The sequence below is a fragment of the Pagrus major genome, chromosome 6 (genome assembly GCF_040436345.1).
Source record: "Pagrus major chromosome 6, Pma_NU_1.0".
Taxonomy (NCBI): Eukaryota; Metazoa; Chordata; class Actinopteri; order Spariformes; family Sparidae; genus Pagrus; species Pagrus major.
The window spans coordinates 12,876,814-12,982,817 of record NC_133220.1 but is presented as its reverse complement, the minus strand read 5'-3'; the positions used below and the strand labels follow the sequence as shown (position 1 = coordinate 12,982,817).

Here is a 106,004-nt window from a genome sequence, read left to right as displayed (position 1 = left end):
CCAAAAAGAACAGAACTGTAGTCTAATTACGATGGGAACAATTAAGACTGTGCATATTTATTGACAGGGGACTTCACACAGGAGCATATGCTCATGAATACCAAAAAATGAAGGCAGGATGGGGTGGAGGGGGGGGGGGGGGGGGGGTGTTGGTGGTGTTGGATGTGAATGTCTATATGATGGCGTTGCTATGAAAAAAAAAAGCATTTTAACCCCAGAAAAGCATGGGAGGCAATGCAAATGTGCAGCTTTGTTTGACAAATGAAACATTTCCATTGTAATTCCCTGATAAGCTATTGTATTATGCGCTCATTTTGTGTTTTGATGTAACACCTTTTCTGGAAGTAATGTAGCCAATTTCCATTCCCTCAAATAAAGAAAAAAAAACTTAAGTGTGCTTGTCATCAACCGCCACCAATATTAACCCCCATTTTCTCTCTCTCTCTCTCTCTCTGCCTTTTTCTTTTTTCTTGTCTTTTCTTTTACCTCTCCTGTTGACAGCAACACTCTCCCTTTCAATGCTCCAAGAACAAGGAATTCCAATCTGGGCTTTGCTCAGTATTCTGATCACACACCTCTCTCCTCCAGTAATACAAGTCTACTTTAAAATTCATAACTACATTTGGAAAGAATAAAAGGGTGCCCTGATGGAATATTTCCAAGGAGCTTACTTGAGCGAAAATACAATTCGCTTTGGCATATTTAATAACCCTAACCTGGTCTTTAAGACATACAGTAGTAATAACAATATTAAAAAAAAAAAAAAAGAAAAAACTGGCGACTGAAAAAAGGGGAAAAAAATCCAAGCAGCCATGCCTTAGCATGAAATGAGTACCTATAATTCCTGCCTCTAGGAGGAGGATGAGAGAACGATAGAAAGAGAGAAAGAAATGAAGGGGAAGATGGAGAGAAAGTCAAAGTTAGAAAGAGTCAGCTCAGCTCCACTCTCATTTTCTCGCCTTTTCTCTTCCCCCCCTCTTCTGCCTGCGAGGCAGTTTGAATTGAATCAAACAACCTAGATTGATTAAGCTTGGATGAATGACTTTCCAATGACACAGGATTCAGCTTTAGCCCCGCACTATCCCTCTGTACATATTTGACGTGGTTATTGAGGAGTTGATGTGAAAGTGATTGTGCAGTTGTTTCCTTTGGAGTCTGAGCAAGGTTGAAAGGTTCTGGTGCAGACTAAAATGTTGTCGCCGTCGCTCGGGTTCCTTGAAAGTCCTGTTTGATTCCTGTTGCTTTGATCCGGAGGCCTCTCAGGAAGAGAAGCACAATGAATGAGTGTGAGAAAATAGATAACATGCTCTTCCAATTGGAATATGAATTGCTCAGCTCAAGCCTTTTTAGTATTAATCTCTTGCCCTCTTTCCTCTCTCTCTCTCTCTCTCTCTCTCCAGTCCTTTTGTGTTAGGGGGGAGAGAAAAGAGATAGGGTAGAGAGAGAGAGAGAGAGAGAGGGAGAGAGAAAACAAGAAATAGAGTATTGAATATTGTGGGATGTCCTGTTCTGAATTAGGTCAGGACCAATCAAAGCTTAAATGCTCCCTCTCTCCCTCTCTCTCCCTCTCTCTCTCTGATTCTGCTGTATGGAGAGAGAGAGACCCCTACTGTCCCTGACGGCACATTAAAACTGTCAGACCTGAACGTTTCTCTCCTCCCTCAGTGCTCTACTGCCATCTGTCTGCTTCGACACACACTCCAGGATATGATGTTGCCAGGGGTCCACCGTAACCTGCTGCTGCATGTGCATGAGATAGATATACAGTCTTTCTATAGGAACTTCCTGTGTGTGCAAAGGACACAGTTGCATATACACAGCAGTGGAAGAAGCATTTTGGTCTGTACACGAGTGAGGTAATCTGCCGAGACAGCAACTCACTTGTTGTTAGATAGAAAGCCCCTCGTGGTTCACCTACTAAACACTGTGCTTCCTCTTTTTACAGTTGATTGGTTCTACGAAGCAAGAGCTGGACTTAGTTAAATCCCATGTGGAAATCGATATGGTGAAATCCTGAATGTAAAATGTGCCCTGAAAGATACTGTGACTGTGACTGTTGATGTGTAGATAACTGTCAAGTTTCTATGGACTGAAAAGCATGCTGTATGTTTTGTTTTTCTATATGTTCTTCTATCTGTCTGTCTTATATTAAAGAGGCCATATTATGCTAATTCTCAGGTTCATACTCTTATTTGGGGGTCCTAGCAGAATACGTTTACATACTTTAGTTTTCAAAACACACTTTATTTGGCTCATATGGTGCATTGCTGCAGTATCCCTTTTCACACTGTGTCTTGAATGCTCCGTTTTAGCTACAGAGTGAGACATCTCACCTCTGTTCAATCTTTGGTGAGAGTTGCCCGTGTGCATTACTTAACAGGCAGGATGTAGCCAATCAGAGGCAGAGTAGGGCGGGTCATGCCGAGCAAAGTAGTGTGATCTAAAATAACGGCGCTACAGCAGTAGCAACTGTATGTCTGCTGACTGACTGGAGTGTATATATTTTATAATAAATATATAAAGATAAATATTTATATAATGCCTGTTACATAGTGACGCACATAAGTTACGGATGTAAAGGCTCGACTCCAAGCCAGGCGTTTAAGTTGACACATGCACCGTTGTAGCGACCATATAGCCCACCTCCTCCAGAAGTACACTGACTTAACAATGTTTTTTCCCGTGGTATTGAATATCGATATTTTTCAAAGTATTGTATCGAAATTACAGTAGCACAACACTAACACTAAACAGCACTGTACAAAGACTCCGTTACAAGTTGAACTCGTGCAGTGAAATCTCTGCAGAAGTAAAAGGACCTAAGGATGACCAGCGTAGCATGCAGTACAGAACGTCCCCTGCTTGTGTTGAAGGATATCACATTTTATACTACCGGATTGTTACTAATACATTAGCATGTAAGCTGCTTTTTTCAAAGATCCAGGACTGATCTCAGGTGCCCAAACTCAAAAAGATGTTGAAACTATTTAAGTTTTGAGAAAATTTGCATCCACAGCCACACTCTTCTGATGATGCCAAGCGAAGCTGCTGATCTGTACACAGTGTGATGATTCAGTCAGACCCTGTGACAGGCGTTCATAATGACGATGATGACTGAACTGATGATAATAGTTATTATATTGATGATTGTGATGACGGCTTTACAAAGGAAGCGGTGGAGACAGTAACCACAATAAGAAAGCAGCATGTATAGTGATTTTGATCAACACTTTTAGCAGCAGGTTTTGGTCATTTTCCAAAAGTGATGAAGCTCGAATGAAGTAATAAAACGCAAAAATGATGCCAAATGAACATTCTGGGCCTGCGCCACCTCGGAGTGTTTCCTCTGCAGTTATTCAAGAGGACGTTTTAATTTTGCCATTTAAAAATGACATATCCTCTGTGATCGCTTTCCATTAAAATAAAATGATTCATCGTTGTCTAATTTATTAGCTTAACAAAGAATTTGACACAATACAAATGATTATAATGAAAAGAGAAGTAGTAAAAAGGCCATAGATTTTAATCAGTTAAACTTTAGTGACTGCTGAATCTCACATATGACTATTTTTACCGAAGCCATAAAGCACGTAGGACATAAAACCTGTCATTAGGTCGGAGTTGGGAAAGTCTACAGGATGGAGGACAGAGAGAAAGCCAGAGCAAAGCCACATGGGAACATTTTCTTAACTATGTTCAGGAGCTGGAGTGCATGTTTTTTTAAAAAGGTACTCGTCTGCTTAACTCTTTTAGCATTCGAGGATGTTTTGAATAGCCTATTTGATGGACTGTACTACAGACACCTGGATCATATGAGTGTTTTGGCATTTAAGCCCATTTACAGCCCTGTTATGCATTAGCACCAGTGCATTTTCTACATTTGGGTCTTCAGGAGAAGAATAGGTTTCCAATTTTATCACAGTGTAAAGATAAAGAAAGCTTAAAGGGGGACTGTCATCACATCCTGGTGTTTAATGCTGTCAAAGATGCCTTCTGTTGACTGATAACGTCGCCTGAAGTGGAGGTTGATTGATCTGAAATGTCTGCTCTTGATTTGACAAAACAGTGTCAGGTGAAATTTGGGCTAAAACACAAAAGAATGCCAGGATTGTCCGGAAAAAAAGGAAAGTGCATGCCTTGATTGGCCACCACTCGTCTCATCTCCGCTCTTTGTTCATGTCTAAATTCATTCAATATTTCTGGTTATTGTGGAAATTCAAATAAAGAGCGTAAAAGCCTGATTGGCAAAATGTCATCCTGCCTTTCCTTATTTAGAGTCAATATTCCTTCTCTTTGAATGTAATAATGTTTGCTCTCCAGCCTGCGACACAAAAGAAGGGATTGCAGAATGTATTCTATCAGGTGCAACATTTTCTCTCAGCCCCTTCACTCACGAACATCATATTTTCTGCCAATTCCCTCCCTCCCCCCCACCCCCCCACCCCCACTTCCTCTCCCTCCTAAGTGCCCTTCCATTTTTGTTAATCAAAATATATTCACACAATCTCCTCCTCCCTCTCCAGCGGATCTGAGAGGCTGATTGGCAATTTCAGCAGCAAAACCATAGTTCAGGGGAAGGAGAGGGGACACAGCCAATCTGAGAGCTCACCGCCGTTGCCATGGTAACACTCTCAACAAGTGGAGCGAGAGCTGAAAGAGGGATGGAGGGAGGGGAGGGGAGGGGAGGGGAGGAGAGGGAAGATATGATCAAATGTGAACACTCTATTCTGATTTGATAGGCCGATATACAACTCACAGTTTGTTATTACTCAACTCTCCAGCTTCCATCTGTTGTTCAGGCGCACACATGCAAATACACGTGTGTTTAAAAAGCGTGCACACGCACACACGCACACTCACACTTTACACAGTAACAGGCAGCATCTGCGCCTCACTGATAACACTGCCTCATGGCAGTAAAAGCATATAAGAGGGGGACTGTTTGCGTGTGTGCTCCTTTTACAATGGCTAGCAGCAGGCCTAACTGTCTCCATCACACACCCCGCTGACTTAAGCATCTCATCATCATCATCTTAGCTCGGCCCATTCTTCAGATCTGCCTGGACTTCATAAAACTGTCAGACCACCAACTGGGACTGTTAAATAAAGACAGCGTGGAGGCCTGATCTGCTGTTCGGTGGAGCGGCTCGTTAAAGAGCGTGAGATATGACATTAAAACTTGCAGCTGGATATGAGAAGTGCATTAAGACTAACTCATAAGAAGCGTTTGAATCCTGTAGTGTGGACAGACAGACAGACAGACAGACAGAATCTTCACTCACTTCTGTGAGAGCATAAAAAAATGAACCAAATCATGAGATTTTCCGGCTGGAAGACCAAAACAAAGAAATTGCAGAATTGCAGAGGTCACATTACACATCATGCTTTCATAAATATTTTTATGCAATGAGTGAAGCTTTGGCTGAATTACCAATCTGTTGAACAGATCAAAATTAAATGTGATTTTTCAGATTAATATTTAAAACATTATGTAAAAATTGGCATTTTGTGCGATCTTGCGCCCCCCACAGTTTCTGAATACAACACCATCCCAGGTCTGTAACAATCTGTCAGACGTAATGTAGGTGCTAACTACAAAAAAAACTCATTAGGTCCTAACAATGTTGTCTTGAAAAGTTGTATGTTGAAATAAACATGTATGCATATGTGTATGTACGCTGTGATCTGACCCTCTCACTGAAGTTACATAGTGCAGAAACAAGTGATGGAGGGGCGGAGTGGCTGAGACAGAGACCATTGTCCTATTAGAAAATGCTGTACCATCAAAATGATTCTGAAGCAGTTACTTTACAGTCAAACGTTGCTTTAAAATTTAAACTAAGCTGCAACATGTTTAAGTGAATATAGGTCTTCAAAGAAGCAAATTAAAGTAAAAGAATCAAGTGTGACATTCATGTGGTGTCAATAAAGCACACGCAAAGTAAACAATAAAAGTTAACAAAGTTTATTACATGTTTATATACAAACAACCCTGCAAGGCACACCTTTGTTTAAATAAGAATATACAATACATTTTATTCTTGAAAGCAAACAAGGTTTAGGTCTGAAATATATATTAATACAAGTCTGTTTAGTGTTGGACACAGAGAGAAGTCGTGGATGTTCAGTTGACAAATAATAAAGAAGAAAAAAAACAATCAAAACACTTTATGATGTAAACAACTCAACATCTTTTATATGGTAAGTTATCTTTAAATGTTGGTTAAAATGTGTAAAAAATAGACCATCTGTGCTTTCTGATGAAGCCTGTTTGTCCTCTCGTGATTCAATTATGATGTACAGACAAAAACACTGTACTATGTTTATCTAAGAGCTAAACTCTGTACCTTTATTGTAGCTTATCCACACAGGAGAAGTAGCTTAGCTAGACTGGCACTCTTTCAGCCAACTGTTTGTCATCGATTATGTGACAACCTTTGTCAGTGCTCTTAAAACACAAGAGCTCTTATTTTGTACTTATGTGGGCTGAAATTAAATTAAACTGCAGAGTCATACTGTCTGAATAAGGACATCCAGATTCAAGGGAGGATTTTCTTTTTTGTTATGAAAATTACAAGGTGTATCTACTTTATTGGTTAAGCTAAAACACAATTTAAAAAACCCTTTTACAATATACTACTGTTAGCGATTTCTCTTTTGTTAGGCCATGGATTATGAGCACACTTAAAAGAGAAGGAGAGACAGAAAATAAAATAAAAATGTATGCAGCGATAAGGAAAAATATACTGTATATGATTTGGCATTTGGAAACTGTCTTAAACAAAAGGCATGTAGCTTCTTAAAAGAAATTTCAGAGAAAAGGCAACTTGAGAATCCACACAAAAAAGCATATCGTTACACGTGTGTTCTGTGCATTGTTCAGTACAGACGATTGATCATGTAGTGATCAGTCATGTCATTCTGTCACTCCACTGAAGCTGCCTTCATAAAAAAAAGTGTTTGTCCAACATCAATCAGGACATTTGTGAAATAACTTTTGTTATGACTGCTCACAGCACATAAAGCAAAGATTGAAAGATGAAAGGATGCTCATGACAAAGGCCTGCCGTGACTCATGAAACAAAACAAAACTGAACAATGGGGGAAAAAAACATGAAAATGTTGGGACTTCAAGCTTAGAAACATTAAGATGCAGGCTGTCATATTCACACAGTTTGCCATCATAAAGTGTCATGACCTACTGCAACAGATTTGACAGATGTCAGATCCCTTAAATGGCTGCTAAGCCATCTGTAAAACCCTCTTTTTACCTTACAACTACAAGTTCAACAAAGGTCCATCAATTTTGCTGTTTTCTCTTCATTCCCTTACGAAGACCAGGAAGTACCTAACCAGAGATGACCGTTTTAAAGGCCTATAGGGAGGCTGAAAAGAAGGGGTTAGTCAGTATCTTTTCCTGGGCCACATCCACTGGTGTTTCACAGTCTTCTGGGCTGTGTGTTTTATTTAATATTCCTATTGTTGATTTTCTGGTTGGCCATTATCATGCCAGAAGGCCAAGTCGCTTGACCTTAGCAGACAGGAAAGAGTGGATGATGAAGACTATGGTCTTGGGACAACAGTGAAGGTCCAGTTGCTGAAAAAAGAGATTGATGGGAGAGAAGCAAACGTGGAATATGAGCTTTGTAATACTGTACATCACATTGATGGTTGCATCCCACTTCATTACGTGATCAACATTAATGCATGTAGCAAGATTATATCTTTAAAAATGAAACAGCAATAAAAGGGCTAAATGATCATTTCTGCGTTTGTTCTAAAATATACAAAACAAACAAGTTGTACTAAGTGAAATACTTAGTACGGTGTCAGAGTATTTATTATTTTCAATTCTGATAAATTGCAGTTAATAGTAGATTGTTCTGGAGCTTTCAGCTGCATGTCATGGCCTCCATCAGCAAATAATGTTTATCATATACTGTAGTTGGCTCATTTGTTGACTCAGATGGCTTCGACTTGGCCATCTCCATGACAACCGAGCAAACTCCATCCGCTGATGTAAACTGTTGAGGAAATGTGGCTAAAAGCTCCCACAGGGCCAGTGAATGGACCTTGTGTTGAGATAATATTCTCATAATAACTTTTATTACTAAATTACAGTGTTTCCCATTAGTCACTACGGTGGCCTGCCACAGTATAATTTGTCCTACCACAGTTTGAGAATGTGAAATCCACACGGCCACGAAGGTTGTTTAGTGACTATGTGTGAACTGCTTTACACTCTGTCTTGTTTACCATGCTTTGTGTGTGTGACTTTGTTGCCATGTATTTGTATCTGTTTATACCTAAACTGTTTACTAGAACAGAAAATTGCTTACAAGAACAAAAACTTCCTCATACATCTAGCCTCTTCAATTTGCTCTCAAAGTGCATGACATCGATTGATCTAACTTAAAAACGTACATAATATTCTTCAAGTGGCATGCACCCCCTAGATGGTCTGGGTCTAGTGGAGTTAAATGTTGACTTGATTGGATTAAAGGAGACTGTTGGACCTCTGCGGACAGTCTAGTCTAGTTTGTATAATTATTTAAAACCTACAAAGTCCTGGGCATTGTGAGGGACGTTTACTTTTAGTGTGGTTTTCAATTATATTTCCTTCAATCACAACTGTTATGTTTGATAACAACGATTTAAGCTAACCTGATGCATTTAACACAACAATCAAATTTATGGGGGTTTTAATTAAACAATGTTTAGTCCAATGGGAAACAGTAACTTACAATCTCAGCCTCCGGGCCTCCAAAGTCAAGGAACATCATGCGAACTCCGTCATCTGAGGACATTCTAAGGCGCTCGAAGGGCTGCTGAAGCAGAATACTTTTCCTCACACCCATATCTTCTGTGAATAGTGTGAACCCTTCATCAATGTGAACTCCCAGGGTACACTCCTTCCCATTCCAACTACAGGCTGCCAGGGTAGAAAACAAAACAAGGGTTACACAGAGGTGGAACAAAGGAGAATGTAACAATTTTACAGGGCTCATCTGAAGTTTCTCTCAAATAAATCTGGATTTTTTTGCAGATAAGCTGAATGTTTTGGTGTTGATACAGAGCCCAGAATTCCTGGCTGTATCTATGTGTTCATCGAGGATAAATAATGCTTATTGTTAAGAAAAGAGAATATGTATAAATCTTGTTAAATGGAACACTTGTCCTAAATACCAAAATAGACCATTTTAGGTTTTTATGCTGAAAGTCTGTTGCACTATTTCATGCTACCAGCAGAGGGCAATATAATAACATAACTACTCTCCACTGTATGTTAACTGGTGCCTTTCTCACAAAGAAGGATTAATGAGTTTCCAAAAGAAACTTTGATGACTAAAATGTAGAATCTGGATCGTGAAAGTAAAAAGAGCTGTACTGTTACTCAGTGCAGATATGAACTCATCAGACACCTTAAATACAGCTGTACTTGAAACAAAAAATGTTTTATCTCTTCTCAAGCTCTTCATAAAACTCCATTACAAAAAGCCTTCTTTCTAAATCCCAGTTCAAGTCCTTTATAAACATGCAGCCACAGGAAATCTCAAGAGATTGAGGACATTATGCTAAAGAGAGCAGTCCTCACATCATTGTGCAAGAAACAATTAACCGTAACTCCTAATCCTGCTTTGTGAGACAGGCTCCTATTATGCTATTATATTGAGATGTTTGTGTCTCTGTTGAATAGAAACCCCGTCTTGCTTTGGATTAATCAGCATTTTCGATTCCCAGCAGATCTGAATTGAAAATACAGGCATGTTTTACTGCAAACAAATCTTTAACAGCATCAGAAACATAACTCCTAATATTTAATTGCGTTAGTCAGTGTAGAAGACATGTCAATCAACTTTAGAGCGACAGCAGTGTTTTGTTTGGAGCTGTGGAAGAGGTACTCCCCATTTTAATCACTGTTGGAGGGATTTTATAGAAAAACAAAGATCTGCCCTTTACCTTATTATTAGTTAGTTAATAATGCTTACATAATAAAGTGCCTTTGTTTCTGATTCTGTTTTGGATTTTATACAAAGGGTGACCCCAGTGGGAGTCAAATCTCGAGTCTTGGTTGTGTGATTCTCCGCTTAGGCAAGGACAAGCAACACTCAAAGACAATCAAATATCAGTTCTTGCCAATTCCTTGTGCCCTCTGATAGTTTGGTTCAGTTTCAAAATTGAATTTTCTCCTTGTAGGTGGAGAAAACTGTGTAGCAGGAAATAAAAGACAGAACTGGGAGTTAAACAAATCTCTGGGTCTGTACCCGTGGTGACCTCCTTGATGAGCTCAGCAGCATTGTGGCAACCCTCCACCAGCAGATGAGTCCAAGTGGACAGCTCCTTGGCAGAATCCACTCTGAACACATGGGTCTCCACGCCTTGCTTAGTACCAGAACGCAGGCCAAATGAGAGGTCAGAGTCCAGGAGTGGAGAACTTTTACCTGGGCCAGAGTGGACCAGTCTACAAGGGAGACGAGAAGAATGTGGATGAGAAAGAGGGCAATTAAGGTGGGCCACAAGAGCAAATGAAGGGGTAAGCATGTTTGTGCATTACAGAAGAGAAAAGTGAGATGTGGAGAGCACATCAGAGAAACAAGGGAGGAAAAACACATGACTCATAGGTTCTGGTTCCACTAATGTTTTCCAAATGGATGTGACGTAATGGGCAGAATGTCCAACAGTCCAGTTATGGAAAGAGTGAGAATGTGCTCTTTGACTGAACAACGGAAAAGGTCCATTAACTCAAAACTAGGCTGCTCAGGACATTATTATATTAAGTTTATTAAATATATGTCTTAGCTTAGGTGAATGCATTTGGGTAAGAAAGAGAGTGAAGCAGAGAGAGCACAAGTTTTTTAATATGTGTAGTCAGGAGCACTGTCGTCATAGAATTAACCATTTAATGCAACGAGTGGAAATATGTTTATGCTGGCACTGATAGCTCCACTTTCCCTGGATTAGCTAAGCAGCGTGCTAAGCCAAAACAAGGAGCATAATGCAGAAAAACCCGGGGGTATACAAGAGTGAGCCCAAAGCAAGACATTGAATACCGTTTTCAGACTTTGAGTCATAGAGACGTGGGACAAAATCATGATACGGCATGATATATTGCGCCTCCACTGGTGCCATATATCAATATTTCTATTAAAACATGCAGGTGCTCTAAACAGATTCCCCTGAGAACTTGACTTGCCGAGGTCACTACTTCAAGACTCCTCTTGGTGAAAACTTCTGTAAACTTAATTTTCACAGATTGAATCAATACAGATTTTTATAAATATCTTCCTTGAAGCTTTTCAACTCAGAAATGTTCTGCTTTTTGGCAGCAGTGCGTGGCAGCATTTGTGTAGCAGGGATCTGTGAGTAGAGGGTCATATTTCAATAGACGAACTTGTTGTGCGAATGGGTTGTGATTGGTGTGTGAAAAATTTGAAACTATGAAACTATGACTACCGTGTCCTGTCTAAACTAATACAAGGCTTCATTCGTGTATATGGTGTATGTGTGTGCATATGTAGGCATGTGCGTATGAACCTGGTAGCAATGAGTGGGTGACTCTTGGTGGGGCTGCTGAGGCTCTCTTTGCTTTCAGGCAAGGACGGATACAGGAGCAGGTCTCTGTCGGTCAACGCGGCCAGTACTGGTCTCTCTGGACCCTGGGTCACCTGCACGCAAGCACGTTTGTAGCAGATATGACGAAATCATTGAAACTCACTCATATGGTACTATATTTCTGTGTTGCTGCATGCGCTTTGTCTAAAATAGCATTGAATATAAAGAAAGAAAACCACTAAAACAACATAAACAAACATACAAAATACAGAATACTGCAGATCAGGTCTTGCAGTATGGACCATGCACGTCTGTGTTCCTGCATACCTGCTCTGTAATCCAGCCCAGATGTTTGACCTCCATGCCAGGCTGCATGGTCTTCATCTCCTCCTTCACTCGGGGTAAAAGGTTGGCAGCACCGGCCTGGATGGCATTGTACCAGGACTGGGCCATGGCTGGGTCTTTTGCTCGCAGGAACACAGAGTTCTTTCTGTTGGCTGAAATCACCTCGAAATACCTGGCAGATGAGATGAGAGGAGTAGAGAGGGGGAGAGTAAGAAGCAAGCACGAGGACAAAAAAGGAGATGGGAAAGAGAGCCAGTTAGAGAAATAAGAGACAAATGGCAGAGAAGGAGAGAAAAGCTTGAGGGTGAAGAGGAAGTCTTAGATATTAACAAAGAGAATATGTAAGAAAGAGGGTCCTCTAACAATGTTCTCTCTCAGCCATGTTATTCAGGTTCAGCTGTCAACTTTTTTCTTAAAAAATGTATCAACTGAAAATCTAATATTTCTTAAAGCTGAAAACTTCTAACGTACGGTACCTGTTTTCTGTGTCTGGAGGGCACTGTTTTCTTGATACCTGGCACATCTTTAGCGGGATGCTGCGGGGCTCCTTCAGCTCAGCGGGTGAGGGCTCATTGCCCCTCTGAGGTGTGGAGGGGGGAGAGTCCCAGGGGAGTGCAGCCCCAGGGGACCCCGAGCTTTTAAAGAAGGCCGACATCTCCTTGATGTATTTCACTGAGGCGGAGCAAGAGAGAGAGAGAGAGAGAGAGAGAATTAGATAAAATGGTCAGGCAGAAGAAGTAGGAGAGGACAGAGGAGGGAGAGAGAAGGAATTTGGGAAATGGAGCCCTCGGGTTCAGAGATGAGTCGAAAACTGTAGCGGCTCTTAATAATAGCTTTAAAAAGGTGCAGAAATTCATCTGTGAAGAAGTCAGTCCCTTAAGATTTCTCAGCTACTATATATATCGTGCTCCTTTATGAAAGAACATCTATTTTGTAACATGGAAAATATAACCAAATTAATTAGGTATTCTATCCTCTTAAAAAAAGCAGTAAATTTGTAATTGTAATTTAGTAAACATAACAATATATATATTTTTCCCTTTAATGTTGTATCATATTTTATTTGGGTGATTCTGGCAAAGATAGGCACAAACTGGAGGCAGAGGTGGGATGTGTTTTCCTACAGCTGTGCACTGACACTTTGTGGCATGAGAGCTGTGTTTGGGAATTCTCCACCCAAATTCTAAAATCTTAACGTTTTAGATTCCATTTATAATCCAATGGAGCGACGCCTATGAGCTAGTTCAATGAGGCAACTCGAGCAGCACTGCTATTCACATGTGACATGCCCCACTCTCAACAATCATCTACCAAACACGGCATATTTACCACAAAAACAAAAAACTTTCCAAGTTCCAAGTACAAAAGCTTCCCAACTCTCCCTCTGATCTGTCAATGCCACTGCTGCCATGCCCCAGTATTGCTGCATGTTCTTTCAGCCCCACCACCACCCCAACATCCATCTTTACGCTCCGACCGGGGGGATTTCAAGATGTTTTGCTCATCACTTCCCAATATCTCTATATAAACATCAACAGGGAGCGATGATGTCAGAGCCTCGAAGCCAAACTCTAACCATGTTTTGCTGCTATGATAAACATTTCAAACCTGAGTTGTTTGACTGAAATGATGCAATCTTCTGATTTGTGTTGCCCTTTGGGGACAAATAATTGATTGAATTGGGTTCATGTCCACCAATAACACATTGGTCTTTAGAGGTACTCCTGCTGTCATACTAATACGAGTCAATATAGTCAATGTGATTTTCAGTATTGAATCTTCCTTAACTTCAGATAACAGAGAAGATGACTACACTGTGGGAATTGCAGAACACATGTTCTGACAGAAATCACACTATTCAGTATTCTCTGGTAGATTATTGTATTCTTTTATTTATTTGCCTCATAATTTCAGAAAAAAAAAACAAAAAAAACTAATTGTTTCTGTTCTTCTTTGTTCGTTTCTACCTAACTGCAGTGGCCTACATTGTTGTATAACTAGTGTGCAATTAAAAAGAAATTACAAGGTCCTGCAATTTACAAAATCCTTATTATCTTCATAGACTTCATATTTTGTACTTTGATGACCATATCAAGTATTCAAGAGGGCTGTAATTATAAAATGTGGACCTTTTTAATTTCTATAAAAAATTCTGCTTTTGTTTTGCTTCCAAATGAAATTATACAGAAGAGGCGAGGGGAGAGGGAGAAGACAGGAAATGAGGGAGAGGGAAGGGCAACAAAGGACCCCAGCCAGGTTTGAACTGGGGAAGCTGCAGCCCATGATCAGAGTCCCAAACCCAAAGAACATTAATTACTTTTTTAATCTATTGTTGTCAAATTAATTTGTGATACTTTGCCACATCGTCCGGCTCTACTCTGCTCATTACTCTTTTTAAATTCACAGTTTTACCACTCACACACACCTACATACACCCACACACGCGCGCGTCCACGCACTTACATAGAAACACACACGGCCTCAGCTCCAGTCCAGTAGGCTGTGGTATGGGTTTGGCAGAAGTAGCCACTGCTGGAGTAAAAATAGCCCAGAGGACATGGCAAGGCATGGGGCTGAAGCCTGAAGGCAGAGCTCTGGTTTCACTGGGCAAGTGTGAAGTGCTCTTCTTGCATAGTACAAGAGGCACATAACCAGAGGGCAAACTGAAGAGTCGCAGCACACGACAACAGGAGTGAGAGAGGGGGCTTTCACCACTCCCAAAATAGAGCTCCTGCCAGCCAGCCAGCCAGGCAGGCAGCCATACCGTCATTTTGTTAAAACATCCAGCAGAACATCATATCTAGGCCTGTGAAGTGGCTCCTTCTCTTTTATGCTTTTATTCACTATAAACAGTTTACAAGTCACTCAAGTTTGCACTCCTCTCTTCTATCAGGAGGTGGCAGAGTGACTCAGTGATTAAAGTAGAGGTCGAAACCTTCAGAAGGGTCCATAAAAAATTTCTTTGAGGAACACACCTACTCACTGACTGTAAAGCTGCTTTCAGACATTAAATCTGCAACACTGCTGGTTGCATCTGTCCCTTTTCGGAATGGCTTTTAGCTTTGACAAACAGGCCTCCTCACAAAGTGCCATGTTGACTCTGTTCACAAAGGACACGTCCGCTACAGATGTAGTGATCACACAACTGGCATCCAGCTCGTGAGAAGAGGCATCACAGGAAGTTATGTATGATGAGCAAGGCGAAAGAGTGCTCACTTGTTATCTCGTCCTTGGCACGCTGGAACGGCAGTTATCAAATTTCAGCGTCAGACCAAGCTATCTCCAGACAGTTTTATCACAGCGATGCACCTCATTTGGCTTGCAAATATCTGTTTTCAATCTAATCTGCCACTTTAAAAACTTCAATATAATCACAAATTGAATTTGGTTCCAGTGCTAGGCTATATGAAGAAATGTCAAATGGAAATTTGTGTCATAAAACCACGTGCTTTTAATGACAGAGAAACTGCATTCATTCACACATGAGCAGTGTTCAAAATGAAATGTGGCATGGGAAGAAAATCACCAGAACAATGTTTATGGAAAAAATGACTCACAACATTTAGGGCAGAGCATTTAGGGATTACACTACATGTCAGAAAGGGACTTAAGTTGCTGCTGAAAAGGGCATGACCTAAATGCTGACAACTATAAACATACCGTAGCTCCTCTGAGTCAGCTGAATGTTCACTGTATTCCCGTCTGCACCTCTTTTTCCTCTGAAAAACTCATATTCTTTCTCAATAATATTGGCCTTGATCTCCAATCTGTCTCTAATCTTTCCATCTGTCCCTCTCCTCTGAGATGAGGTCAGTTTCTTTTCAATTCATCTGAGGAAGAGGATTGTTTCAATATTTGAAAGCTAAAAATGTCTCTCCATTAAAGGTCAAATCTATAAAGAATCATTGAAAAGAATTAATCGTTTTCAGTAAGAGTACTGACATTCATATTAAATACCCGCCTCACACAGTCCCTGTCTCCCTGTGTCTCTCTCTCTCTCTCACACTTACAGTCTTTGCTGGTTTAACTGCATCCTTTTCATGTATGCATGGTCCACCACCATGGTATCCTGGGACAAACATTTACGACACACACAGTCTGGGTTTAAAGCAAACACTTGCTCACAGACTCATTTGGGTAAGCAGCCATAGAAAAACACACACAAATGAGCAGACGGAGTAATACATGTCCAAACACATATCTATAGTGTTGTGCACTGAGTTGCTTATGCTCAAATTTGTTTTGTTTTTTTAATGTGTTCTTTGACAGAGTTTGTGATTTAAATCATAGCTAGTTATATTTTATTTTGCCAAACTTTCAGGATGGATGCTTGTATTTGAGTAACATTAACACTTGAGAGTTCTGATATTCAACACGGCAAGACCAGGACTGATCATAGCCTCTGAGACTGACAGTTTGACGACAGGGAATACAGTAGCTTAGCTACACTTGCTGCTAACTAGCTAACGAGCATAAAGTAAGGATATCTGTCTATCAAGAAACACCGTAAATCACCAAAAATTGAGGCAGCCAGGGGACATCAGGGGGGGAAACAGAAAATATTTCCTCAAATATAATCCAGTTTCACCCCAAATCAGTGAATAATGTTGGAAAATGATGTTTCAAATGTTGTGTTTTTGTACAGTAATCAGTGGGACTCAAAAAACAAAATTTGATTTCATGGGAACTTAAAGGTTGTATGAACTAGTCAGCATACACACTCACATCGACCTCCCATGACCCTAATGCATTTGACGGTTCTATGAAAGTTTATTTCTCCCTTTTCTACTTGAGAATTTCACTTGTTTACTCACCTCATTTACACTATGCAGAATCAGCTGGATGAACCAACAAAAAAAAAAGTGCATTTGTAGACAAAACCAGACGTATTGGGGATGTGCAGACTGGGAACACGTATCAAGCAGCGAGCAACCAATATGTACCAGCTACGGCTTTGAAGTAGTTGTCAACTTGCATGCGTAATGTTTCATGGAAATGAGCTTCTGTCCATTTGTTCTTGTGCCAACCCATTGATGTTTGTACCATGGGGTAGCCAACTGCTTCCTTGTTGCTGGACCAAGGCCATTCAAAATTGATGTGGTCAATCTCAATATGGCAGGCTAAGCCACAAGACTGGGAATGGTAATGGGATTGCCTACATTATTGTTTCAAGTAGAAGCCATCATAGAAGATTTCCTGAGCCTTGTGACTGTACTGAACAAGAAAGATTTCTCAATGAAGTCCTCTAGTGCAGCCAGGCAGGTAGCGACTGGCATTTGAGTGATTGTTGTTTATGATAATTATGTCTCAGTTGTGCAACCAGGGCCGCCTATAAGTGGGGGCTACTTGGGTCCCGGCCGCCAGAGGGAGGCCAGCAATAATCATCCTAATATAAGCAATGAAAATACAAATTTATTTTGAAACAAAATACTCAATATTACATATGAAAACTACAATAATATTCAACGTATTTTTTGTTAATTTAGCAAAATATAGCCCACACATGACCTGAAAAACTTACAGATCTAAGCTACCTACTAGCTAAATATTGGCGTGAACTTCCTTGCTACACCAGGACCCAAACATATATCGGGATGCCAGAAAAGAAAGGAGAATAAAAAAGGGGAGGCTGACAAGAGCTTTTGACCCAAAAAATAACGCAACAACGCACTTTTTTTTTGTCAGGTTAGATAGCTGCTCCCAACCAGGCCATAGGGGGTAATGCTACTCGCTAAGAGGTAGCTAGCATCAGCGAAAGAGCCACCACCACCTGAGAGAAAGAGGATGATGTCGATAACAGAGAAGTGGTTCTGCATGTGTTGAGAGAGTGAATGCATATGTGTTGATATGAGTAAAGCAGATTTGGGGAGGCTCATCATTGGACTTTTTCAGGGGCCCAGCCCCCTCTGTGGGCGGGCTTGCGTGCAACTAGAGCTTCACTCCTGAATAATCAGAATTTCTTATAAACTTTAAGTCAGGAGAGAGAACGCAAGTACAGCTGTAGGTGCTGGCACGCAAACTGTGTTCTATTCTTGGTGGTCATTACTCTTCATTATGTAAGACTGGGTTTATGACTGTGCTTCATGCTGCACAAAACTGCACAATGGAATAGGTTGGGGGAAATCACCAATAGCAGCAGGTATAAGGACATATTTACTTTTGTAAAGAGGCTTTACTATTCTCCAATAAACCGATGTGGAAATGATCGCATTGGTGTTTCCCAGATTAGAAATGTCAGGCATTAGCTGTGGCCCCTCATAACAAATCGGACGAGATAGCTTTCAAACAAAGTGGTGAATGGAAAGGAGAGGAAAGAGGGATGGAGAATCGAATGGGAGGAGGAACAGAATGAATGGAAACGAGAGAGAGAGAGACAGGGAAAAATAAGATTGAGAGTAAGAATAGAAAATAAGACAGAGTGAGACAGGCAATACAGAGAGACCAAACATACAGCTAAGCTCAGCCAGAAATGTTGCCATGAATACCAGTGGCGGCACATTCAATACAGAGCTAAAATTAGCTGAGATGGCACTGTTATTACTTTAGCTTATCTGGCAGCCAGTGAAACTACTTTTGTACTGTGTGTGTGTGTGTGTCTGTGTGAGTGTATGAGGAGTTTCTTTGCTTCTTCTGCAGAATCTGCCACTAAGCTCCCCCTGCTAAAGTCTTTACATTGAACCTCGCAAATCCTGACCAGACATTTTCAGCCAATTCTGTTTTGACACAATTCACTTAACTGTGGTCTGTGAAGCGTTCTTCTTTCCCTGCTCTCTGGACCGTCCAAATTTGCCAAAGCAGAAGTTTAAAATTCCAAACTGTGCTCAGCCAATGTTCTCTATTGTGTTGATTACCTAATATAGATACACACACAGACATACCCACATTACATCAACCTAACCCTCCGCCTGCATCCACATTCACTCTGATAGTTGAAGGGTTCTGGGAATTCATTCAAAAGGTATACAATCCAAACACCGGCAGGTTAATGTAATTGGCAGTCAAAACGGCTGGCGGTCAAGAAGTGCCATTGGCTTGTCAGAGACGAAACAATGCTCTAAATCTAAACACCAACCCTTCCTAACCCCCCCGCCACTGGTTACCGTGGGAGCAGCTGGAATGTCATTGGCCAGTCAGCGACCTCAGAAGCATGCTGTTGGCTCTGTAAACCATGTCAGACGAAGAATGCCCCAATGTAACACCACCAACGAGGAAAGATGTCTTGGGCCAAAACAACACCATAAATAACTATACAGCACTATGGAGCACTTGCTGTTTTTATTCAGTACATTGAGGTCATTCGAGGTAAAGGGGAAAAAAGCCATAACTGAACCCAACTAATCTAAGTCTAATCCCAACTAACTGCCGATCATAAATTAGATTGTGTGGAAAATTAGGATTTTTAGATTTGGATTGTGCAAAAGAGGATGCAACTACATATATAAAAAAAGATGTTGATTACATTTTATTGATTTAGTAAACAAACTTATGCAAGCAAACAGGGACATGTGCAGAGTTAAGCCTGACCAATATGGTAATTTCAGATTCTATTAGCATATATATGTTGCCAGATAAATAATCAGAAATGCCACAGATATTGTATATTCAGACTCATTTAGAAAAACTGTCATAAAGTTAACCCAATTAAGTTTAGTTTTCAACTGTAAAATGTCCAACTCATTCATTATCTAACAACCAAATTTAAACTTCCATTAAATTGTCTTTTTTGGGCCTTGCAAGAAACACTGTGTTTCTGTGCACTTGATGAATGTCTGTCCAATATTCACTCTCCTTTTACTGTAAACTCCAGATGGAAATCTTACTTTTGTAGCTGCTAAATACTTTACTACATTCACCAGCTAGTTGTTAGGCTTCTCCGTCTGCTGAAGACTGCTTTTTGACAAAAACAGCTGCCTACTGCATCTGGAAATGACAGTGATGAGTGAGGTGAGTGTCACGTTATATTAGATGTAAAACCAAAACAATGAGCTGAATGACAGTACAACTCTCCATAGAGATAATTCTGTTTTACACTATAATTAAGTCAATAATACCCCTCTATTTAGCATTTACTAGTGCAGTGCCCATTCATAACATGCTTTTCGGCACATTTATCAGGTTATATGAGGGGTTTTCAAATCCAGTCTTAAGCCTCCTGAAATGCTCTCAGACTCATTGGGGCCGGCCTGATAATATCAAACATGTTTGAGATTTTAGATTTTAAATGGGATGATTTCATTGGTACTTTCTGACGGTGCTCCCAAGCAACGGTTAAGATTGTAGCCTTTGAGGCTAATGTACAGTAAGCTAGCATACTACTGTTGACAGTAATTTAAAATCTCCCCTCCAGTTCTCACTGAAGAATAGAAAATCCATGCCGACCTTGTCTCCCCACTCATCCAGACTCCTTTAACTTTTGCTAAGCTTTAACTGCTTTTGTTTTTTCTCGAACACGACAGCAAGTTTTTGCATCACGCTAATCTCCATTGTGTTTACATCTGCTTCCCCATGAGATCTCGTGGGAGAGATCACGTGCCATGAAGGCAGAGTGCTGAAGCCTCGCCCCCGCTGTTGCACAGAGCAGTGTTCGCCTTTTTCATCAAAATGTATTAATATTGAACGTGTTGCCTGTTCAATTATACTGTACTTCCTTGCTTCCTCAGCACCAAACCTGCAGTCTGTAGATCGAATGAACAATTCTCAAGATCTGCAAATAACATACATACATGCATGCAGACAATCACTATAATGGAGCAAGCAGATAAGTGTATATTCATGTATATTTTTGTCAAATACATTAATAAACCTTTAAATCTGCTTACAACTGCATTATTGTGTGTTACAAACCAGTTATTAAATGTTTGTATAATGCTTAGAAATTCTAAACAGAGGGAAGTAAAGAAAGTAAAGTGATACAAGTCATTTAATCAATTGCTAGTGTTTAATATGCTGTGTAGAGCAGCTTTCTAATAAAAAAAAAGTCTGATTGGTAATACTGCATATCAGTTTTAAAAAACTGCAGAAATGCAGGGTTTGTTTTCTACTCTAACTTACCAAACTCTCAAGTGTTGTCGATGTCTGTTCTGAGACGTGTGTACACGTGCAAATTTTTAAAAAAAGTGTACGTCCATGCCTCCTTTCAGTGATCATGGTGAGCTCATGTACGGGTTTATGTGTCCCCAGTGATTTGCTGATTAATGTGTGTCTCTTTCTGGAAGCGTCAGTCAGCGGAAGATTTCCCCAGTTCTGAATGATTTAGATAAGTTCATCGTTTCTATAGCCCATCTCATTAAAACCATGGATAAATGCCAACCTCTGGGAGTGTAAGGTATGGTACGAGAGAGTGAGAGAGAGAGAATCAGACTTTTAAACTAATTCACATACTGCCAAAGCACAGATTTGATTACTTTGCATAGTGTGTCAGGAGAGTTAATTATCCTAATTCAACAAAGTGAAAGTGAAGGAAACTTGAACAGGATCTGGCAGAGGACAAGAACAGAGTGAAAGGGAGGTGCAGCTGCAGACGTTTCCACTTCACTTTCCAACATTCGTTTTTTTTAATTTAGCGTCTGGAGATCTGTTTCCTGCCTAAATTGCAAAAAAACCCTCAATTTTTCATTTATAGGTTCATGTATATTTGCTCGGTGTGATTCAAAGCGGTCACTGGCTGTGCAAAACCTCATTTACAGTTCTGTTGTAATGAGTCAAATTAAAGTGAAATCATTTGCTTCTCAATATGAAACTGGCTTTAAATCAAAACTGATAAGAGTTTGTAAATGTCACTCAAAAGTTAAGGTAGATGATGCATTAAATATAGATAATATAGTGGGTTATTATATGTAAGCGTCAGTAGCCATGCAGAAAAATAAGCGGTAGGCTAAAAGTTGACAGCAAACAATAAATTCAAGTTGGCTGTTACATCAGCAGTTTTTAGAAAAGCTGAAAAAGTCTTATTCAATGTTTGCTTATTTGTTTGTGTTCACGTATAACTCATTTATCTAGAATAATGGCTTCATGCACCTTCCCATGCCTATTACCGCCCCTTCCTCCATCCCCAACATGCCAATGCTGCACAATACTGTGAGATGGTTCAGTGGAGTCTGAGCCTGTAATGAAGTGAGAGAGTGGCACAAAGACTGGGCCACCAATTTATCAGGGGCCCCTGCTCAGGGCAGTGGAGTTCAGAGGGGGCCTGTTAGGCAAACTTGACGCCAGAGAGGCAGAGAGGGTCTGAGGCAGAGTTGTGATTTAATAAAGCTATGTTATTTTGGGGGTTAATCCAGTCCCTCGCAGAGCCGAAGCACAATGTCCTCATGGGCCAGCAGCTCTGAAGGAAAGAGGAACCACGCTTTGTGTCCAGAGGGTTAGAGGTTTCGCAGCAGGGATACACACAGAGATTCAGGACACAGACAGCTACAGTACACCACAAACTACAGATACAGATGAGTGGTGTGGACAGTGTTGTCCCGGGACATTTGGATATAAATAAACACACTGTAAATTGCCTTTGTTGCTCCTTTTAGTATGTTTCTTTCAAATTCTTTTCCAAACTTTTAATGTAGTAATGCAGAGTGGCAGCACGTTAGCAACACTGGATAAAAGTATTGCAATTTATTTATTTTCAGGAAGACATAGCAGTAATTCAGCATTGTATACTGCTCTGACTACATCAATTTTGCAGACTTGTACACAAATAACGTGAAGGACAGACACTAGAGGACAGCAAAACTATCTTGGCATGATATTACTATATTTATGTGCCACTACTCTGGATTTTCTGCAGCAAGAGAGTAAAAAAGTTTGACTTTCCTGAGCGATGGCCACATTTGTGATTGTTTACTTTAAAGAATTGGAGCACCAGATGGGTTGGATCCATTTCTCAGAAAGTGCCAAATACATTGTAAATACCACGTGCCTTCTTGTGTCCTGGGAAGAACTATACAGGTGCTAGAGGCACTAAAACACAAAGATTATTTCAAGTATGACTTGGCCCCTATCTGGTGGATAAGTAGAAATACCAGACTTAATGTTTTTCAAATGTGAAAAAGGCCAGTGCAGGTAAAAGGGGCCACAACATCAACTTATCCAGGTCAGTGTAAAGAAATAATATAGAACTACATTTTTTAATGGTGCTTGAATAAGTGGGAATGTAGTCTCAATATTATTTTAAGGCACACCAAGTCAGCTCAATTTACAATAAAAAAGTTGGGCATAAGTTGAATTTTTTATACGTGTGTTTTTAAGTGTGTCTGTGTGTGTTGGCGTCAAATGTAAGCAGGAGAGAGCTGGCCAGCTTTCTTTCTGTTAGCAGCAAATGGAAAATGTACAGGCAACTCTGCATTGCTTTTCTTTCCAGACTCATATTCACAAATCCCCCACCCTTTCCTCGGTTTCACAGACACATCGACTCATCTCACACAAAAGGAAAAAAGAACAGAAAAAAATAACTTTTATCCACAAATGAGACAGCCAAGGATCAGTGAAGGTTAACTGAAACACACAACAGTCAACTGAACCACAAAATTGAATAGATTTTGTAGGCAATTAAATCAGACTTAATGGACCTGCGCTCTGCACTGAACTACTCTAAGAAACAGTTCTATGTCTAGATAATGATACATCTGAAATCAAGAGAAAAGCCTTTATCTCTTTAACTGTTAAATAAGTCCCTTGAGATTTTTTGTTCTTTTTTTTTTTTTTTGGTTAATCAAGACTATCAGAGCCGAGAAGAAGCTTTGTAAGAAACTGGAGGGATGTGGCTGAGGGATTCAGTCAGGCTTCAAGGGGGAAGGTTTATTTTCAAAGTAATAATTATACTGTCACAGGAGCGAGAGCCAGAAAGTTTTAATTAGGTGATAAAAGTACATGCATGTCATCGGCACGACTGTACGTTCTCGTAGGCAGTTATGGCGTCACTCGGTTTGCTTAAAGCAGGACTAACAAACCACCACACTGTTGAAAGAGTCATCCAGTAATGCAGTATCAACACTGGAAGGCTTCATATGTTCATATCTTCACTTAGATTTCCCTATGGGAATGAATTTTGAGTGGATAGAATAAAAAATCTAGTGAAAAATCTGATCACAGTCAAGTTTACCATGTGTATTAATTGTGCACAGGCTCATCGGAAATACCACCCATGTTTGATTTCAGATGGTCCACACTGGAGTGCTGTCACATGCAGATGCTCTTCTCAACTAGCAATTAAATTTGACAGGCAGGTCAAATGAAGAAAAAGGATATGTCCAGTCTGGGCCTTTAAATTGGTCTTCCAGTTATGACAGAAGTAGTTTTATCTGTAACAGATAACACTGTAACATTGTGTAATGGACACTATTGTGTACGTTTTTTGAAGACATATTTCATTAGGTGGGAGTGAAAGTCAGCAAAGCAAGGAATGTGACAAAGACAGCAGACTGAGCTCCGATGGCAGAGGACACACCAGTGACTTGACCAATCCAGCATGACAAACTATATGGGCAATGTTTAGAGACAGAAGAAATGTACTAATCCTGCAGGCCGGACTTTGAAAAGGACAGGATATTCATGCTACAGAGTGCTTCACAAAAGCCACTGATTAAGTAGAACCATGAATAACAATGGATCTTAGGATGGTTTTAGGTGGCCTTGGACTGTACGACATCACTGAACATGTTAAGTTGATTGCATTTCACACTGTGCGAGATGGGCATATCAGACTGTATGATATCAATGTCAGTTAATGTGTTGCATGCGCTGAATCAAAGCACTACAGTATAAATAGAAGAAAGTACTTGAAAACAGCATCCATCTGTGCTGTTCTTATGTTTTGAAAATGCAGCAAAACAGAATTGTGAGAATTTCATGCTGAATTTTTGACACTGTCAGAAATTTGTCGCAGGCTGTTTTTGGTCGCTAAAGCTCAAAATCATCCACGCCATGTCTCCCAGTCCAATCTAGGGTTGCAGCGGTATACTGTTTTCAAGGTTTACCCTGGTATGAAAATTGACGATTATCATACCATGGACATTTGCTTATCGCATGTCACTTAAAATTTATATCTCAGGTTTATATCAAGTTTCATGTCTGCCAAGACATAATACTGTGAAAGAATAATAAACCATTTGTTCAACCAAAAACCCCCTCTGTTTTCATTACATTAAAGGTCACTGTTCGGGATGCACTATATATCAGACCGATGAACTATCTGATCGGCACACGGAACTTTATATTACCGGCTACTTATCAGCATCTGTGAAATTTTAGCTGATAAGTAGAGGGTTCAGAGAGAAGGGAAGTTTAAACACAACAAATCTTATTAGAGCTATAGAATATTAAATCATCCATTTTTGCCAACTACTCTTAGCCTTTCTTACCCTCAGGTGTGCATAAACTACAAGTTAGGCACTTCTTTTTAAGATACAAAATGTGAAATTACCGTCATTTCATTGGTATCGGCCTCAGAAAATCCATATTATACTGATAATAATAATAATTGCATACCATGAAATTGTGATATTTTATGATTTGGTTATGATACCGTGAAAATCTCATACCGTTGCAACCCTAGGCAGCCCACATAGATTCTCCTTTTTTCTTCTCAGACAGCTCAAACAGGGCCTGAAGAAATCAGAGCACTCCTAAACACACAAGATGGTCAAACAAAGAGCTGCTGGAAAGGACACATTAAACCACTGGGCCATGCTGCTGCCACCCACCAGATGAATAGATTAGCTAAAACACAGAAACAACAACTCTCACATCTGTGACTGGACTGAGACAGCTTGGCCCAAAGGGCCCCACCAGAGAATTTGGAGTTGAAAACTGTTAATGAAGAAAATCGCACTTGCCTCCCTGGCTACCTGTCTTGCTTTATTCCAAAAAAAGATATGGGCCGCCCTCTGAATTACCAGTACAGGTAGAAGAAGTGTTTATGTGTTAGGCATAATGCTGCTTCAGTAACAGAGCCTGAACTTGAACAGAATTAATTTTAGACAAAGCATGGAAAGTGCAGACAGTCTGAGTCTGCAGCACGCTGTGTCCCAGTGAGGAGCTTTAAACCTAAACTCCCCAAAGTCATTACATTCCATAAATCACTCATTTAACCAGACTTGAATCAGAACAGAAAGATAGGGCTGGAGTATATATCTCTGCTGGCCTTGCTTAAAAAGACTATATGGTATGTATCTTCTCTTGAGGGGCTACACTCACACATGTCCTTGAAGAGCTTGATTTGTAGATTATATACGAATACGATTTTTTGCCCCCAAAGCAAAATGAGACTCACACTGCTAGTCGGCACTCTTTGGCCTTCTGAAGGACTGTCGTCCCATCTTTATATTAATATCCCTCACAGTATTAATGTAATATTGTGAACATGATCAGTGACCATCTACAGTTGCAGATGAAAACACAACTGCATGTAATACAAATGCAATCATTTAAAGAGTTTGATGCAGGGAGAAGCACGAGTAGTGTGCATTTGTGTGTCACAGAGAGAGAATGAGAGATTAGGTTTGGGGTTAGCTCTTGTTGAGAACGCTGACAAAGCATCCTCCAGCTAACACTCATCACAGACACAAATGAACCTCTTCAAATCTAATCTCACCTCAGGCACTCCTGAAACACATTCCTGCTTGTGTATATTGAATTTCCGCATTCTGACAGTTTTAAAGCAGTATTAATGCACTTGTTTCTAGAGGAATGATGCAGTCAATGAAGTCGCATTTATTAAATATAAGTGCAGCCACTGTGTCCACTGTCAAAAGCTATGATAAAAATCTGATTCAAAATATAGCCTGCATCAAATGCATGCTTTAACAGTGTATAAAGATTTTTTGGTTGTTTTTTGGCTTTAAATGTGACAACACATTGGACTTTGTACAAAGTTGATCAATAGCTCATGTTTACATATTGACCAACAGTCCAATGTGGCTAACAAAAATCAAGAGACTTGATTCAGCAAACAAGACATGCACCAAAACACGTACCATCCCTGCTAAAAGAAGTTTTAGACAAGGGAAAGACTGTAACCGTAGAGCTCCCACAACTAAGCCTACTTAATCCATGTGTGTGTGCACTGAGCCTGAGTACAACTACCTTAATGAAAAGGACAGGACGGCAGTGTCCAGAAATGTCTTGGCAGAACCAGCTAGCTCTCTCTCTCACTCTCTCTCTCTGTCATTTTGTCCCTCACTCTCTCGTGTGCACACACATGTACGCACTGACAGACATGCAGAAAATGATGTCCCGCTGGATAAACCATGAAATTCTTGTGAAATGCTGGCTAACACCCTCACCAAGTACAAAAACAGACCTAACTACAAGAACATCATAGTTAATCAGACCGAGGCCAACGTGTACTTTTTAATGGTACACTTTGGTCTTTTTAAGTGCCTCATCATTCATATCCCCATATTGCCCCTCTCTGATGTCAGGTAGCTTGCATGGAATTGCAAAAAATATTTTGCATTCACTGGTCAACATGTTGTTCAAACTAGCATTGTTCGAACATACCACAGCCTTCAGCCACTACTCTATAAGGTGTATTTGTTACATTCTTCCCCTGCACTACTAAACATGGTGTGCCAGCACTCCTAGGATACATGAATAGCATTCACACATACACACAGGCATACAGTTGCCCCCCACATTCACACCTACCTTATACCTCAGTGTCCTGACCTGTCATTTGTAGCCCATTTTTTCTTCCTTTACACCTGATGTGTATGTGTGTGTGTGTGTGTGTGTGTGTGTGTGTTAGTTATGTTTTTATGTGTGTAAGTATGTGTAATATGTTTACTTACTTTGTGTTTGTGCTTTTCTGTCAGACCTTGGTTGCCCAGGGAACAGATTTTCCATTTAACTATCCCTACCCCCCACCATGTCTTTCATGGACACACACGCTTTCCTTGCTCCATGGTTTCTTCATACAGTAGTGGAACACGCCTCATCTTGGCTGACAAGCTGGTGGCAATGATGGATGGTTTTTCAGTGAGGGTAGAATCCATATTAAAATAGGGCAGAAACACAGTGGGACAGTCCAGAGACCAGTGCTACATACTGCACTCACCAGGGGATTCTTTCTCTACTCTTTCCACTGTCCTCTCTGTAACCTAAGGTTCATAAAGTAAAGTAAGATATCCCCTTCAGCACCAATCGGCAGTCAACATTACAGTATATAAGACTCGACAATGGCTGTCACCTTGGCGGATCGCTGCTTCAGTCAGGTTGATAAATGGGAACGAAAAAGAGCACAAGCCAATGTGACTTGAGGTGTTTATTCCTCCACTCTGTCTGGTCCTACCCACACAACCATCTTTTGTTTTGTTTTGAAAGACCAGAAATTACATACTATGTGTTAAACATCTGTTAATTTTTGCTCCATAAAGCCATTTCTAATTGTTTCATGGTGTTCTCACGCTTAATATTTCACAAAATTGATAAATAAATCTCCCACTTCATTTTGACAGCAACCTTACATGGAAATTAATCCATAACTCTGCTATGACAGCACATTCAGGTGACTTAATAAGGTGTGTGTGACTGGGAAAATGTCGAGGTGACCTTTGCTCCGCTTTTCTCCATCTTCTTCCTTTGTCTCCTCACATATACACACATGGACACTCACACACAAACGAGGATTGCTTTCTATTAAAACACACACAGGAATGCAGGTATGGACACAAGACAGTCAGGCTGTAAATGTCGTTGGAAGGAAATGAAGGCAGCTGTGGTTTTATGGTTTCATCTGGTCAGTTATATTTATCTGACCCTCTCAGGTGTTTACTGTTCCTCTCTTGCGCATACACATTGATTATTCTATCACCATTTTGATGTGAGGTACGACAGGACCACAGAGGAAGAGGACCAGAGGGCATCTTATTGGAAACATATAGAGAGGCTATTTTTTTCTCTTCTTTCAAACAGACAGATTGACTGCACATATTCTTATTTACGGTTAGAGGTTTGGACAAAGCAAAAGGAAGTTATTCACACTCACACCTGGGAGCTGCCCAGTGCTGCATCTTCTGCTGTAGGCTGCTAAGCAACTGTGAGAGGCATTAAAAATCATATGATTTTTTAAAAATCTGTTAAATGGACCCTCATCCAACCAATTAAATAAGCAACCTTCTTGCTTAAAATGTTTTAATGTTGCACGTAGACATGCGAATACACCCTTTCAACCAATACACACTCAATGAGGGAAATACATAGCATCCTTGACAAAATGATCCACCTTGATTATCCTGCTAAAGTTAAGAAGAAGAGCTCGCTATTAATGCCCTACCTGTTCTGCTGCCACAATCAAATTGCATTAATCTAAGCGAGCAGAGATCTGTTTAAAGCAGGCTATTAAAAACATTTCTTCACCTCCAAAAACAGTCAGAAAAATCCTGCCACAAGCGCAGAATGCCAATCAGGCTCCCTAATGTACCTCCCTTAAATTTTGTGAAAGTACTCGTCTGACAAATTCAAGTATTACTGTTCACACATTCCTGATATTTAAATGTGATGGAAGCAGCTTCTCCTTGATCTCAGTCAAGGCCGTCTGTGTTGTGAATTTCACAGAGCGATGAAAACTGCCTTGAGCACAGCAGCGGTGGCTTGTTTCGTTGCTGTGCACTTGTAAGAAAGACTGTAACCCTGACCTTGTAACACCGTAGTAGTGCCAAGAAGGAGTTTGCTTCTGACTGTGTTTCAGTAAATCTTGATAAAATGCCAAAACCAGAATAAACATTGTACTCGAACTTCATGTCATATGGATTCACAAGTATTTCTATGATAGAAAAATACTCTTGAAATAAAATATGAATCTTAAAAACTGCAGCAGGAAACCTCATGGTCCAAAACAAAAGTACTGACCAATTCTTTATTTCCTCTATCCCCTAAAAATACTCCAAAGCTTTGTAACCAAATTCAAGGACAGCATTATAACAAAGTACTGTAGAAGTGCAGAGATGATCGGGCCTACAAATGTTGTTCTTCAGATATTAGAAAACACGTTTGTTTGGGATGATTAGTTTTTCCACTAATCATGAATCATATCGCAATCCTATTATCTTTATTAATCTTTAAAATAATCACAACATGATGTTTTTTTACCATATTGTGCAGCCCTCAAAGATATTTGTCTCCACATCTGCAGCTCAGACAGGCCTACACACAACAACAACAGCAAAGAAATCACTAGATCTAAAAAAAATACTTCCAAACACACACACTCAACCCTCTCCCCTCGGCTAGCCTCCGAGCCTCTCGTCTCTTCGCTCCTCTTTCAGGTCCTCAGGGGGAAGGGAAACCCATGAAATGATTCCTGACATGACGGATCACAGAGCAGCGCCGGTTGAGCCGTCTGATATCAACACTTTTCTGCCTGACTGTGGACAAGTAAGGAAGGGGGATTTGCAATGATTTCCCCTGGCTGTAGCTCGAGCTGTATCTGCTCTGCTGGCTGAAGCTACTGACGCCAGCCCACTGTGCCAGTTAACCCACAGAAATGCTGTCACATGGAAAACTGGTAACTCTGGTTTACATTTTCCTTTTTTAAAGGAACTTTAAAAAAATAAAAGGAACTTAAATTTTATGTCATGTGTAAGTTATTCTTATTTCAGCGTATTGAACCTGTTTGAAAATACATAAGCACGAGGGTTTCTTTCTCACTGTTCTTTAAGAGACTTATTACACATACTAGGTTTTCATCCTGCAGTATACATTGAGAGCACCGAAGGTCTGAAGCGTCAGTTTGACTCACATCACTGAACAAAACTGTTAGCCTCTGTTTAGACTCTGTGGGTGAGCTCTCTCTCAAAACACAGACTTTGACACAGAGAATATATAGATCAATAGCAAGAATAATGAAAGCAAAACAACAATATGTCAAGTTTTATGGTTCCTGATGAAAACATATTCTTTTTGAATGGCAAAATCCAGTATAAAACATCACTCAACCTTTAGTGTGAGTGAATTTACAATTCGACTTGAAGTCAGCTTGGTGGGGGATACAGAAATCCTGTGATGCAATCAGTCGGCGAGGGGGGAGATTGTTTTCTTGCCCTTCCCTGTCATCACAGCTAAACATCACATCTCAGGTTCAACATGTTGCTCACACCTGCTGGTGGACTGATGCTTTTAGGCAAATGTGCACACGCAAAAACTTGCATGTGTACACAAACACATCCAGCAAATGAGTGAAAGAATGAATTAGAAAAGGACAGAGAGACGCAGCACATCAGCTCTGGTAGCTCAAGTGAATGAGTTAGTAAGAGGAAAGAAAAACACCTGCAAACACCTGCTGACTCCAGCGCAAACTATCCTAAGCACAGTGGGTCTTACCTCATAAGTTCTCCGCAGCCCTCAGTTCTGACATGAACTTCAAGTACATTCTATCAGCGTCAAAATTGTTTGATGTTCGGGAAAACTGTTCATTAGCATGCTGAGATGCTCAGAGGTGTGAGCCACAACAATATTCTTGAATTGTGAGTCTTTCAGTTTCCTCTTGCTGTTTCAGTTCAACTCATTATCTGGATGTTTCCAAGGAAGTCTGATCAAAGTTCTGATGTAACGGATCGTCTCTCTCTCAGCTCATCATATATCGCCCTTAAGGAAAAATCACTGAAAGTGCTGGAGAAACCTATCAACAAATTTTCAAGTATCAAAAGTTCCCATCGTTTCCATCTATGTATCTATTTGGAGCTGCGGGGTTCAGACAGAGGAGGTGCAAGTGCTATTCGCTCCCACTCTGAGGACTATGTTGTTAAAGAAATATGAAGTACTTCATCATGCAACAGAGGTACTTGTGATATCTTTTGCAAGCGTGTCTCCTAGTTTCCTATAACACTGCAGAATGTCTTAACAGCAAAGCAGAGACAAAATAGAAAGAGGACAATAAAAGGAAGACTGCATCGGACAAAGAAGAAAGAGTCACAGAGTAGATTCTGACTTTTTTCTTTCCTGAGTGAAAAATATCTCACCTTCAAGGATGACTTCTTTGCCAGTTTTCTTCAGCGCTTGCACAGCCTCATCGTGTGTGGCCTCCCGTAAGTCATAACCATTGACAGACAATATGGCATCCCCGACATAAAGCGCCTCAGTCTGGTCAGCAGCCAGACCCTTAAAAATCTTGGAGATGAGGATGGGCATCTTGTTCTCCTTCCCACCTGTATAACAATAATGAAAAAAAATGTGGATTTTTCATCTTTTTTCAGCAATCAAAAGCAGTTGCACATTATACATTCACACTTGCACAGTGTGACCCTCAACTCCCGAGTCCTGATGAGCTATATTATATTATATTTATATATTTATTGCAACGGAAATGCAATAAAGAAACACTGGCAGTGAAACCCAACACAAAAAAGATGCTCTTTGTGATTAGGCTACATCCCTCCTGTAAACACACTGATTGTGATGTGACCCCTTAGTTCGTTCAAGCTGGTAAGTGCACCTGGTTGTTGCGATGTAGTTCGAAACCATGTTGATTTCGATAGGCTACATAATTAACGACAACGAGCGCAAACTATCTTTCTTCAGCGATTCTGAAGAAAGATGGGCCTAATTGATATGTGTCATTCTCAGGTCGTCAACTCCCCTACCCCCCCAACTACACGTCATATCGACACAAGTTAAATATACAATAAGAAAACTCTGACACAGATAAGTAGCTATGCCACACCTGTTGTGATCCCAGCCACTGCAATTCCCATATTTGAGCATTTAAAGTGACCTAAACTTCAGAGAGCATTTGAGGATAGACAAAGATGTGAGTGATTACCCCTCTGTACTAACTTCTGCAGTTTGCTGTCTGTTACTCCCCCTCCCTTCCTCTCTCTCTCTCTTGTTAAATGAAGGTCAGCTAGAAAGCTGATGTATCTGCCTCTTGCTGTGGGCTTCCACTCTTCATGAGAAATATCATCATCAATGTCAGCTTGCAGTTGGACTCTGGCCTTCAGGCGAGTGAGAAATTATCTCAAAGAGGATTACATTTAATTAGTTTAAAATACATCTTCCACAGGTTGCTTCCTCTGGGTGATTCCTTGGGATTTGACTCATGTATCTTCCTGTGGAGGCCACAGCCCCGCAATCTTAAAAAAAGCAAAAACCCCAGACTGAGCTGCCACACTCCCACTATCCGCGTCAATCACTATGCTGTTCAAGTTCTAGAGAGGGATTTACCAGCTACTTGACCGCTCTGTGGCATCAGAAAGTTGTTTACTGCATGACTGAGTTGAAGTGAGGTGATGCCCTGTACTTACTGAGTCTCTGAATCATGATGTGTTGATAAAAACTTTAAAGTGCAGATGAGGTAAAGGGGATCTTTCAGCAATGTTGGTGATGTTATCATCAATGTACGTCACCAAACTAATAATCAGACTATCCATCGAAAATCATGATCTTGGATAACTGTCTTGAATCTTTAAATATACTGAACTCTAACACACAGTATGCACTGCGGCAGAAGTAAAACTGTGACTGTCAGACAAGAACTAATTTAGTAAAGAGAGCTATTTGGGGGAAAGTGTTAAACAAGTACCCCTGGAGAGACCTGAATATGTCAGACATAAATCTGCATACTGAATACTGCTAGCAAGTGGGGAGACACATCATTTACAGGTTTAGCCAACGCCTAACACTGTAAGACTCCAGAAAGACAAGGTTGTCAGACACAGCGTCTGACTGCTCTGCATGGGTGAACCTGCAGACGGACCAAAATGATACAAGCCCTGTGTTTGCCAAAACCATGAACTATACATACTTTAAATTTATATTCTTAGGGACAACCAATCGTCTCTGTCTGAGTGAGTTCCAGCATGTAAACCATCTTGGAAAGGAGCTGAAGAACCACCAGCAATTCCCAGTGAGGAGCTCAAGTTACTGGATACTGTCTGATGTTATCTAACAGTTCAGCTGCACTCCTTGTAGACCAAAGCTAAAAGAATACCTGTTAACCATTGTTTTGTAATTTTGGATTCTTTTTTTACAGATATGCAAAATAAATGTTCATTTTTATTGTATTATGAAATGTGTAGTACAAGCTGCCTTGGGTAACTTGCGGAAGCAATTCCTTGTAACAAAGAGAGATTGTTGTGTTGGTTTGTAAGGAGAGCCAATTTATTTGGCTTCGTAAGTCGAGGTGGTTTTATTTACAATACCCTCAGGGAGCAGTTGCAACTCTACTACTATAGGCTTTCTGTTGAATTGCACTGCTCTGAGGAACTGTTGGTCTGATCAGTGCTCTCTAATACTTTGACATGCACTTGGTCGTTTGGATGCAGTCCCAAAATTCTGATAAGAAAGAGAAAGAAAAAAGAAAGAACAAGCCTAAATGTTTTCTTCCCACAACATGAGTGAATCACACATTTCACATGGCTGAGACTCAGTGACAGGAACGATGTGTACTTGAAGGTGGAAAATGAAGTGTGCTGATTTGGGTGCACACTGTAGACATGGAGCACCCTTAGGAACAGTGACATTCACAGGGATAAAATATATTGTGCAGGGACATGTCCAATGACTACAACGCCTTGCCAACTCCGGAAGCTTTTCAGAGCCATTCCTCTACCAGTAGGTCAGCAAATGTGACGGACACGGACACATTGAAAAAGAAGAGCTTTCGAATTAAATATGAGACAGAGGTGATTACAAGTAAATCTGATTTTAAACGGTTAGTCCTGCTGATACATGCTTTGACTTTTGAAGCAAATCCTTGATCAGCTTTGAACACAATTAAGATGGAAAAATAAATCATTTTGGAGCTAATATAATGGAGTCAAATGTCACATTGGTTTCGGCTAGTAAATCTAGCAACTAACTTCATCGGGGACGTGTTATAAGACAAGTAAACGCATCATTTTTTCTGTAACTGATGAAAGTTGCTAAAGAGTAGGTCAATTCGCTTACTTTTCATCTCTCTTAAGAGTTGCACATGCGCAGTACGATCAGGCAATTATGAGAGTAGCAGCAGCAGGCAAAGCCATGTATGAACTGAATTGCAAGTGAACGTGTCAATTATTTTGGAAACAGGGGTGGCGTTGGAGGATGTGGGTAAAACTACAGCTATGTCTTGCACAGTCTGCGAGCAAGAGACTGAGGCGAATAAATTTAAACATGACAATTTACCTTTAGTCTTTGTTGTTATTTGATAATTGCTAAATGTTTTATAGGGGCAAGTAAAAACTGACTTTGGGCAAGTAGATTTCTTACCCACTTCCCTGACCAGGCAAGTGAAAAAAAACACATTAACATTGAACCCTGCATTTGTGGTTCTGAATGTCAAGTTAAATGGTCTGGTGCCCCGTGAGGCCAGTGTCCTGCTCACTGCCCCCGAACAAACTTTCCCAGCTGGTTTGAGGATTAAATTGAATGCCATCCAGTCACAAGCTGCTTCTCTAACCTTCAGGTTACCTTTGGCCCTGATCTGCACTGACATATTAACTGTAGTGAATTACACTGCTCTATAATCTCCTTCAGCGCATGAAGACTCCATAGTACTATTAGCTGCCGACATGGAGGGTTTAAAGCTTTAATACGAGCCAGCCAGCAAATACTGAATATAGTATATTGAGAAGTAAAGCTTCAATTGATTTTGAAGTATTTATGGAATTTACAGTAAATAAGCAAACAGGTGGACCTTAATGTGTGCTAAACTGAAGACTTAAACATTTAAAATTTAAAAAATTTGAGAATAAAAACTATAGTACGGTACACATTGCTGCTGATGCAACCACAAAACTGATTGAACTAAAAACTCACTAATGCAGGGTAGATTGAGGCTCTTGCAGACTTCAACGACGACTGCCAGCGCAGAATATGATGCGTGACCTTTCAGCTTCATTAAAACTGACACACTAATATCTCATGTGCCAAACACATGCTAATAGAGTGCTCACCACAGCACGTTCCCACTTAACCAACTGCGGTGCCAGCTCCTTTTACTTGATGAATTGTGGAAATTTATGTCTGGCCATTTGAGTCAGCCAGAGGATGATGGTGACTTCGGTGTCAATGTGATGCAAGGATGACAGCGGTGTCAAAATTACATGGCATTTGTACTAAAATGAGGGAGGCACATATAGATAGAGTATAATTGAATAAGGAAATGAAATGAATTGATGTAAGTGATGGTTGCAAAGGTTTTTTTCACGTTCTGCTTTGGCAAATTCATCAATCTAGTGTTTCCCCTACAACTGCCTTCCCCACGCAAACCCCAAAGAGAACCCCCTGCAAATGTTATGTTGTGAATTATTCACTTTCAAAGAAATGTATTTTTACATTTTATTTTGAAATAATGGAAGCATTGTGATTTACAGGAAAAAGTAAGACTTACTAATTTACTTCAACACGCATCTTAGCATCACGCCTGACAAGGGGTGAAGATTAGCGTGTCCACCCGTGCGTTGTGTTTCCATCACAGTTGATGACTACTGTAGAGACATTTGACACGTGAGTGAATGTCGACTGTGCATTGAAGACAACATTCAGATGTTAGTGGGTGTTTTGTCCCAATTTGGTTTTTCTGAGCCTGACGACAGTGACAAGGACACTTCTTATTACCCATCTGCTGATGCAAGAGAAGCTAGTCCTATGGTCCCAGAGCCAAAGGATGTGAGGGCCAACAACAATGACAAGTTGTGCGCACTGCCTCTACCACCTTTATGTCCTTTCTATTTCTCTACCTCTCCTCAAACATTCTTTGTGGTTTACCTCGTACTGACATGAGGCTGAATAAACATCCTTGACATATTGTGGGAAAAATACCGTCAATGTGTCTGCCACTCCTACACAACCCTTAATCCTCCCATATTCCCTTCCCCCGCCTACCTTTCTTCCTCTAACTTTTCATGTCAAACACAGCTCAGCACCCTCCAGCTGGCAGCCTGTCACTCAGCTGACAGGAGGGTGGCGGTGGTGGATGTGGGGTGGAGCCCTTGGCGCTACCCATGACAGGTAAATGAATGGTACTGGTTTATACAACACTGACACATACCTAATTAGGTAATTTTGTGCTAACAATGTGTTTGTTGTGATAATGCTCCTTGCAAAGAATTCAGTATGATCAGCACTTCATTTCAACACATTGAAACAGCTGAGTTGCATGTACTGCTAATGAACACTGAAATAACAACAAAAAACTCAGAAATATTGTGGTTACATATTCCTGATGAACGTGATGAACCACATAAGGGGAGAATACATTTTTTTTATAATAGATTAGTTACATAACACTGCACCTGAGCCTTGTTAACTGACAAAAATGTTGTGCACATCTGAGTTCGTCTGTGATAACAGTTTCACTCATCAAGACATGGTTTTATAATATCCTTGCATTGCTTTTGACATGCACAAATTCACACCTAAGTGGGATACAACAAAATAGAACAATTGTGGAGCAATATCAGGGAAGCTGTTAAATCCTAATTATGGTTTTGTAATACTTGCTAATTGCCCATTCCGGCTAATAAATGGCTATCGGACTTTTTTAACTCCATATCCATATTGACTTTGCCCCAAAAACCCAGTATCGGTTAAGCTCTCTCATGCAGCTCAGAAAAAAAGGGTTGGACCCAGGTCAGCAGAAGCACACCGCTCTTCACTCTGACCAGTGAGCCTGTCTACAGACCTGGAGCCTCGCTTCCTCGCCTCTCTTCTTAAATTTAGACATGTGAGAGTAAAGGTTGACTGCCTCCATGCTTTCCTGCAAGCAGGGGTGGGCTCCCTAAAATTAACACTCGTAAGTACTCCACTCCTAGCCACATAGCTTTCATCTTTAGCCAATGACAACTGCCTGTGGTGGGCTGCTCCTCTCAGCTGTTCACAATGTGGTGTCAGCTAGCCCACAACAACTTTTACCCTGTTCTTTCATTCGCTTCACACGGTTTCTTTTTGACACTTTACTGTTTCCAAGTCTTTCTTTCTTTGATTCTTTTTCTTTTTTCATTTATACTCGTTTGACCTCTTTGGCTTGTTCCATGTCCTGTTTCATCTCTGACTTCCTCTATTTTGCCTTTCTCTTTCTATCCCTCCGTTGCACCCTGCTTCCTCCCTCTCTTCATCGCTGCCTTTGAACAACTAGCATCACAACAATGACAAGCCACCAGGGTGCCAGCTATGATTTTGTTTTAATAACATGCTGTCTGATTTTCAAAGCCACCCATTTCCACCGAGATGGACATTACATTTATGTCATTAGGGGCTGGCTTTGTTGTTGTTGTTGTTGGCAGCCGTGGGGAGGTCAAATTAGCATTTCACCAGCAGCCATAATGATGAGCCATCTTTGCGACATGACAATTTTGCGAGTTCACAGCAGTCAATCAATTCGACCCTCTGCATCAACCAATGATAACCTGTCAACGCATGCAGACTGCAGACCTGTCAGGAGGTGGAGACTTTAACTCACATGCAGGTTCAAACACAATGCACATACACATATCAGGTATCAGAATGCAGGTCTATTGTTCACCATTATTGTTGTGATGAATCACAACACAAGTGCCACAGACTTATCACCACTTAACTGTCATAAAACCAGACAAAGCAAGTTAAAACCAGGGAGACGGAACCCTATTATGGGCTCCAGGATGATTACAATGACCATGAAAATGCTCACCAAATTACAATAGCAATATAAAGACACAAAAGGCATCATAAAGCAAGCGAGCAGTGCAAAAAGGGATTGAATCTATCTTGCTCAAACAGCCTACCAAATTTGAGCTAAACAATATTTGAAAACAAAGTTGCTCACCTCCAAGAAATTAAATCAAAATGGCCAAACTGCATTTTTTCTTTGATATCCTTTTCATCTTTTGTATTTACATAGTTTCAAAATGCCCAACCCACTTATTTGTCTTCACTTTGAGATCATCAGCGAGATAGTAGCCAGGGCAAGGAAAAAGGCTTTTATCAGCCACTGCACAGTACACAGCACAGGTATGTAAGCCTGGCGTGTAAGATATGGAGAGGTCACAACCTTATTACACTGAAAAGACGTAGGAGTTGCTGGTGTTACTTTGATGTAGCAGCAATGCAGAATAGTGTATAGTAAGAGCATTGCAGCTTCTCATCTTTGCTCATAAAAGGTAAGAAAAATGTTTTTTTAACCAACTTAACAGTGACAGATTTCCTCTTGGTTGTGTGACTCAACTTTAACCTATTTAAAGTACTTAATTTGCCAATTAGCCATGCTCACAGCCATACTTTTCAGTGACATGACAACTCTTTTCATTGCATGTGTAAACCCTTCAGATGGCTCAAACTAAAAATAGAGGTAAAACATAGCTTTTATGACACAAAACCATTGCACGAAGTTGCTTACAGATGGTTTATTTTTATTTGCCTTGGTTTATAACATGTTGGCGACCTGTGTTGTATAAAGTACACAAAAGTCACACTTGAGTAAAAGTGATGATATCGTGTTGAAATATTAAGTTGGTAAAAGTGAGAGTCACCCATACATATAGTACTTTAGTAAAAGTGTTAAAGTATCTGATATTAAATGTTAGATGTGTTATGGTACACTCAGCTCACGAGACGAGACAATATTTTAACACTATTTTTAAGAAAACAAAAGTAACAAAATGCAAAACAATGCAGGTCCATTTTGAAATGTTTTTTTATTAGTGATAATCTTGTAATGAATATCACTTCAGTTCTACTTTCTGACTGAGTATGAATTATCATATGCAGTAGAAGACTCAATATGTAAGCACTGTAAAAGGATTTGCCACAAACTCAACTGACTGGCTTCTCTCCTGTATGATTTCTCATGAGTCTCTTCAGACCTTACAACTGTGCATGAACTCTGTGTTAGCTTCTAACTTCTAATTAAAGCTGTTGTGACGTTTTGAAGCTAAAAGGGCTTGATTTTCCGGGTATGTTAATACCAGGATCTTCCGTGTTGTGCGGCCCATGCAGTGTGCCTACCAGAGACTTCCGCTGACCAAGCCGGCTAACTCCGTGTTTAGCACCCAGCTAAATCGAATGGGGATAAAATAAATTAATCGTGCACATATCGGACCGAATGGCTACAGTTATGACCCAGGGGTTGTGACGCTCAAAAAAATGTATCCCCCGTTTTTGCATCTCGTGAGGATGTAATTCCATGGTTTGGCCACTACGAAAACTGGCTTCAAAGCCGGGCGCTCTTCCTAGAGGCTTGGCTGCTGCTCTGCGTCTGTTATGTACTGATATCACGAGACATTGCTAAAAAATTGTACAACTTTGGCTCTGATGCAGGATGCAATCTACAGAGTAACTAGTAACTGAAGTTATCAAATAAATGTAATGGAGCAAAAGTACACTACTTGCCTCCAGATTGTAGTTGTGTGAAAATGAAAATACTCACGTAAAGCACAAGTATCACAAAATGGTACTTGAGTAAATGTACTCAGTTACATTCCATCACTGTTAGCGACCCTGTTGTATGTACAGTAGGTGTGCCTCCATTGAACATTATCCTCTGGCTTTGGCGGGGTTTACTGCATGTAATAACTCCAATAAAAGAAATGAAAAACAAACAGAAGGTCCTTTAAAGCACCATTATGCGGAAATTCACATTTTGTGCGATTTGGCGCCCCCCGTAGCTTTCTGAACGCAACACCACTGTCGTAAATACAAATCCCGTCATGTCACGTAGGTGCTGACTAGAAACAAACCTCGTCACGTCATGACAATGTTACGTCCTGAAAACTTGCGTCTTTAAATAAACATTTATGTAACGCTGTGATCTGAGCCTCTCGCTGAAGTTACACAGTGCATAAACATGTGATAGGAGGGCAGAGCGGCTGAGACAGACACCGTTCACCCTATTACAAGACACTGTGCCAGCAAAATGAATTTGAAGCAGTTATTTTAAGGTTTGAAAAAAGTTGCATACTGTTGCTTTAACTGTTTTCATGCGTCTCTAATGAAAGGAGCATCATATTTTACTGAGGAAACGAGTAAGTTAATAACTACGCAGCATAAAAATGACAAGTAAGTTGGGAGTTTCAGCTTTTATTACAAGCTAACGTTGCGCAGCGGTAGCTTAAAGCCATCTCCGGCGACTCTGGGAGACTGAAATGGTTCCCCGTCGAGGTGAGGCACAGCTTGGGATAATCACAGCTGTCAGGTTTTTCCTCTGAGTAAACTACGGCCCGAAGTGTGGTAAGTATGAGTCGAAGTACGAATAAGAATTTGAATGGACAGAAACGTCGTAGTCAAGTGCACACTTGTGGGATTTGAGTTAGCTAAGTTAACTGACAAGTCCGAGGGCTGTGCTTTTCTCCCGTCGCTGACAGAAACTAGTTAGCCCAAACTTGTGCGAGCTGACAGTGACTTTATAAAGTTAGCCGTTTTATAACATGTCTTCTTCCAGCCTGTCTTACCTTTAATGCTAATCCCGAGTCCTCCAACATCTTGCTTGGTCACTCGCACGGTGCGCTTCACGTTGGTGATGGTTTCCGGGACCGGGGACGAGCTGAGGTTCGGGGGGTCTCCGTTGATAGCGCCGGCGGGAGTCGGGTTGGGCTTCGCGGGCTCCTCGGCACCCTCGCCGGGGTTTAACGCGAGCGTGTCCTCGGTGAGTGTGGCCAACACCCGGATCCAGCGGTCCACGGTCACTCGAAGTTCCAGCAGTCCCGTTTTCTGCGCCTTCATCGCGGCAGCCATGTTCAACGCATTCCTGGAATAACTCTAGACGGGCTGGCAGTCCTGTAAAGAGATAGGGGGGTGGTGGTGGTGGTGGTGAGGGGCGGTGGAGGGATGGGGTAGGGGGCAAACACACACACACACACACACACACACACAATTCCTCCTCTCTCTCCCGACTTTGTCCGCCTCCAAAGAGATTTATCCAGTAGTAAGAAGTAAAGTTAATTGAGGGTGATACGATTAGCAACGGTGTTGACACACACACTCAAAGTTCAAAGAGCTTCTCGTCGACTCCCCCCCACACCACCACCGCCACCCATTAATGAACTGTGTGCGGTCGAGTCACACATAATTAAGTTTTGATTCATTCATTTATTTATTTATTTCAAGCACATTGGACCACTGGCTTAGATCACAGATCTAATTTGCAGTGTGCCCAACAGACACAAAATCACTTCACTGATACACACTGACATTCTGTCATGAAGAAAGTAAAATCAATAGTGCTTCCCATGCCAGAGATGTATTGCTCTGCCTTTTTTCAGTGGATAGAGCTCATATCAGGAATGAAATCCACAGCTCGTCTTCAGTTTGAACTCCGCTGACAGGAAACATGCCCACAGTGGATGTAATGTTCACAAAAGACCAAAGGACCCCACTTATATCACATTCCTCTATGATTCTCTCAGCACGAACATCATTTACAAAAGCATTCAGACTGATTTAGCTTTGAGATGAAATGATATCAGTCCATAAATGATCATTCTGGACTAAAACAACCGGTCCTTAGTTAAACTGCTTATGGAAAATAAACCCTTCAATCAATACCCAGCTAAATCGTAATAAAAGGTGGACACAGGACGAGCTTGATGTTCTCTAAAGGGTGGTTAGCCCAAAGCTTCCCTGCAGTAGGCGCTAAATGAGTTGGCGGCACTGTATGAGCACTGACAAAACTCAATCAATACTGGCCACAGAGCAAAACCAAAGGACCTGATGTGCCGAAGAGGAAGAGGAAGACTTGAAAAGACAAGAAATATAAATGTTGTTACTAGCTAAGAAGTTTGCTGTTGGTTGTCTTTTAGAATTTTTAATGTCTAGAGCATCGCTGTTAGGTCAGTATACTTTAATTCACACCAGGGCCATCCATTCATGAGTAAACCGATGGTAAAGAGCTTAGGAAAAAATGTCCTTCACACGGTATATGTGGTGAATATTTGTGCCAAGCAGTGGGATCACTTTTTCAGTTTCTGTCTGACTCGATTCTGATTACTCTCCGATTGTTTTCAGCCCAGAAAGTGCAAACATGCAAACATAACTTAGGCGAACTTGTAGCTGTAACTTTTCAGTTTTTCATTCACAAATCATTATTTCAAATAAAATGGAAAAACATGGAAATTGCTGTTAAAAAACCCAAAATTCTAAAAAGCTATGGTTTCAGCTGTAATATGCTATGACCAAGCCATTTGGTCTTGACTCCGACTCAACATGGATAAAGTATTCCTCTGTCTTGGTGACTCAGCAGAAGTGCACTTAATTGCGCAGAGCAGACATTAAGAACATGCATGAGTCACTGAAACAAGCTGATGAAGCAGTCCACATTTCCTATGCTCTACTGCATCTGCCAGTAATCTGCGAGCCCCTTCAGCTGTGTGTGTGTGTGTGGCAGCCTGTGTTGCATCTGCTTCACAACAGGTGAAACAGCAAACAAATTCCAGCACCCAAATACGCTTCTGGGTGGGTTTGGTGAAGAGCAATTGCACCCTTAATGAAAACAAGTTTGGAACATTGACTGAGAAGTGCTCTCAACCCATACAGATGGTTTAAAGATGCACATCTGTTAATATAACCTCCTCAAAAGCAGCTAAGCAGATGGATTAGCACTACATAAACTGCTACAATAATTGGTTAATGTTTGCTTATTGAGTTGAAGTTTTTATTTTCTGTAACTGAACTACATGCATCTATTGAGCACAATGCATAGATTGCAAACTGAATATTCTGCTCAACACTGGCTCTTTAGAGGTTGGTTCCCAATCCTCTGCCTCCCCCTAGTGATTAACCGGCTCCATTACTTGAAAATACAAAAATTTAGAAAGCATCTGTTAGAATATAATACAGACATTTGGCAAGGGATAAGACTTTTAGATTTCCGTAACTTTTGTGTGATGCCAGTTTTATTGTTGAAGAAAGACCAAAAGAAATAAAATCAAGTCAACAGCTTTAAGAGCAACATTTCTGACGTTTTGCTAGGTAGCAGCACCATCTGTCTCTTTTGCTCTAAAACCAGGTTTTAATCTGTCTGAGTTAAGGCACGCGTATTTTTTTTTTCACAGATTAATAATAATATATTCCATATATACATTAATCTCCTGAGCACTAGATTAACGCTAAAATCACTGTGTCATCAACTAACATTACACCGCCCTAATCTGTCTCAGGATTAAATACACCAAAGTTATTAAGTCCAACCATATGTCCAGTAAAAATGTAAGCATTTATAAACAAACAACTCTGCATAAAAAAACATGTCATATAGGTTTTACAGTTAAATACATTTTTAAAACATTAATGAAAAATATTGCAATGAACACCGTCGAGCAGTTAACACAGCTTCAATGAGAACATGGAAGTCCTCTGTTTTTTTTTGTTTGAACTCCAACTAAGATATGAGTTATTATGTATAATCTGAAAAATTCAGAAAATATTTAAAAAGGTTCACTTTAGATTAAGTGAAGAATTCCCCAACTTGTCAAATACTGACGCTCTGGGGTGGCGGCTGACCTGACAAAGACCTTGACGAATTGGGAATGAGACTCAAAAATCAACTTTCCTAAAAATGGGACCTATAATGCTTTACTAGCTAATATGTTTTATAATAAAGGCATACAATGCAGCACATGTTGGTTGCTCTCTGAAAAAACATCATTCAAAGGTGAAATATAATTGATTGTGTTTATGTTTTTGTACTTGACGACCTGTGAATGAGACTCAACAATCAACTGTATTTCTCCCAGAAATGTAAAATGCAACAAAATCATAAGACAATAGAGGCAGAGGGCAGGGTGTCCTCAGATGCCGACACCGCCACACACTTCTATTGGGTCACAAGTGATGATTGAGGAGATTACTTTTGTCTGAGACATTATTTTAGTTATTTTAGGAAAATCCTGCATATTGTAGCTTTAACAAAGAAGTAAATATGTGTGATATCAAAAGGGGTTGCCCAAATTGATAAAATCATAGAACTGTTGTCCAACTCTTTAGCTCTGTTGAGCTTATTAGCCTCTTTTAGGTCATTGTTTGGCTCATGGCCCACACAGGTTCCTAAATTGTTAAGTACCAACATCCTCACAGTCAGCTGTTCTTAGCAAAAAACAATTATGATAATCTCACTGTGTGTTTCCTGCTCAGTACAAAATGGAAAAGACAAAGTTAGTGAGTGGAGCATTAAATGAACAATGTGGGAGAATTTTAGTGAAAAGCAAGATTTAACCAGCGAGCTCCAGCCTGTGCTTTCTCATAATACCTGTCTGGGCCGCTAGCTGCACATGTCTGCTGGTGCACTTGTTTGCTAACATTACAACCTTTTTGAGGCGATAGTCAGATATGTGTTTGTCTGGTTGTTGTGGAGTTTTTGTGCCCCCAGTGGCCACAAAAATCACTTGAAGATTCAGACAGTGTCTCTTTTTAACATTAAAAGATTGGGTGAGATTGTGTTGACAGCTCATTACAGTTAATTGAGGAAACATGATTTTTTTTTATTATAAGTTTTTTGACATGTCTCCCTGTCAACCCGTTTACTTTCACCTCTGTCATACAGTTCTTTGTTCAGACAGAAACACTCAGATGTACTATTTAGCACATGTATAGAACAACAACAGCTCAGCAACAGTGAATTGGAGGCTTCACGGCAGTGCTCGACTTAAGCAGTGCATCTACCTAATGATGTTTAGCATTATGACAAAGTGTTTGACCATCTGACCTGCTGTCTATACATCTGTCAGTCTATTCCTTTGTGATGTGAATGGCAGGTGGCCAGCCTATCTTTCACAGTAGAAGGCATTAATATTTTTTTTTTTTTCAAAGCTTCAGTGAATGGAACAACAGGATTTGTAAGGATCCCTCACACACAAAAGAATAGCCTACATGTCCGCTCATAGAAAACACTTTTGTAGTTTGGAGTTGATGTGCTTATGTATAGAACTAAAAAGTTGCTTGTCATATGGAAGCATATGTACACAGCCTTACGTAAATATTTGGACAATGACACGTTTCCTGTTATTTTGGCTCTACGCCAGCACATTTGACTTGAAATGAAACAATAACTGAGGATAATGCGTTGGCTTTAAGGGTGTTTGCATGTGTTTACTGTTTACACATTGTCTATATGGATAAACACATTCTCAAATTGCATTAAACCTAACGTCAGGATTTTAACCCAACTACCATTGTTTCAGATCAGGCTATTGCACAATATATCTGCCATTTAGTACTAACCCTAACAGTCGTGTAAAGTTACACTGAGCTAAAATCTAAAATAACATTGACACTGATGTGCTTAAGTACAATTTTGAGGTACTGTTACTTAGCTTGAGTATTATAATTTTCTTTAAGTTTATACCTATACTCAACTGCATTTCAGAGGGAAATATTGTGTTTTTTTCTACAGTCACTGGTTACTTTAATCATTAAAATTTGTAATAATAAAAATGTAAATAATAAACAGCATATAAAATGAGTCATTGTTATAGAGTTACCTACCCATCAGTATATGAAGAAAAATGTATCATCTCTGCCTCAACCTGCTACAACATTAACATGCTCCTTACATGTTATTGCATCAGTAAAAAATAAGATGTATAATTATAGAATAAAATATTCTGAAATGGACAATTCTACATAAAAAGTACATTTACTTTACTTTAACTAACATTTTTTAATGCAGGACATTTACTTGTAACTGAGTTTTTGCAGTGCTACTTCTTTACTCAAGGAGAGATCTGTATACTTCAAAAACCTTGTATTGAATTAAATAAAAATGAACATAAAATATAACAGAATACAGATAACTAAGCGTGTAAAGGATAACCAAATGTTTGGAAAAATAAACTTTGGACCCACATACAAAACATTTTACATTACATATGATTGATTAATATTATTTATTTATATATTTTACCATTTTAAAAATTGTTATCTTTGTCCATTATTAGAATTTATGGGATGTGAACACATTGGGTGTCTAAAAGTTGAAAATGTTAGAGTATCCTTGTATTTCTGACAAAAAAAACATACAAAAAACCCAATACAAAACACTACAACAAGAAGACATCACTACCCCCCACTCACCATCCCCACAGCCCCAATTGAATCAGCCACATATATGCATGTCTCAACTCCCCAAAGACGGTGGACAGTTGGGGTGGCCTGCTGATTAATTTCAACCTCCCCCCGCTTCCCTCTGCCTCCTCCTGCTCCTTCCATCCTCCAACCATCTCTGCATCCCTCCATCTATCCCTCCCCTACTCAGCAAAGGGCAACAGCTCCAGAGGTCTACCATATGGGCCAGTGTCTGAGCGGCTGACTGCCTGCCTGCCTCCCTGCAGCTTTCCTCTGTGTGTGTGTGTGTGTGTGTGTGTGTGTGTGTGTGTGTGTGTGTGTGTGTGTGTGTGTGTGTGTGTGTGTGATTCAAGCCTGCTCTGACTGTTAGCCTGCCCCACCTGTTCCTCTGTAAGAACAGACCAGACCACTCCTCTACAGGCCGTCCAGGACAGATGAACTGATCATGGACTAATGATAAATAGGTTGAGGGGAAGATGAGAGATATGCAGATGTGACAATAGGGTTTTGAAGAGCTTTTATCTAAATGTGACTGTCAGATGATTGATGAGTAGCTGTAAATCATGTTATCAATAAGCACCTGCCAAGCCACGAGAAAAAACGCAGAAAATGTGTTCAGAATGAGCTGAGCGTAGAGGAAGAAATCGCAAAGGACAGAAACACAGATGGATAGCCTACGAAACAGACAAACAGATGAGCAGACAATGAAAGATTGGAATATGGAATAATTTATTCTCAAAATATGAATGACAGACTGTGCAGTGAACAGACTGCGGAAAACAGACAGACCACGCTGCTCCCTAAACACCCGAGGACATGGGATTATAATGAATGAGAACCTGGGGGTGATAATGAGAGGTCAAACAGAAGAATAAGTCTCCGGCTTGTACACCTGTGGCCCACCTTCTGCCGTCTAAACCGCCCGGCGACCATTTTTTTAACCCCCACCACCACGTTCAGTTACTCTCATTATAACCTACTGAATAATGTAAAGGTATATATGCATGAAGGATCCACGCAGTGGAGAGGGGACAGGATCTACATAATAGGGCTATCTCTCTCTCCATCTGGTCATGTGTTTATAATCTTCCCCTCCTCCTTCGTAGTGCTGATCAATCTGTCTGTCTGACAGACTCCTATCAAAACCTCCCCATAGTTTAGCTCACGCTAATAATATCACGTTCTATGTACAGTCTGCGTCGGCTGTCTTATTTGCTGCAATTATTTCTGCAGAAGTGTATCTGTGAGAATGCATCTGTGTCTCTATCTGTGCATTTCAGTTGCGCGAGCTGACGCGAGCACTATGCAGCCTCAGGAGAATTAACCAGGCGTCTGCCACCTGACCCCGTTGACTCTGACCATCCTGGGCTCAGCTGATACGCGTGCCGTGTGGCCCTGACATGAGGAGGACAAAAAAAAGCTGTAGGAGTGGGAGGAGGCAGAGGACAGAAGGACCAGCAGGCAATGAATGATTATGATGACTAGGGCCATCTTGCTGGCCTCAGCACCCTCCCCCCCCCCAAGCAGAAGCCCTGGCCTTGGCCCTGGCTCCCACATGGACTAGTGATCTGGCTCGGGTCGGCGTGGGTGAAGTGTCACCACCAGGCAGGGTCTGGCCTGTCAGCTGTTCAGGATGACAGGAGGAGAGGAGAGGAGAGGGGAAGAGAACAGAGATGTATGTAATAGAGGATGGGACAGATATGTAAGGAGAAATAAATCATGAAAAGATAATTGATGAAGAGAGTGAAATCAGGAGAAGACAAAAAAAAGAGGGAATAAGGCGCAGGACAGAGGAAAGATAATATTGGAAGGAGCAGACTGAAACAATGGATAACAGGGAACAGGTTTTGTGGAGGTGTCATATCTGCCAGGCCTTATGCAACCTACAGAGCTCACGCAGATGGCTCGACTGCTGAGAAAGTAGGGTAAACAGTCCTGGCTAATGGCTTGCCCCCCTCTTGACTCAGTACAGTGAAGTGAAGGAGAACAAAATAGGAGAAAACATTCCCTCATGGGGAGTAAGAATGTGTCAGGTCAACCACTGTACAGTGGAGAGGGTAAGTGAGTTTCAAAGGGTAAATGCGTGGGCTAGTATATTAATGGCATCTTTTTTACAGTGTTGTTGGCACCGCCAGATCATTAAAAGGCAGTCATTACTTAACTCAGCAGAGTGAGCCGTGAGGAGGGGCAGCCAGGTCCTTGTGAGGCATATTTTCTTTTAGTGTCTGGTCACATCAGAAAATGGCACGGCAAACACACTTGCAGGTTGAATGACAGGGCTAATATTATAGCTCAACAGTTCTCCTCGCTCACTCAAAGGTTGGCACTCCGAAGATGGTTTGCAATTTGTCATCAAAGCTGAACTCAACGTGAAAACATTACACGGTTTATTTTGCTTCCACACACAAATTCACTGGGCATGGCACTTCCATTAAAACTGATTGATTTCGGACAGAAACGGTGCTGATTTTTTTGGACACTTGGGTTTTATAAATATTACACTGAGATATGATGACTCCTTGTTGGTGTGACTACATATCCATCAGATATGGAGCAACAATAGCATTTGTTTTGTGTTGTATTTATGGCCATCGGATGAATGTGCCTACAGTATTCACTTTTTTAGCCAACCCAATTGCCAGAATAAATGTTGGCAATGTACGTTTCTACAAAAAAACAGATATGTTGAAAATTTACGTTTCTTTATGTTGCAAATTCATATTTACGTTGTGACAACATTGTGCTTATGGTCTGGTTAGGTCAAGGCAAGATCGACTGGAAAAAGTCAGCTCGTATATGTACATATTACATTATATGTAATTGTATTTATCGTATGTGAAAACCATGATCTTTTCCTAAGTCTACCAACATGGTTTTAAGGTGCCTACACCTAACTAAACTGCGACCATTACACAACATTAACCACGTGATAAAGAAGGTCCGGTATGCCTGTCAGTGGTACTCTCAACGGTCATATATGTTGTTTTGTGAGTTATTGGCAATCAACCTATTCAGTCATTTAGGTGTAAGGACATGTTTTCCATTATCTTTACAGGAACATTAATTGAAAACCTTTACTATAGCTCAGCACATAAGACAGTCAGACAGTCAGCCAGCAGGTCAGGTCAGCTGATTTGCTGTGTAACAGTCCTTTTGGTGTGATTAAAGGGCCTGTGACAAAGACGCTGAAAGGCGATCAAGGGGGGCAATGGCCAGCTGTCACACACAGGCACCATAATGACCACAGCAAATCCCACCACCGTCTGAGCCTGTTTCTTCTTTGACTCCAGCCTCCTGCTAACTGACTAGTCATCTCTTTGTTAACCTGTCACAGAGCTGGTTGACAAGATGAGCTAGATAGGACATTGTTGTCACAATCAAAGCTTTAGTCTGGATTGATTCATTGTACGAGTAATTCACTGAATACATACTACACATGTTAAATAAAATTACACTGACTGATTATTTAGATGTTGAAATAATGAAATATAAAAAGGTGATGATACAGAAATCAGATATATGACGTAAGAAAGTGGTTTGCAGTGGAGACTATTGATAGTTTAAAGTCACATATTCCAGACACTGTTACAATATTACTCAAACAACCACGCAAAACATATGAATAGGTCTGATGTTCATTAGTCTCTTTCCCAAGAGCACAATTGCAAAATAAAATGCATGTTATTGATGCAGAACATGATTAAAACATCAATGAAGTAAAGTGTCTCGACTGAGACGGAGTAATGGTTCCTCTAAAGGAAGAAGAAGAAGCTGTCATTAGTGTATTTAAAGTATCACAGTCTCATTGTCTTCTCCACTTTGTTGTCTCTTGTGTTCTTCCATTTATTGCGTGCACCTGCCAGAGACTGTGTGGGTGGTTGATATGTTGAACTACAGACTCGCCCCCTTTTCTGTCAGACAGAAGGCCTAATGTCACTGGCAACATTTTACTTCATTTTCTCCAAAGCAGACTGTATCTGACATGTTTTCTTTTTACTTTACTCTGCAGTACCTGTCACAGTCTAACAATTAATTTGTAGATCGTATCTTTACCTTGACAAGCAATTAACTGCTAGATTCTAATACAAGGACGGGCTGCTCAAAACAAGTACCTTATTTTGAAACAAAGCTCATTCACTGTGCATTGTGGTGTCTTAATGACAGTGATAAGAAAATAACACTGTCACCAGCAGCAAGAAACAAAATAACATAGGAAAACATTATTTGAATTTGATAGTGAGCATATTGTATGAAATAAAAATACTTTAAAGCAAAGATCGAATCATGTATTGTCAGAAATATCATGTCTGTTCACCTTCTTTTAATTGTTTATGAAAACAGCACAGTCAGCAGCACGTGACTTGCTTCTGACAGTGACACAGCAAGTGGTGACTCTTGGCTTCTGTGTCCCCAAACTGTAGCACCCCCCATGGTCCTCTGCTCCACATCAGAACAATTAGTGGCCCTTGGCCCCTTTGCTTTACACAAAAAAGGGGGAAAACCCTGTGTACCGACCCCCCCCTACACACACACCGAGGCGGCCGCTGATGGCTCCTTGGCTCATCCGTAGCAGGAGCTGTAGGTAATGACTCCTGCCTGCCACGGTGGACCTTAATTTGTTATTGTAGCAGAGCAGCTGTGCAGCATGCTGCAGAGAGCAGGTGGCAGCCTGGCAGGAGTGGAGGATGGGGGGCTGGAGGGGGAGGGAAGGAGGGGGAGGACAGGAGCGTGTGGCATATGTGGGTGGCTGTAGGAGGGAGAGGGGGGGTGGAAAGATGACGCTGGATGTGATTGTGTGTGTGTGTGTGTGTGCGTGTTTGTGTGTGTGTTAGCTCACAACCCTCTCAGCCAGCATCCAAATATTATGCTCGTAAAGGGGAATAACACGTGAGACTCTGGATGGAGCCTACGGAAGCCCATATCTGCCGGTTTAAGAAAAAGATGTGATATAAACTAAGCTTAAGCTTGATGAAAAAAGAAATCCCAATGATAAGTCAGAATTTTGTGATAAAAAAAATCAACATTTATCTTGTAATGTTGATTTTTTTTATCTAATATTAATGATATTTGATCTCATAATGATGACTTTATGTCATGATTTTGACTTTTAATCTCATAATTACATTTTGTCTCATATTTTCTACTTTTTATCCCATAATTTCGATCTTGAATAGATGTTTTATCTCCTACTTTTGACTCTTTATCTTCTAGTTTCGACTTTTTAACTCATAATAACTACTAATATTTTGACACTTTATTTCATAATTATGACTTTCTATCCCATAAACATGACTTTTTTTGGATCTCATATTAATGTTTTATCTCCTAGTTTTGACTTTTTATCTTCTAATTTTGACTTTTTAAGTCATAATTACAACACTTTATTTCATAATTGTGACTTTTCAATTCATAATTCCAAATTATTATCTCATAATTATGACTTTTTAACTCCTGATTTTGGCTTTTTATCTCATTATTTCGACTTTCTATCCCATAAGCATGACTTATTTTATTTCATAATTATTTTTTTCTCAGAATCTTTGTTTCCTATCTCATAATTATGTACGGAAGCCCTAAAGGGCCATGCATTCATACATTTTATTTCCTCCGTTTTCCCGTCATAACGAGTTAATTTCATTTGTTTTCTCGAGATCTCGAGTTATTATCTCGAAATAACAACTGCTGTTTTCCCGAGATAACGGGATAATTTTCTCGAGATCTCGAGATCTCGAGATAACGAAACTTTGTTTTCCCGAGAAAACGATATAATTAATTCGAGATCTCGAGATAATGACTGTGATATGATAGGCCTGAGATTATGGAGATGCTCGAGACCTGGTAGCTGGTCAGCTATGTAGTTAACGACAACATTAGGCTCACTTAGATTGCGCCACCGATATAGCTGAAGCCTTGCTAACCGTCTTTTTAGATTACGCACACTAATGTGTATATTATCTGTAATAGCAAGGCATAATGCTATTTCAGCCTGTGTCAGGCCTTGATTGAAAAGATATGTGATGTGGTGATCGATATGCTCCTGCTCCTCTGACATCGCTACACTGAATGATGTTTCCTGCAATGATTTAATATACGACACTATCGTTTTGTTTTCTCAAGATCTCGAAATAATTATATCGTTATCTCGGGAAAACAAAGTTTTGTTATCTCGAGATCTCAGAAAATTATCCCGTTATCTCGGGAAAACGGCAGTTGTTATTTCGAGATAATAACTTGAGATCTCGAGAAAACAAATGAAATTAACTCGTTATCACGGGAAAACGGAGGAAATGAAATGTATGAATGCATGGCCCTTTAGGGCTTCCGTAATTATGACTTACCAAAGGGATATTTATTTATATATAGTATATAAATATATAATACTGTATGAAGCTCAACAGATGACACTGCAAATATTCAACTTTTGTTTTATTTTTTATTTTTTGAACAACACTTTAAACTGACACTAACTCCTCTCTTCGGGCTGCATATGATCTGATGATGATATGAAGTATAACCCATCATTTTCAGTTTCACCAGGCTCTCCATATCCTTGCTGGTTTCAATGTCAATTTGTGGAGGCATCCCAGACTATAGATCGAGGCTGGGGGAAGAAAAAAAAAACAAATCAATACGCCAACAAGTCGAGGTCATAAACGACTTTGCTGTGGGCGATGGAAGTGTGTCTGCTGTGAGGATTATGAGGGCTGCTGAGCTCTGGTGTCCTCTTGCTGCCGCTCGGAGTTAATCATCACGCAGACACCCTTCTCCTCCGGAGCTTTTCTCGGCTTTCTGCTTAAGTGCTCGCAATTAGTACCGCCCACACAAATATTTTCTCTGTTGCATGAGAGAGAATAGGAACCTGGTGGCGAACCGGATCGATCGTCTCCTGCAGGTTTCACTTTATATCAGCACTAAGGTGTTTTTTTATTTCTTATTTTGAAGGTGTTTTCGTGTCGCAGAGAAACTGAAGGACTGTAAACAGCCATCGTTCTGCCAAGAAGAAGAAGAAGAAAACTCCCCAACACGAAGAGCATGGTCGGAATGCCGAGTGTTTTAAACTGTGAGTAGACTTTAATTGTAATCTAACATGCTGCTGAGTTAAATGAAGCGTCACACTGGAGCTACTTTTACCTGATCTTTACGCACAGGTGCACACTGTATACAGAGTTTGCACCTGCACACGTTTCACACTACGCTGCAGCTGAGTCATAACAAATGGCCCGTATGCCAGTGATCTCATGTATGTGTTTTACATAATTAAGGAGCCATATCTGAGCTAAAGGGGCTGTCCTCGCCTCCTAATGAAAATATAGCAGAATTAAGCTTTATCAAGGCTACATTATGTGCTCAGAAAAAAAAAAACTTCTCCACTCTATTATTTTCTGATTCCTCTCCCAGAGCTGGCTAATTCTTCAGAGAGGACCTTTTGAATGTGTTACTTCAGATCCTATCAAATCATTATAATGACCAAACAAAAACCCAGTCATCCCTTTGTCCGCTGAGATCTTACGCTCATTAGGATCCATTAAAGAGTGAGAATAAATTATGCATAACACATACTCTATTGGATGCATTATCCCGTATATGGCCCCCACAAGACAGCTATTATGCACCCATTTGATTGAATAGCAGCTTTTCGGTCTATGTGTCTTTTCAGTGGAGGATTTGGAGCCCTTAATCCACCAGGCAGTTTTTTTTTGTTTTTTTTTCTCTTTCCACCATCTGGAGTTTACAGCTTTTTAAGACAAAAACACCAGGCGGTGTGAAACCAGGCTGGAGCTGCTGCTTGATGCCAGGAGGAGGTTTTTCCCCTTTTTTTTTCGCCTGTGGTTTCTGTCTGCTTTACATCAGGGGTCAATGGTACAGTCCTGCAATGCAAGTGGGGTCAGCAGGGCCTGAGGGCATGAGCCCCCATGTGTCACTCTGACACCCCCTCAGGACTCCTGTCGCTCCTCTTTTCACCACACAGACACAAATAATCGCATGACAAAGACATGACTGTAATGCTGCTGCTGATGATGATGATGATGATGATGGAGCTACAGTGACCACCAGGGAGCAGCAGAGAATTCACTGTAATATAAAACTGTAAACATGATGGATACTGGGTTTGAAAGCAAATCCTGTTTTGGAAAATTTGGTTCCAACTAAAAACCAAGAGCAGATTAAAAAAAAACATGTATTCATCTGCTTTACCGTAATTGTTGTTTAGCTGGACTAATCTGATGTTGTGCAGAAAGCTAAATAGCCCTCTGGGAAGCAGGGATGCTGTGTGTACACTGGGAGAAAATGTGTTAAAGAGCATGTGGGCTCAACATTGCTCACACTAGTCAATCATTCCCATTCTCCCTTGATTCAATTAGCTCTACTTGAAAACATGTGGATAATTTGGAACTCCTGATAATTTTCCCCTTTTGCCTTTTTCTTTCTTTTCTTTGGGGTGGGTTAGAGAGTCAGATTCCAATCCTCTGACATTAAAAGGGGAAATAAACGACAAAGGGGCCCTGCAGGTTTGCATTAGAGACCTAATTGGTTTTGGCTTGAGTGGGCTGTTAGCGTTGCCAGACGTGGGCCCTTTGTGTTTTGCCATGTGGGAGAATTTGCCGGTGCTGGAGGTAGGGAGAGGTGCCTGCAGATCTTCTCTGAGTCACCCCTGCTTGTGTCTGTGGGCTGTGTGTGTGTGTGTGTGTGTGTGTGTGTGCAGGAGAAGTGTAGTTTCAGGTACGTTTGGGAAAATGTGTGCAAATGCGTTGAATTGCGTGTTTTTGTCTGTTTTTCTGTTCGCACTCGTTTCTATCTGTTATCATGTGTCATGCATTTGTTTTTTTTGTGATATGTGTGTGCTCGGGTGCGTGTTTGTGTGTGTCAGGCTGGGAGCCCAGTATCCTCCTCACTCCCTCTGGTCTCTGCGTGGGTCTTTTCCACCAGCAGTACCACCTGTTAGTGTTTTACTCAGGGCCCCAGGGCTACAATGACTGCAGAACCTTCCAGATTTGCTCATCAAGCCCCATCAGATCGGCTCCCTTACCTAAAATCTGGCTCCCATTTCCTATCACAGGACCAATCTGAGCTGGATTCCCTGGTGCGGTTCAGCTGAGTCAAGATGGTGTTCAGTGGAACTGATGCGAGCTGAGCTGAGTTTGATTAATGACTCATGAGTGACAACATTTCATTCAGCCTGCTGCACTTCTGGATCACACTTAAGTGTTTGCTAAGTGTGGTTTTAGTGGGAGATGGGATGTTTAAAGACTGAATTTATTGGGTCACTTTTGTCTCCCAGTGCTCCACATGTGAGAACCACAACAAAGAATCTGGCATCTGATGATTGAGTAATAATAAGTGGCCAGATTACAATTTTAACAGGCTTTAATTGCAGATCTATTGCTTTTGATCACATGCTGTGAAAACTGAGTTTAAGATTAAATTAACCCTAATTGTAAGAGGCGTTTATTACACAATGGCAGGAAATAATAATAAATCATCTCTGCAATTGGTATTCAATCCCAAACCACTGCAAACAGCATCATCAGTCCCTCCACACACATAGGATTTGTCATGTTCAGTGTTTCGTGAGACCTCTGAGCTTTCTGTCCCGTTGTCTGTTTCCAATTCAGCACGCTGTGTTCCCCTGTCTATTACTTCAGACAGTGTGGCAACCTGAAGCTAAGCTTTAAAAAAAAAGAGAAAGAGAGGAGTGACCAAATAGTTAAAGGAAAAAAAACAGCAAGCGAAGGAGAGTAGAAAGGGATTAACTGTCAGGGAGAATGTGAGGCTAATTGAAGCCAGTTTTGCACAGCTGTTTCTTGTTGCTGTGCGGCACTGCACGGAGCGGCTGGGAGGATAGGATCCAGATGTGAGCTTGCGCCAAGGATCACCCGCCAATAACAATCCTCAGAAATACCCAGCCGTACAGGAGACGAGGGCTATTAGAGTGTCCGCTCTCTCGCCCACCCCCCTGACAAAACATCACTTCTCCGCCTCTGGAAGATAACCCAGCTCTGTGCTTTTTACTCTTGATTGCAGCTCTCAGCTCGGCTCCAGAGCGTTGTTAACACTGTCATTTGGTTATACCGCCAGCCACCGCGGTGACCTCTGTATTCAGGTGTCACGAGGTAGCGTAAACATTGCTTTGACACATTTGACTATCCCAAAAAGGCGGCTCGCAGGGTTCGAGAGTGGTTTTGCATATTTGTTATATGGCTTTTGAAACATTCAACCAAAAGGGATTAAGCGTTCTTTTGTGTGTTTCTTCTGTGTTTCATTTAAATCATCATGAAAAAAAAAAAAAAATCATGTATGCTTTATCAGGGCGGCGGCATGCAGGTCCCAGGATTGTGTGCCGGCATTTATTCGGTCTTCTACTTTAAGTGGAGGGACACAAAAGCGCCCAGTCACTTCAGAGTGAATCGGAGTGGTCAGGCAAAAGAAAAAAAAAAAAAGCAAGTGAAAGGAACTTATCAGCACATTATGCTTTTTTAATGCCCCCGTCCCTCTGTTCCCACTCCTCAAGCCTTTCACCCCCCCCCCCATCATTTCCCACTAGGCTCAGACAAGAGGAGTTAGCATTGGTTCCCCCTTTTCTCCACGCCTTCCAGGGTTACCCCAGTGCTTCGTTCTCACCTCCCGTTTCTGTCTGATGTCCGGCCTCCCTCCAGCCATCTCTCTTTGTTCCCTTCCAGTCTTTCTGTCCCCATTCCTCTTTCCATCTCCATTTTTCAGCCCTTATCCCTCTCTCCATCCCCACTGGTCTGTCTTGGCCGCAGTGCAGAGAGTCCAACTGCAGCTGGCCTGTCATCGCCTAGAGGGAAGCTGACATCCAACTGCTTATAAGCTCTTAGTGAAGAGTCTCAGTTCATGGTTTGACAAGATACAGGCAATATCAAACTCTTTAAACCCTTCTTCTTTGTATCCTCTTTCCATTGTTGTATTTTTATAGAAAGTTTCGTAACATTAATTCATATATTAATTTATTTGTTATATTATACATCAAGGGTGGGTGAGAATTTTACATTGTGACCACTCTGGAAGGCATCCATGAGCTACTTTTCAGACAAAAATGACTAGCAGATCCACTTTTCGTGAACAAACCAATAGAATGACGTAGCCAAGTAGTTGGCTATGGTGATTCGATGAGTTACTAGACATGATTCTTCCTTTGTTGACATATTACCATATGATGCGATATTATACAATGCAATATATGATACAATATGATACGATATGATGCAACACAATATGATACGATACGATATTGTAAGATATACTTTATTCTCCCCTAACATATTGTATCTACATGCAAGTGCCATTAGAAAACTAAAATAAACAAAAACATCATATTGCACAACTTCACACAACATTGCACATGGGCAGCAACGTGCACTCTAGAGCAGTATTGCACAAAAACAACATATTGTACTGTACAGTAGCATTGCACAGAAGAACAATGTATTGCACTATAAAAACAGCAAATTGTTTAACTAAGGCTCAAGCTATGTTTTTATCATGATTGCAATAAATATTTATGGGATATTTTATATATATTATATCATCTTTTGTCAGCAGTTTTTCTCTGTATAATTGAGGAATGATTTCTGGAATTACTTACTGCCAGAATGATCCTCACGTATCAAATGAAACACATGTAATGCTTATGTGCAACAAGCTCAAACAGCAAAAATCTCTGACCCAGATAACGACTGCTTCACATCCTGACAGATAATGATGCAGATGATCTGTGGCCTTGGCCTAGTCTCGCTTTATCAGACAGCGAATGTGACAGAGGATCTTAGCCTAAGCCAGAATCACTCCTGAGCTCTTCTCCCCACGTGTCAGCTCTGAGTTTTATGACTTTTGTCAAGTTCACCTCATCTGTCCCTTCTCTGATTTCACTCCTGCTGGGCTTTGTGCTGTCAGAAAGCAGGGCCTGCTCTCTTCACTACACGCACATAAACTTGCAATGCGCTCTGTCTGCTCTTGCTCCCGGGGAGGAATGCGTTCTGGGTGCTGTTGTTTATGTGTCTTGTCCTCAGCTGGTGTTTCTGCTTGTTGTCTTTGCCTGTTTGTCCTAGCGGAGTACTGTAGTGAGATGTCAAACCCGCGGTGGGTCTGCTGAGCAACAACAAAGCAGGTGCTGCCACAGTTGTACGATACGGCCCGCAAAACTAAGCAAGAACAACTGGGAAGGCAGGAGGAGGTTTAGTTTGGTTTGTTGTGTCTTGAAATGAAAAAGAACTAAAACAAGTAAAACTGTAAATACACCCCCCTCCGTTACACACACAAATTGAGGACTGTATTGCAACATTGACAAGCCCAAACATCCCCAAGGCTTAACCTTGGGAAATGCCAACACATGCCTCTGACTCTGTGTGTGTGTGTGTGTGTGTGTGTGTGTGTGTGTGTGTGTGTGTGTGTGTGGCTGTGTGCAGAGACAGCCGTTATCTTCCCTCAACTTTAATTGAGCCCTTCAGAAATCCCCCAAAACTATTGCACGCACACTCAAAGACACACACACACACACACACACACACACACACACACACACACACACACACACACACACACACACACAGTGAGTAAAGCCTGCAGGCTCTATCTCCCTGCCTGGCCAGGTGTTCCCGGCTCCGCTGCCAGATGAACCACCTGCAGATCACAGGTGTGGCCATCGCCGAGGAAGAGAACAACACAGCTGCTCCTGCAGCGTCAGAGAGGGAAAAACAGAGACGAAAAGTTTATATAGAATCAACTGCTGGCAGCAGGACACGTGCACACATCAGGCAAAAACACACAGTATATAAAGTTACATTATATCGTAGGTGGTGTTGTCATCACATGCCTATCTTGAAAGACAACTTGCTCTTTCTTAGCCTGCTGGTGACGTGCATTTCTTTAAGGCAGTTCAGTGTGATGGCTTTGACAGGTGCGGGAGTTGTTATGAGCCTTGACACAGTAACCTTGACATGTACAGTGAGTTCATTTATTGTGGTGACACTGAAAATAGAAAGCATATCAGTGCTATTGTGTTCTGATATTTCTTTCTCGTCTCCTCTCTTTTAAGGCTTAGTTTAATGCTCCAGTTCAAGGCAAGTGGTGGGACAGGCAATCATCTGCAGCAACAAAGATAAACTAATACTAAACATTTTACACAGCTACAGCTGAGGGAAATCATTATTAGAATTATTCATTCACACTTTCTATAATGTAATTCTTAAATATGTCACTTGGGCATGATATGTGTTGTCTTAGTGAGTATAGTGACTAGTGCATTGGTTTGTCCTAATAAGGTGGTGTTTATCCTGCATTGTCATAGTTAATGTTTCTCCAGAACCATCATCGCAGCTGACCAATCACGTTTCTGTGAGGTCATTGTTTTGTTACAGCGACTTGAGAAATACACACATGGGAGAAGTTAGCTTTTCTAACATGTGGTTAAGGTTGTGAAGGAGTCTGTTATAAACACAAGGATGACATTTTCTTAAACCAAACCAAGCAGTTTTGTTGCCTAAACCTAACAAAATTGCAACAGAAAATGAAAATAAAGGGAAAAAATGAGTCTAAAAATAAGTCAACAGTGAGTTCTGCACTGCACACGTGCCTTGGTCACCTGGATGAAAGTCCTGTGCTTGACCAGTCATCCACCATGACCTGCTCCTTATGTGGACCTGGATAGAGCAGTGCCACTTACGTCCAATTTTGCCCAGTGGCCACTTGTGGTATTGCAACAACAAAAAATACCCCCTGTATTTTCGAAAAGCATTTGCCTCAAAAACGACCATCTGTAAAACAGACAGGACACCTTGTTTTAGGTTTTATTTTTGTAAAACTCTCCTTGAGCTAAGAAAAGCAATTTAAAAATCTGTGACATCATCACAATGTAAAGTGTATGGGCTGAACAAGGGCTTGTGGGAGAGGCCAGCAAGAAAAAACCCTACTGCGCATACTCAGTGGGCCGCATGAACAACAAGTAGACCTGGACGCTGGAAACTCCATCTTTGGGTTCGTTATCTAGCTCTATTATAAATCTGCACCTTTTGGTCGGTTGCAGTGACGGTCTTGGAACAACATTAATTACTATTCTGAAGGAACACACAACACAACAGCATCAGATCAACCTCTTGGCACGACACCTTCTCAACGACCAATAAGGGATGTAATTGTTTCAATGAACCATAATTAATTCCCTACATAAAAAGGTTTTATAGTCAAAAATCTGTTCCTGTCCAGCTGTGAACAATATACAGTACTGTCCCTTAATTAAAGCCTGTTGTACTGAGAGGAATGTCCAGTGCGTAGTTCCTCACTGCACGTGTAACGTCTGTGTGTGGGCTTGTCCCAAGCACACGCACTCTTTTAACACACAACTTCGCCCAAACATGGAGTTGTTTATGGGAACTATTCACGTTTATGTGCCGACAATTGGGTGAGGCTGGCAACTCGGGGCAAATTCTGATCCGTGGTATCATTTTCTAATTAGCGAAATTGCTGCATTTAAGGATTTGACTGTGAGTGCAGCGGATGGATATCCCCGACAGCGTATCTGGTACATAAGTTAAACGGGAGAGCGGCTGGAGAGACTTCGAAAAAGTGCGTGGTTGTTGAATATCGTTTAAGGGGAGTTATTGGTGAGAGGGGTTTGGCGTCTGGCTACGCGCTTGGCCTCCCTGTGTGGAAACTTTCGGAAGATGCAGCCAAGTGAGCGTGAGACCCACTGCTCATAAATTTCAAGCACACATGCAGCCTCTCATACCAACTCACTTTCCCTCTCACTCATAAAAGACGCGCTCATGCATGCGTTTCTCTCTCTCCCGTACCCTCACGTCTTCTTATATTCGCTCGTCTCTATTTGTATCAGCCTTCGCACACATACACACACTCGTTGCACCCGAAGAGCAGCCGTGTGTCTCCCCTCTGTGTGCCGAGTGTAATAGGAGATCTGAGGGTTTTCCGTGGGTGAGTAGGCGGGTCAGACCTTACTTAAACTAATGGCTCCCAGCAGTGTTGAATAGCCAGACACACTGGAGCCGAGGCCTGAGGTTTTGGAATGCCACTGCCGGCTCAATGCCTGCCTTTCATCGGCACCGAGCGAAGGAGAGAAAGAGAGAGAGAGAAAATAAGAGAAAGGAGGGGGAGGAGGAGGAGGAGAGAGGAAAATACGGGACCCATTTGTTTTGGGTGATATGAGGATGCCTGAAAAGGAGGGCACAATAGTCGTGGAGTGGAAGGACAGAGGGGTGGGGGGCCAGGGTGGGTCGGTGGACTGTGGGGAACGAGGGGAGGGGGAGGCGTGTTTGGGCTTGTGGGATGTCAGGAGGGGGTAAAGTACCAGTCAGTGGTTGTTTTGTGTCAGAGCACTGTGGGACCCCCCTGACCAGCCACCCGTTTGTTGTTAATGTCGTTGGGATGAGCTGCGAATGAGTCTTTAGGGAATCAATATAGCTTAAAGTGAGGCGGTGTCCAAACTAAGGCGGATAATGACAATGTTCTTCCGTCTTTATGTCCTTCCATCCAGATTTTTAAGCGTTTTCCATCAACAAAAACATACTTCAGGGTTCATACAAAGTCTTAAAAATGCTCAATTTTTACTGATACGTCTTCAAGGTTAGGAATATGCTTGAATTCTAATAAACTCATTGAAAACTCCTTGAAAAATGCTTTATTTTCAACATAATCTGGTGTTTCATCGACACAGTCACTCATGTAAACCAAAAACCTCTCAATATTTGAATATTTGAAAAGACACTATCCCCTCGTCATATTTGCTTGTTGTCTCGTGGCGTCTCACACCAGATGCGGAGGAGCTAGGAGCTAGATTAACTGACACAAGCAACGTTTTTTTTTCTCCATCCACCCAGCATCATGAGGGCGACCATCTGCTCTCAGAATCTGCGCGCATCCTCTGAGCTTTGACGTTGTGCGAGCATACACATTGAAGATACAGTAGCCAGCTAACTATTGTACCTGCTCATGCTATATGCACACATCTGATTAAACTTTGTGTGGGGTACAATATGCAATTCATGTCTTCAGTCCTGGTGACAGGTTAAGGTAATTAAAAATAAATCAGGAAACCAATATAGGACTGTATGTCAGGGAGCTAGACAGCTTTTTCAAGTCATTCATAAGTCAGGATATCACAATGATCTCGATTTACGGTTATCCAGATAATGAAAATTCAGCACGACGAGTTTTTTTAATTGCGGTCCGCAATGAAATCTTTTAGTGTTCCGTCCCTAATCAGCTGTCTGAGTTTCAGCTTAAAAATAATTCAAAATGACAAAAACGCCAAAGTTATCAGTCATCGTCAACTGTGTTTATTTTAATGGCTGACTATTATAAGGCCATATAATGTTATTTAATTCAGTGTCACGAATGGTATTTGCTTACCAAACCAGATCAGACTTTTTAAAGTTCTCTGCACAACAACTGCGATTGTCTACTTTGAACCGCACACTAAGTGATAACAGAAAGAGGCACAGAAATAGAAGCTTTGTCCTGAAAATGAATCCTATGCAATCGGGCGTGTGTGTGAACTGGTTCATCCGTTCAGCCACACTTCTCACCAACACCAGTTTGAGGTTTCTCAACTGCCATTTAAAGGTTCGCTGTGGAGTTTTAGACCTCTAGCAGTGCTGAGGAGCTGTTTTTTTGTTTATTTCTATCTCACAATACACAGTTTTACTAACGTGTCATACTATTTCGCTGGCGGTAACATGCCAAAATATGTAGAAATAAGACAGGAGAAGAAGATTGCGAACCCACTAAACCAGGATGTAAACAATGCTGGATTTAAAATACAATTTATGACGAGGAAGGATATGTACTCATTTGCTTGACGAGAAGGATACACGCAGTGCATTTTAGTGAGTAACACTGAATTTAAACATCACTCTTGTTTGTTTACAAAGGCTCCAGGGGGCTCATTTAACTTAAAGTCATAGAAGAAGAATATATTAACATGTATTTTTCTATTTATTTGATATTTGAGAGTGCTGAAGCAGAAGCAAAAGTGTGTGTGTGGGCGGGAGGGTGATGTTCTGGGAATCTCATCCTTCCCCTCACCATCCTCCAATTCTGCTCTTTAAATTTCACTGTCCAGAAACAACACATACAGTAAAATCTGTTTTTTGTTTCACTTGTTTCACTTATCAGACCCTGCGGACAGAGAGAAAAAAGGCCGCACTTTGGCCTTGATTACTACCGAGAAGAAGCATCTTTCTTGATCTCTAACTGTGTTTGTGTTTTGCTTTTGTTTTTTTTTACAGTAAATGGTCCTCCAGACAGACATGGACCTGGAAAATGACGTGTCCCTATTAGATAAATGTGCAATGGAAAATGTGGCCATGCAAGATCAGACAGGGAAATCTATGGCTGCATCAGATTAGAGATGGAGGGAAGGAGGGGAAGGCGAGGGAGGGGAGCCATGGCGGTAAGATGGTCAGAGAAAAAAAAGGGGACAGAAACGATGAGGCTTGGTGGGAAAACTAGCGACACCATTAATAATTAACTAAAAGAGACTAAAAAGACACCGAAAGAGATGATCTTTGGCCATTGTTGAAAATGTTTTAGGTGTCCGATGATATATATGCTGCTGAGTGTCAGGGACTGTTGATTTTAGTGGGCTCTCATTGGCAACCATTTAGCTCATTCAGCAATCTGATTGGTGGTTCAATCCGATTTAAGTCATTTGGCGTGGTTTCTCCTTTTTTTCTCAGCTCTACATTTCGTTTTCATCTGCCACCAGCAAAGGATCATGTGCTGATAATAACAAGGCTAATGCAAAGAAAAACAGAGCTTGTTTGTTGTACGATGGCCATTGTGGGGAAAAAATGCAGGAGAGGGGTAATAAATAGAGGAAAACTCAATTTCCGAGATTAAAGTTGTAACGTCACGAGAAAACAACTCAAAATATGAAATATTTTTGTTAAGGAGCCACAATGCTTCACTTTGCAAGGTTGGATCGACGTGATCACACCACAGATGCCACTGCTTGCTGTGTATTATCCTCCATCTGTCCATTGTGTTGCGGTTCCTGATGCACAAAAATATCATCATCTCATCCAAGTCAATATGTTGGTTTCCTCTGAGTAGGCCCAATTCACAGCAATATCTCTTCAAAGTTTGGATAACATAGTAAAAAACAGTATTTTCTTTTTTACTGGCAAATTTATGACAATTTCAGAAAATATTCAAGTTCTTTGCTTGTTAATTAGTGAGTTTACTCGTAAATTTACCACTTTCTTCTTTTTAGTTTTTTTCTTAAAATGTAACCACGCTCCCACCATTTTTTTATTTCTTTTAACCGACATTGGCCCTAATATGCCTTTGTAGTCGTGGTTATCTATTTTCTCCTCACTTGAGGATGCTTGGCGCTGGTGGACAGGGGGGTGCAGGGGTGCCCCCAAACGCTGTGAAAGTGCCCTCTTGGATGGTAGATTAAGCATGATAAAGTGCCCTCTAGAGTGCTCTTCCAGTGGATATGTTGTAGCGAAGTGCCCCCTCTTCACTATGAATATATCATGACTTTCTGCGCACTAGTGCCCCCTCGCATACATGTGGTTCCCTTTATTTTTTTCGCGACTGCCCCTCAAACATCCACCACTGGTGCTGGGTATGTATGTGTTGGTCAACGGGCAAATCTTCCTGTATTCATGCTCATGAGTTTGATGTTTCAGGGCTCAATAGAGATCTTCTGGCCAGTGACGTTTAGGTTTGCGGAAGACGGGCCAGAATTGTTCTGGCTCCCTTTCCACGCTGTTTGAGGACGGACAAGCTTGGTAACTAATAAGGCCGCAGTCGCATCTAAGTCACACCACATGCACACAAGATCTCACAAAGTTTGACTTGACGCAGTGTGAAGTGGGAAAAGCTTCTGTCTGGAGGAAGCTGTGGCTGGGAAAAGAATACAAAGCGGCGGCGTCATTTTTTTAATGAAATTTCTATAAATCACTGTCGTCATTTCACAGTGATTTGGCAGCAGCTCTCCTCGTGAAATCCCATCTCCCAGATTACCCTTTCAAACTCCTCAGTGAGTGCTGAGAACAAAATGCTCTCACCATGTGTGAGTTGCATCGCCTTATGAAGATGATTGTAGCTGCACAGTGTGTGTTTCAGGAAGAGTTTCTGTTGCTTCAAACACCCAGCGGCGCTCATGTGGCCCGTTGCCCAAGAGACCATGTTTCGTCAAAGGATATCTCAAATTTCACAATTTCCGTCTTAATGTCAGACATACTGGAAGACTGCTGATGAAAATATCAAGCGTTGGGGATCAAGATCATGTGTATATGTTCAATGGGAGTGGGGGCAGGTTGTTTGACAGTCCTGTTTGCTGTGGCAAACAAAAACAGTTCCTTAATCACTGGGCCACTTGGCAGAGGGGAAAATCTGGCAACGCCTCATGTTACTCGTTCAAATATTTGCATGCAAACATTACTTTGTATCTCACTGTCTCCCACTGAAAGAATGTGTGCTGTCTGTGTCAAACAACAACCATAAGGCAAAAATCTGGGTGCCAGGGTGATAATATCCAACATTACAAATGCAACTTTGCTCAAAAATTAACTGAAGAACACACCTGGAAGGGGGGCTGCATTTTTCAATTTATCTGACAAACAGTTCAGACAAATACTGTAGCTGCTCTGTTCAGACGGGATACAGAGGTACGGCACAAACACTGACCAAACTGTCAAAGATAAACTCTGTTTAAAGAGGCTCACACTGCAGTCCCTTGAAAGTAACTCCGAAACCCGTACCTTCTATCATTGTGCTATTTTTCTGCTTTTGCCTCAAAGAAAGTATAAACCACCTATGTATTGCATTTGTCAACTGTTTAAACTTGTCTGTATTTTCTCTTTTTATACCTGCTGGAACATGCCGGAATCAGGAGAGGCCCTTGTTGCCGTTTTGCTTTTGTTGGTGTGAGAGCCCAGCCATCCAGACTTAATTAGCCTTTTTGTAAATTCGAGGTTAGCCATTAGTTTCCTTTTTACAGATGCAGTCTCCCATTCACATGCACTTCTTCTGTATGCCTTTCATGCAGCCATAGGTAGGCTGCATTGACAGCTATTGTCATGATAATGGCCCCTGAGAAAACACTGTTTTCTCTGGAGGCGCCGTGATTCCGTTGTGTTAATGGAGGGATTTTGCGAAAACAAACTACAAATTTGTTTTCTTGGTTCATGAAATATGACTGAGGTCAATGTCCTTTTTAATTAACAGTATATAAAGTCTTTGAATAACATTGGGAATTACTTTTCAAAATGTCTTTAAGCTGGATCTGACACAGATGACATGTAAATGGAGAGATACACACAAAATACGCTGAACATTTATCCTCTTTTTTTGAAACTGTCTGTAGTTTTAAATATGCAGACACTGTCTTCAGCGGTACCTATCTGGTTTACTTGATCACCAACCCCTAAAATCCCCCATTTGCTCTTTTCCTCCTCCTCGTCCTTCTCCTTCTCCTCCTCCTGTTTTTTTCTGTCCTCTCTAAAAAATGCTGTTTACTTTTTCTAAAAGTGGAAGTTTGGCAAGGGAGCGTGTGAACAGAAACAGATGCTGCATACTCGCTTGCTCTGTCGCTCTTTATCTCACACACATACGCACAATGGCAAACAGCTGTGTGCGGCTCGAGCAGCTACAGTAAAAGGGAGCCGTACAGTATGCATGCACACGGCAGCAAGCTGACTTTCCGTTTCAGAGATGATTGGTACGGTATGGTTTACTCTTCTTGTTTGGGACCCATTCGAAAGAGCACTGCTCACACTTAAGGCCAATACACTTCTAAGTGCTGCAAGAGAATTTTAAACACACACACGACTTCTTAAGTACCTTTTGATGATCACACTGGCAGATAGAAATATCACTACTGTGGGGCTTTTCCACTGTTACTTTTGGCCACGCTGATGCGAAATGTTACCAGTTTAACTGCAGCCCCTCTCCAGAATGGGACCAAAGTGCCAAGCGGGCTCCAGTGACGTCTCACGACCATGGCCAACCCCTTGTCGACCCCCCCGTGTCTTCCCCTCAAACAAGCCTATGTCCAACATATATCTGTGCGGGAGACCTAGTAGCTTCGAACTGAATCTCTTTAGTTTCCCTCCTGCGTCCCTGCACTTTCAGACATCTGCTTTGTTTGACTGTTTCATCATGTTCGCTCTCAGCTGTTTTGGGATTCGTGTTACGCTAGTGCTGATGAAAACCCAACATTTCCTGATTTTGCTGCTTTATAAATAATAATAAAAGCTTTTAAATAAGTTAAAAAACAAACAAACAAACAAATAAAATCTTTATTGTAAGGAATTAATAGAAAATGAAACATATCACCCAATTAGCAGAGCTTTATTTGTGGAGCAAAAGTGTTTAGAGCCACTACTTTGACCACTGCTCCAGACAAGTGAGTCATTAGTTAAAGACACACCTTCACGCAGGAAGCCCTGTTGTAATGGAAATGGAAGTCCCTGCCGCGAGTTAAACGAGGTCAAGCTGAGCCAGCACATGTGTATGGAAAAGGCCAAAGGATATTTGGATATTATTTATTATTTATTTATTCATTGATCTCTTTTAAAATGACTGCTTTTGCAATATAATCCCTATAACAGCCCCACCCCTCACAATGACAACCAGCTTTTTCGCATTTCCTTCAAAAGGTAAGCAGAGCTTCAGACCCAAAAAAAAACAGTGCATGGGGCTGCGTTGGTGGGGGGTGTCTTGCTCCAGGTAATGGTGGTGAGACAATGAAATACGATCCAGGAAGTCCGGTTGAAGTCACAGATTAGTGCGTTTAAAGGCTCAGTACACACAAACACACAGCACAATGCTTTGTACAGCCCCGTTGATCCCATCGCAGTCATTTGAATGGAGTGTGTGGATGCTGCAGCGGTGTTGAGGCAGGATTGTCTTCATAAAAAAGTTGAACCAGGCTTAACTTTAACACAACACAACTGTCCGGTAACACATTCCTGTTAAATTACGTTGAAACTTGAAGACCATATCTTTACTGTTTACCTCGCAATCTTCCAGTTTATACTGACAAACAGGATTTTACAACTCTGGAAAGTTTTATCTTTTTTAACAACAATCATGAGGTAAACGGTCCAAATGCTGCAGAGGTAATCTACCAGGAATGTTCGCTTGCACATGTTTAATCTAATGCAGTGCCTCACCTGATGACGTTGCATTGCAGCAAGACTTGAACCAGATTCATCCTTTTGGCCGGACTGCTCTAAATTGCCACCTGTGTGTTGACGGGCTCTGTCTGCTTTTTCATACAGGGCTCAAATCGGTCTGGGCAGCCTAACCTTTCTAAAAAGCTTGTTGGATGATGCAATGTGCAGCTTTGTACAATTTGATGAATCATGATTAGGATATTAGTGAATGCTCTCTTTTTTTTTGGTTTGGCAGAATTTTAAAATCTCACTGGACTGATTGCAGTGGATTGAGATCACCTGTGTGCAGGGTGTGGAGACCGACTCCTCATTAATGAGTGAAAGCAGCTTGTGGGAATTCCCCTCCTGGCCAATCAGGGTGTGACGACGCCCTTTTTGTGAAGGCTAAGAGAAAGGGGTGAATGGCACCTGGGTTGGACTCATTCCCGTTCTCATTCTGTATTTGACACACTGTACACCAAAGCCCCTATAGATTGTCAGACAGAAACTGGTTGGTTTAGGCCCCATTGGGATTTCTTTGCTGCCCCCCCAGCAAGTTTATATTCTACAACCTAGTTGAGTGACCAATGAAAGTCACCCTTCCACTAGGCTACCTGCGTCAGGGCTGTGCTTATTTGTGCAAGTGTGTTGCTTGCCTTTCAAATAGCCTGATGTCTGCAGGTTTTCTTTTGTTTGGCTGTCTTTTCTTTATCTTACTTGAACCCCTTGAAACTCAAGCCCATCTGTATACAATTAGTTTTCCCATTTTACTTCTTTGGGGACTTGAGATTGAGGTAGTAAATGCATATTTCAGTTCCATTATCCCCTGAAGAGGCATTTTTTAATTAATATCCAAGTATTTGGCGTTCCATGTAAATACATATTTTTTGTTTATTTTTATGTGGGCCGGGGCTGGCTTGTAAGCATTTGGACTGCCAGTACTGCCACATATTCTGAATTTCTTTACTCCAGAGTATGAGTCAAGCTCTAGTGTTTAAATCAAATGGCTTAAGTTTGGTCTCAAAATAAGATGCTTTGAAACTACTGACAAAAATGTGACAGCTGGTGGTACAGAATTATTCGAGACTGTGGTACTTAAGGAAAACCTGTTGGTGAATTAATTTGGCGCTCTAGATTAATTATATCGCTTATCTTAATTTGAAATTAAATAAGAAATTAAATTACCTTTCTTTTATATCGGCACTGCAGAAAAGTCTACTACTTCCTACTAATCAGACTTGATTTAGCTTACATTTGGGCTGTCACTGAGATGGATTATAAGTGTAATGATTTTCTAGCCTGTGATGGAGAAAATGGCTGTAGCACTCCAGTAAGCATGCTCGCTAATCTGCCACCTGCGTCATTACACCTGGGTTTCGACCTAAATCTGGAGCCTTTTGTCCGTCGGTGGTGTCAGTTGCAGCTCACCACCTCCTCTGCGCTACAGTAGCATGTGGGTTACAGTATATAGCTTCAGATGCGAGGCCTTCCTCGCTTCTCCGTCTTTCCACCCCCTCCCTCTCTCCCTCGCTCGCAGCCACCTGGCCTTGCCTCTGAGCCTGCTGGCTGACCAGATGCACCCTGAATAAAGCAGGCCTACACGGAGAGAGGAGGGGAGATAGAGGTTATTACGGGTGACTATTCAGTCAGAGCTATCCTTTGACAACACATGGAAACATGGTAACCCACGATAAGGCTTTTTGTGACATAAGTGTGGATTTTACCTGTGTTTTGATAGGATTACGCCTTTTAGTTATTCAGTGCCGCTCAGAAGTGTGCATTTGAGGGGGCAGCACCTTCTCTTAATGAACTGTTTGTTTTTATCTGACAGCATTTGCTTGTTTGTTTACTCAGCCAAGTGCCTGTGCATTCTCACACGTTGATCATGTTCTCTCGATTGTCAGTCGTCTAATTAAAAGCAGATTAATGCCTTATTTACCCCGGGCTCAGAATGAACTTAGCACCATGCTCTGTACTTTCTAGAAGTAAACTGGTGGAGAGGAATAATAGGCAGGAGTGAATGAAGCGCGCAGGCGGCCCGATCTCAGCCGGGCTCCATTATCTTAACCTGCATTGTCTCCGCGGCGGCACTTGTACGCGAGGCGTAAATCAGACAGTGATTTAAGTTTAACTCAGTGAAGATGGAGTGTAGAGTGGAGGAGGAGAGAAGAATAACTCATTCATGCTCCTCAAGTGTCCCCCGATGGGTTGGCTGGCATGCAAGGCTGAAGCAGCCGCATTAAGGAGCTGAGACAAAAGAGGGCATCAGTGAAAGAGGCTGGAAGGAGGGGGGTAGTTAGTATAAAAACATTTTAAAGGGAGATCCCCCTCTTCTCCTAAAGGAGTAGAGGAGAGGGTGGGGTTGCAAAGGGACCCCCGCCCTCGCTCACACACATGCAGATGCACACACACACACTTTTGTCTCACTTGGCACGGCCCCTTGTTTAGCCTTTAGGTGCCAAAGCAATTAGTTATGTTAATTGCAGGGGCCATTGCCGGTGAATGCAGGTTGAATAGAGCCAGTCAGCAGCGGATGATTGGCCAGGATCCATGGGGGAATGGGTGGGGGGGGAGGGGGAGGAGGGGTGACTGCAAGGGGGTGGGGGTTGTGTGACGTCGCCGGCCCATGAAAACAGAGCAGAGGACAGTGTGTGGGAAAACAGGGGAGGAGCCAGAGCTGGAAGAGAGAGAGCGAGAGGGGAGGGAGGCTCAGAGCTTGAGAGAGCGAGCACGAGAGAGGACGCGAACACAGCGAGAGAGAGAGAGAGAGTTAAAGAAATTAAAGCACAATAGCGGAGGCAGATCGAGTGGAGGAGATAGCGAGAGTGACGGGGAGAGCTTCGCATGAGAGGAAGACAAAAGGCGAAGAGAAAGTAAGGGAGAGAGAGTGTGAGTGTGTGTGTGTGTGTGTGTAGTGCAGCGTTTGCGCTGGTCGGCTCGGTTATCTGTCTCCATCTGGGTGCCATCTGTGTCTCTGGCTCTGGCCTTCGCCACACTGGAGCTCACATATGTGGGAATGCAAACACATGCCTGACATATGAAGCCGTGGAGTCACAGAAAGAGACAAAAAGGAAAGGATAAGAAAGCAAAAAGCCCGCCACTGCAGCTGACTTTCTCAAAGGACCGAAGAAGTGGACTCTACTAGAGTGGAGGTAGGAGACAAGAGTTTGAACGTGGGATTTCTGGGTGTATTTTCAGGGAATCATTTCATCTCTATTTGTGTCCGTGAGTGCGTCTGATTTCTCAAACACTGCATTTATGTGCGAAGTGCATGTGTGTGCGTGTGTGTGTGTGTTCCATCCTAATTCCCAGAGCAGCTCTGCACTGTACAGATGGTACCTCATCCTTTCCTCTTTATCTCTTCATCTCTTCATCCTTGTCCACTGAGGCAGGAGGGAAGGAGGGATGAATATGTCTGCCTGCTTCCTTTAGCAGTGCACAAAAACTTCTGCTGCCATATGGGCAAGATACTGATGGCTTAGAAGACTCTTAAGATTGCCTAATCGTTTTCTTGAGTGTTATTTGAGATTTTTATTGAACGCCTCAGAGCTACACCTTTCCTTTTTTCTGTTTCTCTCCACTTTCCCAAATGCACCTCAACCCATAACCTCTCTTGGATATTCCAGTGTTTGGCATCATGTGGCAACATCAGCAGCAGTAGCACATTTTTTGTTGTATTGCCGTGGCAGTCTGACATCTGAGGTTTTTGGGCATTTTTCCAGTGAACTTCCCTCTGAGCACAAAATCAGCTAGATCTGGCAGCCAAAACACGGAGCCTTCTGTTTCTTTATTTTTCAACTCCCCCCTCCATCTCCATCTGCTTCCACTTGTGGCAGGTAGAGGAAAAGGCAAATCTACCTGGAATTATATGTGGTAGCAGGCTTATGCGTAAACACACCTCAACCTCCAGATCAACAAACCCGACAGTGTGATTGGCTCCATATCTCTCTTTCTCTGTCTCAGCTGTCATTTACTCGGATAGTAATCTTTTTTTTTCCACATGGCAAGCAGAGCAGAAGAAAATAGGTAAAGAAGACGTGTACATCTGCTGTGCAGTATCCCAGACATATGGGAAGAGGAGGGGAACTGCTGTGTCTGTCTCTCATGCTGTGCTTACATGTTATACAACACTGACATCAGCGAGAGCGTGGATCCCAACAGAGTGCAAATGTCACATTCTGCTAACATGGATATTTTAGTAACTTGTGTTATAACCTTGGAAATCTTGGGTAAAAAGAGAATTTGTGTTTGTGCATGGGGGGAGGAGGAGGCGGAGGAGGTGTGTGAGGGAGAAGCAGACAGAGAAAAGGCAGAGAGACCTGGCTTGTGTCACACCAGGCCAGGCCAGTCCATCAGGGAGATAGGAGAGACTGTTTGCTGCACAGTTTCAAACCAGAGACCCCTGTCTGGTCTGCTGGACACTGTCAACCTCCTGACAGCAGGCGCTGGTCTGTATCTGTGTCTGCATAAGTGTGTGTGTGTGTGTGTGTGTGTTGGTGCAAAGATCAAGGATGTGACATTTCAGTTAATTTTATTCAGAGAACGTATTTTACCTCCATTCAATCCTGATGCACAGTTACTGTTTTCGTGATGGATTTATGTGGCGCGTGTCTGATAAGGGCACGGTTGAGTCTAAGGGAGTGAGCGTGTGTGTGTGCCAGGTGTCTTGTAGACATTATGTCTGCTAAAGTACAAGGTTGCTTGTCTTATATCTTTCTGTAGCCTTTTCCTTTCTTTTCTCACTCCCAGCTGTGAGTTTCTCAACTGAAAGTGTGGAGAAACGGACCACCATGACCCTCACTGTTCACCACGCTATTATCTAAAGAATTCACCCACAGAATACCCCCTTTTTCAACACACACACACACACACAGCACATAGAATAGAGCAGCTGCTTCAAGAGTTTGAGTTCGCAGGAAGTGCTCTATTAGTTCCAGTGGCGAGGGCTGTGATATCTGCCCCCAGGGGTTCAATGAGAGGTTGTGTGTTTTGAATGTGTCGCTCGATTATGTGTTTGAGTGTGTGTGGACATGAAAGGGTTGGGTCATTTACACCACAGAAACGACTCAGTCACTACAAGTAGCACTCTGAAAGATTGTTTCATCGCGGGGAAGGTCTCCTGACTGAGTGTGTGTGTGTAGACGCGTATCTGTGTCAACGAGCATCGAACCACCTGCACTCCCCGATCTCTCCGATTGCGACCCCACTGACATTGTGCGGGAGCCCCTGTCCTTGTGCTAAGTGCATGAGTCAGGGGTCTCTCGCAGAGGTCTATTGACCCTCTCCCGGCTTGAGAGATCCGCTCAGTGACCCAAGACAAGACCCTTATTTACTGGGCTGGTGTGGTCTGAGAGGAAAGGGCATCAGGACATGCTTAAAAGTCTGTAAAGTGACCTCAGTTGAATTTCTCAACCAAATCAATTGGAGGTCTGAATTGAGATTTATTGTCAGCATAGATAAAATAATAATAAATGACATACAATTTTTAATTTGTTAAAAAAAAGTCATCTGCGATATAGTAACTACTGAAGATGTTAAATTTTTTATATAGGTCTGAAAGCTACATTAACCATTTTTGTTTAGCACTTATGAAGAGTTGCTACTTGCAGACACAGATCAACATGAGCGCAAGCTGATATCTGTTAGCCTGTTAGCTACTGTTTCTAAGTCCGGAGAAAAACATCTGCGTCTTTCGTCTGGTTCAACTTGCTTCACTGGATGTTTTTCTAATTCAGTGCCCTTCCGAGCAGATGTAGCACACTGTATACTTGGTTTGCCTGAGCTTGTTGGTTCAAAATGGCCGCCTTCATGTTTACATTTGAGGTTGATTTGCTGTTTGTAGGTTGGAGCGTCAAAACAATTGGCTAAAATCAGTTTAAATCCGTGCAGAGGCACAGAGTGTGTTGATTCAGTGTGCAAGTAAGCACAGATAGATAGGAACATTGCCTTTTTTATGTGTAATCTGGTGTAACTTTCTTGGACAAACAGTGCTGTTTTTCCAATGCAAAACCCAGAAGACAAGAGCTGATGCTCAAGAGGACTTGTTGTGGGGGTTTGTGGGTGGACAAGAAATGGGTGGTGCAGCTTCTCTCCATGAATTTTCTGTCAAAGTCATTATTCTCTCTCTTTCGCCCTCTTACTTTCCCTTTCAATTCTGAGACGGTGGACAAAAATGGGTGTATTTTCACCCAAAAAAAGACCTTGCCCTTTATCACTGGCTTCGCTGAGACTAAAACCTTGAAGTAGACACACACACATTTACTCTTCAGTAGCAGTAAGAACGAAGAACTCATGCGAATAAGAACTGTGCGTGTTGTTGAGATTTATGAAGACACCGGTCTGATGCACACACAAAAGAACATGATTTTGGAAAATAAATGAGACTGAATGAATGCTACACTAAAAATACCGTGTACTTAAACGTGCATTCTGTACAAGGTATGCATCCGCAGTGATTAAAAACACCAACACTCACTCAAAACACGCTTCTGCCCACACGCTCACAAACAAGCGCTCATCCTCCGCAGCTATCTCTGTCATTGTTTTGAGCACAGCTGGCCTCTTTGTTTTACTTATCTGTCTCTCTCAGCGTCTGTTGAGCTCTGGTCTTTTATACAGCTGGCTTAAGCTTGCCCACAGCTCTGTTTATGGACTCTATGGACCATACCTGCTGCTTAGCTTTGAATCACAGCATCCCCCCCCCCCCAAAAAAAAAACCTGAGGGTGACAGATTAGTCATTTGTATATAGTAGACGCTTTGGGAGCGGATAATGTCTGTTTTTATGCTATATAGTAAGTAGACTTGTTTGTGGTTTTTCACGAGGTTTGCGCATGTGCTTAGTGATATGATTCACTTCCATTGTGCTTCACACCATGTTGGACAGGAAATGTGCTTTTGAAAGCCTGGTCATAGAGCGTATCTAGGATAAAAACTGTATTGAGAGTCTTAAAGCTCAAGGCAAGTACACCAAAGCGACTTGTGTACATCCATCAACCAGCATGTTTACTGCCAAGAAACTCTGACCTTCTACGTGCCTGCTCATTTGAAGTCACTGTGATAAATGTCAGTGAAAATACCTAAAACGTAGAAGCAAAAGTATAGAGTTGAAGATAAAAACAAAAGCCCTACTGAGTCATTGCACGCTTTCAGTCTGGGTCAAGAAAGTCAGTGTAAATGTCCTCAGCATGGCCCGTGGTGATAGCAACATCTGGTTGGACCCGAGCCCAGGCCGTTCGGCTGTTGAGGCCTCTGACACCTGGTCCGAAACAGACCAGTCTTAATGCTTGCTTTGTTTTTCTCATGTCTCGAGCTCGTATTTTGTTTTATGGACTACCGTAACTCACGAGTTCAGAGTGGGCGACTGCGTATGTAGCGCAGAGTTGAGGAAAAACAGTGTTTTGCCTGGCTGCAGGTTAACTTGATTGTCTGGGTTTGTAATGTATAGGAGCCACCCGGTCTTAATCCTCCAGACACACATGATGATATATGTCTTCACTGTGTGGCAGGGGAGCTCTATAAGTCTCTTCTGACATGTTCTTCACCTTGAGGATAAACATGCAGTGGGGGAAAAAGAAAGTAAGGACAACATAGTTTTAAATGCTGATTGTTTTTCACGTCGCAGTCTCGGGGTTTAAAGAATCACCAGGCTCTGGATGATTGATGGCCGTGCTAACCAGTTAGTTACGGAGAGGTGAGAAGGGCTGTAACCAGATAGGCAGATAATCTACAGGCCTCGGAGCCGGCGTGAGAGAGTCTGCGGATATGTGTGAGTGTGTCACAGCTTTTGTGGTCTGAGGTCATGATTGACAGATCTGAACTGTCCCTGTTATGTCACAGTTGTGATGTGTGTACATGTGCCTCAGGCAGGCCATTTCACAGGTGTGTGTGTGTTTTTTAGAGGATAACTGTCCTCACTCCACTCAGGCGATGACAAACCCAACACCTGGTAAATGGGGCCAACACATACACGATGAGACACATCCACTTCCAGCTCCATCCCTCGTGGCACAGCTGTGTCTGTGTTGAGTAACACACATTCATTTGACCCACTGACAACGTGCATACAATTTTACCCCTACTCTCCAGCCATGGGCCTTTTTGTTTGATTATGATTGTTTATGTGAACTGGAGGATGCTGCTGTTAATAATTAATTGAAAAGTTTTCTTCTTTAATAGTATTTTCAGTGTCCCTTAACATCGGACAATTGGAGTCTCTCGGATAACTTAACACATTAGGTTTATTTCTTTTGTTCTTGGAAGTCCCTCAAAGTTTGTGCTTAAAGCTGTTTACTGCTACTTTGCTTCTTTACAAGAGGTACTGGTGTCACATAAGGTTTCAGGGTTTGTACAGGTGCTCCAAATCCTTGAAAACCCTTGAATTTTAATGTGGTTTTTTAGAGATTTGAAAAGTGTTTGCGTGCTTGCAATTTAACTGCGTTACATTCATAATAAAATGTTTTATCATAAAAACAAGGTCCACAGAACACTGTTTGAAGCTAGAAAGGTGGAAGTGTCCGCAGTAACAGTATGAAATAATGTTGTCCTTTTAAGGTCCGTTTGAATACTCGGTTCAGTCATGAAAACGAGGAATGCTTTGGTTTGTTTAAGCATGAAAATCAACCAATGAAGATTTTTCTGATGCTATCAGTAAACATTACTTTGGTTGTTTACAGCTGGATGTCATTTGATTTAATGTGATGTGAAGTAATCATTTGAAGTATGCAGTGAATATAAATATCTAATTTACTACAGATGTAGGTTCCTGGAAAAGCTTGAAAATGCACCTTGAAAGTACTTGAAAAGTGCTTTGATTTGAAAGGTGTCCAAAGAAAAGATGATCTCCGGCTGTGTTTTGTGTGTTTCAGTGACTAACTTTAAATCACATCCAGTATTTTCTCCTCCCTTTTCTCCCTGCGGTCTGACCTCATGTACACGTGGACACTGTCCTTTCTCGCTGTCCAGCCTCAGCCAAACCTCCTCTGCTTCCAGCATCACATCACTGTGCCTCCTTTTTACTGCTCATTCTTAGTTTTTATGGACGACGTCTGTCTGCCTCGCCGTCCCTTCTTTCGTTTTCTCCCTCTCTCTCGCTCTGCCGTTAAGTGCATTTCCATCCCTGGATCCTTTTTTTCACTATGTGGCATACAGGAGTGTTATTGTAATCATCTCACTGAGTGACAAGGTCATGCGAGGGCTTCTTTCACCATCAGGAGTTCACTCCTGGAACACTTCTGTTCACGTTTGTGCACAAAAGGCACATGCTTATTTTCTGTCTCTTTGTCACTTCTTCACCTATTATTCCCTCCTTCCTCTCCCTGCCTATGTACACATCTTTCTCTCCCTTTTCCCCCTTACTGTCAAGCTCGCCACCTCCCCTTCTCTTCCCTCCCTCGCCGAGTGAGGAGCGCAGTGTTGACATTGGGTTTTGTCCAAATATGTAGTCTACGGGGCTGGAAGGTGGTAATGAGAGCCAAGAAAAACAGCCTGGCTCTGCGTCTGACAACTAGACGTGTCTTTCAGATGAAACCAAATGAAAACAGTATTTTCTGTCCTTGTTATTCCCTCCCTCCCATCCTCCATCCCTATAAGCACCCGTCCTTCTCCAGCTCTGGCAACTCTAATGTGCAGACTAATTTCTCATTCCCGTCGCCGCTTGTTTAACACTCTTGCACGGCCCATTAAGGTGTTACAACAGTGTAAAAGAGTGAGTAAAATTAGGCCCTTAAAATGACAAAAAATAATGCAAATATGGAATTATTTTTAAACTGCCCATCAACATGTAATTTGTGATTACCAGTACGGTTTTAACTATATTGTAAAAAAGTATCAGGTGACTGCTTACGTGGAACTGAGGGCAACAGAATTGTGGCAACAGTTGAGAGGGTGTCAGTCCCAAGGGAGCAATGAAATAAATTAAGTTGATGGCAATAAGGAGAGGGGACACGCGTCTTATAATTTTCAGAAATTTGACACAACACACACGCCAAAAATCCTCTAAAAATACAGAAGTCCTTGAACCTGTTGTTCAGCTATGAGGTTAAAACGACACAGAGAGAGACCAAATTATCTGCTTTTGTAAGTGGATGTTGGTTGTGTGAGTGCTGGCGCATGCACCCTTGTCTTTGCTCTGTGTGTGTGTGCGTGTGTGTGTGTGGGTGTGGGTGGAGGTCAGGAGGGAGCGCAGGATAGAGGAACAGATGTGTGCTGTATTGTAGTGGTGTTCGTGGACGGACGGGGACCAGGTGCAGCCTTTGTCTCCCCGGCATTTAAGTCCACTCGCTTGCATTCAGCCGCCTCGTGCCTCCCCTCCCCTCCCCTCCACGTCCTCCTCCTTCCTCCTCTCCTTGGAAGGCAGAGATGTGTGTGTGTGTGTGTGCGTGCGTGCGTGCGTGTGTGTGTGCGTGTGTGTGTGGAGGAGGGGGCTGCCTTGGCTTAGTGGAGGAGGCTCCAGCAGTCCCTTCTACACCCCCCTCCTCCTCCCTCACAGGTGACTGTTGGAGGTCCCAGCTGGCCAGCTCTTGGCCGATTAGATCCATATGGTACAGGACGAGGAGGAGGAGGAGGAGGAGGAGAAGTGCCCATCAGTTGCATGGCTGCTAAGGGGGCTGTTAGCTTGTCCCTTATTTGCCCCGAGCTTAAAGGCTGGCAATTTTTTATTTTTTTTTATCCTTTTCACTTAACTTCTTGCCCTTTTCTCTCCCTTTATGGCTCACCACTGGGTTTATTTTAATATTATTCCCCCTACTTCACTTTCAAATAGCCTATGTTGCTGTTGTCTCTGTTTTTAGTTGTGATGTACATGCTAATTGCTCAAAATGAGGGAAAGCCTAATTTTTTTTTTCTTTCAAATGTGGTGGTAGTAGGCTAATGCTTTTGTACTTCCAAGGAATACACCAACGTTTTTTGGCGTGTGTTTGTGTGTGCTGTTTAATTTCAAGATAGAAACTTAATTTCCGTGCCCCCATGGTCCAAAACATGTGTAGCTTAGCATGGTAGGCTACAACAAAGAGTTAAAACAGGTTGACCAAAGCTAACTTCGCAAAAAGAGGAAAAAATAAGCTTGCAGCAACTCAGAATGTATATTATTGACTTGTGTTGACTTGTTAGCTGTCAAGCTAACCACCAACACACTGAAGATTGGTTAAGAGTGAGGAAATTAGCTTAGCCTGCTTCTGTTTACACGGTCAGAAAGCTACAGTGTGTTAGCTAAGTCACTAAATGTATAAGTTTTGTTTTATTTTGTAATACATACAAGATATAAAATGTGTTAATGACAGCTTTAGAGTTGTTGTACGGCTTTTTTTTTTTTTTTTCAAGTTGATTCAGTCACATGTGTTTCATGTGAAGTTGATGTGATGTTGCAATTGAATTAGCCAATTTCCCAAAGCTTACCACAACACTGACACTACAGTTGTGTGACATGAAAAATGTGGTCAAATGCTTCATCATTTCTTCTTTTTTTCAAATCGAAACTATTTCATTTCAAGATGTGATAATGCTGTGCAGCTGGGACGTAGCTGCAGAAACACCCATTCATGAGTGTGTCTGAGTGTTAACACATCTGTGCTCTGAGCCCACATAGTTGTAGCGTTGCACATGCTCTCAATTGTCTTTTTTTGCTCGCTGATAAATGAGTCAGGCCTGCGTTACATCTCCTCTCACCTCATCTACACTGACAGGACAGAGATAGCAGTTGCGACACGAGTGCACACACGATCCTTCACCGCCGCGCACACATGCCTCATGACTCACAGCTGCCAGAGAGTTAAAATAAAAAAACAAGTATTTATATATCACATCAAGTCTAATTGTTTTGTCCTGACTCATTAAAGTAGGTTATAAGCCCTCACTTCACCCGAGGAGATAAGTGAATATTCTCTATTTGTCTTGTTGTTTCCGATTTCATTATTTAATGGATTGCTCGCAGTCACAGAGAGAGAGGAGAAGGAACACAACAGGGCTATTCCCACTGAGCCACTACTCTCTCCTTCTCTTCACCCCCCCCCCTTCTCCCTCAGCCTGAGCCTCATTCTGAATCATCACCTGCAGAGGCAGAGGCAATTAAAGCCGATTGAATGTTTTAATGCACACGAGCGTCACCTGAAGCTGAACAAACAAGGAACACCTGGCTAGCAACAACAGCCATCACCGCAGATGCACACATTGCTTTTCCATCCCCGCAATGACAATTGTCTTAGAAGGCAAACAAGTGAGCTCGAGTTACTAACGAGCTCATAAGACTTTATTTGCACATCATCTGTTTTAGATGAGTGGAGGAACAGCAGCAGAGAACGGTATGAGCAGAATTTTTCGAATTATATTTTGTTGCATCCAAAAATATGTAGCCAATAATGTCAAAGTATTTTTAAAAATTGATCTGTTTATGCATCATGGCACTTCCATGTGATCCTGTTGTTGAGGAGCCTTGTGTACCTTGCCTTTGTTCGATTAGAGCATTGATGACAGGTGGCATTTAGACCAGACAAACATCCTCCTCTGAGCCAATACTCACCTGAGTTAACATCAGACCACTTTGTACACACTCTGTGTGTGTGTGTGTGTGTGTTTTGTGGCTGCTGTGACAGCTGCCTCCCCTGACAGTCCTGAGACTATATACGGCGGACTCAGGTGCTCGCGAGCCAGATGAAGTCATTCAGCTATGCATGCTGTCTAATTGACAAGCAGCGGCAATTCTCTTTGGGCTGTCGGCGCTGCATGCACACACACCTGATGTCTCCCGCTTTGGCCATTACCTCTGGCAGGGCTAACGACATCTTGAGATCGCATGAGCACGGCTGCAAATTTCTCCGGATGTACAATAAGACGTGTGTACAATGTTTTTTTTGTAGACCTGTCAGTCAAACACAATAGGCTTACAAGAAGCTTCAGTCAATTTGGACACAAAACTACAGTTCACAGCCAGTGAGGGGACTGTTGATGATGTGTCAATAAAGCGCTTGTGAATACATTTGCAAAACGACGGTATATGAGTGAATGCCCGAAGCTCTTGTGTACGCGTAAAGTTGTTTACATGGTAACAGTGTTGACACTAAGGCCATATGCCCCGTTGATTCTGTTATTGAGATGTCAGTCTAATTTCCTGGCCATACGGCTGGAGTGTGCGTAGCTTTGGAAGCGGTGTGTGTCTGTGTGTGCGTGCGTGCTGCAGGCTGCTTCCTGTGGTGAACTGGCAGGCCGCATGTATGGTGGGTATGACAGTCCAAATGTCTGCATAGATCCCTCCTTCCTGCCCCCTATGTTGGTGAACAGGTGGAGCGGTGGCAGGCAGGCCAGAGGGCTGAGAAAGAATGAGAGGGAGAGGGGCAGAGGAAAAAGAGGACTGCAAAACAGAAGGAAGGAACTGTCTACGCCGTGTAATGAGTTGCAGATATGACAGATGAGTTGCATCGGGCAGACTGAGAAAGTGTGCAGATAAATTGCCTCTAGGGAAGGCAAACAGACAAAGTGATTTTGTTGTGAGAGTGGGAGTTAAGCTAAGCGTTCTCTGAATTCTTAATGCATTGATTTCTGCGCATCTTTACATATTTCTCGCACTCTGAAATCCTTTTAATTGATTCAATAGGTGTAATTCCTTCTCGAGTTCTTCTCGAGTTACGGCTTAAACCTTCCAACTTAAGCCTTTATAAACTGGGACCCCGCGGCTCAAGGCCACGCAGAGTTCATAGCTGTGAAAAAGACATAAAGGGTGCCATTGAAGCCAAAGCCCTAAAACCATGAATCCACATTTAAAAAGCTGCTCTCTGCTGACCCATGACCTGCGAGACCATGCTTGTCTATTAACCGTTCATTCTCGAAAAGCAGTTAGAAAAGTCTGATCCACTCTAAATGGAGACGGGACCCCGGCCTTCATGGATCTCCGGGAGACAAAGGCCGCTTCTGATCCCACATCTCCCCACCAACACACGCCCACTCCACTTTCTCCGTACCCCCTTATCTGGTGGTCTCATTCAGCTGCAATAGCATATTGAAGAGTGGCGTTTAACATTCAAAAGCTTTGGCGATCTTGTTAGTAAAGCGTGAAATAACCTCGTCCCTTTCTCTCGCTGTCTCCCACCCCCCCACCACACACACACATTTGCTGGGGGAGCTCAATGAGGGGGCATTCTTCTCCCACACAATAGGCTTCTTCAGCATTTCTTATGTTATTGATCTGAATAGTTGGGAGTGAGGGGCTAAACTTTAGACATCTGGCTCTTTGATGGAGGGGGGAGCAGGGTCGTTGGATGCCCTGGCAGTATGTGTTGTATGATGTGAAGTGGGTTGGGGGGTGTTGGTTGGGCATTTTTGTTGTCTTTTGTGGCCATAGACATGAAGCTTTTGCGCTGATTTAAACTACTGAGCTGATGGTAAAAAAGTGTTTTTAATTGCTTGTTTATTTGTCTTGTGGGGTTAAATTCCTTCATTTCAATCAGTGGTTGCAATACGTGTTCATATTTACTGGATAAATGACGCACTTAACGCATTTCAAGTAGATTTAATTCATCGCCGTGCTCACAGAACAACATTTTTCCGAAGCATTCTGGTTTTTGACCCACAGCTGACCTCTGTCTCCCCTCTTTCTGCAGACAGTAGAGAGAAGAAGAGTCCTGCCATGCCCGGTTCTCCTGTGGATGCTAAGACTCATTCCAGATCAGCCCCCAGCAGCAGCGTCAGCTCCACTATGCCACCCCTGCCTTCTGTCAACCCCAGCGGCCCTCGCCCGGCCTCCTTTTCCACCACAGCATGTAAGGGTCATTCTTGAATTCTCCTCTGATTCTGTCCCCAGCAAACCTTTTGATACTTCTCTTGTTGTTTCCACCTCAAAGTTCACATTGATCGGCTTGTTTGTTGGTGTGTTTGGACTTTTACACATTTGCAGATGGTGTCTTTATTCTCTCAAGTAGGTTTAAAATAATTTTAATTTAGTAATTTAATCATTTCTCCCCAGTGACCAACGGGAATCATCATTCCCCACCGACACTGAATGCAGTGCCATCTCCACCGCAGCGTTACAGCAACGGACCATCCTCTTCCTCTTCCTCTTCGCTGGCGAACCAGCAGCTGCCGGCCACCTGTGGGGCTCGCCAGCTGAGCAAGCTGAAACGTTTCCTGACCACGCTGCAGCAGTTTGGCAACGACATCTCTCCTGAGATTGGAGACAGCGTCCGAAGCCTTGTCCTGGCCCTCGTGGTAAGTTCTTCATTAATTGTCTCTTTTTTTTAAACAGTGCTGATTAAACATTTAACATTCAGCGTCGATGACTGATTTCTTGACTCTTTACTTTCCCCGTCTCCTAGAATTCAACAGTTACCATTGAGGAGTTCCATTCACGGCTTCAGGAGGCCACCAACTTCCCCTTACGGCCCTTTGTTATTCCCTTTCTCAAGGTAAACACATCCTCAACCTTGTCTCCATCTTCCTATGTTTGCTTTGCATTATTCCGTTGGATTACTTCCCTTTTTTGTTCCCCCTCTCGGTTAACTTTTAAACCATGTTCGGCCTGCGGCCTGTCAGAATCATCCAGCCCTGTTAAAAGCATTACTCGCTTCTCTGGGCTGAAATTATTAAGCACAATATGTGAAGTGATAAAAGAGATGAAGGTCCTTGGCACGAGCGTAACCCTCATTCAGTACGTTCTGAATATTCAATGTGCGTTACAGCCTGCGAGTGACGACGGAAAAGTGATAGTCTCATTACACTTTGTAACTGTGTTTCCAGGACACGCTGCAGTATTCTATAAATAGGCATGTGTGTAGGTTTTCTAATTGAATAAACTCTGCAGTTCAAAGTAACGATCGAGATTTGCATGTTGACTTGACAAGCAACAGATGAGTGTGTGTGTTAAACAGCCTCTCGAGCCCCTTTGTAACCAGGGGGAGTATGCAAGAGTATACTTTTTAGGAGCGCCCCTCACTAAAGCAGCCCATAAATCGTCAGTCGGGTTGTACTGCTGTAACTTCAAGCAGTCAAAATCTACTCTTTTTCCACACTTACCTCTTACTCACCTTTGGAGGCCCTCCATCTGTCTGTCTGAGAGCACTGAGACAAGAAACCTCTGTTCCCCTCCTTCTGCTAATTTATTACGAGGGGGTGGGGTCCCCACAACTTGATTCCAACTCTCCCTGAGAGTCTTAAAGGCTGGGGAAGAAATAGACAGATGGGAAAAAATCAGGGGGTGAGGAAGTGGAAAAGGGAGAGAGAGGGAGAGAGGGAGAGGCGGGTGAGGAGGAGAGAGGGAAAAGTGGGAACTCGGAAGTGTGAAACATGCCTATAAAGCGTTCCCTTCCCTTTTTATGGGCTTCAGTGCGCCATATGGAGCCGCTGTCCCGTTAAAAGAGCATTCAGCTGCCAAGGCGCCGCCAATCTAGCATCCGCCCCGCTGAACCCCAGAGAGCCCTGCGCTCAACTGACACACAGCACATGTGTTCGCTAGCTGGGGCCCCAGGGAAGGAAGGGAGGCAGAGGAGCATGGGAGGCGGGCGAAAAGGAGCACAGGGGTGTTTATAGAGAGTAGAGCACAAAGCAGGGAGGTATCAGCATCTTTGTGAAGAAGGGGAAAGTACCGCAGATGCTGTGAGTATCCGCTAGTCAAGAGGTCAGATTAGAGGGAGAAAAGGGGGTCTAGGTTTACAGAATCTGCCCGGTGATGATCGGAGGAGGTCAGCAAATGAGAACGGTATGGTTGTTTAGTTGGTTTGCTCGAGAAGAGGGAGTGAGGAAGTGGTGTAATTGCAAACACACCAGAGTCTGTTCCTAATTAGGAAAAATGCAGGGAACAAAAGCGAGATGGAAAGATAGTCCCTGATAAATAGTTAGAAAAAAGACGGTAAGGAATGAGGGAGAAGTGGGAGTCTGTATATCATTTGTTTCGAAATGTTTCAGAGTTTATAAGCCCCTGTATCATCGTGTATATCCATGTTGTGACTAGCGTATTGTGCTCGGCACTCATTCCATGTGCGAGTGGTTGGTAATCAGCTTCAGCAGCTTCGAAAACTTTTTGAGCCCAGGGAAGCCGCAGCCACAGAATAGCAGCCAGACCAATACTGAGTCTTACACTGCTTTCACGTGTTCCTCAGATGGTCCCATTTCTCGAGTTGGGAAGTGTTCATGTGCGTCATTTCTGAAATGTTGGAGCCTCATCAGCGCCAAAAAGAAGTTGTTTTCCATTTTCTCGCTCAGAGCATTTAAACACGTTGACGCTGTTTCTAGAATTCGAGTGACAAGAAAGAGCAAAGGAAATGATACAATACTTGACTTTTTGGTAAAAGTTTCCTACCATCAACCCAATGTTCTTTCAGCTGCCGCGTTTCAGCGTCATATGATGTCAACTTGGCAACTCTTTTAACAAAATGTTCTTGTTCCGACCTGAGATGGGACTCACCTGGATTTTCTCAGTCGGACATCCCTGAGAACTCACATCTACACCATGCTGATGATTAAAATGTTCAGCTAGTTGTGCGGTGTTTCCTATTTTTCTGTCCCATGTGTGAAATTTGACTGAATAGGTGACTGAGTAGAATTAAACCTCACCATTTTTTCCTGTTCTTGCCAGGCAAACTTGCCGCTTCTCCAGAGGGAGCTGCTCCACTGTGCACGGGCAGCCAAGCAGACCCCGGCCCAGTACCTTTCCCAGCATGAGCATCTCCTGCTGAGCACCACCATGGCCTCCTCTCCAGACTCCTCCGAGCTGCTGATGGAGCCCCCTGAAGTTGGCACCAAGAGACACAGCCCCAGCAGGTTAGAATAAAAGTGCAATTAAAGTAAGTGGAAGCCAGCCTTCATCCTGTTGCTCACTTTATAACCATCGGCTCCCTTCTCTTCTTCAGAGGTAAAGAAAATGGCTTCCACGAACGTCCCCCTGTAGCGCTGGAGCCCGCCGCAAAGCGAATCTGCACCATCAGCCCCGCTCCCCGACACAGCCCCGCCCACCCGCTGCCCCTCAGCACCCAGCTCCACCCGACCCCTCCGCCCTTGCAGCACTACGCCCTGGATGACATCGCAGCGCCACACATCCTGCACCGCGAGCACAGCCAGCGCATGTTGGAGATCCGCGAGCTCAAAGACAGGCCCAGACTCCCTGGTAAGAGACGCAGAATCGTGCTTTTTAAACTACTGACATTTTATTCATTCCTTCCACATAATTGGTGATGAGGAGTTGAATCTTAGTCATGGCTGGTGCAAGAGGAACAGACCACATTAGTCATTATACATCCTCACTTTTTGGCAGTAATAAATTACACTGGAGGCTACAGTACATCCTTGTGGATATTAAAGGTCCAATTTGTATGAATTGGCCATCTGTTGAATTTATAATCCAAACAATCGGGGGGGCAGCATATCACCAGAGTAACTGCTAGCTGTAGTTGCTGTTAGCTGGTTAGCTCGTTTAGCAGTGCATCTAGCGGTCCGGATTGGGAGTTGGGAATTTTCTCAACTAAAATTCTTGCATATTGCGCCTTTTTTAAACCAGTTATTGATTCTGCAAGCCTTAATCTGGCTCCTCACAGCATGTAAATGCAAGATACATGCTGATTCATGTCTAAAAAAACACACATGCAATGAAAACAGACGCACACACGTTCGTATTCTGCGAGCAATAACGGGTGGTCTGTGTGTTTGTGTAGCCATCCCCGTATATCTCAGGAGCCTACGTCTGTGTATAAACAGAGCCATACTGTCCAGGCAGGCAGGCAGGCAGGCAGGGAGGCTTGGGATCGACTCTGGTGTATATCTGCCCTCCTTGTCAGCACACAGTGGAAACTGCAGTAGCTCACAGACACACACACACACGTACAGAAACACACCTTGATATGTTCATGGTAGAGGTGCTGTGTTTACGAGGCCTTAGTCCCTTGTCTGACAGCCTCCCGCCCGCCTGCCGCCACTTAACTCATAGGCACACACACACACAAACACACTCGTGGCTTTGAACTGATGAACACTGATGAGAACCAGGAGTAGGGAAGAGGTCGAGGGGAAGGCTGGGGAAGGCTGGGGAAGGCTGGGGAAGGCTGGTGAGTGAGTGAGTGAGTGTGTGTGTGTGTGTGTGTGTGTGTGTGTGTGTGTGTGTGTGTGTGTGTGTGTGTGTGTGTGTGTGTGTGTGTGTGTGTGTGTGTGTGTGTGTGTGTGTGTGTGTGTGTGTGTGTGTGTGTGTGTGTGCGCGCATGAGGGAATCATTACTCTCTTCAGCAGGCCTAGTGTGCATGTGGCCGCTTGTTGGCTGTTTGTTACTCAATTTTAAGAGTTTGTGGTTTGCTGAGTCTTTGTAGTCTGTGTGTGTGTGTGTGTGTGGACGTGTATCAAGACTTCAGGGGTCTTCATGAGCACGAACTTGTGTGTGTGAACAATTATTACTGTTAAATGTACAATTAGATATTGCTTAAGTTGTAGTGTTGTGTAATAAATGAAGAATCAGATAGTTGGGTAAATTGGTGTCTCTCTCTGCGTGCGCGTGCGTGTGTGCATGTGTGCGTGTGTGTGTGTGTGTGTGTGTGTGTGTGTGTGTGTCAGAGCGGCTGGTTGTGTTTAGAAGTGGAGCCACTCCACTCAGCCTGAGTGTCTCCCTACTGGAATGCTGTGAGCTCCAGGAGGGGAGGTGCTAAGCGAGACGTTTGAGGAGTGTGTGTTTGTGTGTGCGTGTGTGGTTGACAGCTGACTTCCAGATGTGTGCAGGCTCTGGGTGCTGGAAGTCTGTTTTGCATCACGGGCTTCTCCTTTTCTCTTTCACCCCACCTTTCCTCGGTCCATCTCGGATCTTTTGTTTCTTATTCCACATCGACTTAACCTCATCGCTGTCACTCTTCATTCTGGATGTAAGAAGGCGATGCCTAAAAACATTTGTGCACCGTTTGTGAAGTTTATGATCGTCACAGGGTATATCGTGATGAAATAACGCCGCCGCCGTATCACAAATCTTAACAAAGTCATCACACACACACACACCTTTCACTCACTTACTGTCACTTGTGGCTTCTCTTACATTAAGAAGAATGTTAATCACTAAGCCTGCGGTCTGTCTTGTGTGTGTGTTTTAATCAGGCACTAACGGGGGCTACCGCGAGGAGCCAGTGGACCACAGACTGACAGACCGAGAGTGGGCTGATGAATGGAGGCATCTGGACCATGTAAGTCTGCAGACAGGCACTTCTGCCTCTAATGGATCCTGATATAGAAAGAATGTAAAGTCTAATTTGTTTGACTTAAGTCCACTAAGAGTGTTTTAAGATCTCACAGCGTGAAAGCTGTGATAAATCGACAGCACATTCGGACATTATCCATTAAAGACATTGATGTTTTGCTACTGATTGGGATCGTTTTCAAGTCATGTAGATGTAATAACTGGCTCTTGGTTCTTTTGCTATGAAGATTTTTAGACATTTCTGAAAAGTAAAAGAGTATTATGTTATATTTAATGATAAGATCTGGATATATGTCTTTCATAAAAAAAGAACAAAAGCAAAACTCGGCCTCATTTTCGTCCTTCTTCATCCTCTAGGTGTTGAACTGCATCGTGGACATGGTGGAAAAGACACGGCGGTCGGTGAGCGTGCTCAGACGGTGCCAGGAGTCCGATCGCGAGGAGCTCAACTACTGGAGGCGGCGTTCGAGCGAGCAGGAGGACCCACGCAAAGGAGGCTCCGGCTCCGCTCCCTTCTCAAAGACACACAGCCCCCACTCTGCAGAGACGGGTGGGTACCGCTAGTTTCACTTCAATTATGTCAGACGCCGCAGAAACCAACAATGTTGTTGTCATCTCTGTGATTGGCGCCTATTGTTTTGCACAAGAGAAGATTGCTTCATGAACACCGGCATGGAGCCAAACCAATGGAAACCAGTTATTTGTTGTCACACTTTAAAGGGTCAGTTCACTAAAAATGTCATTGACTCGGATATGAAGGGTTTTATTTTTTGAGAAAGTTTTGAGACATCCAGCCCTTAACTTCTGCCACACATTAAAATGAATACAATTTAGTTTGTTTGCTCTTTGATTTGAGTTTTTTGACCAATAAATTTCCTTTCACCTCAGTTGAAATGGGGTGATGGCAAAAATGTCTGACAGATATTTAGGTGCAAATGAGACTACTTTTTTCCACTCCAATTTTGACAAACAGATCTTATATGTTGAATATGAATAGGCATCACATATCCTGAAAAAACAGATGCAACTATTGGCAATTCACTCAGGGATTCTGAGTCTAGATACACATTTAATCTCAAATTTGTTACAAAACCTTTAAAAATGTATATTTAACTTATATTTAACGTCACCATGAAAGCTTTTGCTAAAACTAAGACAGCTATTTTTTGTTTTTCTAGATATTTCATAATTGAATATGCAAATGAGGCTGGCTAATTAAATATCCTATCTTTTTCATACATTTCCAGAACAGAAATCTGAACTAAACAAAATCCTAAATGTATATTTTGGATGTTTTCTTTACACTTGACACTGAAGGCTCTCAACACCAACCAGGACAGCCTGTCTTCTATTTCATACTCCGTACACCGTCTAGTGGTCAGAGAGAGAACTGCAGCACAGTCACATGTCAGTGTGTGAGTGCGTCCCTCCACAGTCTCCCAGTCTGCTGTGTACTGGCACGGTTCTCTCTGAGTGCCAGCCTTGCCATCCCCCTGCTGGTCCATAGTCACAGACAGGTGCCAGGACTGGCCTCGGCCATATCGGCCACAGAAGGGCCGTCCTGCCGTCCTGCAGGCTCAGAGACCCAGAGCTGGCTGACTCGCCAGAGCACCATCTGGGCCCCCAGCCGGGCAGCCTGCCTGCCTGCCTGCCTGGGCTCGGGCTGAGGAAGACTGTAGTGGGGGTGGAAATGGCGGCAGGGAGGTTGCATGCAGGCTTGGTGGAAGAGAGGATGTAAATGAAGGGAAAGAGAGAAAGCGGAGGATATAAGAGATGGGGAAGGAGGAGATGAGCCAGGTGGCAGTGTTGGAAAGGCAGAGCCCGGCAGAGACACAGCGATGAAGCGAGATGCAGGGAGGGAGAGATTTGAGGGAACAGACAGAATGTTGACACAGCTTGTTGGTCTGCAATTTCCTCCAAGCCAAACACATTCCTTTCTAAAGCTGTCAGATCTCAGATCAGTCCAAGACTCTGATAAACAACAATTACGGTGGTCGTGTGGCCCAGATATGGGGACTTGTTTGCATCGACGAGAATATAGGAGACGAGATGACAGAGATAATATCACTGCCTGTGTCGGTGGCCTCTCTTTGCAAGCACCTGTTACCTTGATTGAGCTGTCAGTCACAAAGTCAACCATTATTTCAACAATGAATCATCTTAATATCTTTATAAGCCCTGGCAGGTGCTAATCCCTTCTGTCTCTGCTTCCCCACAGACTCCCAGCGCGAGTTTGCACCGCGGCCAGGCTCAGCATACGTTACAGATGAGATCTGGAGGAAAGCTGGTAAGAACACCATTAATTTTGAAATCAAAATTGTTGATGAATGATGCAGATTTATTTAATTAGATACAGAGGCAATGCATTTTACTCAAGTAACAAAATTAAAGACAAAAATCTGAGAGACAGACGGATCACACATGACTTGCAACTGTGTGCTGATCCGCGGTCTGCTTTTACTGATGCAAAACATGCTGAGCCAAACTTAAACCACTTGTCTCCCCCTGATGCATAGAAGAGGCGGTGAACGAGGTGAAGCGTCAGGCCATGGACGAGGTCCAGAAAGCGGTAGCGGAGGCTGAACAGAAAGCTTTTGAGATGATTGCTGCAGAGAGGGCAAAGATGGAAAAGACTCTGACTGAGGCGAAGAGGAAGGCGCAAGAGGACGCCATCCAGGTCATCAATGAACAGGAGGATTCCAGTGAGGTGAGAAATCGTGTAATATACAATTTAGATGTATGCAGTCATACTTAAAGCTGCTATAATTGATTTTTTTTTTTTATTTAAAATTAGATCAAATGACTGCATCTAAGTCAGAGATTAGCATTTAAATGTGGAAAAAAAAGCTGAATCACTCCGGCCTGTTACAAATTATTTTTGTATCTTATTTTGATACATTTTAAGAGCAAGTATCTGTTTGCGTCCATCTCTGATCTAAGTAACGCGGATTTCTGAACCCACAGCTTATAAATCTGCTGTTCCACTTTACACCATTTTTCACTTCACTCCCCGTTGCTCATTTATGGTGGAAACGCTCCAAATCTCCACTGTTCTCTATTTGTCCAGCACAAAACAGCAGACACACAAAGACATTCAGTAGCTCAAAAGCTAGACATTTCCCTCAGGCGTCGGTGGAAAGCAAAACGGAACCAAAAGGACAGTGAATATTGCACTTAAATTTGTCAGGTGGCCAGGAACAGAACTCGGTAAAAATAAAAACGTTGCTCCATATCTGCTGGATGTGTAAAGAGGAAACAGTTTGCTAACAAGTATCGAGTTAGAAAGCAGCTTGTTTCCACTTTTATTTTGGAAGAGGTTTACTAAATAAATAAATAAAAAAGCATGATTCGGAATATGAGACACTGATACTGACCTTACATTCCTGTGAAAACTAACAGTCGTCTCCTCTCTCTCTCCCTTCAGTGTTGCTGGAACTGCGGCCGCAAAGCCAGCGAGACGTGCAGCGGCTGCAACGCCGCTCGCTACTGCGGCTCCTTCTGCCAGCACAAAGACTGGGAGAGGCATCACCTCATTTGCAGCCCGGGACTTCAGGCTCAACCCAAACCGGTTTCTGCCATCACTGCAAGCAGGGCGGCAGCAGCTGCCGCCGGGGTGTCTCCTGTCGGTCTGGCTGGGGTCAAGGCACCTGAAAGCGTGCCCTCAGTCTCCAGTCCCGGTGGAGAGAAGGCATCGGTCGCTTCTCGCTCCTCCACTCCCTCCACCCCCGCCTCGGCCCCCGAGACCAACGGACACTGAGGACGTAAGCGGCGAACGCGCCACATACCCTCCTCTTTGACTGGGGAAGAACTGAATCAGCAGCAAGAGGGAACTATTTGTGGGTTAAGTTAGGATAACGGATTTTTCATCATACTCCTTTGGCAGATAAAAAAAGGACAGATTATGGATCACTGTTTGAGTGATATGTCAACTGGGACTTTGGCTTTGGCATCGAACAGAAGGACTCATCTCGAATGCATCTTTTGGATGAACAGATCTCCCTAACAGATGGAAACGTGTTTGCCTGCGTCCAAAAAAACCCCCAAATCTTGGATCTGCGAGGGGCAGGAAAAAAAACAACTGACGATTGATGCGAGTTTATCACGGGCTGCAGGGAGGAAGTTATGAGAAGAGACGGAGGAGATTAAAAAACAGTGACATGTAAAGACGCTTCCCCCCCCTCGAACCAATATCCTGACTTTGTTGTGTATAAATTTAAAATAGGGAGGTGGTGGTGGAAAATGTAAACAGTGTAATAGTACCAGCCATAAAGCATCCGTGTTCGTCCTGTAGGAACAATCTGACAGTCGTCTCCGCAGCTCTCCTGTACACATAAATATATGCTCGCCAACTTCCTGTCAGGTTCTCATGTGTGTGAATGCGTGTGTGTCAAACGGTCGTGCCGTCAGTGAATATTGTACAGCATATGATTACTTCTGTCAGAGCAATATTAAAGTGTGTTAAAGTGTTCAGGTATCTCAAGCTGTTTCTGCATCACCAAAGTTTTCAGTCGCTAAAGAGAGAGAGAGTGGTTTTCATTGCCTGCAGCTGTCCTTGTGAACAAGAAGATGATTATACACTAACCCAGCAGCATCATATCTACTTTTATAACAAGCTTAAACAGGAACTCTGGTCACTATTTTTCATTTCTGATCATTAGACATGTCAAAAACAGAGAGAGCGAGGTGATGGTGATTGAGTCGAGCACTCGCAGGAAGATGCAGTTGAGACTTTATTCCGGTTGCAGTTCGTTTTGGCACTTGTTCACGTCACCAGTTGTGTATGGCAGGGTCAGATGTTGCTCCAAATCTTCCACCATGGCAGCGTTTGCATCAGCAGATGAAATCCGTTTTTGCCTCGCCGGTGCTTACCTTGCAATGGTTGCAGCTTTTCGAGCAGCGGCTCTGTCCCACAGAGTATCTCAGGAGCTAAACTGTATTTGTATGTACAGATCAGTCCGTTCTTTTTATTTTTCTTCTGTCACCATTAGGTTAACGTCAAAAGTTTAGTGAGGATTTATCTACTCTGCTGTTACAACTGAGACATTGATCGTGTTTCGTTCGTTGTAAGATGACTTTGTAAAGAATATTATGAGAGAATGCCTTTATTTTGTGAGCCACGACTTTCTTCGTTCTTTCAACACGATTCTTTTGTTATGAGGCATAACTTCATATGAAAAAAGATATCTTGACATGAAGTATGAAATAAAGAAATAGAATTACTTCAAAATGTTCAAAGTTTTCTTCTTTTTGACTGTGTATTAGGAATATACATCATCTCAGTGGGAGAAATCACTTATCTTGCAGTTTTTCTTTGCATAATATGAATTAAACTATCGCACATTATAATACAAATGCAGCTGAAAACAAAATTAGTTGATTAATCAATTGGTAGAAAATTATGTGGCAAAAGTTTTGATCATCGCCACCCAAAAAAATGAAAATTCAATTAGTATGTACTCACCCCCATGCCAAAGGAAAGTCGGATAAAGTCCACAAAACATTTCTGGAGCTTCGCAGCAAAACAGTGCTGCAGTATTCTCGTTAACAACTGAAGTGGACTGGGACTTGTTTTAAAACGTTAAACAAAAAGAAAAAGGGCTCGATACAATTTGTCCAGCTTAACCAAGTCTCCAGAAGCCTTGAGATCCAAAATTGGTTTTAAATCTAAAATCTTCACTGTAGCTGCTAAGCAAAGAGCAACCGGTCTGAAGTCAGGGCACGAGTTCAAATGCTCATCAAGGGTGTAGAAACGTGCCTTATCAAATCAGTTTATGATCCCGAGGCTTCCGGAGACTTGGATTATGCTGGGTGAGCTACATGGAGCTATTTTATGTTTTTAAAAGAAGTTCCCATTGACTTCAGTTGTTTAGGAGAATGCTGCAACACTGTTTTGCTCTGAACGTCCAGAAATGTTTTGTGAAACTTCACCTGATTTCACCTGAGTAGATAAAGACAGAATTTTCATTTTTGGGTGAACTTATCCTTTAAGTAATTTTTCATGCAAAAACATGGTTCCTGCTTCACAAATGTAAAGATTTTGCTCCCTCTCCTTTTAATTATTTTAATAATTTTGAGATTTTGGACCTTTGGTTGTACGAGAGAAGCATTGTGTAATAACTGGAAACCGTAAAAAAGGAAAAGAAAGTGCAGTACATGATGCATGAAACCGTTTTTACTTGCAAAAACAGGATCGGTACACGGAAAAGCCGTCAGGAGTAAGGTAAATAAATTTGACGAGGAGCAGGCGAAAATCAAGGCAGAGAAAAAGATGAACTGGCACAGAAGGAAAGGAATACAGAGACTGAGGTCTAGTCCACACGTACACGGGTGTTTCTTAAAACAAAGCTTTTTCTATGGCCCTCCGTGCACATGTAAATGGCGTCTCAGGTCAGCCTGTGGACGAGGCCAGAATACACACAAAGAAAGGCGAAGGTAATCAGAGGCAGGTGACACATTGAGGCAGGATGTGAGGTGTCTGAAATGGGAAGACATGTAAGACATACAGTACAAACTAAAACAGGAAATACTAATAATAATAATAATAATAATGATAATAATAATAACAATAATCCAATAATAAATCATATTGTAAGGAGTTAGGTATTAAAGAAAGTGTCACATATCCCAATCTCTGACATTCTCTGTACTGCTATGCATTGCTATACAACCAGTGTGTGAGAAACTCTTAAGTCTTGACATAAAAAGCCATATATCCATTCAGAAAACTCAGTTTACTGTAATCTGTTATACAGACACCAAAATGTACAGTCTAGTCTTTAAATGAGCACAGCATCTATGAGAACTTCAGTATGAATATGAAGAGCACTATTGTCTTCATTCCAAGCACTTTTTCAACAGGGCTCTGAGTATAACGGATATTTATTTTGGGTCATTCTCGTCCAGCGTGGCTCCAAAGGTTTGATGGATTTAATGAGTGCAGAAGAACAAGTATCACCTCGATATTAAAGTCATTTTCTGCACTATATGGAATTACAAGAAGATCTTCAAAAAGCATTGAAAAACAAAGCTTCAGACCATTTTTCAAAATAATAGGTTATTTATAATAGTTGCCATGAATTTATTATTTCTCTAGAATGTAATCAAAAATGATTCCTTCCTCAAGAAACTTGTTTTGCTGCACACATTGTGAGATTTTTTTGCATCCCCTTTGTCTCCTTAACGCTGTGAATCATTCAGTGACTTCTAATGAAATATACAAGAGGCATCTTTGAATCCAGGTACGAAGTAATCAGAAGGCTCTCTCAGAGGCTGAATTATTCTGAAGTGGGTGGGGAACATGTCATGTATAATGTATAATGTTTTCCACCTCGGAAGTTAATTAACATTCAGGTCAGGTCACATTGAAGGTCTATATCAAAAAGATTGACGTCAGTAGTCACTTTAGTCATGGCTGTGTTTACATCAGAGAAGCAAAATATGGATTCAAACAGAGGCCTGCAGGCAGCGGAGTGATGTAGCATCGTGTGTGACCACAGGGTGGCAGTATAAGCTCTGTTTTGAGATGTGAAGAGTCATTGCTTCACTTCTCCCTGCAGAGAAGATTCAATCAGTGGGTGACCTGTTGCAATGATCTCATATTAAATTCCAATTAATCATCATCACTTCTGCAGAATGATCAAAAAAACCACAACTTTTTTAGTCTCTCTGTCTCACAAAGAGTATTGGCAGCTAAATATATCTAAGTTAAAAAATAAAACAAACCAAAAAACCCTTTTATTTTGTGAGTCACACCCTCTGTCAGATATGTGTTGAGGAGTACTTTAAAGTGGTGCTGAGTTAAACTATCTTAAATTATGTTCAGTAGTTTAATCTGTATAATTTTTTTTAATTATTATATTTTGCATGTAAAATATGTATCAAAGTTGCAAAATAACAAGCAGGCATACAGTTTCAGTTTCAGTAGCTGCCATAGTTGCCAGACAAATGAATAAGCAAAAAAATATTTTTTTTTAAATCAAGGATTCTAGAAAAAACAGATGAAAATATTCAAGTACTCAATAATGTGCAACCTACATTAAAGTACATCACTTGAGAAAATGCACTTAGTTTACAGTTTATAAGTTGGTTGGTGGCTATTAAGTAAAAGCAGCAATACCACACTGTGAAAAAATAGATTAAAGTCCTGCATTTGACATATTACTTAAGTAAAATTATATATGTATAATTATCAAAGTATACATTTATAAGTAAATTATCAAAAGTGAAAGAACTCACGAAGCAGGATCCAGTCACTGAAACAGTTTTTTCGTTTCCTAACATGTCTAATTTCTATATTTATCTATGGTTTATTTAATGGGGAGACATGTAAACAACCTGCAAACAGCTGTCAGATAGTTAGACAGATAGATAATGAAGTGTCATTGTGTTTATAGCGGATGCTAATTTGCAGCAACCGCTCTTAGAAGGGCTGTTACAGAAATAAAAGACGGAAAGAAGGTAAAATGAGTTCATCAAGATACAGTAAAGCTCACATTAAAAAAAAACATTGCATTTAGATATAACGCATGAGAACAGGTTTGTTGCAGAATTAACCAGGAACTGGTGATTCTCTTAAAAGCAGTGAAGTTTGCAGGGTAATTGGACAAAAAAAATCCCTGTTTCCTTGTTGTAGGGAAAAGGAAATCTCTCCCTCTCTCTTTTTTCTTTTGAAATAAAGAGACTTTCCTCACATTAGCTATATTAGTCCTTAGAACCTCAATTCGAGTGAGGAAAAACTTGCCATATTGAAAAAAACAACCTTTTAACAGGAAAAAAAAAGATGGAAGAAGCCTCAGGTGGAGCCACAGAGGGGGGATCCCTCTCCCAGCGCGGACAGACGTGCAATAGATGTCGCAGAACAACAAAATCACAGTTTACAAATCGTAATGACAGAATATCTGATACAAATTACAATATATGTAAAGTGTGTGGATCCAGGAGACGACTGAGCAGGCCGAGGCATCGCCAAGTGGTGCCTGAGTCACTCTGCCTCCACTCCACCGTGGTGACCTGACAGAGGACAGGCCACACAAGATAATTAGCTGAAAAAAACCCATCAGAATGTCAACAGATTTAAATTAAAGTGGATAAGAAAGCACAGTGACGAACGTATAGTGAAGTAGAAGCACATACATACAGTTTACAACATGGAAACACTCAAGTACAGTGTAAGAACCTCAGATTTGTAGCACAGTTGCCCACATGAGTAAATGTGGGATATGAAAATAGCTCCCAATTGCTGCTAACTGATCTTATTGTTGTTTTGCCTTTGACCCTGATTATAAAGTGTATTAATACTGATCATTAGAAGATCTAAAAACGAGACATGACTCATCTGTTGTTTGGAGTTAATTACGTGTGCCAGCGTGTGTGCCAGAATCAGTGTTGCTGTTTATTTCAGTGCCTGCATGTGTAGTAGCAGGATCGTGACGTTTGCTTAATGCTGGAGATAAGATGCTGAGTGGTTTCATGCTGCAGCTCAGATGTAACATGGGCACAGCAAAAGTCTGAAGTCAGCTTGTTGAGTGTGTTTACTCAGTTCTTTGCCAAGTGCAGTATATATATATATATACACACACACACACACACACATACAGGCCTATATGTGTAAGTGTATGGGGAACGTCCTTTGTTTATGTCTATTTTGAGAGTGTTTATATCTTCTGTCGAGTTCACCATCAAAGTTACTATTTCTGTTCAGAGTTAGCAGCTCTTCTGTATCTGAAAAAGTGGAGTCAGCGAACACACACAGTTGTTTTCGTGTGTGTGAGGTGGTCTGCGGTTGTCGGAGACAGAGGGGCGTCTCAGTGTGTGTGTGGTGAGCTGATTCTGCTTGTTTCCTTGGCAAAAAATGCTGCCACGCAATGTCTCAGTGATTGTGGAGAGAGGCCGGTTTAATTATGTGCCTGGTTTCTGTCCCAACGTCTTGCTGCAGGCAGGGTAATGGAGGTCACTTCATATTCCGCCCTTGTTCTCAAAGCTCCTCTGCCTTTAAAAACAAGCTGCTAAATATGCAAAGCAGCGATACAGAAAAACATATTTCCCTCCCCGTCCATTTTCTCTTCACTCACTATTTCCCCTTTTCTCACTTCTGTAGTTTCTCATGTGATCCACCTTGATAACAACTCAGGAAAGAGTGAATCATTCCTGCAACAGACACGGACAGCGATATGCTCCTTATCACCAGCTTTAGATCTTCTTCAGCGAGGCTCGTTAAGTGATGACATTAATGGTTTGATTTAATGAATCATCAGTCTCCCACACAGTGCAGCGACTTAATGTGACTGTTTCTGCAATGACCTTTAAAGACGTGCAAATCATGTTGCAACAATAACATCACACTTAAGGTTTTACAACTTATAATGTTGTTATAATCTTTCGATGTGCGACTCATCAACATTTTGGTTTTGCATTATGGGTTACAGCGCGTGACTGTTTAAAGGGGCCATCGATGGAAATGAGTTTATATGTGCATATCTTCTGTTTGAGTTACGGACAAGAGCTTGACAAACAAAGTGCGATCTAATTCTAATGCAATCTAAAAATATTATTCTGGAAAAAAAACAAAAACTTAATAAGATTGCAGTGATGAGAAGTGGAATACGTGCAGAAACAGACTGCAGCTGCTCTGCAAAAACAGTCAAATTCCCAGCGGACAACTTGTTAATAATACATTTAATGTAGGCCTATATATTCTGTATGGCAGTTATACTTTGAAGATGAGTGTTCAGAGGGTTTCACAGAAAGGCACACAGCCAAGATTAGCTCTGTGCGTCATGAGGAGGTAGGGCCATACGTGATACAAACAAGACAACAAGTCTACCGCCGTGCTAGCAGATGTTTGAGGCTGTATTTATGCAGAACTCTGCTCAGAGCTAAATGCTAATGTTACCATGCTAGCATGCACATGATGACAACATACTGATATCAAAAAGCAGGTACAGTGTTTACCATGTTCAACACCTTAGTTTAGCATGTAAGCATGCCAACATTTGCTACATATCACTCAACGCAATGTAAACCTGCAACCGGCTGTCGCTGATTCTGGCAAAATCTGAACTCAGGACCTTCTATGTTCAGTAGACTACACCATGTCTGCTTTCCCACCCTTTTTCTTCAAACACCTGTGTCAGCCTGTGTTTTCCCCGTCACTCTTTGCTGGTTTGTCTGTTTTCATCCTGACTCTTCTGCGTTCCCGTTCCCCGGTCCTTGTGTGTTCCCTGTGTTCTAGACTGGTTCCCTGTGCCTTTGTGTCGCCAGCTTTTTTGTCGCCTGCCTTTTTTGTTACATGCATTCTGGATTGTGGATTGTTCGACTTTCGCTGTCAGCTCGTCATTAAAGCTGGCTTCTTGCTGTCCAACCTGGCTGCCTCTGTGTCTGCGTATATGTGCTTTTTTGATATCCATGACAACAGGTGGATGCTGGGGTGGTGGTGAAATGAAAATCAAATGAAAAGTCGAGGGATTACCGAAGCTGTTCCTGCTCATCCTGTGCGAGAACACTGATATCTGCACCCAAATTTCATGCACACGATCCCCACCGAAAGCCAAAATTTTAACTTTTAACAAACTCAGTCGAATTTAGCAACGCTGCTAACATTGTGTCTGACACCTCTCGTCAGCATATGCTCAAATTATATGACTGCGCCGGAGGATCTGTCACAGCGCATCATCGCAGAGAGCCAAAGAGGACACTGCAGCTGTATCTAACTCCCAGGCTGAACGCCACAAGACGCCGAGAAACTCATTTTGACGATAAAACTCTCCGTCCCCATCTCTCTCTATCACGTCTTCACATCTCTCCTTCAAGACGTTTCTCTGTCCCTTCCCTCTCATCCTGTCTGCCCCTCTGGAACATTTGCAAATGGCTTTTGACAGAACGCTATTATGAACACTTAATGTTCTTCAAGGTCAGGATTGATTTATGGTAATTGGTTGTCAGACTTTGAGATTTTTGCACAATGCCGCTGCCACGCTGGACCTACATCGAAACACAGCCGCGGAAATGTATGAAATGCACGAAATGTGGCTCTCGTATCTCGCAATAACAATTTGTGTATGAACTGTTAGATCAAGAACACCGATAGCTTGGACTAATAAATTGTACCGAGTCAGTGTGACACTCCTCGAAGTCAATGAGGACGAGTGACTCAGCCTTTTAGAGGCTTCCTTCTGAACATGTTACCTCCCACACAATCAAGTTTCCAGGGTGAAAGAAATGAGATTCTGAGGAATGAAATAGGACGACAGCTGTTGCTTTGTCACCTTTGGCCCCGCAGTCTTTAAAATTCTGTGGCGATAAGAAGCACTTAAACACGTCAGAAGCACAAAAAACTCACTTATTATCTGGTGCCCTGTTTGATTTTTTTACTGTATTTATATGTTGACCGATAACTCAAAAAAATCTTGCACCTTTGTGCTGACACTCGTCAAGGTTTTCTGTCGTCCCCTGTGTTCGCAACTTCTATTCTCCCAGCAGGAACACAGAGCGGTGACACGTGGTTTGACTTTGGATGCCTTCTGTGTGCTGCCTTCTGCACAATAAAGTAACCAAGGTGGAGGAAATGGCAATAGGGAGGAATGAAACAGGACAACAGATGTCGTCTGACCACCTTAGCCCTGGCCCTCTGCCCTCTGAAGTGATGAGATGTGTTTGCACACATCAGATCCAAGGGCACCTGCCTGAAAGAGAATTAAAAAAACACTTTTTTTTTTTTTTTTTTTTTTCTTTACTCTTCTGCTAAAGGAGAAGAGCAGAGAGAGGCGGCGGTATTATTCAGAGAAGTGAGAATTTGAAACACTCGTACAAGGTTTGCACCTTGACTCTGGCTATTCATCAGTGTCCCTCGATCTGTTCAGCACAACAGGGAAATGAATGTATTTAGTTAAGATGAACAGAATACAGCTGACGGAGCTTACGGTCGCCTTTTTTATTCTTTATTCACCACATACTGTTGAATACATATGTGCTTATGTTGTTTCAATATCTTCTTGGAATATGTAACTCTAAGATGAAATCTCCCGAGACTCTTGGCTTGTATTCTGAGAGAATAATGCATTCTACTGTGTTTTCAGTCTTCACATTTCTCATCTGGCGGCAGCACCGAGTCACATTGTGTGTATAAATGGAACAGAGACTGCGAGTTATTCCCTGTTGTATCTCCAAGATATACAATAAATCAGGTGGAACGCCGTATCCCCACTGTTTGACTTGTAGAACATTAGCTACAGTGCAGCAGGAGGAATTTATATCTTGTGTACGACAGGAAGTCACGAGGAGCTGAGTGCGACCTTTTGATGTCTTTAAAGGTACAATCCTTAAGATCGCCACCAAATCAAACCACATTTTTGATTTTGTGCTCTACATACAGTGGTTTTTATTGTCAGTGAGTCCCTGACAGCCTCACTTTTCAAACTGGTGACAGATTTGACAGCGGTTCCTATTTTCTTATCGAGCTCTGACATCCCCACTGTTTGACTTGTGGAACATTAGCTGCAGCACGGCAGCAGGAATTTGTATCTTGTTTTTAGCAGTTACTGCTGGGTACGTTTTGTAAGAGACAAGTTTTACATTTAAATACAAACTTTTGATGTCTTATAATCCGTGGGATCAAACCTCATTTTGATCAGGATTAAGGTTGTGCTGGAAATTCTTATTAAGAAGTGAATAAATAATAGATGATTCACAGAAAGTTGTCTTTAATAAAGTGGTAAAAGCAAAGAGCAAACAGAGTTAACCAGCCTCCTCCACCAACCAAACCCTGGCAGAGACTGACAAAAAGTCACAGACAAAGCTACAGCTTAGAGATACCTTAGAGATACCTTGAGAAAGGGAGATTTTCCCAAAACAATATCCAGCTGGCCAGACAGCCTTGGATGTACCCACAACACCCGACATGTGTCCGGGGAGCACAGAGTGCTACTGTGCACAAACACTTCCACATAAATCAGCGAGGTCACTGTGCAAAAGTAAGCTAAACAGTTCATAGTCAGGCCAGGTCTTAATTCACAGTGCCAAAATGTGTAATAAACCATAAGGTTATAGGGCGAGGTAATGCAAGGTAACAAATATGTATGGTTTAATGATATTTACATGAATTAGTTATCTTGTGGTTTTCATTATTAGTGGTAGGGTCCGCCATCCCTGCACACGAGGGATTCCCAGGCAGCCTCACTTAACAAACTGGCTGTAGTCTTTTATTGAACAGACACATGACAGTGGTTAGATCTTCTCATCAAACTCTGATATGATTTTTATTCACTTTCCCAGAAAGTGTCGAACTATTCCTTTAAAGTTGTTTTAAGTGAATATTTGTATTAAAATAACCATGAAAAAGCTCTTTATTCCAACAGTAATCATTGTTATAGAGTGTTTGGTCAGTAACCCATGTCTCTCCTCTCCCCTGTCCACTGCATCCAATCAGGACAGAGAACTCCAGAGGCGGTTATTAACAGGAGGGAGGGGATCGCTAACTGCAGGATGGACAGGAAGTTGGCTAAAATGATGCTTACGCTTACAGCAGCTTTAACATCAGTGGCGCAGGTTTGAATGAATTGTAATTAAACACAAAAATACAAAATAGTTTTCTGGTTGAGGCGTCAATAAAAATTACTTTGCTGTAACTTAGACCTTCCTGTCCAGTTTTGGCAATAGACGATGAAACTTACCCTTCAGTGTTTTGAGGGAAAAATGAGCAAATAGTAAACTGTAAATAACAATTTGAACCTTAAACCTTACTGACTTGCCTGGCTAAATAAATAAATAAATAAATAAATGAATGAATAAATAAATAAATACATAAATAAATAAACAAACAGGAGGTGTGGGTACACATCCTCCAAGCCTCATCAACAAGGCTGCCCCGATTGCCACTACATATTCATTCTGGCTCACCAGCAGACAGCCTGCCTGACAGGAAGCTAAAGGGGGCTCCAGTCTCAATCATGCAATCAAACCTGACATCCTCAGCAATCAGCCTCTGCGCCTGCACACGCATGTATGTGCATTTCCAAATTTGGGGCGAACAATTTCAACGACATGTTTCCATCATAACCACATGTTGGATCCAATTGTCAGTGCTGTGCAGAGATTGTAAAGTGTTCATCTCAATCTATTCTCATTGCAAAAAGAAAATGGAAAAATACGGATGGACTTCTTTACTTTAGTTCACGGTACATTGAACGCATGCAGCATCCCAAGTTCCCAATTCGTATGCCGCAGTGCACTGCTGCTACATTTGTGTCGCAGCCCTCATAAATGGTGTTGTGCTGTGGGATTTGAAACACCTGCAAGGGGTCGCGAGAGGAATCTGGAACTGCAAAGTGATTACTAGTGTTGGAAATAACAAGAAGCACACTTCTGCACAGCAAATGCAGGCCTATATATTTTAGTTTTACTTCCTCTGGCTTTCTAAAATCACCGCCTTATCGAACTGCACACAACTGAGAGATATGCATCCTGCGATGAGGCCTGGAGCACACATGGTTGGGAACCACTGGTGCGACAGAGCCTGAAACAAGGACTCTTGCATCCTGCTCACACAGCTGGATAATTCTGGTTAGGCTGGGAGGTTTGGCTGTTGTTTGATTCACAGAAACATTTTTATTTCAAAGCACCGTGGGGAATCTGCAGCTCAAAGAACACTGATAAATAAAATGTTGACAGAAGTTTCTTTGCTCCATAATTGTGAGCCAGACTTCAGGATAATTAGTTTTCTCCTTTTTTTTTTTTTAGTTTTCAATTTTACTGACTGGATTATTTGGGTTCCACGTCTCACTCGAATTAATTCAGACTTATCTGGTATATGCAATTAACTTAGAAAAGAAGGTGAATGCAGTCAAAGCAGCGTCAATCAATATTTTATTATTAGCATGGAAATCATATGAATCATGTGTATTGTGAAGAGAGTTGCTTTTGATGTACTGGTAGATGATCATCACCCAACTCTTAAAGTATTATTATAAACTATTCTCTTAAAGGTGCAATATCAGTTTTTGATGTTACGATATCTTCCTTTTGTTTTGCAGAAATATCCAATGAAGTCTCCATGCTAACCAGCTAGCCCTGGCCCGACTTGGTCCAAACAGGCCCCCAGAAAGAGCACCTGGCTTTGAAGCCAACTTTCGTAGTGGCCAAAACCGTGTAATTACATCCTCATGTGATGCACTAATTGAGCTAACTAGCTAATGGTAGCTTCAGTTAGCGGCAGCTCTGGTGATACCCTGCCCCTCGTTTGTTTTGAGTATGAATCTGTCAAGACACCTATTCTAGGCATTTCATTGGACCCAGAAATATAGTCTGTCCGTCAAAACAGAGAATCCAGAGACATTTATCACTTGTCAAAACAAAACAATTGTTTAATGGTTTTATTTATTGTACATTACTGATCCCAAAACACAACAGAAATATGAACATATCTTAGTCCCATATGTACAGATGGAATAAACTCTACCATGATCAAAATAAATACATGATACATTAAATATATTTCATCTTTATAACTTAGTGATACAGTGAAATCTCCTCACAAAGTGTTAATTCCCTTAGTTACGCACATTTTTAGAGATATTTTGACATATGACACAGAGAGTGCGCCTCTGATTGGACGGTGAGGAGATGTAACTAATATACTCTAGCAATAGATAGATGTCAGGGCAGGTGTGGAGCTTTTTTAAGCATTTTCTTTTTTCTTTTTTCTTTTTTTGGCATTCTGTGCACATGACGAGCTCAATGAAAGAAAAAACAGTGGTACAGTATCATACATCATTTACAGACAGGATTTTACAGGAACTACTCTTGGCCACAGTCATCAGCATGCACATTTTAGGCCTCAGCGCCTCCTCCTCTCCTCATCTTCTCTGCTTTTTTTCCCCCCACTATTTATTTG

At 41.9% G+C, this 106,004-nt stretch overlaps 2 protein-coding genes across 6 annotated transcripts; one reads left to right on the top strand and one right to left on the bottom strand.

Moving 5' to 3' along the window:
• Positions 1 to 5,949: 5,949 nt before the first annotated feature.
• snta1 (syntrophin, alpha 1) lies at positions 5,950 to 41,585 on the bottom strand. The gene is made up of 8 exons (XM_073468134.1): positions 41,235 to 41,585; positions 31,848 to 32,033; positions 12,375 to 12,570; positions 11,881 to 12,070; positions 11,536 to 11,666; positions 10,266 to 10,462; positions 8,745 to 8,932; positions 5,950 to 7,597 (listed from the first exon to the last, which is right to left on the bottom strand). Exons 1-8 carry the CDS (start codon positions 41,515 to 41,517, stop codon positions 7,505 to 7,507), a joined length of 1,464 nt encoding a protein of 487 aa, XP_073324235.1. The 5' UTR covers positions 41,518 to 41,585; the 3' UTR covers positions 5,950 to 7,504.
• Positions 41,586 to 53,820: 12,235 nt separating this feature from the next.
• cbfa2t2 (CBFA2/RUNX1 partner transcriptional co-repressor 2) lies at positions 53,821 to 94,346 on the top strand. 5 transcript variants are annotated; one of them, XM_073469250.1, is made up of 11 exons: positions 53,821 to 53,899; positions 83,568 to 83,726; positions 83,930 to 84,171; positions 84,279 to 84,368; positions 86,534 to 86,718; positions 86,808 to 87,061; positions 89,020 to 89,105; positions 89,477 to 89,669; positions 91,338 to 91,406; positions 91,636 to 91,826; positions 92,544 to 94,346. In XM_073469250.1, the coding sequence occupies exons 1-11, from the start codon at positions 53,872 to 53,874 to the stop codon at positions 92,874 to 92,876; spliced, it is 1,830 nt and encodes a 609-aa protein (XP_073325351.1). In that variant the 5' UTR covers positions 53,821 to 53,871; the 3' UTR covers positions 92,877 to 94,346. The 5 variants fall into 5 exon arrangements, with proteins under 5 accessions (XP_073325351.1, XP_073325349.1, XP_073325352.1 ...); XM_073469248.1 differs by lacking the exon at positions 53,821 to 53,899 and adding an exon at positions 68,463 to 68,483; XM_073469251.1 differs by lacking the exon at positions 53,821 to 53,899 and adding an exon at positions 71,693 to 72,133.
• The last annotated feature ends 11,658 nt before the right edge of the window (positions 94,347 to 106,004 follow it).

What these genes read in the sequence shown, in the direction of transcription:
- cbfa2t2 (XM_073469250.1), top strand. Translation starts at nt 53,872, where the DNA reads ATGGTCGGAATGCCGAGTGTTTTAAACT. An exon ending in AATGGAGGCATCTGGACCAT is followed by an intron (nt 89,106 to 89,476) that starts GTAAGTCTGCAG and finishes TTCATCCTCTAG; the next exon opens with GTGTTGAACTGCATCGTGGA. An exon ending in TGAGATCTGGAGGAAAGCTG is followed by an intron (nt 91,407 to 91,635) that starts GTAAGAACACCA and finishes CCTGATGCATAG; the next exon opens with AAGAGGCGGTGAACGAGGTG.
- snta1 (XM_073468134.1), bottom strand. Translation starts at nt 41,517, where the DNA reads ATGGCTGCCGCGATGAAGGCGCAGAAAACGGGACTGCTGGAACTTCGA. An exon ending in ACTCGGGATTAGCATTAAAG is followed by an intron (nt 32,034 to 41,234) that starts GTAAGACAGGCT and finishes ATTGTTATACAG; the next exon opens with GTGGGAAGGAGAACAAGATG. An exon ending in TGGGCTGGATTACAGAGCAG is followed by an intron (nt 11,667 to 11,880) that starts GTATGCAGGAAC and finishes GCTTGCGTGCAG; the next exon opens with GTGACCCAGGGTCCAGAGAG.